The 144,179-nt window shown below is 39.9% G+C and overlaps 3 protein-coding genes and 1 long non-coding RNA gene across 8 annotated transcripts; 1 reads left to right on the top strand and 3 right to left on the bottom strand.

The window, feature by feature from the left end:
- Positions 1–23,280: 23,280 nt before the first annotated feature.
- Positions 23,281–85,559, bottom strand: TENT4A (terminal nucleotidyltransferase 4A). Of its 4 annotated transcripts, none has more exons than XM_072853056.1 (12): positions 84,407–85,559; positions 70,045–70,168; positions 68,497–68,543; positions 67,439–67,559; positions 65,747–65,854; positions 64,872–65,000; positions 63,566–63,779; positions 56,778–56,904; positions 49,334–49,434; positions 48,901–49,073; positions 36,870–37,028; positions 23,281–25,530 (listed from the first exon to the last, which is right to left on the bottom strand). In XM_072853056.1, the coding sequence occupies exons 1-12, from the start codon at positions 85,237–85,239 to the stop codon at positions 25,351–25,353; spliced, it is 2,316 nt and encodes a 771-aa protein (XP_072709157.1). In that variant the 5' UTR covers positions 85,240–85,559; the 3' UTR covers positions 23,281–25,350. The 4 variants fall into 4 exon arrangements, with proteins under 4 accessions (XP_072709157.1, XP_072709159.1, XP_072709156.1 ...); XM_072853055.1 differs by lacking the exon at positions 23,281–25,530 and adding an exon at positions 34,269–34,491; XM_072853057.1 differs by lacking the exon at positions 23,281–25,530 and adding an exon at positions 34,444–34,543.
- A 17,527-nt stretch (positions 85,560–103,086) lies between these two features.
- On the bottom strand, positions 103,087–119,375 carry SRD5A1 (steroid 5 alpha-reductase 1). The gene is made up of 5 exons (XM_072853054.1): positions 118,852–119,375; positions 116,508–116,674; positions 112,042–112,143; positions 109,737–109,887; positions 103,087–106,819 (listed from the first exon to the last, which is right to left on the bottom strand). The coding sequence occupies exons 1-5, from the start codon at positions 119,220–119,222 to the stop codon at positions 106,753–106,755; spliced, it is 858 nt and encodes a 285-aa protein (XP_072709155.1). The 5' UTR covers positions 119,223–119,375; the 3' UTR covers positions 103,087–106,752.
- Positions 119,376–119,392: 17 nt separating this feature from the next.
- On the top strand, positions 119,393–139,684 carry NSUN2 (NOP2/Sun RNA methyltransferase 2). Of its 2 annotated transcripts, none has more exons than XM_072853053.1 (19): positions 119,393–119,648; positions 119,718–119,875; positions 120,031–120,135; positions 120,249–120,354; positions 120,992–121,063; positions 123,743–123,827; positions 124,618–124,810; positions 125,214–125,288; positions 126,455–126,585; positions 129,191–129,264; positions 132,350–132,480; positions 133,077–133,173; positions 134,304–134,479; positions 135,007–135,099; positions 135,487–135,622; positions 136,912–136,992; positions 137,220–137,358; positions 138,300–138,339; positions 138,989–139,684. In XM_072853053.1, the coding sequence occupies exons 1-19, from the start codon at positions 119,565–119,567 to the stop codon at positions 139,392–139,394; spliced, it is 2,382 nt and encodes a 793-aa protein (XP_072709154.1). In that variant the 5' UTR covers positions 119,393–119,564; the 3' UTR covers positions 139,395–139,684. The 2 variants fall into 2 exon arrangements, with proteins under 2 accessions (XP_072709154.1, XP_072709153.1); XM_072853052.1 differs by having other exon boundaries at positions 135,439–135,622.
- Positions 139,685–143,540, bottom strand: LOC140647886 (uncharacterized). The gene is made up of 3 exons (XR_012041008.1): positions 143,475–143,540; positions 141,808–141,995; positions 139,685–140,706 (listed from the first exon to the last, which is right to left on the bottom strand). It is a non-coding gene; the product is annotated as an uncharacterized lncRNA (long non-coding RNA).
- Between the last annotated feature and the right edge of the window lie 639 nt (positions 143,541–144,179).

Genomic DNA, 144,179 nt, shown 5'->3' with positions numbered 1-144,179 from the left:
TGCAGTTTTTCATCTCCATCTGAATTTAAAAGTACAGTCTCTCAGCTGACCATTAAAGTCTTACTTTGCTGCCAGCTTATTATATATAATCTCTTCCATCTATGTCATCTTCATAACTAACAGCATACATTTGGAATCCCTCAGGAAATTTAGGGAGAGAGTGTCAGAGTAGATACTGTTAAACATTGTCCTCAAAATGAACTGTAACTTTTTCATCAGACTTAAGGAATAATTTGTCCCTTGTGGATAAATAAAGAAAGATAGGCTAAGTCAATTTCTGAGCATTTTCTGTTTGTGAGCTGAACAGTTGGACCACTTCAACCTAATAAAGTCATAGTTTAATAATACCAGCTGTAATAAATGATTCGAGATACACCCAAAACAGCAAATGGAACAGTAATGGAAACATATTCTAAATTTGAACTCGTCCACTTTGATTTCTCCTGAACTGTGATAAACGAGCAACAAGTTCATTTCTATTATACACTCACATAAAACTTCAGGTTTAGTCTGGGGTCTGCTTCCAATTAACTACAGGTATTTTTACCAGCTTTGCAGTCTTTTGACAGAAAACTCATAGAGAAATAGTAATGATGATGTAATTTCCTTTCTTATTTCTCTAAATATAACTGCAAATTCTCCATATGTATTGAATTTTAGGAGGAAAAAAAAAAAGGTGACTGCTATTTCTCTTCCTGACGGATAACCTTCATGATGGCAAATATTATTTGTGTCTATATTAATGTGTTTTCTATCTTGATAGTTACTAAAGCTACTTGCTGCTTGGGCTTCCTAAGGTCAGCAATTTAAGAGTTGTCATTTTATAACCATAATTTGTCAAGCTGATCATTCCTAAATAGAAAAACGTTTGGTAATAGCTTATCCCAGAAATAAATTGCCAGAAGTACTGACGCATGCGCAAACCATTCTTAGAACCTCTCTGCTGTATGTGTCATCTGCCTCCAGGATCCTCTTTGCCCTTTTGTCTATTGCTGTTTGTTACTCTCAGTGCATCATCTAAAGGTCCCATTTGATACCAGGGGTTTGTTATGCAGGACACTGCATACACATGGGAAGATAGTGCCTCTGCCTCAAAGTCCACCCCAGGCAGTGCAGAGGACGGTAGGAACTGTCCTTGCCCACACTCTTTCAGCAGGCCTGTCTCCACCCATACCTCCTCTCCCCCTACCACATGGAGCTCGTACCCTTGGCATCATCCTGTGGAAGCAAGCTTGGAAGTACCAGCATCGTTACTCAAAGGAAGTAGGTATGGGTCCTTGTAGCTATCTGAAGCTCTCCCAAGCCTCAGAGGAAAGAGAAGGAGGAGAGAGATTTGTAATGTCAAATCACCATCAGCCTTGTACAAGGTGCTGGCTGCATGCACGAAAGTGAAACAGAGTGCACAGCACTATTTCAGATGGACGTTTGCATATATGGAGGTGACAGAGGTGAATCAGAAATCTGATGGTCTTTTCCCTACCCCTTCTGCTCCCCACTCCCCACCCAACTCTAGAAAATTCCCAGTTGCTCTCCAGTAACCACCCAATCTGTGAGCAGGTCACTGGAGGGTCAACAGTAACCTCAGGCAGGGGACAGAGGAAGTTGCCGAACTTACCTTGGGATGAGATGAACACTGCTCACTTCCTCATATATATATATAGAAACAGGCTGGAAAAACAGAGCAGAGAACTGCCACACCAGCCACTCTCTCCTGCAGTCCACTTGCTACAGGTAATCACTGCAGCACCACTCTCCTCCCCCAAGTCGGAGACCACTCGCACCAGCATTTTGTAGGCCATCCTGCCCAGGGTTCTCCTCCAAGTAGTCTTCTTTGGACATGGTCTGTAAAAGAGCAATACAAAATAGGAAATAAATAGTTACGCCTAAGTGTGTCAGGAGTAGTGGTCATCCTAGGGCAATGGTTTCCGACTCGAGGTTGCAGAAGTTACAAGCCTGACAAAAGGGCAGCAGATTGGTTTAGAAATCTTCTGTAAACTGTAAAGTAGTCACAGATTGCTGTGCAGGCTACAGTTGCAGTAGTTAAGACTGAGATAGAGCGCTCTCATGATTTAGAGACAAAATAATATATGTTCAAGCACCTCCTTTTTGCAGTACTGCAGACCTTCCAATTAGGAGCTGAAATAACAAGAAACTGTTAGAAAAACTGCAGTATCAGCTAAAGCAGCGAGCAGAGCAAAAGGAAGGTGTGGCTAGAAGAGCAAGCAATGAAGGAAAACAGCAGCAAAAATGGAGAGCAGAAGCTGCTCACAGCACAAGCTCTACAGCAGATCTTCAAGACTTGACCATAAATCTGTAAATATAATTGTTGCAAAAAGGACCACCTTATTTTTGTTTATTTTGAACTGGTTTCCTGCTAGCTTTAGTAGTTTAGGCCTCTAGGTTTTGTATTGTAGAGCAGTGTACAGATTTTAGACCCCTATTATATCCCCCCCATCTTTGCTAGGCTGTAAAGTTACATGGTAGGTGAATGGATTTATACAATGGAACAATGGCATTTTTTTTTCCTAAAAACTCATGTTTGGTCTGCTGTTTGGACCATTACTTAGCGCTGAGCCAATGTCTTCATGGAATCCTTTAGCATAACCCCACCATCTTGCCCCCAAGTTGTACAGATCAGCTCCGAGCACATCATTTTACGATTGAAGCTACGCATACCTTCCTCCAAAGTGCATCACTTTAGACTTACCTCTGTTTAATTTCTTCTGGGTAAGTTTATTACACGACTGAGTGACATGGAAATGTCCTTCAACTCTTCATAGCCTACTCTAAACCTTACTGCTATGAATAACTGCACTATCAGCAATTTTCTTAACCCATTGCTCATCTCCTTTTCTGGTGAGCAGCACAAGTCCTTGTAGATACATTGGTCATCTCTCTTTAGCCAGACCTAACCATTTACTCTCTATTACTTACCTTTTTAACAAATTACATATTGATGCATGGGCCTTCTGTCCTATGTCATAGCTAGTTAGTTTCCTTGAAAGGTTTGGTGAGGGACTTTATCCAAAGATACTGATCTGTTCTACTTATTTGTCCGTACTCTGGAAGCTCTGATGGACCAGGTACCCTAGGACATAAATCAGTCTGCTGATGAGGCTGGCCCACTAAGAGGCCTCATAGTGAAAAGACTACTCAAACACAAGCAACTAACACAGCATTTAAGAAGCACCAACAGCAGCAACAGCTGATGCAACAAACACAGTAAGGAACTGCAGGCTGTTGCGAAGTGAGGTAGACAAATGCTGAGGATAACATGTATTGCATGCTAGTGTGGTGTGTGAATGAGCACATGCAAAATCTGTAGGGCACGTACTGAGGCAAGGGTCTCTCCAAGTGCTACGCTACATGAACAAGGCCAGTCATTCATAGTGGGGTGCATTGGGGATAGATCCAAATCATTTTGACATAAGCCAGCCTCTGGCAAAGGGTCACTATGGTGTGATACAATGACTATAACTATACATATATGTGTGTGTACGAAGGTATGCATACATGTATATAAAATGATAAAAATATGTAGATAAACCCGATATGCATTTGAAATGTTTAATATTCAAGTATTGAATAATATTAAATCATTACTTATTAATGGAATCATTAGTTAATGATTAATAAGTAATGAATATCAAGTTATTAAATATTTACATATTTCTTTTTAAATTATTCATTTTTTAAAGTAATTTTAAAATTTCTCTGTCAGGAAATTCCATACCCTTTCATATCTAACTTTCACCCCTTACAGGAACTGTCAAGAATCCCGATATCATATGAATATTACAGGTGCCAATGCAGGAAGAAAACCTACAACCAGACAGCTGCTTTTCAGATATGACTGAATCTAGAAAACCCAAGAGATTATTTTCTGTTGCTACCCTTCTAAATCCAAGTGCCTCAAAGGTCCCAGGTTTTGGAATTCAGGGCGGCCACAGGTACCGCTGTGATGGATGTGATGAAAGAACCAGAATTTTTTTGTGGGGTATTACCCAGCTCCTTGCATATTTTATAATAAAATCAGATTTGTTGAAAGAAAACCAATGCCTTGGAAGAAATTGGTTTAACAGTGCAGTTCAAGTCACATGTTTTTTCTAAATAAGAATTTGGAGGCAAATTTTCCTCCGACTAGCATTTTGCAAACTACATTTCAGCTCTACTTTCCTAGAGTATAGCAATACACTGTATGTAATGGCATAAGACTGACAGACGCTGTATAGGAACTTAGCAAGCAAGATTTAAAATAGATCCCTGAGAATATGTGAAGAGGGAAATATCATAGTCATAAACATTGAACCAAGAATCTCCTTGGATGCAGAAATGTAAAATAATGAAGATTTCTGAAATTTGGTCTTTGTTCTCAACATATTATTGCAAGAGAAGACCTTTTGCTAGCAAAGTACTTTATGTAAGGCTTTTCATTTCTCTTTCTCTCTCTTTTATGAAAGGCAGAAGGAGATTTTGGAAGAACTTTGTTGTCGTTACCAACACTGTGAAGAAGCAGTAAGTAAAGCTTTGCTTTCAACATGATCAGTGCACACCACAGTATACTAAGTTAGGCAGTTCTGGTTTTATAACCAGAGAGCCAGTGTCATGTTAGCTTTTCTTTCTATAGGCAGTGCTGGGACACTTTGCTCAGGTATGCCTACATAAACTGCTGATGTGGTACAGCACTAAAAAAAGCCCAAGACTAAAATCATAAAATCTGTCAGCAGAGGTATTCCCAGTAGATGGAAAATTGTTCTTGTGAGCCATCATCCCAGTAGTGGATCCAAGTTTGATGACCTATACTCGAGAAAGATGAATCTTAAAAGGCATGTGGAGAAGGCCTACCTGAGAGATGAAAAGAGTAGGGGGCCTGTTTTAAGAGAAACTGTGAGAAAGTATTTGCTGTTTGGTTCCAAGCAATCCTCCTGTAAAAGGCAAAAATCATTCTAGCATGTATACCTATACACATAATAGCAGATATTTGAGTTGGCTTCAGGGAAGAAAATGAACTATTATGCATGAGAACAAATGACTCTTAATGAGCCATGAATAAATATTCATTTGAAATGAGGATATCTAGACCATTGACGCAATTATGTTCTGAAATGGGATTTTGAGAAGAAGAGTAGGATCAAAAACCTCCAACAGTTTAAAACTGGGTCTTAGTAAGTTCATGCTTGCTATACATCTGGATTGATTTGGCCACCCAGGAGCTGTTCGCAAGTTCCATTGAACAGTGGCAATCACAGTTTGGGTAGGACCATAAGCCTATTGCATGGCTGTTTCTCTACCTGTAAATTACTGTGAAGTTGAAAATGAAATCATTTAAACCCATGAGAATGGCCTTTGTGAAGCGGGAAATGAAAGAGCTGTACTAAAGAAAACTTTCAGAAAATGGAGCCTTCTATTTGTATTTTAAAAACTATTTAACTACCTTTATATTCAAAGTTTTATTCTATTTATAGGCATCTGCATCTAAATTCATATTAAAACTGCATCTTAAACAACTGCTAGTGATGATTTTCTATTCCTAGCCAGCCTCATCCTTGCTCTTAACTGATAGATTTTTATTCAGGTCCACAACTAGGTGCAGCAGGCAGTCTCAGACCTTCCCAGCAGAGTATCCTGAAGGTTAGGTCTTTAATGAAAATTAATTGACAGACATGATATTGAAACATTCAAAGCCTATTGAAGAATACCCATGGGAATAGTTCTTCCCGTAGATAAAACCATGAGTAAATATGCAGTGGCTAAAAAGTACAGATAATCTGAAAGGCAATGAAAATGCAAACACTAGATAGCTCACCTGCACTCATCTTAACCTGGTGTGTAACAAGGGCAAAAAGACACAACAGAGAGATAACACAGGCAATTTGAACACTGTGACACTATGAACCCATGGTCTCAAAAGCAGTAAGGAAAGAAGCTTCCCTCAATATATATAGGTGAGAGATTCTTCAGCCTATAGTGAAGAAGAGGCTGAACTAAAAGCACTTCAGGGTGTTTATACAGTCTAAGTACAGAAAGTACTGATACAGCCCAAGAACTATATCATTTGCTTCTTAAAGAGCTTGCGCTATATATGGCATTTCCTGGAGCCTGACATCATGGCCATTAAACCGAACAGGCTAGTTCGTTGTGATAGAAATAGTGCAGCATCCAATATGTGATGATGTTAAAAGCAAACAAGTTACTATGCTTAGGAACTCCTGTTTCTTATGCATAATTCACATGGCAGAAACAACAGATCTGAGGACAATTAACCAGATCCTAGCATACTAACTGATACAGATCTAGAAAATCTGGAATCAAATTATTAATAGTTTGACCATGTAGCCCTGTAATACAGTTTTGCCATAGCTAGTGACAGGCCATAACCTTTGTACTGAGTTTAAAAGGCACCAAACCTGAAGCTTCTCAGACCTGTTGTGTCTCAACTTTTCTTGACCTGCCTGCAAGTTTGCTTTACTTGGTTGTTCTAAATTAGTTTACTTGGTTACCACGTGTCTATGGCTAATTGGTTTTGCTTGCATTTATCTTTGTATTGTACAACCATAGCTTTATATAGATAGCAGTAATAGTAAATTATTCTATGTAGAATGAGATATTTCTTCCTCTAACATAATGATAAAGTATAGAGAAATACAGGCCTGGTAAGACAGCACAACAAGACAACATTTATTAACAGTAATACATAAAAGACACCAGATATAGTAAATTTTGATGTAACACAGAGCTGGAGACAAATGCATAAAGAACAAAGGTGTAAAAGTGTGTTAGGAAACATACAGAAGTGACCCCAAGTGGATGCAAGGAGGAAGATGACAATTATCAACAAGAACATGATATTCCTCCTGGCAAAGGACACCAGGTGCTGACAACTCACCATAACACCCACCACCACCACCAGAATGAAACCACAGACAGTAGGATCCTGAGGAGCAGGGAAAGGGTGAGCATAACATCAGGAAACGGAGTAATTAATGATCCAGATGATGGGGCAGAGTGCTCCCTCAGCAAGTTTGCAGATAACCCAAAGCTGGGAGAAGTGGCTGGTAGGCCAGAGGGTCATGCTGCCATCCAGAGGGACATTGACAGGCTGGAGAAACAGGCTGACAGGAACTTCTCATGAAGTTCAACAAGAGGAAATGTAGGATCCATACAATCTTCCTTCAAGCCCTTCCTTGTCATTGGCTGGATTGAGGAGAAAACCACCTGGGACTCCACGTACTTGACCCTGAACACCAGAGACATGCAGTCACTCTTGACACGCTCGAGGTCTCCCCAGCAGTATCGCTGGTGCCCACATGGAAAAGCAGCAGCAGGGAATAGTGCGAGGGCTGTCCTTGGCAGTCTTTCTGCAGCGTCCTGGATCCAAGCCCCCAGCAAGCAGCAAACCTCCCTAGACAGCAAGTCAGGTCTCAAGTGGACGCTTCTGTTTCCTGCAGAAGGGAGTCTCCCACTGTTACCATGGGTCGCCTCCTCTTGGTGCTGTCACATGGTTCAGGCTTGGCCAGCTCTGATACCTGGTGTCCAGCCCCTCACCTCCCACCAGGGCACTGAACCTGTTCTGTAGGCGCAGATCTGCAGCTGGAGGAGGAACTGCCCTCCTGCTGCCTGAAGTCACAAGCCTCCAGCCTTCACGATCATGGGAACCTCCATTTGCTACCCTGATGAGCATGGGGTCTGCCTGTTCCTGCGTGCACAGAGAGTCCAGGCTCTTATTTCTGCAGTGGCTGGGTCCTGTCTGGATCCAGCCAATCTGTTTCTCATCATCCCTAACGCTGTGCTATGTGCCACACCCTCCTTCACAGCTCCTTAGCTTGATGCACATCTCCTCAACCAGCATACACCTCCTGTAGGTATGGATATCATCTCCCTCTGCCCCAGCCTTAGCCAGCGGCACCAGACGCTCCCTGCAGCTCCAGACCTGGAGAGTGGCAGCCTCCTCTGGAGCTGCATCTGAGCAGAGACCTCTGATGTTCCTGGGGTAGTTGCTCCAGCCCGTGCCAGAAATGACAGTGCCCTGTGGCATCAAGTTGCCGTCACATATGCCGTCTCATTCTGGGATTAGTGAAAACTATGCCCTTGCAAGGAAAATACACATCTAGTATGATTTAAATTCTAGGGCAGAGCTATGAGTAGTAACAGTTTACCACACACAGTAAAACAATAATTGATAGGCAAACTGGGAAAAAAAAATAAACCCCTCCTTGTTGCTGGTATTACCTGAAATAATTACCAGAGCCTTTTTTTCTCTCCTTTCCTATTAGCCTTTAAAGCCAACTCTGAATGGTACTGAAAATATTTAATTAGCTGCTTGTTTATCAATTATTGTTCTTTTCAGAAAGAAAGTGTATTTTCCAATCATTCAATACCTTCTGTAAATATTCTGGTTATTTAAATATATTATAAGAAGTTAAAGCTGATCTTTCAGTATATTCTCTCAGCTAAGTCAAACTTAAAACATAAATTTTCCACTTGTAACAAGAAAACCTTTTGTCTAGCCTAAACCTCAAAAATACAATGGGCTGGTTCCCTCCCCCACTTCTTTTCCCTGAAATTCGTTTGATACCCACATAGTGTCCAAACTAATAATTTTCCTTGTTTGGCTGTTTTTCTTTCAGTCTTATCTAACTTTGCAGTACAGGTTTTTATCAATAGTAGAGCGCCAGGTGTTTTCTGAACCTCTTTAAGCTTTTGACTTCATGTCGTGGCTCAAGGGAGAAGAATTCCACCTGTTAATGATGCAAAAGAAATACTTCAATCATGTCACAGATGTAACAAGCTGCCTTCATAAACAGCCCTGATTTTTAAAAATAAAGTCCCATCAACTGTTTTGCATCCAGAATAAGCATATCAGGATATAAAAAAGTCACAGTGCTGCATAGAAAGGGGATACAGCAGTTGCCACACCTCAGAATGCTTAAGATGGGTGTAGCAGATTCATATACAAAAAGATAATCTCAAGGAGAAAGCCAAAGTCAGCCTCCTAGGTTTTTTTCACATTTAAATAAAGCAAACTGGCAAAAATATAGCGGGTATTCCTGATTACCTAAGCTGATTCTTTCCTTTCATGATTTGGGAAATATTTTCAAGAGTGGCTGTAGAAGAAAAAAGGCTCTGTAAGATGTCAGTCTACAAGACAGTAAACATTCCTACTAAGAGAATGAATTATTATAAGAGAATTAAACTTTAAACCAATAGCTATTTTATAAATAGTAAGATTAAGACACTAAAGACAAATTATATTAATATTAGAACTGTTAAATAGGTGGGAAGAGAGATGCTTAAGTCCCTTGAAACCCCTTGCAAGAGAAACTGAAATACCAAAGCATAAACAGTTTGCTTCAGTTCATCTTGCACAGTGGTCCTGCTTTAAAACAGGAGGGTTTTCCTCACTTCCCTTGATCTGCTATGGGTGTAGGGTGTGGTGTAGGAAAGGCTTCCCTCCCAGGTGTTGCCAGCTTGCTGTGATGGAAACAAAATTTGTACCTACTTTTATTGTAAGCAAAATGAAGCTTTTATTTAAAGGAGCAGGAGGGGCAAAAATGCAAAAGCAATCTCCTGTTTATGCAATTCCCTGTGTATTTCATGCAGCTATCTCATGTGGTCAATCAAACCAGTGGTCAATCAAACTGGACAGAAAAATAGTATTGTAGAATAGCTCAGAGTGGAAGGGACTTCAGCCTCAGAAGGTCATCTAATACAACCTCCTGCTCAAAGCAGGATCAGCAAAACATTACTCAAGGTTTTATCCAACCTGGTCTTGAGAACTTCTAACGATGGAGACTACACAACCCCTCTGGGCACCCTGATCCACCATTTGACCATCGTCATGGTTAAAAAGTTTCTCCCTACAACCAGTCAGAAGCTCTCATGTTTCAATTTATACCTGTTGGCTCTTATCATCCCACCAGGCACCACTGTGAAGAGCCCGGCTCCACCTTCTTCATAACCTCCTTCTGGGTCGTGGCAGCCCATCAGGTCCCCCTGAGCCCTTCTCTCCTCCGTGCTGAGCCAGCCCCAGTCCCTCAGCCGCTCCTTGCAGAGCACATGCTGCACAGTCCCTGAGGTAACTCACTTTCTACAGCTTCCCCAAAAATCCGCAGCTAGGTGAAGGGGAAGCACAAGGACGTGAGCATCCTGACATCAAACTGCAGTCATAACTCAGAGGGCGTGCTGGCCATACAGCAATGGTCAGCAGGAAAGCCACAGCTTCAGGTTAGCTACAAGCTTCTGCCCAGTGGCGATATCACAGGAGACACAAGGCATGGGGATCGAGGGTAGGAGACAGAAAAAATAAAACAAGAACAGACAAATTCATTAGTTCTGCTTCTCATAAACCAGGCTGCTTCTATCGGGTTTTGTTTTCTTCAGCCACAAAATTCAATCAAACTCATTATGTAAGATTTGTATTTGCCATAGCCCTTTGAGCATGTTGCTTCTGCATAGATATTATTATTATATCTATCCATTGTTCTCCTCTTTGCAGTTAAAAATGGAGCATGAAGAAAACAGAGATCAGCTTGAATGATTTTATTCTGCATTGTTCAACTCAATCCAAATCATCAATATATGACTTTTTCAGAATAACCGTTTTCCAGTTTTTGAGAATAAAAGTAACTTTTGCAAATTGAAAAGAATTTATAAAAAATGAAATAGTTTCAATTGTTTCCACTGAATGGATATACAGTAGTTATTCCTGGTAAATTACAATCCTGTGCATGGACATTTTACTTTCTGGGACTCCCTGAGGTGAGCTATATTTTTTTAAGACTATCGTCTCAAATAGTGAACAACTTAATTAGCAGCAGGATTTACATTCTAAGAATACACAGAATGTACCTGCAGCAACAAAGGAGACAAATTTAATCAAAATGTTCTCTGCTTCCAAATCTTGATACCTGTCACAAATGAAAAACCGTAGTTCAGTGGGATGCAAGACTGATGAATAGGTCTAGAAGACCATAATTTTAGGTAGGTTTCCTAAGAAAATGAAGCTTATGCAATTCCGTTTTCTAGCTGTCCATCTACATGTCTTCTATTAGAAGATTTCATGCTGTTGGCCAGTTCAATCAGGCTTGAAAGGGGTGCATATCAGGAAGATGACTTAGTTACTCTAAGTCACATGGATGTTAGCAGCTTGGTAGAGGATACCAAATCACAGCAGCGTACTTAAAGAGGAAAAGTTGCAAAATTCAGCTTCTACACACTCCATTTATCAGCCACTGAAGATGCTGACATTTAAATCTTAGTATCACCCTCTCAGATTTTTATAAGCACTTATTAATTATTTCAGTATTTTACACTTCTCAAGACATTTTACAAACATTAAATCCCGCATTATATTAAAACTCTCGAGAGCACTTTCTTAGCCACTGTAAATCAGTTATTTCCACAGAGGTATTCTGACATGCACCAACCGAGGAAGCGTCCCCACAGAAAATAAAGTAATACTGGATTGCAGCTAAGGAGAAAAGAATTACCGTGATGATGCATTATACAGTCTGCCTGATCTATTTTTTCTTTCCTTATGGGGGCATACTAAATGTTTTTATAATGAAGTAATAAAAGTCATCTAGATTTCACCTCCCAAAGTCCAGGTATAAATAGCGTAATTATGGAGTAAAAATAGAGTAATTCCCTGCATGTGAAATCATTGGATTTTCAGGAAGGAAAGTGTTTTAGTGTTAGACATTGTTAAGTACAGGGATTAAGAGTATTCCTGCATACCTCTAGTAAACACTGTGTAGGATGAATTAAATACATAGAGAGAGAGGACTCTCTGGCTGCCCTAAGCTGTACCCAACCAGAACTGCCAATAGTCCAAACCAGAGGGCAGACCTCATAGGCAACACTCAGAAATTTGGTGCAATTAAAATAGTCAGTGGAACATTGAAATAATAAGGTACAGATTACATACAAAAGAGGCTTCTACACATTAGAGAAAGCTGGATTTCATACATATAAGTACATTAGCCTTACTAATATTTATCACAGACTCCACTGGCCTGAATCCCGCGTGTGGGTAGGAGCAGAGCCATACTAGAAACAGCATCAGCCACGCAGCGGAACGGTGGCAGCGACAGGCTGAGGTAAATCAGAGAAGTGGCAGATGGCAGACAAGACAACAACTGGAGGCTCTAGCACCATGCGGTGTTAAGTGGTAGGTGGGTAAATGGTGCAGCAAGGCACAATGAACAAGGAAAGTGTTAAGGCCCCATAAACGGCTGCAAGCTTTCTCTCGATTTATTCTTCCTCTTCTTCCTCACCCACCACAGTGCCACTGATCTCTCCCTCCACTCCCCCTCTCCCGTACCTGTGTGCAATTAGCTTACTCTTCATTTTCTCCTCACTCTAAAGCCCTTTACTGCTCTCCACTCTCCTGTGTAGTTGGAGAAGCCAGAATCACCAGCTCCTTTTAATGCAATTTTCTTTAATTTCATCTTATTATGTCTTTTCCCAGATCCTTTTCATTGCAGAAACTCCTTTTCTCTTCTGTCCCTTTCCTCCTCCACACAAACCACTCTCAGCTTATCTGGAGACAGCTTACCTCACCCTGAAGCCAGCCAAAGCTCTGGAAACTGCTGCCTGCCTCAGAGGGGGGTGAAAAGAGATGTAGCAGCAGAGAGATGCCTCCATCTGGAGCACACAGCTCCCCTTTCCAAACCAACCCCTTTGCAGTTCTGGTTGTTGCATCCAGAGGTGTTATCTCACATTTAATTGCCCCGATTGGTTTCTTTTCTTGGTATTTGTGCAACTGCTTTTCCAACTCAAATAAGATTTCACATACAAAATCTTTCAGGAAGAAATTCTGCAGCTTAACCAGAAGTTATGAAAACAGTTCCCTTTGCTCACTTTCAACCTGCACCTACATGATTTGTTTGATGCTGTTCAACTGTTATTAGAAGAGACTGGCAACTTTTCCCTAGCCTATTTTAGACCTTTGTCATATCAGTCTTCATTTATCTTTTGTCAAAGGTGAAAAGTCCTAATCTGTGTGTTCTGTATAGTCTTACATGGAAACTATACAGGTTGTTGCTCTCAGCATCTCCAAATCTGCCTATACTTCGAATAGATGTCTCAGATTCTTAAATTTATCTGAATCAAGGCACGCATGTAATGACTGACAGCTATGTGGAAGCAACTTATGTGGAAAGAGAGACATATGGGCTAGGCTGCATTGCTGAAAGCTTTTTTTAAACATATGTTGAATTCATGGTAAGAAATACAATACCAAACCAGACATCTAAAATATTTGATGAACCTCCAGCAGACAAAGGTTTGGCAAAACACAAAAGGTTTGATACACCGTAGTGATAAACCATGATTTTTTCTGAAGGACTACTCATTATACAGCCTAGGAAGTAGCTGGAGAGAGAAACAGGCTCTAGGAAAGGTCTCCTTTTGGAAGAAAATTGAAGACCCTTCCAGTACAGTACAGCAAACACTTACTTCTGACAGCAAAAGCCAAGAAGCTCTGTAAAACCACGCATTCCTCACAGTGTCCATATAAACACAAGACAATGAAAGTCTCAGATGCTCTTACTGAATGTTAGTCTAAATGGAGGCAGTACCCCAGCAAAAAGGCACAAGATGAGAAACAGATGTTAGTACCCTTATCTCCAGTAACGTCCAGGAAGAAGTGGGGAGGAAGATAGGAAAGAAAAGTTTGGGCGGGGGTGGGGGTCAGGGAACAACCCAAACAGAAAACCAACACCCAAACCCAGAGTGAAATAACTGTAATTCTGGGGCAGGAAAAGATAACCTTGTGAACAAATATAGTTGTGTTTAGAAGTTCTTTAATTAAACATAAGAGGCTATTTAAATATAAGGGCTACTGATTCAGCCTGTTTCACTTGTGATTCCAATTTCTCTTTAAAAGCACAAAATTAACTCTTAAACTGATGATAACACAGACTCCCTGCGTACAGCATGGACTGCACAGAAGAACTGAATTTAGTTCCGGCTTGCACACACCTTTGCTCTATGCTAGAAGTCCTATTCCTATTTATTCTTGCCCATGAACGCTTAGTGAACACCAACTCATTTGCCATGGTGATTGCTGATATTATGTTACTGACTAAAGCTTTCAATCTGTCAACTCTTTAACCTTTAGAAAATAGTGTTAATGCTAAATTGACCACTGAACTAAAGCGGGATAACACCAGGAACATTAGTACCTGTTTGCACAAAACAAAGAATCCCCAATCTGGATGATGCTTGGAGCCATTTTCAAGAGTGTCTTACATCCATGCTGAGTATACTCTATTTTCAGCTGACATCTTAAACTTGAAGGGAGAAAAAGAAAAATAAAATGGCCATTTCAAGCTAGATAGAGAAAACCTGTCAGCATCCCAGTTCCATTCCCAAGAGCACTTAACAATAAAAAAAAAATCTCTTCTGCATGCTAAAACAATTAGGAGCTCATGCACCTGAGCTGGATTTGCGTAGTTAAGGGACTGAGAGATCCCTAAGAAGGAAACAACAATTTAACACCTGGAAGTACGAAATGTTATGTTAGTGGTACGGCAGCACAGCGCAAATCGAATGTAGGATTTCCCAGGTACAGTTTTGATAGAAAAACTACCACCTTGGTCAGTGATCCATTACTTATTACAAATAAAGTGTCCTGAGTATTATCCACACGAAACGAAATGAAATAACTTTTAAAGCTACCCTGTGCCTCAGGAAAGGTTTTTCAATCGAGGTACCACCACCTCCAAAGCAGCAGCAGTGAGCTGTTTGTTTCGCGGTGGGACACAAGAGCAGTGCAAGAGCGCACCCTCTCTGCAATCAGGGCAAATGGAATTTAGCAAATCTCATTTACCTTATTAACAGCAGAAAACCTTGTAGTACCCTATAAGGAGATAAGTAAAAAAAAATATCCTATACTTGAGTCAATTTAAAGTCTTATTGCTAGATGAGCGACATTCAGTTACAGGGCTCCATGGGGACTTTCGCTTAAAATAAAATAAAAAAAACCCAACAACCACACCTCTGCAAAATGCGCAGGAAAACAGTTCTTTTTTTTTCCCCCCAGATTCAATGTTTACCTAGAAAGAAATAAGGACAGGCTAATTGTGAAGTAACCACTGACAGCAATCTGCTTAAACAATGCTGAAAAAAATAATTCACATTCACTGAAATCCTTTTCATAAAACATCTTTAGAAAGATCCTGCTGAGCTTTTTCTACCACATGTGCATCAGAAGGGTCTCTGATATTTAAATGCATAATGAATAGCACGTTTTGCCTTGGTAATTTAAACAGCATTCACACCTAGAGGATTACAGCCCTCACAATCTCAGATGCCTCCCCACACCTCCTCCCCCATGGTCCTCTCTCCCCTCAGGAGTTCATGAGAGCCAGAAAGCACAGGTTTTCAGTTCCTACAAAAGATAAAGGGCTACAGGGAAAAAGAGAAGACAGCTGTGAGATGAATGAACAGGTGGATCATTTTGAGAAGTGTTTATTAGCCTTTTCTTTCTTTGAGGCTCGGTTGACATGACTGTTTATACCCTTGGATACTGCAGGCAGCATCCTGCATCTTAGGGCCTGTCTGGGCATTTCTGAGTCTTCCAAGCAAATAACGATCTTAGCACTGCTCTGCAAAATGCTGCTATACACTTGTATGTCTCAACAGTTCCATAATGTTTGATGAAGGTACACATGGAGATCCCATCTAGCTGTTCTGAATACATCGGAGATGGAGACATTTCTGAGCAAAGCTCCATGCGTGGCTTATGCCATGGTGGAATGTGCTCTGATCACTAAGGTGCATCTTGTGATTACCGCATGATTGTGTAGCAGACTCTCAACGTGATCTAATATGCCCCATCAGCTTGAATGACAACTGCATAGTCAGGGTTGGTCATCATCTTCTCTGCTGTAGGTACAGTATTGGGAGCAAGGCTTAGTGCCATGAGCATCTCCTAGATGTCAAGAGGACTTCAAAAATTCCTCTGGCCTAGAAGCACCTGCTCTGAGAAAATAAACCAATACTTTAATTTCCTAATCCAAATGTACTTTAGAGAAAGCTACATCAGACACTTGAAAGGATTGAAAGTAGGAAACTAGCAAGGATAAAGATTCAATAAGGCCAGATCTGTCATTAAGTCCTGAACCTTGACTCTTTCCAGGAGATGGGTAACAATCACCAAAAATTCTGTTGTGTAAAGCTGTAAGACCATGCTATAATCTAGGGGCACGTTCATGACAGATTTTTTTAAAGCATCAAATTTAGAGCTGCAGGGAGAGTACAGAGGAAAAACACAACTATATCCTGCAAAAATCTGAGAACATTGTTATTAAGAATATTGTAGAACAAGTAAGAGGTAAAATCATCTTAATGGAGATATTTCTCCCCTTTGGGACAGTCTAGACTATCCATACCAAGTTAAAGCAAATACACTAAAATAGTGGAGAGGAAAATTCTTTCAGGTCACTAAGACCTGACTGTACAAGTAGATGGGAGAAGAACTTGGGGAGGGGACAGAGAAATTTATTCCATTTAGACACAACAATCCTGTGGTAGATCTCTCCTTCCCCATGGGAGGACCCTTCTTGTTGATGAACTAGTCTTTTTTCAAGCCATCACAGACAGCCAGGAGCCATGCAATGATAATTTAAATAGCTTTCATGCTTACAGGATTACATTCCTCACAATCTCAGATGCCTCCCCACCCCTCCTCTCCCACACATTTGAGTTTGGACCTATCTGTATCAGTAGGTCAATGAACAGGAATGGGAAGCAAAAGACATCAGGGACTGAGCTAGGTCTTGGATGCCAGGCTAAGTCAAAGGGTGTAGTGAAATTCCCATCCCATTTTATCCACTGAAGTGCTCAGGGTTATTGGAGGGGTCTGACATGTTGCATGCTTTTTTCATCCAGATACCACAAAAGCATCTGACAGGAAACCCAAAGTAAAACCACATGCATTCCTCGACAAAAATTGAGGAAGGAGGGCTGGCTACCTCAGTCATACCACATTCCCCAGACCGATTACATCCAGTCAGATCTTCTACTTGTCATCCATAGATCTGAAACAACAGTCAGACAGTATGTTTAGCATCCCCAGGAGGCAAGTCACTCCTACATCAAAGCCAAAGATCAAAAGTTTGTCAATACAAGAACAGTGCAAACTAATGCAAAAAGCTGGGTGATGGTATCTGTCAATCTCTAGTACTTCACATCATTTTGACATGACATCATAAAAGCTAACTTGAGCTTTGATGAATCTCCAGATGAAGTAGAACCTCAGGTGTCAAGATTCTTTAAACCTGTGTCTGTAGCTTCTGCCATGACTGAATAAAGAAAAAAAAAAAAAAGGATTACACTACTTTTTTTGGCATCATCCACTCCCCGCCCCCCCCACCCCCCCCGAAATGAGGAAAGGCACAGGTAATTTAACCAGTAAAACTCTGGACTTATAATAAAAGAAAATCATTAATACTACTGGAACTATTTAGTCTGATATGTCTTAGATTCACACATCATCTTTATGAGACATGTTGGTGAATTCCGTCATACTGTTAACAAATATGCCCAGGTCTCTCTCGTCTTTATCATTTCTAACCCATAAGCTTTCACTGTTTGGAAGCAGCTATAAATTCTTAATTTCCAGCCTTGTGCTTTGTATTTCATCCCATCTCTAATACTCAGTACTACAAAACTCTAACACTGTGTATTGGCCATGCTTCCCACATTTGCCGCATCAGCAAATCCAGCCGGTGCATGGCAGTTCTTCTGTCACGGTCATCAGCAAACAGTCAAAAGAATCTGTTTCCAAAGTCAATCTTCAACTAACTGCACCACCTTGGCCCAAAAATTTGCTCTCAGCGCCATCTATTGATTCCATTCTGGTTAAGTAGAAGGTAACACCCTGGTTCCTTCACCATGTGGCACTGAACCATATCATACACTTTACTGAACAATTTTTAAAAAAATAATTTTTTTAATAGCAGGAACACTGGGTTAGGCATTACAAAACATTTGATAAAATAGTGTTAAATTTTGCCTCTGCTTCTAATTAGCCCTATTCTGCTTTCCTACAGAAATAAAGATCAAGTACCGATATGAGATGTCCGGATAATGACTTTTGTCATTTCTTAGCAATACTAGTATCTTAGAGATCCTGGAGCTCTTCTCCATACATCATACTAGCACTGGGGGGGGTTTTGCTGGTGGTTTTAAGTCCTTATTAGTAGATCTGCAGCTTGGCATGCCACAATTCCCGTTCTGCTGGGATGGTTATTTTATATTTCGAGTTAAGATCATTAGGCTCTTAGATTTTGCTTCCTTTTTCTTTGTGAAAATTTCCTTTTCTATATACCACTCCTGATTAATATTCTTCTCTGATTTCTACAATGCAAAGTAAGGGACAGCTCTGATCTAGTCAGATATGATTTAGAGTTATTTAGGTAAAACTGGGGCAAATAGCAGCTTCCAAATCTTACCTCTAAAAAGCCTTTTCATGATGTTTTCAGCTCCATCAATGCTGTTTTACTACCTTTCAGGCAGTATTACTGTAAGTAATCTACCTACTCCTGTACTGCAGAATAAATGCAAACAAGCAGATTTTAATTATCAAAAGTTTCCATGATGAATCTATGCAACTCTCATCAGGAGGAAAAGGTGAAGGACTTAGCATTTTGGAGTATTTTGCTGATGTCCTACATGAACCACTACTCCCGTGCATCTGCATTGTGTTACCATTGCAAATGCAAGTTGACTGAAACCAGAAGAGACAAAATATATGTTTATATATAATATATTATATATAATATATATATAATTATATATATTTATAATTTCATGCAAGTTGACTGAAATCAGAAGAGATAAAATATGTTTTTATATAATATATATTATATATAATATAAGTATATATAGAATTATATATATAATTCTATATATATTTATATATAATAATACAGACAAGATACAAACAAAAATGCATTTTAGCCAGGAAGGTTTATTGATTTACTCCTTGATCAGTAATATATGTTTGGGGACTACGCATTTCCAGGGATTAACAACTTCAGAAGTCAGTGTGTTCTTACCTGTTTCAGCCTGTTGGTCCTAGAAGTTGCAGACATTTTATCAAGTGCAGGACAAAGCAAAAAAAAAAATAAAATCAACAATTCCTGCCTGACTTCTGCCCCCATTAAAACACTTCATAAACCCAACAGAGATAAAGATAAATCAAAAAATATTCTTTTTTATGATATCATAGAAAACTTTAGATTAGGAGGATCCATACAGATGTCATGTGACCCAACCTCCTGGTCCAGCAGGACTGACTTTGAAGTTAGATGGGGTTGCTTGGAGCCTTGTCCAGGCAGGGTTTGAAAATTTCAAAAGATGGGAAGTTCACAACCACTCTAGAGCATTTGTATTCAGCACTTAACCGCTCATGATTTCTAACACTCACATCCACACAGTGCATGTAACTCACATAATCTTACATTCCTTGACCACTCCTTTTTAACAGAGGAGTGGGAGGAAATGGCAAGTCATTTTGTTCAGCCATTGTATCAGGAACTAGGTAGAAATCTTGTTGCACAGACCTGCTCTTGAGCAGAAGTGGAAGCATTTCCTCTTAATCTGAGGGGCAAACAGATCTACTGGGCTGATTTTGCTCCCCCTGAAGTCCTCGTAAGGACAGCAGAACAAACCTTGCAGCTGCAGCTGAAAACTGCATCTCTGCTCTGTTCGTCCACATAAGACTGCACACATGTATATGAATGACTAATAGATCAACCTTAATCTCTGTTCCTCAGTCTCCTAAGAAATTTCCTTGAGAGAACAGAGATGATTTGATGATCTCACCCGTGATTATACAGTCAGTGGTACTCAAGTTGTCTGTTATCACCTGGACAGGCAACTCTTGACAAGGGCAAGATTTCATCTATTTGTTTTGGCTCCTCAAATTAGCCAGATGCATCCAACAGTAATCCTGAAGGGATAGATGTAGCCCATCAGAAGATTCAGCTTTTCCTCTCTGGAAAGGAGGAGCAAGAAGCAAGGAACCTTCTTGCAAAGATTTTCTCAATAGAACATCGCCAAGGGGATCAGTGCCAAAATTTTCACCAGTAGAAAGCAGTAATTTTAGCACAGAGGTTATGGACTTCCAGTTTAAACACCGTTTTCATCCTCTCACACAGAAAATCCTGTAACAGGAGCTCCGAACTCCTGCTTGTTTTCGGTTTAAAAATGAGTCAGTGGAGCATTTATTTGGAACCGATTTTTTAAGTAAGACAGTAAACCTACCTACTGTTCAACTCTCTTAAGCAGGAAACAGTTTGCTGCACAGCTAAGAATTCACAGCAGAAAAACATGTCACATCGGTGGGTAAGGGGAAAGTAGCTGAGGTCGGACAAGATGCCCTAGGCACCCACAATCCTAGCATGAGAGGCAGCGGCACAAAGGCCATTAGCAATACCACAGCAGAAAATTTTCCTGATCTCAAGCATAAAGTATATCAACAGTATAAGCATGCATACGGGCTATTCCATGAAGGAAAAAAAAATTCCTCCATTCATAATTTGTGTTCATGCAGCAATCCTTCAATTAAAAAAGCTTATTAAAAAAGCAAATGGTTGGAGAATCCCTAATTGATTTGAGACTGCTCTCCCATAGGCAACATTCCGTCCCAAAACTTTTGCAGTAGCGTAACATGGAGAAGAAATGTGACCAGAACTTTAGGCAGCAATTTTGCATGTTTCAGGTACAAAGATGTTCTACAAGACGCATCCCTATCAGCCTTTCACTGAAACACAACTGTAGTCTGTGACCATTACTTTAACCCATTATAGCAGAAATATATGGCTGATCTTCTAGCAATAATCCTTGGTTAAAAAGTTAAAAACATTTTGCCCAATAGATCTCTTGCAGACACAAGCTGTCCATAGGTTTCCTTAAGTGATTTCCTATTGCCAAGATCAAATGAAGGACTTCTGTCATCCAAAATTGGCAAGGCACCTTCAGGACTGAGACTTAGGTGGTCTATTGGAAGTAAAAAAAAAATGAAACCAAATTTAATACAATAGGTTAATATCCCAGTTGAAAAGAAAGCCTAAAGCCATCTGAAGATTATTTTAGGAAAGGTCAGCTGCAACGGTCTTCTGGCTGTGAACGTGTGGTTCAGTAAATGGTCAGTATTGTCATTCTGACACAATTTTCTGTTACATGTGAATTAAAGTAAACAACCACCTGTGCCAGGTCTGAATATTGGGGTTTATTTACAAACCAACAAGATTAGAGCTTTTAATCCAGTTGATTATTTCACACACGCACCCACTCACTCCCCCAAAGCATTACATTTGCTAGGGTCTCAACTCCCTTCCCAGCAGGAAGGCTTGCTGCTGGTGTGCCAAGGTCAGACAGAAAACCCTGTCCCTTCATGCTATACAGCTACTCACAGTTACCAGTCCGAGGCAGCATCAGCCAAGGTCCCTGGGCGTCCCCTGGTGTTTTTCTCCACGCATCTTCCTGATCTCCAGGATCTTTCCCCCAGGCAAGATCTCTACTTTCTTTTCAGGCTTCCCTTCTTTCTAAGGCCACTTCCAAAATCCTTTTTGGCACCACATCTACTTTCCAGAACACTCCAAGCCCCAATCAAAATAGTCTATGTGCGTAAGTACAAGGCATGATCAGACACCTAACCGGTGCCTCTGTCTCATGTTTCTTAATGGAGAATTCGGGACATAACTTTGGTTTAGTCCAGGTGTTACTGAATTACAACTAGACCACACTGCCAGCAAGTAGAAGGCTGCTTGTCCATGAGAGCTCAGAAGTTGACCCATTCACCCACCACACATACACATCCAGTTCGCTGTTGCCTGTTGGCATTTACAACTTATTTGGTTTTGCCCACAAATGATAAAGTGCTCACATTGCTTGAATGTATACTATATTTCCACACTGCTCTTTGACAGACTGTTGCTATGTCCATTCTCAAGATGCTGTCCCACAGCCATTCCCGTGGAAAGAAACACTGCTGAACCAGCAACACCATGCCAGCAGTCATCTGTCTTCTTACCCTGCCTCAGTGCACAGGGGGATGGACTTACAGGAAAAGTCCAATGCAACACCAGCATTGACATCTCTTGGAAATGACAACAGATAGTAACCAAGCTTTTTCTACAACATACTCTGTGGGCTCTGCTGATCCATTCAATTTGCAGTCTCTTCCTTCCACATCTAAAGTCCATGGCTAATTTTTGCCTACCAACAGTGTACGAAATAATAGGGCTGGGAAACAGATCAGGTGGATATCTGAGATTATAATTAGAGAACAAGTGTTCAGAGGAACACAGTGAGACTCCCAGTGCATTAACAGGAGACTACTAACAAGGATAAATAGTTGGGGAGAACCTGTGGGAAGAATAAAGCAAAGTCATCATCTAGATAGGAAAAGTGAAAAGTTGGAGCCCAGGAAAACTGAAGTTTCAAGACCAATGCTGCTGCACTAAATCTTTGTGTCTGCAGAGATTACATATCCTTCTGTCAGCCATCTCCCACTGGCTAACTGATCTTGACATAAAAAAAATTTTATATAAATACACATATTTATATATATATAAAGCACCTATCACCATACTGATAAACATTACTGAGTACTTATTATTTTCCCTTCCCACCACTTCTCCATTTTTCTCCAGTCAATATTCAAGTACCACAGACCTCTCTGGTTCTGAATCCCTAGCCCTGCATTACTGTCTACTAAAAATACTTCAGTTCCCTTTCCTGGAGTTCATGGATTTACACAAGTTCCTTCCAAAGGCTCAGTTTCTGAAATTTTGAATTCAAGTCAGTTGACATTTCAGAGTCCTCTCAGAGGGTTAACAGAAATCAACAAAAAAGACAAGGTATGTCCAGTCTTTGAGGAGGCTAAAAACTGGCCAAAGATTTTGAAAGCAAGTTAGAAATCACAGGGAGGAACTAAAAAATTATTTGGAAAGTTAAGTTATCCCAAGGGATCAGTTAGTCAGTCAATCTCCTCTTAAGAATATTGTTGGGAACTACCTCCGACTCGTTTGCGCTCTCATATTATCAACAGATCAAATCCACAACTACAAAACCAAAAGCGGTGTTCATTACTCCCTTTATAAACACATCACAAACGTTTGCAGAGGGCATCCATCCACCTTCCAAGTTCACTCTGAAGATGTCTGGCATGAACAATTTAAAGCAGATGTTCAAAGTGTACGTCAAACAATGGGATAAGGTCAAGTATTACTTCATCCATTAAGTTTCCCATAAAAAGGTACAGAACAGTGACTGGTCTCCAAAGTTTATTAAAAATCAAAGAATAGAAAACTTTACATAAAAATATGTCAATTTTAGCTTCCACATAGTTGTCCACACAAAAAATTTAAACATGATTTTTTTAAACCTGTAGCACATAACCACAGTGATAGCCAGGCCAATTTATTTGGTTCACCATGACTGAAGTGTTACATGATACCACTTTTCAAATGAGTTTTGCTTTAAAATGGACGCTAGTATAAGACACCAACTAAAGCCTTTGAAGGCTCTTTAATGTAGTTATGCTCAATATTGCTAGTGTGTGAAGACTAAGCAGTACAGGCTCATGTAACAGCCCTTAGATATTATTTATGAATCAGCTCACAATTTTTAAAACTTTTTTTTTTTAAATTGTGATGAGTCTGGAGCATTAAGACAAACTTTTTGCAAACAGATATGCACTACTCTACTTTGGAATGTTGCCCTCTCTCCCCTCAAGGACCTGTTTGTTTGACAGATTCAGTAATAACATGGAACTACTTCTGCTTCAAAGGCATACAGCATATTAAAAAGCTTCATGCTTGCACCTCATTTTAATATTCAGATATCAGTTTTAAAACCTTCTATATCTGTACACAGTATAGATGTCCTGTTAACAGGATTCTTCAGCTTTCTCTGCTAGTGGACTTATATAACTGATCTGTAGTTTTCTGTATAGCTTAAGAACTCTCATTAAAAAAAAAAACGGGAAGTCAGAGGGCATGAGATGTGACCTACTCCCAGGACAACTGTGGTGCTTTAAAAACTCAGGGTTAGGCAGGATGTACATTTTTCAAAAAGTTAAAGACAGTGTTTGTCATGGCAATACACACTTGCATAGTATACCTGTATGCATCTGTAAATTAAGTGCCAGCCACTCATACTGTGTACAACACTGGGCTGTGCTCTCCTGCAATACATTAAAAGATACTTCTCGTAATGCTTAGAGCAGCTGAAGTACTTTTTATATATTTGCTCTTAACAGAACTAATGCATACTGCTATACAGATTCCTTAATGGAATCAACATATTTCCTTTCTCCACATTCCTTAAGCCGGGTACCTCTGTTGAATAATGTTGTTTGAACCCAAACATTAACAGGTTACATTACTAAAATGCATCAAAGCGTGTAGCTCACAGCTTTTTAATTTCACATCAGGACTTGAACCAACCTTTTTCCCCTCCCCTTCAAAAGTTTTACTTCTGGTACTACAAATGCTGGATTTGTTGTCTAGTTAAAGGAATAAAATTAAAACTCATTGGTCAGAGCAAGACGACTGATAGAGGCCAGACAATGAGCGAAAAAACACAGGGTCAAAATGCTTTGGAGCTTAATACCTTCTTAAAACCGTAAGCCAAATCGCACTTTCATTGTGAATCAAGAAGCCTCAAATATTACCAAATGTCATGTTTGTAACACTGCTCAGACAACCTGCCAAAATTATGAACCCAACTTAGATAATGCAACCTGGGAAAGGATCTGTAAATTAAAAAACCTCTTCCCCTTAAATATAACTTATGTGACAATATGAAATTAAATTAAAAATTCCAAGTTATTGCACAAATTATACTTCCAATATTTACAGAGCAAAAAATTCTGAACTTTGAAACAAAAACAGGAGAGCAGCAAATTTACTTTTATGAATTCCCAACTTGATTTGCTGCAAAGCAAAAAAATTCCAAGGGGCTGAAGTTTCCTTCACTTCTAAAATAAAAGAAAACAGAACCCACAAAGGAACAGATGTAGCCACAGCAAAAAAGCCACAGCATTTGTAAATGTCCTTGCAGTTCTATTGTCAGAGCTGCTTCGGCACTGTATGAACCATTGTGGGAAGGCAGAAAACAAACTTCCACATTTAATAAGGCTTCACAGATAAGCACAACTACTTCTTGAAGATGGACTGAACCACCACACAAAGAAACATGCAAAGAAGTCAGTTGCAGATATTTGGCAACACCAATAAAACGATGTGCTGGACGCTGGTCTCCATCCCTCAAGTCGAGTGGCACTCACTCAGTTTGTCTGAACAGGGAAGGTCATTTTGGCATCTGCCATTATCTGCTCAGACTAATAGGCAAACTGTCTCTGTGTTTTTTTCTTCTCCATATATTACGATTGTACTGGTGGTGTCCTCGGTTACCAACTGGTTGCCTCATGCCTCCACTGCTGACAGGGCTGTAGCTGTTGCCTTGGTTATGAGTTCCTTTCATGGAAAACTTCATTCCACTGTGCTGCTAAAAAACACAAGATAAGCACTCAGTTTAGGCACGCAAACAACTGAAACAAAGCACATATTACCAGTGGTATTTCCTCAACATACAAGTCATTCCCACAGAACACTGCTTGAAGCAACTGGTCTTTTCATGCTTGTCTAATTTTAGCTGTGCAAGTCCAATGGCACTAACAGCTTAAGTGTTTCCTGAAGTAAATGTCCTGCAAATGAAATGGTGTAGACTTCAAAATGTCCTTAAAACCCTTGGATCTCAGTATGAAACACTATGCATCACCCTTATAAAAAGAGAGACCTTCCACATTAAATACTAATTGTGCCTGTCTTGTCTATTTTAGAGGATCTTAGCAAGAGCATGACCAAGTGAGATACTCAGTAAGACTTTCAGAAATATCATGGAGAAATGTAAGGGTGTGATCATATGAGCTGATACATACAAAGCACAAGACTGCTCTGCCCATAATCCCACTCAGCTACAAGTAAACTAGCTATGGCTTGTAAGGAGCTTGTAAATCCTACTGGTCTGATCATAGGGCTACACAGCTCCTAAACCATACCTCACATCCAGACCGAGGAAAAACAATTAAACGATCTGTAACATAGCATGACACTTTGGGGGAAATCTCTAATAACTTGGAACAGAAACTGCCAAAAAGGTTTAGTGGCAGCTTGAGTAAATCTACCACACCATAAGCTAGTACAGGTGTCCCTATCACTTAATGGCATACAGTAAGTTGGTTTAATGTGAATGTACTTAAAATAGGTACAAGAGTTTCAAAAGATGAAACTGAAACAGACTTCCCAAATACTGAAAACTTCAATGCAAGCAACCTTTCCTGATGTCTCACAGCAGTAACTTTAAGACAGACAACTGGCTGCCTTTAACAAAAGCTAATACATCATTTTGTCTACCATAAGTGGCTAAACAGGAACGCCACAAAGCTAACATTTGAGGCAACTGCTTCGAATGTGAAATATCTGCAGCTACTTTACTAAGCTATATTTCCAAACAAGTTTGGAGTAGAAAGAAATATGAGAACACCAAGCCATCATTACAATTGTATGCACAAAACCAAAACAGTTATTGAAGGCATAATTCCATAAGCAACATTTTACTGTCAAATTATAATTAGAAAAGACACTGAGCATACAGAAAAACAAGCTGGTGAAGACTAGTATTGAAGAATAATCAAAAAGTTAACTGCAGGGTGGTAAAACACACAAACTTCTTTTTATTTGTAAAGTGTGTCCTACAGCAACATAATCAACCTTCAACATGCAGCTTCTAGACTCCCAAGACAGACACGCTAAGTGCTATCCTCAGACTACCAATGGCAAAATATTCAAGGACAAACAGAAAAAGGGAATGCAAGCTGAGAATCCCTCATTCTTAAGAGACACAACTGCCCAAACCTTATTTATTGACATATGCTGCTAAAATATCTACCAGAAACTATTTATGAAAGTCAACAACGTGAAACTAAAAAACATTTAGAATGTTTATATTTTTGGCAAGTGGTCCTTCAAGCAAACACACCATCTTGTCACATTCTTGCGCAGGGGAGTTTAGTTCAATAAGTGTACATCTCACTCAATTATATAAGCAGACAATTAAGCATCCACATTGAATGAGATCAAAATACTAAAAATGATCCTTCAACAGTCAAAACACTAAACAGCCAGTCATACAGTTACCCTCGACTATATGCTGAAAAAAAGACAGAGGAATACTTCAGTTTTGCTACTGTAGAACCAGACAAAACTCTGACCAAGGAGCATATAAAGTTTCAGCAAGCCTATTCTCTTCAGCTGGAAACATGAAAAATCTGGCAACTTCAGCCTCAATTTGAAGACTCAGCAAAAAAAAAAAAATACTGGGGGCAGGAAGGCAGGTCACCACAAGATCAGACAAGCACCACAGCAAGTATGGCAATTAAGCTTATCTATCTGCACCCTAAAAGAAGTCATATCCCTGGTTTGTTCAAAAGGTAATCAAATTTCCAAAGAATGATTAATAGCTAACCAGAAAGCAATCTCTAGCTTGTCATGAAGCATTTTGCATTGCTTTTTAGGCCATCAAACTATCAGAGCAGAATCTGAATCCATCCCTCTTACCACTCATTAGCTGAGAGCAGGTGCTTAAGGAAGTTGACTCAGGGACCTCTTAAGTCAGAGATGACACCTTTATAGTTACTAGTTCTCAACTAGATATTGTTCACTCGTTTGTTCAGATTTTTGAAACCATAAGCTTTTAGTATGCTGAGTCCTGTGCTATGGCATTTCACAACTATAATGAGTGTCATGTTTAATTTGAACATACTATCTGATGATTTTTCAGTTCTTGGAGTAATTAATTTCTTGTCATTCTGCTCTCTGACTTTTCCATATACTGATGACTACACAGACCTAGATCATATACCTCCTCATTTTCTTCTCCAGGTTAAAGAATCATTCATTCTTCACAGAGAAGCAATTCCATATGTTTGACCACTCTTACCACCCTTCGCTATTCTTCCATTTGTATTATAACTTTCTTCTGATGTAGGAGGCAAAATTGTACTCACTGTTCATGATGGGGGATGTACAAGGATTTTTACATGATGTTTTCATTTCTGCTCTTTATTCCTAATAATGTCTGAAATTTGGTTTGACACTCAATTCTCAGTAGGAAATCAAGCAAGCATTATCAAAGCAGTTTTCTGCAAAAACATCAAGATCTCATCTTTGCAAGAAACTGTCAGCCCAGGGCCTACCACTCTCTAAAGGTTAAAGTATTTCTCTCCTTCCTGATGCATCATATTCAAAGGTCCTTTTGCACCCCTTCTCAGTTGGCCCTTAAGGAGCTTAACCACATGAGCAAACTTCACCACACTTCATCCATTGCCTTTCAGATGCTAGGCAGCATGAGGCCCAGCACAAACTCCTGCAGGGCTTTCCTGGTGAACTCCATTTACTACAAAAAATGGATCTTTGTTTCTCATCTTCTAACTAGTTAATTGTTTACAAGAGGACACACATCTTAGTTTCTTTCAGAATCTTTCTTAAAAGAAATTTACTTCATGTCTCTTGGAAATCTCAAGAGGCTGTATCAAACAGCTTTCTCTTGTCCACACACTTCTGGATATTCACATGCTCAGGACTCCCATAATCACTGAGAAATGGCAGGTCTGGAAGCAGATGATGGCTGGAGAGAGATCAGATAATCAAAAAAGAAAGCCCTTCATCTGTGATACAACAGGCAAATCTTTGGTTTAGATGTTTTGACTTCTTTAGATCTATTTCTCTTGATAGAATAACCTTCTCTCCCATCATAGGGCTATTGATTCAACAACTGAGTGATAGAACTGGCTGTTTGCGGTTTGTTTGGGGGCAGGGGGTAGGTTGTGGGGGGTTTTTTGGTTTGTTTGGGGTTTTTTTTTTTGGACAAGCCTGTTGAATTTGATACTCTGCAAATAAAAGCCATTAGATCTGGAGGTAAAACTAAAAAATTGCATTAAAGACAAGCCGAGGGGTGGGGGTGGAATTCTGTATAACATACCAGGTTAAAAAAGTTTCCAGATATTTTAAGAGAAATTTAAGAAAAGGATGTTCCTGGTCTTTACGCCAAACAACAGAAATCTGGTGGAAACTGAAATACCAAGTAATTATTTGCTAAGGAAACCAAACTTTTATTCTTAAATACTGGCAAATTTACAACACAAAGCTGCTGACATTCAAAGACTTATTATTAAAAAAGAAAGTTTATAGTCAAAAATAAATCACCTACACTTTGAACTAACACAAGTAACATAACAGAGCCGAAATCTAAACGTAAACAGGGTTTTTGAATTGTTTTGCTGTTTGGTTTTTTTTAGCTGTTAGCACCTCTAAAGTAAGGAGAAAAAAGCAGAGAAGTGCTGCGATGAAAATGAAGTATCAGTACTCTTAACTTTAAAAGAAAAGAGATTATAAATACAGTGCCCAAAAATAACTGGTAAGGGCCTACAGAGCTAAAGAAAAAGTTTAGAAAAGGCGTAAGACAGTTTAGAAAGAACACATATTTACTATTTTGTTGTTAAGACTACAGGATTAATGGCCATGATTGAATCATTCCATGTGAAATATTACAGAGTAATATTCAGAAGAAATTTAATGCACCATTAACATTTTAAGCATCCCCTTATAACTTAATATACATCCTCAAAATATTTCAAAGTTCTTTTCCATTTCCTACCATATTTCCAAATTCTCTATTTTAGGCTTGTAGCAAAAAAAACCCATAAAGAACCCTTTTTTAACAGATTTATGTTCACTTTCCCACTTTGAGCATAACATCTGGAAATATACTAAAAAATGCATCTTGCATGTAAGGAAAATTTAACTTCTTGTTCTTTATGAAATAAATTCACTGTTTTGAAGAGAAACAATGGGCAATGACCTAACCAACATTTTAGTCATTACTGCACAAGCAATAAATCAAGTATTAGGCAATGGTTCAATCTAGCTTCATTACTTCAAATTAGCTAACAGGATTCTACAAGATATTTAGACTAGCTACCTGGGTGTACTCTTAATCTAGTAAGATTTATAAGTGGTTTAGATTTCTAAGCTGAAGTACAGCAAAACCAAAATAAGTTCTTACTCAAGTTGTTTGGAACTGGCAATCTGGGGAAATAAGGCCCAAAGCACTGCAAATATCAGACACTTCCCCTCCTTTTGGGCCCCTTGTTTGGACCTACTGGCTATTTCCAGCTATAACTGACAAGATCTTGAGTCCTGAACAAATTTTATAAAATGAGCCAAAACCCATTCCTGCTCCCATTAAAAGGAGAAAACAGCATTTATGCAACCAGCTGTGAGAGCAGCAAAGAAAAAGTCAACATGGAGACTAGAAAGAGCTCAAAAGCAAAAAAAAGTGTTAGATGTTTCTTATCTTCTAACACTAAAGAACTGAAAGATTCAAAGCCACAAGGGAGCAGGTTATATCAGTCCTTCATATCTTACTTTGTGTGGTAGCTCTGCCAGTAGCCTGCAACAAAGGGAAGCTTTTGGTTCTCTTCACCTTTAACATTAGGCAACTATTAGTATGACCAGTTCAAAGATAAACTAGTATTTGAGAGATCAGAGAGCCTAGTCCCCAGAATGAGTGACTGACAGTAGAGACTACCATCATAATCTGAGCGTATTTTGAACTACCTTATGGTAAAGACAGTAGAATCTGACACACATAATAAATACACTTTTTGATCTTGTCACCAGTCAAGTTTCAAAAATGAAGGGCAAGAGTCAAAACAACACTACCAGAAGACAGAACTCATACTGCAACTTTGCTACTGTTGTGACATAGGCCATGAAGTGTTATCTGCATACTTGTCATTAAGGAGAACAAGAGATAATAGCTTCTCTAGCATAAAGCTGACAATTTTAGACCTTAAAGAGAAATCTTACCTCACTGAGATTTCTCACCTTTTTATTTGGAAAGAAAAAGTATTATAACAGTGAGCAGACCCAAAACACTTTCCAAATACAGTGATATCAATACAGTACACGTGAAAAAGTCAGTAGAGGAAATGCATACGTGAATATTCAAATCAGTCTCAGTTTGGGAGCAACAATCTTATTACAGAGACACTGGAAGATAAAGGTGTACTATGCAATCAAAAATCAGGTATTACTTCTACATTTGAGTAAGTCTACCTTTTATTTATGGTGGATTTATTTATGTCCCTAGAAACTACTATTTAGACTTTGTGTCTTTTCTGCAACTCAAAAAGCACTCAGGAAGCAACCATGGTGGCCAGAGACTTTCATACAGTCATATAAACATCTAGGCTGGAGGTTTATATGGAGACCCCTGGAGACCTGGATGTCTATACAGAGGCTGGATGTTTATACAAAGAACTCTGGAGATTATTTAATCCAACCTTCTGTTGTAAACAGTCAGATTCGGTTATCCAGGGTCTAGTCAAGCTCAGTCAGTTTCCATACACAGAAGGATACCACCACATAAAGACTCTCCATATAAATATATGACAATGTAAGATGAAAAATATCTTGAGTACTGTTTTCAGCTGAACAGCCTCTGAAATTCAGACGCAGTTTTTCTTCTCTCCATTCTTTAGGAAAGAAAATAAAACATCGCTCCTCTTCTCCTTATTTTGCATGTATTAAATAAAAAATCAAACAATGTTCTGTCATACGCAGAAGACGGGAGTCCAACATTTAGAATTGAAACTGTTTCTGAAGTAGACAGTAGTAGTCTCCTTCCTTTGCCTAAGAAAAGGCATAGACACCAAAAAAGTATTCCACGCTAAGTGAGAGAGCTTTAAATAAAAGATAAGAAAAATACCACTTGGTTGACTGAAAAAACCTTCAGTATCTAAACAGCTTAATAATGCCATTGAAGAAACAAGTCAGGTCATTTCTAAATTGAAGTCAACATACTAAAAACTCTGAAGCATCACACTATACTAAGGGAATTTAGCATATCTGTACATCTGACTAGTTGATGACACTTGCATTCTCAGAAATATTTGGTGAAGTAGACTAGAGTTCAGCCTTGACATGAATTAAAATGTATCTTTACAAATGTATATTTCATCGAAGTGAACAACACTTAACCGCTTGGACTCATCTAAAAGAAATATATTTTTGACTCAAGCCCCTGACCAATGTTATTTTTGTTTCCAATGCTGCTAACTTTTGTGGGATCATTCCAGAGATACTAGCAGTATCAGCATTACCAGTGAGACAAAGCAACACCATTAACAATTGTTCTGGATACGAGCAAACTCTGAAGCAAAGTATTTTAGCCAGTGAAGTGCCTGTAAAGCAATATAAACAAGCAGTTTGTAAGTTAAGCGTCTGGCCTTACATGGCCAAACACAAAAGAATCTGAAAAACAAACTACTTCTACAAGTTAATGTAAGAGTTTAGACTGTGGTATTTCAGCACTGACATTAAGGTTTCATTTCCTAGTTGTCTCCTATGCTTCACAACTGAGCCAGTGAATGCTGCTATGAAATTTTCAATGAACATATTCACGACCAGACACCACTCACCTAAAGGGTCTTCAGTGGAGGTTTTCTTAGACACACTGGAAGCCAGCACAGCAGAAGGACTAGTGCTTACTGGCTTTAGATACTTTCGAATCAAAAGACCACTCTTGGGGGGGGGGGGGGGGGGCAATGCAACTTAAAAAGTAAAAGGAGTTCTTCTGACCTAAGCAACATGAAGTTTCTTCTGTCTTCATTGGTGACTAAGTGACCAGTAATTCAAGGAAGAACAAAGTAAACTTATTTCATCCCAAAATAACAATAAGGAAAGTAGTCCCTTCTTCTCCATGGGAAGTCACCAAGCAATTTCCACCCCCTCCATTCACCTGGACATGCATGCCAATATCTGTTTTTCTGCTTATTCCAGTGGGTAGCACTGGTTCATAAACTGTTCTCTCTCCCAAGTGAAATTTCAAACTGCTTGTCAGCAAAGTAGAAGAATGATTACCATGGAAAAATGATGATGATCCAAAAAAGCATGCAGACCTGTATCAGGAGCTTAATTAGTCCCTCAACTACCTGGAAATTCTCCAATTAATTATGCAGCATGTAAACAGAATTGGTAATCACACCAAAGCTGTTTCAAAAAAGAAAGTATTAGGAAGCTTTAATGGCAGATAATTTGCCTAGAAGGCTGCAAGTTGTTCAAAATACAGTTAGTGCTCTTGACACTGGCACCTCCTGCTTTTGAGGACACCTAGGTACAGCTTCCAAGCTGAACCGAGGGAGAGAAAGCTGCCAGGGAAAAGGCTAAAGACATAATGCGACAAATGAATCCCTTTCAAAGACTTTTTGAATACGAAAGAACACTTGCTGTTAAGAAAAAGGCTTGCACATGTTCAAGCCTATCAGGACAGGAGACCTCTGAGCTAGTAAAATGTGACAATTAGAAGTTACAAACTAGCATGGTCTCAGGTTATATCAATTGCAAAAGGAAAGCCATCAACCTAACCTAGCTCAGTCATGCTCCAGAAAGTTGCAAATGAAAAGGAGACATTTACAGTATTCTGGGTAGAATGATTTCATTTTCCACTTCTGACTTGGTCATAATCTTCTGATAAAGAGAATATTTCTACTTCACAATATATAAGCTTTTGGTAAATTCAATGCAGAAAAAAACATCATCCCATTTCTGAACTGTAGATAACAAGGAATTCCTCTGATTTAACACAAATCTCAGAGGCACATCTTTGTCAAGCAAAAGCCACAGAAAAACTCCTAATTTTAAACATATAAGTATCATACAAACTACTAAAAGAACAGTTAACAAGTATCGGAAAGGACAGCCAAGTAACAGAAAGCCAGAAAAAGTGCTACAACGCAGTTGTTTTCCAAGATTCAAAATTCCAACAGAGATTCAAAATTCATGCAACACATTCCCTCTTCACAACTGAGGCAAAAACTCTGGATGCCAACTTATTTTGTACCAACAACTGCATGTCTCAAAACTGGATTCTTTTTTTGTGTAATTTTGGTGAAGTTAAGCTCCAGGGCAGCTGTTCAGAAAAGCAGAGTTGTTAAGGAAAAGAATAAACTAGACTAAGTTTGTATTTTAGATTAAGTTTAACTTAAAATAGCTCTCCAGTTTTATTTTAAACAAACTTCAGAAGTTTCAGACTGTACACTAGCATGTGAACACTCAACTGCAGACACTAAAATAGCAATATATTGTTCAATAACCTTCTCACTAATAGAAAACATTTCCTATGCAGATAAACTGGTTTTGCCTAGGTTAAGATTCAACAGTAGGGGAGAACAGGTAAAGGAGGGAAGAGGGGGAGAGGAACCTGTGTAATCACTTGGAATACTAAAACAAAAGGCATACCTCGAGATACAAGTGGGGCTTGGTAGATGACTGAGGATTGCAGAGCTGGCTGGGAAGAGCATGTGATAATAGCTTTCAAAGATGGTGCCCCTGCTATGTTAACCTGCTGCAAGGAAATAGTAGAACACCTGTGGTACGCAAAGGGAAAGTATCCTGGTCTAAATGAAAAAAAGGGTGAAAAATATTTCAGTGAAGCACCTAAAACAAGCCCTTGTCTAGTAACTATGAAGAATTTGGGCATCAAGCTACAACATGCCCCAACTCAATGCTGATATTACTGAACATTTAAAGTGCTGTCCAGATGAAATTTCTTCATTATTAATCTAAAACTGTCAACATTTAAAGCACTTTTTTAAATTCTGTAGTAAGTGGCAGTTACCATCTCTAGACATATAAATCAAACTCACAGGCTGAATGAAAAGTACTCCCTTACATGCCAGGCTCAAAGTGTTTTGATCAGCAGCGCAAAGTCCAGCTGGAGGTCAGCAGCTAGTGGTATATCCCAAGAGCTGATACTAGGGCCAATAGTAGTTAACATCTTTTGTTAATGACCTGGATGACAGGAGAGAGTCACCCTAAGCAAGGCTGCAGATTATACAGAATTGGAAGGAGTGGCTGATACATGAGATGATTGTGCTGCCATAAAGAAGGACCTCGTCAGGCTGGAGAAATGGGCTGACAGGAATCTCATGAAGTTTGCAAAAGCAAAATGCTAAACTCTGCCCTTGGGAAGGAATAATCCCACACATCAGTACACACTAGGCACTGACCAGCTGGAAAGCAGCTTGGCATAAAGTGACCAGGGATTCCTGGTGGACAAGTTGAACGTGAGCCAGCAACGTGCCCTTGCATCAAGGAAGGCCAACAGCATCCTGGGCTACATTAGGAAGAGTATCTCCAGCAGGTCAAGGGAGGTGATCATTTCCACTCTACTCAGCGCTGGTGAGGCCACACATGGAGTGCTGGGCCCAGGGCTGGGCTCCCCAGCAACAGAGAGACACAGACATACAGGAGTGAGTCCACTTAAGGTCCAGGAAGATAAACAAGGGACTGAAACATCTGTCATACAATGAAATGACAACGGAGTTCAGACTGTTTAATCTCAAGAAGAGAGAGTTTGGGAAGGATCTTATTGATGGATCTAACTAATGAGAGGGTGTAAAAGAAGATGGGGCCAGACTCTTCTCCTTGGTGCCCCATAAAAGGGCAAGGAGCAATGGGTATAAGCTGAAATACAGAAAACACCATTTAAATTTAAGAAAAAACTTTTTTACTGGAACAAGTTGCCCAGAGCAGTTGGGGAGTATCCATCCTTGGAGATACTCAAGCCCTGACTGGACAAGGCCTTGATCAACCTGCTGTAGCTGACCCTGTTTTGGGCAGGAGGGTGGGACTAGGTGACTTCCAGAGGCCCCCTCCAACCTCAACTATTCTGTGATTCTGCAAAATACTTGAACAATCTCAAAGCAGAAACTGAAGCAAATACATCTTCTGTCATGCCCAAAGTGTCAAGGAAGTATTGAATCAAATAAAAAAGACAAGGTCATTAAATTAAAACCATCTTGTCCCTAGATTCCCACAAACTGTGATAGGAGGACTGAGAGAAGAAGGAAAACATTCTAAGAACCTGACCAAAACTAGGTTTCAAAGAAACCAGCTCATTATTTTGTTATCACAGGCAACCTACAACCCACAACTTGCATTAAAGCTTATGTGAGGCAGCTGTTTTGACTAGTAGTTTTAATAATCAAGATTGAGGGATTATTTTCCTACAGAGGCAGGCACCAAGGCTGTAAGAAACACGACTTTTCTTCCCCTTTACTATAATGGATACATTAGCTAAAATACTTCAGGCTAGTTAAGTAACATAGCTTCCCTGCATGTTCACCTCCTAACACATTTAAGCACACATTTTATATTTTGGTAAAAACTCTTGTACACATGCCCGTAATTAATTTTGTTCTCTATCTTTAAAATGTATTACAGAAAGTTACAAGTGTAGTCAGATCTGTTCTAATAATTCAAAATCAAGACAACTAAACAAGCCTAGACAGGTCAGTACTATTTCTTCAGATTCAAAAACTAGCTTACAGATAACACCACCTACATGAAGTTTCTATTTTAAGAACAGGAAGTTAAAAGATCTGCAAATATTCCCCTGGTTAGGCATCAGGAGTCTCAAATACAACTTAAGGAGTCAGACATCTGACACACTCCCTTCAACTTATTCCTAGGTGTCAGTGTGCTGTGGAAGGGCTCTTATATTCAAAGATGCATCTCAAACAGCAAACCCTTTCCCACCCATTCTTCTCCCCACACTTCTGACATGGCAGATAAGTACTTTTATGATTACATGAAGTTTAGCACGTGCTATATGAAGGTTATCTTCAGAGGCTCTTAGGCTGACAGCACAGCACAAATGATCTACACTTCTGATTTGATCACTTTCTCATGAAAAAGTTGCTCCATTTAGTTGGCTCATACCTGATTACTGGCGGCCATTATCAAGGTTCTCGTAGGCGCAGATTGGGGTTTACCACTTGGCATAGGCAATGCAGGTGGTAAACTGGCCATAAGCTGAGTCGGTGCTTGCAGACTGAACTGGTAAACATTAGGAGCTGTGCAAGGTGGTGTATCAGAATCCTTTTGGCAGAGAAAAAGGGGAAAAGAAAAGCAACTTTACAGAAAGTACAGTATATACAGGCTATGCATGTGAAAATGCACCCAAATATCAACTCATGTGAATACTGTAAAATTTAATGATTTTTTTCAATGGTAAAATAATAAAATACAAGCCAGCACTATGTTTACTTTACACATCTAGCAAAAGTTTAATTGAACCTGCATCAAGGAGACAATGTCAACAGGTCTATGGCAATCACGGGTCAGTTCCAGTCAGCACAACCTAAAGCCAAACTTATATCTCTACTAAATTCGAATTAAAACATGGGAACTAAGGTTGGGGAAAACACAGAACACGAACAGTGACACTGTTAGTGATACATGGGCTAGAATTTCAGGTGTCATGACAGAATCAGTCCTCTGAACAGCGTTCTGGATTGTACTTATCTGTACAGCAAAGTTACTCACTGTAATTGTTATAGTCCTCTCCCATTCTACCCAGCAACAGCAAAGTTAGGGCTCCACCTACCAAGAAACAAGGAGATGGTCTGCCAGTCAAGACTAGTATACATGCACCAGTCACCCACTTCACTGCTAGTTAGTTCCATCCCCCTCGCTTTCCATCGGAAAGCTGAGTAATAATTCTTCAGGGGAAGCAAGATGGATGCAGGATAACAGAAAAAAAAATACTGTAACAGAACTTATATTACTGATTACTATTCCTCCTCCTTCCAGCCTGACCAACAGCAATTACAGATGCATAAGCAGTCATACTGGTGATGTTAAAACACTGTGTGCCTGGAACACTTAACAGACAACAAGCAAGGAGGCAAGCACAGATGCAGGGGTTTAATTCTTAAATGACCAATTAAATTACTTTCTAAGTTGAGAAAGTTGAAAAGCAAGCTACAGCCTTTTGAATCAACTTTGAATATAGATCCTGCAAAACTTATTTTTGAACCATAACACAACAGCAACAGGTAAGTAGCTTTCCATACATTTTACTGCTGCTTTTTACCTTGCCCTTAACTCCAAAGTATTCTGAATTCAAAAATAATGGAAAAATCTATTCTTTATCCCAAACCACTAGTGTTTTTTCCATTCCCAGCCATCTGGCTCAAAGTATAGCAAGAGATGGGACTTGGCCAATTAGTAGTTACCATATTAAAAGACATTATTGGCTAAGATCATCAAGGATCTTTACTGTTAAAGTAATTACTGAAATACTCTACTGTTCTTTCTCTGAAGATTAATTGCCTGTAAGCAAAGACTCTTCACTTAAACCAAGCAAACTTTAAATAGACCTCCAGCACTACTACTTGCCCTCACATGGCCTTGCTTTCCAAATTAGATTCTCCAGTTAGAGAATACGCTGTCTAGGAAAATATTTTCAAGAACAGAAACAAGAAAATATTTTAAAGCTTCTCTTGGGGAAAGGAGGTCATTTAAGGGAGACTGACAGTTGTGAATACTGAGCAGCCTAAGCAATGAACTACTAGAAAGCAAAACTTGCATCCCAGCTGAACTGAATACCCACAGTAGAAACAGTCCTCAATAAAACTGTCAGCTATTAGAACAATCACTCTTTTATTAGTCCCTATAAAGTTCTGCTTACTAAAAAGTAAGTCCTAGAAAGAAAGGAGCTGCTCTCCTACTAGGTCAACTAGTGGTAAAAGTTACAGTATGCCTTTGTGAAGCAGTTTCAGATACTTGCATCATGAACTCACTAGAGACAAATCATATTGATAACAAGAATCTGTGCAGCAATTTAAGTCTTATTTATGAGATCAGATGTTTATCTTTTAATAAATATGCTCACAGTAGGCAACTACATGCTGTAGCACTGATCAAAAAACTAACCTTAGTTGTATGCACATGCAAAGCTGACTGCCTGGATGAAATGGCATTTTTCTCCTTTGCCCAACCCTACAATATTAGCTATGGGAACAGGCCACAGTCTCTACAAAGATGAAGCGGACATGTTCTTAACTAAGTAGCTGGTAGAGTCAGGTACAGCGGCAAGAACTTGGATTTCTAAACTGAAGTTTCTTTAGACACTCTTTTGGTCATGGAATTATTAAAAAGCTTATAAAAAGAGGGAAAAACAAAGAGGGGGTAGTCACGTTTGAACAGACACCTTCTGAGCATGTGCACAAGTAACCATGAGCACACAGATGGGAGGGAAAAGGGGATCTTACTGTCTATCCAAACCAATGAGTTATCTTCTGCAATGCAACCTTTACAAACCTGACTGAAGAATAGTTTTAGTCTCTCCACTCAAAGAATCTCCCCTTTCTCTTCTGCTTAGATACAATTAAACTCCCTGAAGATTCACATACCTAACCCAGATGGGACACTTGCCATTTATAAGATTTATAAGGGGTTTTGTGCAACCAGAATTTAACTCCTGTATGGAAGCAGCAGCAGATGCAAGAGAAAAGGGAGTCATATGGTTTAACTGAGACTAGACAAATTTCAGCACAAGGAAGCTTGTGTTGCTTTATTTTAATTTTGTAATAGGTATGTTATTCTGCCTCAGTGTTATTTACTGATACAAGTCTCATGCACGTAGATTGCATCCCTCTTCTGAGGCGATCCTGGATTGCTAACAGGATTACTGTGTGGAATTGATATGCTGACTTCTCATCAGCATCAAAATCCTTTTGTGAAGGAGAGCATTACCTTTCTTCCTTAAACTGAAAAGGTTAACCTCAGTGATCAGAAAATTGAGCCTAATTTGGACAAAACTGATTTTCCACAAGCACTGCCTACACCGAGGGATAAAGTCTTGGTCTTCTGGACAGGATTCTTAAGTGTAATGTGCAAACTTGAAGCACTGCAGAAGCTCAGAAAACCTACAAGTAAATGCATACAGGTAATACCCTGACACTTTAGATCCATGTCTGGAAGACAAAAAGCTCTGACCCTTACTAGGGTAGGTGCTACCGAGGTCACATTGTAAAAAGATAAATGTAAAATAAAAGGGTAAGATCCCTCAATTGATTTTAGCAAATAATCCAGGGATAAAGCTACAATGACTGCACTAAGAGCCAAGGTAAGTTCCTGATCTCTTCAATACTACTACCATGAATGCCAATCATAGAGGGTCCCTCATCCTGCAAGGAAAATACCTCCTAAAGAGATGCTTTTGGAAAGAGAGAGACAATGCCACATACAGGTTTATCCTACTGGGAAGTTTCCATGTTTAAAACATACTCTTTAAACCAGTTTCAACTTCCTGAGTAAGAACTTAGTACCTGGAAGGAAGATTTCTACTACTCATAGCCTTGATTACTGAGAACTCTTTAATTTACCTTAATGTTGGAAAGAAGATAAAGTATGGAAGAGACCTAGAAACTCAAGTGTTACTGATGAACTCTCATCTAACTGCAAATTTTGTTTGAGAAATGGGATCCCCTAGCCTTCTGTCTAGACAGAAACAGTGAAGCACTGCAGTCATATGAAAGATGAAGAGCTGAGGCAATCTCACAATCTCAACTTCTCCTGACATCAGAAGAGAACAAAAAAATCCTTTACTGTTCTGCAAAATGCATCTCCCATTATAGAAAGTCCCAGGACCTCATCAGCAAGAGAATATTTACTCATCAGAAGCTCCTTACTAACTGGCCATAAGAGCTTATTTCAATTCTGTTAATAACTCAAGGCTTGAGATACAAGGTAAAGTGTACTGGTACATTCATCCATCAAAACAATAGTTCCGTTTCCACAAATTTCATGGGCACTCAATTATACTCATAAGCATTTGAGTAAGCATTCATGATTCTAAATGCATGAAAAAGTGGTGCCTTCTGCTTTGTTTCATGATGTAGTCAGTTGAGAATTGACTGACAAGAGCTACCATTTTAAAGCTACCATTTTAAAGCTTTCAATTTCCAAGACAGTATTTTTTATTTTAAAAGCTGGACCGGCCTAAGAAGATTAATTCACTATCCCAGTCTGTTTAAGTTTTGGCCCAGTGGTAAAAGAGTCTAACTATACTAGAAGTCAGTATTCAGAAATCAAAACTTAAACAATAGAACACAAGTTTCTCACTAATGTGACACATTTTGGATTTTACACCCTCCTCCTCACCTCCCAAGAATGAACTAGAGAGGTCTTGGCAAAAAGGTTCTTATTGTTTCCATTCTCCAAACTTCTCCCAACTAATTAAACAATTTTCTTCTCTTTCCCACAACATTCAGGAGCTGGAAGCTGTGAGAGAACAATGACCAGTTCAGTAAAAATTGTGTTCCATCTTTGAAGGCAAAGAACTGAAAATAGTGAGAAAATTGGTGTTTATAGTTAACACTTTACACTATACAGATTTTTTTCATGTGCTCCTCTCCTTTCTTACAATTAAAGTGATTTAACAGATAACTGCTGCCAGTCATACTCGTTGTGCCTCTTTTCCCATTCTGGCCTTCTCCATTATACCTGCATTAGCATTTTACATTATTATGAGCCAATTCAGAGGTGAACCACAGAAACAGTCACCTTTTTACTATCTTCAACTTCTGAATCAGCTCACCACAGGATTAGGTGAACACCAGTGCAGAAAAGCAGGAGCAGCTAGTGAACAGAAACACCCCTAGCAAGAACATCTAACTACTGGACTGGCTTAGTAAAAGTGTAAAGCCACACTCCTTGGAACGTAAAGCAACACCAGAAAACTTCCGACATTTCATAGTTTGGGGCCATGTGCAGGAGCAGAACTTCAATGCACGCTCTCACTTGAATGGTTTTAGCCCTAGTGTACTTAACTCTGCTTGACAAAGCAACATGCTTCCAAGGTGATTTCATGGATTACACCCCCATCTCATTTCTTCCACATCAGCTTGTGCCATTTCCCTTTTTGGTAGGTGGAGCCATAACTAACTACGGTGTAAATAAAGTAAAATTGAGATTAACAAAATTTCTACTCCTATGGGAGATCACAGGGTAGAGAATTTGCATCAATACAGTTGCACCATTTCCATTTGATAGCCTATAAACAATACAAAACAGTCTCGAGTAAGACGCAATTCGTTGATTTTTCTGCCTTTAGGTCAACTGCATTACAAAAGGAAAACATCTTTGTCATTGTGCTTACAGGAGGGGAAAAGTAAAAGAAGAGATATAGGATACACAAGCAAACTGAAAAATATGCATCCTCCAAAAGCATTAGTGTTCGTTTTACAGAAAGACAACTAAAAATGTAATCTAATTAGTATCTACCAAGATTAAATACAAGCACAGTACCCCTCTAACCTCACCTCATTATATCCTGACAGGCCTGACTATTGGGCTTATTCCATGTTTTATCAATACTCACTGTATTTCAGTTAAGCCACCTTAAGTTAAAAAAGGTCCCAGAAGTGTGTAATTCAAGTTTCCTTTGTTACCCCAATAGTTTTATTTCACAGGCTTTCAATTGGTCTGTATTGTTAAGAGTACAGTAATATTTCAAGTTAGTGTTTTTCAAGTTAAGCACTAAATTATAGGACTTAGGACTCATTATGCAAGCTGAACATATACTGTACTAGAATGTAAATACTGAATTTAAGATTTCTTCCATCCTAAAATGGCTTTGGTACCTATGGTTCTTTTCAGGGGAGGGAATGTTAAGATATGGCAAGAATATGACTAGCCTTTGGCATCAGAACGTAGTCTGAGCTCGACTTTTACAAAATTGTGTGCTTCTCTCCTTACTTCACTGACATCACAGCAGTAAAATCCAATTTTACTTGCTGATTTACACATTCCCTCTGTACCCTTTGCTGCTTAGAATAACTTGTTATTAAATAAAATTACTTTATAACTTTGTGTTCAAAATTGTGCCTTCTGCAGCTTTGCAGAAATTTACTCTTAATTCAAGTGGATATAGATAAAAGACTGCTCAAGCAATTGAGACAGAAGAACTGAAGGAGAGCATGAGACAGTATAAAACAGCACATGGTCAGAGATATGGGTTAAAAAACCCAAAAATGTGGGACTACATAGTGAAAAAGGAAAAGAGGCAAAAGCAGCAGTGGAAAAATTTGTTCCCCTCTGGTCCACAGAAACTGTCAGTAATCTGCACAGCAAGAATAAGAGAAGAGTAGAGTTTTAAAGGATTTGGGGTTTAAATTCTTAAAGGCCCCAAATCAAATGTCAATCAAATGCTTTTCCCTGGTAACATCAGGTTGTCTCTGTCTGCATGCTCAGGATTGCCCACTGCTTTATTTGGAGACAAGCTGGCTGCAAGTCAGCACTTATATCTTTCTCTAAAGATTAAAGACTGAGGCCTACTTTTTAGAGCACTTGCCTCTTTGTTCAGGAAGGGGCAAAGAGTAAGACAATCTGCATTCTACAAAAAGATGATCAACTATCCATACACATATTTGAATTTTTACTTTGGTGAGGACATAAGAATATTCATGCATGTAGAAAGAAGGGAGAAAATCTGTGTAGCTCTTGCTCTCAACTGAGAATTTTGTTGGGCCACCCCCTTCTGCCCTCTCTCACTACACACACAATTTCAGCTGCAACTCTACAAATTAATCATAGTCATTAAGACAGATTTAACAAGACTACAGGAAGAGCTGTTAAAGTAACTACTCTGAAGTGTCTGTCCCTCTACTGCAGATAAGCACATGCCTTGCACGTGCAAATTCAATCGCTTTAAAAAAAGCAACATTTATCAGGACAAGATACATCATATACTCTCTCACCTCTATCTGTGAATAACGAAGTACAACAGTTCCTGCTAATAAGCTGAAATTCACAGTCTGACTAATAGGAAGGAAGGGGAGATGGTGATAACTTCATTAAGCATGTTGAGTTCAAGTACTAAGCCACAATTACTGCAGGGCAAGTAACAGTTCCAAAGTCAGCGTGGGTATTGTATGCATTTAGCAGAATAATAGGAATAATGAGTATTAGTCTTATCAGTCATATTTATATACTACTCTCACAATGTAAGCATCCAAAGAACTGAATACGTAATACTTGAAGACAGTGAAAAAACACGTTCCACAAAACACTTAAGGTACTGCTCGGCGTATCCCCTAGCTGATGGGGGCAGAACGGTGGTCAGATGAAGCACTGATATTCTGATGAAAGATTGTTATAAAGCCTGAACAGCAATGGCTACAGCTAAAATGTCAAGAACAGTCTGAAAGAACATACTGTAAATGCTAAAAATAGAGGCAAGGATTGTGTTCTCTCCCAAATTAGACTACACAGATAGCTTGTTCACTGAAACTTCAACTACCTTGACATGACTGCACAGTCTTGAGAAGTCAGAACTCTTCACAAAATAATCTTGTCTTAGAAGCCCAAAGAACATTATCACCAGAAACACTGAAATAAGGTGTACGAAATTTCTTAGATCCAAACTTCTAACAGACAACTTTGAGATTCTGTGCTGGACTAGATATGAGATTATATATCTATTAGGTAACAGAAAAGAGCTTTAGAACTTTCCTATGAGCAGTTACATCTGTTACTGATATGCAGGTATCACTGTCACATAAAATGCCATGCTTTATTTGGCATAATGGCATCAAAACTGCAGAGAATACTTAGCATCGGGAATTATACCAGACCAAAGTGAGACTGCAAAAACATACCTAGGATTATTTTTTACTTGGCAGATACTGTAGATCAGGCAGCAGATATTCTCCACCACTACTCTAGGACTTCCTGAGCTAATAAAAAGCAGCCTTCCACAATGCTTAAGCAACAAGAAATCCAGGTCACCAGTTACAGAGTGCAGGTCCAGAACAAAAAAGCACCCAGAAAAAAAAAGGGCATTTTTCAAGAGGAATTTGGTCACTGATTAGGTTCAGACTGACATCTGCAACTAGCCAGAACAAGCAGAGAGCTGGGGGCGAATATAGCTCATTTTATCTGGTTTCAGGTTCTCGTAACAATCACTTAACTCAGTATGAAGGTTAAAGAGAGATTTCCTAATGCCAGAGGCTTATTTTCTGTTGTGGAACAGTTTGACTCTTGCTCCCATAGAATAAAAACTCACACACTTTGCACCATTCTTGATGGCAAAGTTATTTATAAAACATTTTCCATTATTCACTTCAACATTTGTTGGACCATGTGGGAATGCATAGTATTTTGCAACTTACCTGTTTGCATGAGTAAGTGAAGAATACACACTGCCTCTTTGTCAGAGCAGCATATGGTATTTTAAACCCCTGCACAGCAGAATACTTCATTGAGAAGAGACTTACTACATAGATCACTTTGATAATTAACAGAATCCAGAAAAATGTATGTGCAGTCAAATACGTTCTCATGATCAGATTCCTTGTATCCATAGGTTTATTTCCATGTGTTCCTCAGTTTGCTCCTGATCACTAATATTTATATTCTTCACAGAGCTGAGGTAACAGGGCAGGAACTTTAGTACTCAGTATTTTGCAAGGAACTACATTAGACATGCCAGTAAGAGAGTCAGAACTCTGCATTGACATGTACAGTAAGACAAACCCATAAACTGAACAGCTGTCTCACTAATAGTAATAGTGATACCAGATTTCTCTTCTACAGTCTTTGATCCAAAATTTACTGGTCCTTATGAAAGTGTTCTTTTGTGACTAAGATTTCGCAGTTTGCTAGGACACTTATGAAAGACAGCACAACCAGAATTTCAGCCAGATCATGCTAGCATATAAGGCATTTTGTAAATAGCTTTGCTGCCTTGGAAAATCCATACAAGGATACTTTTTGTACAATTATGATTTAGTCTCATTAGATCCAGTTCTTAGTTTTGGGCTGTGTAGACAGTGGCCCAGAAGCATTCCCCCACAAGCTAGCCCTGGACTTGCAGAGATAAAAGCAATCATCCTCCTGAATTTGAAGCGGTGTATGAGGACAAGCATATACATCTAAAATATATGGGGAAAGAGAAGGCTGTCCTTGAAGGACACAGTTCTCTTGTTCCTCAGTGGTACATAAGTTCTCACCTTTAAAAGGTTACCATCAGTATTGTCCCCAAAGGAAGGAAAGCAGTAGCAGGAATGGAAAGAACTCAGGGCAGTAACTTTAAGCTCTTATATCCATATACTTCCATTCTTTTGAGTATGTACAAAAGTTGAAAGGCTTACTTCTAAGTATTATCTCTGGTTTATGCCAATCTGGTCTCCAGAAAAACCTGCTCCTTTTTATTGTTCTATTCTGACACCTGTTCTCCTGCTGCTGGAACAAATCTATAATCATTGCTATCTCTGAAGTGCCTGTAAGTCCAAGACACCGTGAGCCTTGTCTATTCAGCTGCTGAGCCATATTACCAAATATAAGGAAAAACCTGTAATGCTGCCAGAACTTCAAGGAAGCAAATCTTTAAAAACCATACAGCATGCTGTATTACAACCAACTAAACTAACTACTGTTACAACCAACTATTAAACTATAGGGTTTAATAAAAATTCTAGGATCCCTATAAGCAATATTACACTGCTTTGATAATGCTTGCATACTTAATATGTACTGCCAATATTGCTTCCAGGACATATTGACAAATATATGCAAGGCCTCCAGCCTTACGGCTGGTGTACAGTAATGCGATGACTTCAGAATACAGCTACTTCTGTGCTAGCATGGACAGCTGGAATATTAGACCTTCAGACAGCGGCAATATGACCAAGTAAAGTCAGAAGTTGCCAAGCCCATTTCTTCTTCCTCAATATACCTTAAATTGACTTGTTATATTCGTAGGCAGATCTCAGAAAGGTCAAGGTGCAGCTGATCACATGAAACTTTAGCAGTAAATTGAAAAGCAAATACACTATCAAGTCCCTCTAATTTGACAGCTAGGATCTGGTAGTCGATACACAGCAAAAGATATTTTGCATGACTGCAGAATATATCTCCAGAAACAGTGTCTTGACACAGACCTGTGCTTAAGGTTAACAGTGACATCACAGGGATGAATATTTTGCTATTAAAATAAAACCTTAATTATTGGGAAGAGATCAGCAAACTGTCAATCTGCGATCTCCCTGTATCCTGCATTTTCTTTATAATCTGTATCTTGCTTTCAGTCTTCAGTATCAGAGAAGCTCAGAAGATTTAATTTTAAATGATTACAGAATCATTCCTGAAGAACAATCCTTCCACAAGATCAGAGCTAACATTAGATGTAACTCTACAGTGATGAAATGCACCATATTCATATTCCCTTGTTCTGAAGCTGGTACCAAAGTTCACTGCATCATACCTATTTGCAGTGCACCATAAGTTTTGGCACAAATACCAGTTGTCAGACATACTAGATGTTCCTTTGCTGGAACCTGGGCATAGTATTATGCCAGATCATGCCACGGATAGCCTCTTCAACTCCAGCAGAATAGGGTTCTCTTCCTGAATCAGGTGCAGCTCAGGACTGCTGAACCAGAACTTGCTCACCCTCACATATCCAAGTGTGAGTAGGATGAACTCATCAGTTATTTGTCAGAAACCTGCCATTCCATTCCAAATTCAGATAACATGCTGGGAGTCTGCTAAGGACATAATACCAATAAATGACCAGGGCTTAAACTAGGGTCTGTCACAAGCACATGGGTATAAGGCTTTTTATTTTGTTAAAAAGGGTAGCATTTCCATTTACTTTGTGGATGCCCAAACTGATTGCAGATCTTTCTTGTTGAGAGCTTCCTTTTCACTTTTCATTAATTTCTCTGGCATCAGGCAATGAAGTTTCATCTTCAAAGTCAGGCAAAAAGGGACTACGGGGAGGTCATAATCTCACCACCCATTACATAGAGAGAGCACAAGATGAGGCAAATATTTGTATTTTCTCATAAAACTTATTACAGCAATATCTTTCTCACTGACACACTCAAACCAGGAGCATGGCTAGTAGTACCACTGGCAAGCATCATGCTGTTCTTTTTCCATTAGCCAGATGGTGCAACTAAAGGATTTGCCATATTTACTGGAGGTGGAGTGAAAAAGACAATTCAACACAGAAAATTCAGCAGTGTAAAGGAATTACAGAAAGTAACCAGAACATATAAAGAAGGCATTTGTCCCTCAAAGGTTATTAAATGTTTATTGAATACAATTCCCAACTTTTAATTCCATATTTGACTAGTTTTTGAAAGAAGTCAAGAAACAGGTACTTGGACCTCTCTTGGCATCATCCAGTTATTCACTATTGTAGTTAACTGGATATGACAACTTGTTCCAGTCAATACCTCTACCTAGCACAGAATGCTTCAGTAGATTTATAATGAGCACCTCATGCCATACAATGCAATTTTGTGCTTTATAAACTGCACTGCCCAATTCCATGTTGATTTAACTCCATACCGAAACAAAAATGCCTTATAGAATCTTAAGAGTCTAGGAACACACCTAAAGAGAATACAGCCTCCTCTTCCAGGAAGTTACAATAAAGCCCAACAATTACTTTCAAATTGCACTTTCAAACAAGGAAGCTGACAGCAAGACTTTACATATGAGGGCCCCATTACCATTAAAACATGAACTGACTGCTTCACTGAAAATAGCAAGGAATATTATTCACCTTCACAGCACGGTATGATGTTCATGTTCAATTTGGGGTGTGGGGAAAAAGGACCAGAATTTGACAATGGGACATTTTGCTTGATGGGAAAATTTATGAAGATATATTTCTAGTCTTCTACTTAATTAGCTACTGTTAACTTGGGTTTTTATATTTTATTATATTTAACTACTACCACAGAGTACCAAAGATTTAGGATGGAATTAAGACCATTTAATTTAATGAAAAACTATTTGATTTCAGTAATTTTTCTGAGCAGGGGAAGCTATTAATTTGCTGTAGCAGCTTAGGGATAGTATCACATTAAATGCTGTTGTATCAGTTGAGGCTTTGAAGAGTATAAACTCTGCTTCTTATTAGCTTAACCCATTAAAAGAAAAAGCTTACAATGTCACTGCCGGAGAGTGATGATACAGAAGAGGCAGATGAGCCAGAGGATAACTGTTGTGTACTAGCCAATGACAAAGCCAAGCGTTGGTTGTAAGATGGTTCAGAGTCTCTGTTCTGTTGCTGTTCTCCATTGCACGGAGCTATCTGGTCTCTTATTTTCAACCTATTATCTGTTAACAGAAAACATAAGTATCATTTAAGAGCATAGAATACAAACACATGTGCCTTGAAGTCTAAGAAGAGCTGCAGTTTAACAAGCTAATTGAAAAACAGGCTCAGAGAAAACTAGTCTTGGGTTAGAAAGTTACAAATTCCTTTTATTTTTTCCTACATATCTGCAAGTGATTAATTTCAAGACATGAGTATTTTGAATTACATCAAATTCAAGAAAAAATTTTAAGTTGGTTTCAAAGATTCCTGCTATACCTACCAAGTTCAGGTGATAAATTAATTTTGCTCCCCCACTTCTTTTTAATCCAGGCCCTGTAGTCAATCACTTCTTGGGTCACTTTGATGATTCTACCTAATGTGCTAAAAAAATTTTTCAATTAAGTATTAAACAAAAAATGTTGGTTACATGTTTGCAAGCATTTCAACAAGCAATCAAATTATGCTAAAAGTCAGTTTAAGATATCCCTAACCAAAGAATCCTTCTGAACTTTCATTTCCTTAGCACACCGTTTAAGTCACTGAAGCATCACAATTTTTAAATTAGTATGTTACTTATCTTCTACCATACTAACATGCAAGCACTGACACATAGGTAAGATTTTTACTTCGTATTTCTAAATGGAGTGCATCTTAATTATCAAGAATGTACATGCAGATACTAGTGTACTTGATAAAAGTAATTTACAGGTTCTTGCGTTTCTCCATACAGAAAATATATTTTCCACAGAATCTGAATTAGAACAGTTATGGGATGCAGTGAAGACATTAACATCCCAGCCCCCCAGCTGACCTGCACACTGAAGACAGAGACCTTCACTCGTCCTTGCTTACAGATTTACAATACAACTTAAAAGGTGTAAGATCCCCACAATTATAAAGGAAGTACCATGGATCGTGAGGTAGTGGAAACAAGAAACAGACTGGCTCCAAAACCAGAATAAGTTAGAATTTAAGAAAATTCATAACAGTAACTGGTTCAGAGAAAAAGCCTACCTGGTCCTTCTGAACAGTGACCAATTGTCAACAAGTACAAAGTAATATTTTTCCAACACCTTCCCAACATTCAGCTATTTGAATTGTACTTCTTGAGCAGGAGTTGTGTCCTTGTTTGAGCGCTAAACTTTCAAGCTTTCCTTTCATCATGGACTAGTGACTGAAACACTATAAACTCCACGCTCAAGATACATGAAGGACTGACTATTGTACAAAAATGGGCTGTGAAAAGTTACCATCTTGGAGAAGGTAATGTTATTTTAGTTTTGAAAATCTTCAATGGTTACAATAAAGCTTATTTCGTATTTCATATCATAAAGGTACATTGTACCTTGGTACAACTGGAATTTTCTTTTGGTTTAGGTATATAATGGGAAGGGAGAACATACATAGCCTAAATGTATTTAGACTACCTTTATTAGGTCATTTCATAATAGCAATTTAAAAAGGAGCAATAATTCTCCAGCTGGCTGAGGGATTACTATTTCATGCAAGACCAAAATGTTCCATGTTGAGTCTTCCAACTTTAAAGACATGTCAGTATGTTAGTACTGAAAAAGGCAGCCCAGCATTTTAAGCAAACATTGAACCAAATACCACCATCTAAGTTACAAGTCAAATAGCTGCAGAAGGGCCTCACAGACTAAATGAATGTCATCCACCATTCTATTTATGTAATGCAAATAAAGTGATGCATGTTGGAAAACAAAATCTTGAATTTTACATGCAGAATTAAAGGCATGATTGTCAGCACTCAGCAACTAAAGATCTGGGTTATAATAGGTAATTCTTTGGACACCAGAGTAGAGCACATTAAGAAAGGAACAAATAAAACAGAGGATAGTATTTTGGCAACGTACATTCCCATGATATAACAGCATTTTAAATACTCAATGCAGTTCTGGTTTCTCCATCTCAAAAAGGAAGTTAAACCAGAGGAGACAGAATTAAGACAGGGATGACCAACACTGCAGAGAATCAGCTGTGGCCCTGAAGCTGCAGTTCAAGACAGCAATGCCAGTATGGGACTCACATACACATGCTGGGTGTCTCCAGCAGTGGGACAGAGAAGAAAATCTTGCAGCTAAAAACTTTCATCTGAGAATGCCTTCCTAGAGATTTGAGCTTTTACTCCAGGATGACCTATAACTTTCACAACCACTACCAGCAGTGGTCTTAGAACCAGAAGCAGAAAATGAATATGGACTGAATAACATAAGCTCTTATGGAGAGGAGTTTGTCAAGCCTGAAGCTTCTGGGAGTACTTTCCCAGAAGTAAATCAATAGCCATACTTTCATATACCAGAAGGAAAATGAATGATATAGGATGGTATTTTTATCAGCCTGAGAGACTGATACACCAAAAATACCTGCTATCAAATAAGTGTAAGGGTGAAACTACTGCTACACCAACAATTATGGCGCAGAGTTGCACATACAGAACCTGAGAATCTCTTCTCTCACTAGCTCCTTTCACAGAGAATAGAGATCAAAGCCCCAAACTCTCATTTTTGGCAGAAAGAGTATTTCTTTTTTTCTACTTAAGTTATCACATCAGGAGTTCAAAGGCAGATCCATGCTACAGTGCTTGTACACCAAAATTAAAAACATTGAGATATCAAAAACTGAAAGGTGATTAAGGCTATACTGCCATACACTTAATAGAGCAGCAAAGAAAGAGGAAGCAATGTGATCAAACTAGATACTGCTCTCAAAGAACACCATTTCATATGTACAGGACTCAAGCACATCCACTGAGTCAAAGAATAATTTTTTAAAATAAACATTTTAAAATTGTGCTTATATCTGTTTTCAACACTGAAAATGCTTAGGAACAAAAAACCTATTAATCTGCCCAGCCCTTAGTATGAGGAAATTCCACGCTTTTGGGTTTGTTTTTCTTGACTGAGGCCAGAATTTCTACAGATATGAGACTCTCCCACAATTCTACAAAGATGCTTGTTTGGAAGACATGGAAAAAACAGTTAACTGGTTAATAAAATTAGACAGCTCTCCTATGAAAGATGCCCCTTTAAGGTTTTTCCCTTAATATTATTGTATAGTAAAACCAGGAATACGCTATTTACAAACCTAGTTTATTTTATAAGAGCTTAGAAGCTCCTCTTTTTACACATTGCAAGCCTTCAGTTCACAGGGACACTTTCTAGCTGTCATTACAGCACAACTACGGTGCAAATAAATCTTAAGATCACTCTTAAAAGGCTCAGATTGCTGGCATAAGATTCAGTAAAATCAAATACCTAAAGCTCCAGCCAAGCTCCACATGAACGACTGCCTACCAGAGCAGGAAAAACATCAAGTCTGTGAAAGAACAGTCAAAATAACTGTTCAGCAGGCCCTAACTGAACTTAGGAAATATCCCCCTGATATTAAAAGGGCAATATAATCTAAAAGCAGATTAAGGAGCACCTCAGAAGGATCTGCTTGAGCACCAGTATTAAAAAAAAATATCTAAAACCTTTACTCAGACACATACTCTGTGTAGGAGAAGCTGGGATTGCTGATACCTCTTTAAGAGACATCATGCATTCTAGTGACAGCCACCCACCATTCAAGATGTGAAGCAAAGGAAGGACTGTTTCAGACAGCACATTTCTGCTTTCTGTGTCAGCAGACCTAGCAGGCAAATTTAACATTCCCTTTGACAGCTCCCCAAGCTCCAAGGACTATCTTGGCCAACCAGGGCAAGCCAAACCTAACATACAGACCTGCCGGCAGCTAGATCAGTTGACCTGTACACTAGGAAGAGATCAAACAGCTTTCAAGCACAGAGATGGAAAAAATCACTTTACATATGACCCAGACTACTGTTGTTTTGAAGATTATCACCTGTAAATGACAATCCCTGACATGCAGTAACAAATCCCTGCCAAGGTTTCCTCAAACTCTGAGCTCTGGCCTGTTGGCATGACAGTCCCTTTCCCTCATCCACCTGCACCACATGTCTGGCACCAATAAGGAGGAACCTGTTACCAATCTGCAACTCTAGGAACTGAAGAAAGGTTTCAAAAGTCTTAGTTACACTGGAGGGGCACATCACAGCAGAACCACTCTTCCATTCCTCATTTCATATGACCTCATCTGCCTCCCAAATGTGGCTATGCTGCTGTTTACAGATGCAGTCTAAGCACACGTTCATATCTGAACCATGCGACAGGCCAACATGTAAGCCAACATCCTGATCTACAGATATACATATTAACCTAAGGATGCATCTTTGTCACATCCAGATCAGCATAACTTATGGCTGTCAAATGGTACAATACCACTCTCTCCATCTTCCCCCAAACATGAACTCCTGCTGCTTCTCTTGCTTCTGATCTGCCCATCACGCAGCCACAAGCTGGATCAACTTCTTGACATGACAGACGTGTTGATGTATTTGTTTTCCGTTGGACCAGAGTTCATCTGACTCACCTTCTGACTACAGGACCACTATATCTGATCCAAGGCAAGAGTCAGGAATATACAGGCTGAGAAGAAAGAAAAAGGGCAGCTGACAGGAGAAAGCCCACAGATAGTTAGGCTAGATAAGGTATAACATGAAATTGCACCTTAATATAGAGACCATGAACAGGGTAGTAACAGGTAGTCCACTATTTCCAAGAACATGAATCAATGAGCAAGAGCTTGTTGCCAAACATTTGCTAGAATTTCCTGTGGTTTATCAAGAAACAGAATAAAACTGGGAAAACAGTCATTAACTGGAAAATATCACTCCTTACAGAATTCTTTAGTTATCTCACTTAGGCTGACACACTCTTCTCTAGAGACAGGCTATGGCCAAAGACCACACTAAAGCTGTTCAAAGCACATACTGACACTGACCCTTAAGCAGGAACTATCCTGTCCATAACTATATTTTACAGCTAGACCCATGTCCCCGTGGCCCTAAATATTACAAAATCAATCGTGATTTTCAATCACCTTGGCTGAAGGCACATCAAACTTGAGCTTGTGTACAAGTTGTACAGATTCAAAATTGATCAGTCTCCTCATTTTCCTACCAGGAAAACCCCTCCTTCCAAGATAATGGGAATCTGTTTGCTCTAACAAAATCTACTGAACTGTCTATCAACCTCTCCTGAGCCATTCTTGAAGGAGGATGGGTGAGATAGACTGGGGACAAAACAGTGTTAAGGTAATTTCTGTAGCTATAAGAATTGCCACTGATTACTGTTTCCACTCACACAGAAGATAACTTTCAACTCCCACTACACTCCAGATGCTATATTTGGAAGCTTGAATGAAGATGCTGGTAAGAGTTATTTGAATCTACCCCTTATTATTCTGTGGGACTTGTTACTACAGAACATGGACAAGAAAAAGGCCTAAGCTGAAGGACCAAAATCTGACTTTTTTCACACTGGGAATATCAGAGGCAGCAGCTGGCTAGAAAGCCTTAAATTAACTTAGACTTGTGCTCCTTTGAGTTGGACTGACCCTGAAAAAGAGCAGTAACGATGATCACCCAGAAAGATTTGAAATCTACGGAGACTGTGATCTACAAAATAGGACTTGTACACAGAAATTTTCCCTGGAAAGAGCTGGTATGAATTCAAACCCACGAGGTAGTTCAAGAATAAACCATTCCACTTAGGGTAAAGCTAGCCCAAATTATGACAAAACTGAATAAGCTCAGCCTGGGGAGTTCAGCATCCTGCAAGTTCCTACCCTTTCAAGTGCTCTTCATTTAGTCTCTGTTGATCCGTCTAGTAGAACAACATATAGCTAGTCACTACTTTTAAAGGGAACCCACTGTTTACAGTTTAACCTACCACTAACAAGCCTAGAAAAGGGAAAAAAACGGACCAGGACAAAGGGCTCCTGCATGGCTAAGGCTTTAGGTCAGGCCACCAGAAAAGTCTTTACACAGAGCCTAGACCACTCTGCCTAACAGGTGGAAGAAGGATCTGAAATACACCTGGACTGTCCAAGCACATCAGGTTTAACTAAAAACTGAGACTGAACATGGACTGCTGTTGAGGTTCTGCAACAAACTTGTTACCAGACACCTCATCATCCACCTACAGGTCCTTTGGCATTGACAAGACTGGTGCTGGGGGAACTATTTGCATACAGGACTTTGTTGAATGCTGTTCCTCTTGTGACACCACTCCCTTTGACCGAATGGCAAGCCACTGGCATGATGAGTTCTGAGACTCAGACTGGCACAGACAGCCCAGAACTAGCAGAAAGACAGATCAGATGTACGACACGTGAACACTGCTGCTGGGACTTCTCCCCAGGTTTGAAGTTGTGACAAAATTCAGTTTCCCAAATACAGCAAGAAGTGTACATATGAACTGCATATACTGATGACATCTGAGGCGTCCATTAAATGCATTTACTAATACACTTTTTGATGTCTGTAATAAATACAGGTACCTCATAAGAGAATGACTATATCCTTTGGAGAACCACAGAGAAGTTAATGAAGGCCAGGACGCAAGTCACAAGCAAAACTTCAGGAATCTCTACGTATAGAATTCTATCTACTTACCTAAGAATGACATTTCATTCAGCAACAAGAATTGTCAGCCAGTACACATTTAACAGATACACCTTTAATCTATCTTAAAACAGCAGTGTCAAATGTCAGTGTGTAACATTATGTACCACTCTTCCTATATCTCCATCACAGGCATAAGTGCAGTCTCAAACTTTGCGGATTTAATACCACAGAAAACCTAGAGATTCACGGACACTATCAAAATACTGTCACTTTTAAATCCATGAGTGAAAGACTGCATCCACTTTTGTGGTAAACTTACTATAGGAGAACTATTTCACCTTCCAATGATATTAATGCTGGAAGTTAACAGCTTGCCTAGAGTTTGGAATTGTATCTAGATGGTTTATGTGACTTGTTACAGCCATCCCTCCCTGCGGTTAGCTGAGGAGCTCAAAGCCATTGGGATTCTACGGAAGTCTCAGGGAAGAGATGTCCTCTGATCTAGCCCCAGTTTGTACTAAGGGTTAGAATAACAGATGCTAGAGCAGATACATGACTGAAAATATAACATGGCTGACATACCTTCATTTACTTTCTCCTCCCCCTTTCAAAAACCAGAAAACATGCAAAGGTGAGAACTGAGAAAGTACTAGCTGTACAGTGTTTCTATGAAGGACATTAAGAACTGCACTAAAAATGGCATATCTAGAAGTAAGCTACTTTTAATGGCAGTTCTGACATTATGGCCAAACTGAACTGATTCTTTTAATAGCTTAATTACGTATCAAGCCTTTTAAAATAGCTTATGGGACCATATATTAAAGAACTATGGAAATTTCTAGCCTTGTCTAGTTTTGTGTCTAAACAATTTGATCACACACATTTCTTTCTGCCATAGTACAGACATACATCATACCAAACGTTAAACCAGCAGACCTTCCTTTAAAATACTTTAAGCAGAACGTTTGAGGGAAGACCAATTATTTTCTGGCTCCCTTCCACACTAAGAGAACCTCACATTGGACTCATCCCGGGTTTTGTCACACTGTCTTCATTTCAGCGCTGCACACTGAGGTATTACACTGTCATACCACTGGGCAGCCTAAATTTCTGGGCAGATTTCAATACAGCCGCAGTTAAACAATAAATAACAATATTCCTTTTATTGATTTAGACCCAAACATTCCTAATTGATTATACAGACAAATGGATATTCAAAAAGTGGACTAATTACCTCTCAGAATCTCTATTTGGATATGATCTTGCAAGTGGTGATACTGCATGGCTAAGAACAATGTAGGCATAATCAAAAACTTGTTTCACTTGCATGGCACCGTAAGAACTTCTGCCAACGTCGTTTCCTGAAATAATGTGACAGTCATCAGATCATCTTTTTTTAATATCAGTAACCAGAAAATTATTCATACTTAAAGCTCAGAAGCCTTAACAATACAGCTTAACTCTGTTTAAACTGGTTAGCCCATCCTACTCATGTCAACAACTAAGTGTGCCTATCTCAATAAAAGAAGCTAACCTTAGGAATGACACTTAACATTATGCATTCAATTTACCATTTTTAAAATACCGATGTACCAGCGCCTGAAAGAAACAGAATAGAGATCAGCTTAAAGCTCTTATAGCTGTCTTTTAAGAGGGAACCTACCAAGCTTAAAGCATATCTCACTTACCAGTAGAGTTTCTGCAGGCCAAATTCAGCTTAAAATTCCACTTGTGCAACCACATTATCTTCATTGGGCCCGGTATACTTACATCAACCCCTACTTAACCTTATCAAAACTACAGATTAATAAACCAGCTCATACAGATTATTTATCTCCACAGGATAAACCAGTTTGTCAAAAATCTATCATAGAGGATTCCAGAAGTTTGTACAGCATTGTTTTTTGATCAAGTTAGAGGCACTTCTTGACTGCCCCTCTTTAAGCATGAGTGACATTCATAGCAGAACTCCTTCCAAATCCAGTGCCATGTGTGAGGAACTGTAGAAGTTAAGAACATGCAACGCTTCTGTATCAGTGACAACGTACAAGCATTGGTCTCCCATTTGACACCTAGAAAGATCTTGCTATTACTAGCAAGAAGAAACATCTTGGGGGGGGGGGGGGTGGAGATATATTTGGCACCAGACACCAAAGGTTCACTGTCACCACTCAATTTAAGAAACAAAGAAAACTTCCTTCAAATTGCACGTCTAAAATACAGACTAGATCTTGAGTGGGTAGAAAGCTGCTTACAATAAAAGGTTAACCTCCTTCAGAATGATGCTTGAAATGCTGTGAGAACACTGGAAAAGGATGAACCACTGAACATGTTTATTTTAAGCTTGAAAATCAGATCAAGGCCCCTGAACAGGTTTTAATGAAAAATCTGCTTTGAAAATTGATGGGTAAAGGACAGAATCTATCCTTTGGAGGACTGAATCCAATAAGGAACCCTTCACTCAAAGTGTTTTCTCCAGCAAGCCATTACAGACAAACATGCTGAAGCCTGCCATCGGGGGGCAGGGAGGGGACACGACATGGGACACCACAAAAAAAGGCAACCAGCCTTGGCTTTACTACTTGACAACACATTTTAATCCTTCAAGATTCTCCAACCATAATGCCACTTTAACAGAAAAGCATAATCAATGAAAACAGACTGGGAACATAAAAGCATTTTGGGAACACAGAATTTCTTCAGTCATTTATATGGTCAAATAAAAAACTGATCAAGAAATACTTTCTGTTTACTGAAGTAACTGAGTATCTTGTTCTAAATGCACCGCTGCAGTATCCAGCAGCAACTAGGCTCAAAACTACAAAAGGTTCTCTAAATGGCATATATGCAATTGGACTCCACCCTGAAATAGAAGCAGAGACCAATGTGGGCCTAGGACAGTGAATCTAGGAAGAAACACATTGTAGTTATGTTCAGAGCTGCACTACAAAGTAGCAGAGGACTTCACAAAGGACTTAGTCCAAAGGCAGCTGAATAGAGACCAAGGTATTTCAGTGGTGAAGAAATCAGAACACAAAAATGTTAATTCTACTAGAAAAACAATTCTTAATTCAGTACAGGTTTTCCAGGGGCAAGACACATTGTTGTGTCCTGCAACAATGCCACCTTCCACGTAATGACATGCTAAACATATATACAAGAGAAATAAATTGAGAAGCAATACAGAAATGGAATATACACAAGTGGTTAAACACACACAATTGCACCTACCACTAAATTCAAGTCCATCTATGGTTGGACTCGATCTTAAGGGTCTTTTAACCTAAATAAGTCTATAAATTCACATAACAGGAATTAAGAATACACACTCAAACAAATTGCATTAGTCTAATCTGGTGCTAAGGCAGCTACATTTAACATGCATCCTGCATGGGGTTACACCAAAATGAAGACACTGCTGCTACAAACTGTTGGTTACTCCTTTTGTCAGTTGCCACCTCCACTGTTGTGCCAGCAAAAGAAATCATAAGCCTTCCCTAATCCACTTACAGCAAAATCAGGCAGTTTAGTTTAAACCACCACCAAAGTTGTGTATGAGTCTTGATTGAAGCAGATTTGAGAACAGAGGCAGGATAGCTCATGCCATAGCATGCCTAGGCTCCTGGATTGCCTCATTCTGCACCTGTAATTAGTTCATAATAATGTCTGAATAAACATGTCTTATTCAATTATACAGTCTGCAGAGCTTCTGACTCGCACTGCAGCTGAAAAGTAGGTACAGAAGCTACTGTGAACTGTACCAGTCAAGTTTGTATAGAGGTGGCCCTACCCAATCCAGAAAGCAACATACTAAAGAAGCCAGAAGATCACATATTTGCATTTGCTGTCTTGAATAGATTTTCTTCCGAGAGATCATTCTCATCAGCAGATCACGTCTTACATACCTGAGCATCCTTCTTTTGTCACAATCTACAGACTGATCAGTTAAAGCACGTAACCCAAATGTTCTCACTCTAAAAAAATAGAGACTTCCATCCTCAGATGTACATTAGTAGATAACAATAGTGTGTGATTTCATGTATAATTCAATCCTCATTCTTTCTTACAAAGCCTTCATCCCTAAAGGAGCATGTCTAAGATTTCCATCGCTCACTATCAGTATTGCCACTCCATCAGGTAGCCTTCCATTACCTGAAGCAGTTTTAAGAACATGGCCCGGAAAAGTAAAGGTAAGACCATGAGCTAGGGCTGAAGCAGGTCCATTTATGTTAAGCTATTACCTAGTAAGCACCTTTTTGCAACATTCAGTGTTAAAGGGGTTCTTTCAGATGCTACCTTCAATGTATTTGTGTATTTTTATAAATGCATGTATTTTATATACACATACATATTTGCAGGTTCTTATGACAAACAGCAGATATTGAAAAGCTGTAATGAATAACTTTGAGCAGCCACTAAGGCTAGAACAGATAATCCCAATAGTTGTTGCCAATCTCATATCTAATTACTTCCTGTATTTGTGACCTATCAAGGTGCAGAAGCAAGCAACATGAAGCATAATTAGTCCTGCAAGTTAAAGAGTCTCTTTTCAAAGAAAACACATTGAACGTAAGGTTTAGAACTTTTGTTAGTGCGCATAGCAATTCAGAACGAAGAACAACCTTCCTCATGAAGGGAGCAGCGCAGGTAGAACTCCAAGTCTTAAACTGCAGTTTAGCTACTCTTGCTACTGCCAATCTGAACCAAGATCAAAACCATTCCTGTTCTGAGCATCAGAAATGACTGAAGGACCTTGATAATCACCTGATTCACAAAGACAAAATAATAAGCTTCCTTAATCTGATTAATAAATGCCAAGTTTGTTTTACAACCACTGATTAAAGATTTGTCACCTGCAACCAGAGTCATGTCTTCCAAGACAGGATACTGCTAGACCACCTCCGCACAAACCTCTTCTAGGACGGTATCATCTACCTATCACATCTGCTCCAACATGTTCCTGTGAACAGACTCCTGAGTGCCTGGCTTTACAGTTCTCCTAAATGAATGCTTTCACACATCAAAGAAAGGACAACTGCTTTGAGAAACTGAAATAGTGGCAGCTACAAGGCATTTATAGAAACTCCCTTCTTTGGATGATGCTAAGGGAAAGATTTTCATCTCATTACCCTGTCCCAGGACACTAACTCAAGATGAAGAATCTTAGACTATGTATGAAGATCAAGTATAAACTACCACTTTAAAATGCATCACCAGCTAGATTAGTCCAACATCTCAAATCCAGATTTCAACACACTTCCCACTTCAAGCATAGACTCCTGACATCTTTGTTGAAATCTTGGTTCTCAAATCACAGAAATTAGAATCCACTAGCACCCAATAATCAGTCTTTGAGAATCTCAGAGAAAACCCTAGAGCACCCAGGAGAAACTGGGCAAAACCCACTACAACCAAAACAGCAACACAACAGGTTGATGCCTGTTCCTTCCAAATCTAGGAACTAACAGAAGGTATGAGCAGGTAGAACTGAAGTATCATATCCTTCAGATGACATCATTTATCTGTTAGCCAGACATCACCATTTCACACTGAAGAAAAAAACAGTTCCTCCAATTTAAAAGAACTAATCCCACTGAACTTAAATCTTGTCCCCTACAAGACTGTCTAAAGCTATTCTTATGAGTTATACCTTTCAGCACCCTATTGCTGAACTAGTGCATACATTCATAGGAGGGACTTTTACACTACTTGGATAATCTTGAGAAATTGAACAGCTTCTTTTTATCCCTCTATTTTTTGTCTGATTTCCAGATTAAGAAGTCATCTTTCAAAGTCTTCTTCCAAGGTTTAACCAGAACTTTAGAGAAAGCTGTGATCGGGCTAAAAAAGGATTGCAAAAAAAGATTAAAAACTTGTGCATACAGTGCAAAAACAGGCTTGAGGGAAAATCTCTACAGCAGCTTATGCTAACTTAAGTCAAAAAATGTCTGTGTCCACTCTTTACAAAATACTTGTTCCCATCTCCTCCACAGTAACTGGCACTGACCCTCATGGAGTTAGACACTGAGTGGATCTGACCACAAAGTAATTGAGCAGAGTGGATCCGACCACAAACTAATTGAGCAGAGATGATGACTTGTCAACTGGGCAAGGACCTGAACCCTTGGAAACATTTTTTGTACCGGGGCAGAAGCAGTAACAGAACTAAATTAATTAACAGAATTCTAGACATTATCTATACACACTTGACAGCTAGTTTTAGATACTGTAGGAATATGTGATTAAGTCTAGATCTAAGGAGGCTGTATGAGTGAGATCCAATTCAAAAAGCCATCCTATATGTTCTATATAATTTTCCTCCCAGTTCCATCAGGCAAGTTCTGAAGCTCTGTGGTAGCTGCCAGAAAATATCTCTATGGGACATAGTGGTCAGATAACTTCAAGCTATTCTCAGCTTTAATTTCCCTTGCCAAAACACTTTCCCTCCTGTAAGAATTACATTATCTCAGTCCATATAACCTCATCTAAATTTAATTCTTATCAACTCTTTGATAGCATATAACTAGATATCTTCCTTCTAAACTATAGTTCTTTGCTTCTGCAAGATTTATGCTAGGAGGAACAGTTCAGAGCCAATATTGGACTTGCAATTTATTTTTTTTCTTCTCTGAAGAGTCAAAGAGAAGAAAAAATTCCAACGCACTATTAGCAGTGATTAAAACATTGTGCAGCATATGTAATTTCTTCTCTTTCAGTCCTCAGCAGATAGGAAGGAAATGAACTGGAGGACAGTGAAGGTTTTTGACTAAAAAAAATGTGGCTCATGCTGCTACTCAAATGGGTCTTCAGGCAAGTAAGTACACAGCTACTGAATAACACAATGAAAGTTCTGCAAAGTCACACCTATGCCTGGCCAAGTGCAAGAGTCATGATGGACACAAACTCAGAGCTACAAACATATCAGAGATGTGGTTAGACAAATGAATATCTTAGCTTGCAACCTGTTCTAGAGAACTATGAACATTTAGCATATTGAGTATTTAGAAAGGTGCCAGACTTCAGCTCCTGATCCATGGTATTTGCTTTAAAAGTGCTGTACATAAGCAGTCTACCCACAAGACGTGACTGTATGGAGTTTAAGTGCCGATTACATTCTAGAAATACTAATGCTGAAGTCCAAATTAACTGAAAATGTACTTCGTTAAAAAGCTGTTTTGGAATTTCAGCTACTTGTGACAGTCTAAATAGAATGCAAACTGAGTACTATAAAGCTGGAAATTTTTTTCAGGAGCTCAGCCAAAATTAATCTTGATTACTTTGAAGGTTACTGAATCAAAACCAAATCTTAAAGAAAAAAATATTTTAAGTTAGTTACTTTCAAAAGTACATGCACCTGTAACTGGCATTCTCTAAGCCATTAGAGAATGGCCAACTCTAAGCCATTAGCCAGTTGGCACAGAAGCCAGTTGGCTTCACAACAGAAGCCAGTTATGCAAACCACTCTTCATATCAACACCATAATACAGCTGCACATTCATGGATATACACCCATGTTTCTGTACAGTCTCTGTTGCACCACCCTACAGGACAGGTACCTCATCTGGGGTGTTTCTTTCCCATATGGTATCATTTATCTGAAGTATGGCACCACAGACTGTGGCAGGAAAAGCTATACCTTCCATTCTCATTCTCTCATAACTAACAAGGGAGAGCTGTTCCTACTAACAAACCCCATTCCAGGATTTCCTGGACCTCCTTCTTTCACTGCCCCTCAGCACTGTTAGAGAATCTGATTATACACTCAACACAGTTCTGAATCTCCAATGCATTATGTATCTGCACTGTTTGCGTGCAATCCAATTTACTCAGGCTATGAATCTCGGGAGACTTGAGGTCCTTATCCCTTAGCCCATCTCCATAACTGTACCTCGACACCAGCAACAGTTTCTTCTCAGTGCAGCTTCTTAACTCATTTGACAGACTTTAGGGACTCTAACGTAAGCTGTGAGAGCACAACTTGAGCCAGAGCTCCAGAATATTGCAAGAAGTGTACAATCTTACCAGGCAGGAGAGGATCTTCAATACATAGCATGGATGGTCTGTATCCATTAGTCATGACTTTCATGATTTCTTCTTTGGCAATATAGGCACCTCCGTTTTTTATTCTAATACCAGTTTTCAAGTAGTTAAAATTCCTTCCATAGAGTTCAAAAAATTCTATCAGAAGCATTCCAAGGTTTTCATCAGCTCTTCTGGCATCAATTCTTGGATGCAGCTGTGACACAGAACAGTTGTTAATTATTAAAAATTAATGCTTTTCAGCCCATAACATAGTACAACAAAAAGCTCTCATTTAAACAGCTGAGTATAATCTCTTTACACAAGTCTGAATTGAGTCATGTACTTAAATTACTTTCACATAACCAAGAGGGGGCAGCACTTCAGCGGTATCCGGAAGCCAAAGAATTCTTCCTTCCCTCCTCTTTCAGCTTTTTGAGGATTCGTAAATTCTTTTCCCTAAGCCAAAAGCAACAAAGTAGTACTGCATACTACATTACAGCTTAGTTAGTAACAGAGTAATACCTGATTTTTCACAGAAAATCCATCGGTCTTAATGTTTTCGGAGGCGGGGGGAATCTATTTACTCCAACTGAAATACAGTTCCTTTCTCAATCTCCCCGTATTATATACAGTATGTAAAATCTATATTAGTATTTCAATTAATCATTAACAGCAGCAGAATATGTAGGTTTTTCCATTATCATAGCTGCTGAGAGACACTAACACTGTACTCATCATACTCATACAAAGCTTACTGTCACAAAAATGTACTGGAAGAAGTTATAACTCATCCGCTATTTCATCAGTTATCTACAATATCTGACAGTTTTAAGTATGTCAAAACCTAACCAACATCTAATTAAAAAAGAACTTGATTGTTTGATTTCATAATTTTAATAAACACTGAAATCAACTACTCAGTAAATTCAATATCAGTAGTCTAGGAAGCAACAGACTTAAACTGCATCCTGGCAGATTTACAAAACACCAGTAAGATGATTCAGGTACTGGAATAGGCTGCCCAGGAAGGTAGCATAATCCACACCACAGGCCCTGGTATAGAAAGCAATGCACAGCCTCTATGCCATTCACAAGGCTCCTGCTGCTGTTTCAGTTCACACAGTGAACAGAAGTTTAGAGGTTTGAGGGGTAGTCCACAGGAGCTGCCAATGATCAAATACCTAGAGCCATAACAGTAAAGCTGTGTGTTGCTAGGGGAGTCTAAAGAAACAGCACCATAACAGGGCATAAGTACAGAAACCAAAATATTTCAAAGAATACAGAAACAAATAAGGAACAGACTTACCTGCAGGAAACTAATTGCCATTAAAATTAGGCTGTAAGAGCTAATTCCACCAGTAAAAACTTCATTCAAGTCCCTCTGAAGGAGGAACTGTTTTAATACTAAAATCAAGTAAGGCAGCAAAGAATATTTCTGCAAAGCAAAATAAGTCTTATCAATGACAATGTCAACATTCCAAAACAAAGAACGAACTACACAATCTCAACACAAGAAGATTCACCTTCTAATATAAAAATGTTACTCAGTAGTGTGCTGTAAAGTGTTTCCACAGGAAGAACTGAAACATGCTTTTTTTTTAATTCTAGACTAAATAGACTAGACTTCTAGATAGACTTAAACTCTTACTTGATCAAACAGCTTACATATCAAATTTATTTCCCCTCCCTAAACAGGAAAATTTTTATACCCTTCTTTGAATGCCAGTGTCACTCATTATAGTCAAAGCTTTCTATCTAAACAGTACTTTTACTGCAGAGCAGAAAAGTAAACTTGATTTTAAGTATGTAGCTACAGAATAATTGTTTTTAGACATTGTTTAGCAAGATAGTATTCATAATTAAGCATCAGTTAAACTCAAGGTAAGCAAAAATTGAACAGTCTTGATTTAGGAGCAAAGTTTAGTACCTATCTGCAGATCCAGATATGATTGTAGAAGTCCTTTCAGTGTACAGGTTTATCCACACAAATATCTAGCACTCAAAGGCAACACTGAATAGATTCCAGTAGAAAATAAATTAAAATATCCATGTTTAATTAGTATTAATGAAAATAGTCTTCAGCAATAAGTTTTCAGAAGTCTTAAGCCATACCAAAAAAGGTTAGCTAAGCATCTAGCACATCCTTGGTAAGTAGTATAACATTCATTATATGGCTGATACCTTCATGTATTCCTTGATAAATCGAGCTGCCTTCACACCAGTTTCTACATTAAAACTGATGTCAACTTTCACTTCTGTCTCCTGGTCAGTAAGTTTTATTATTGGTACCTGTAAAGATTAAAACAAGGTTTTATGAATCCCCAGAAATACAACACTGGTGCTATTCTCCAGCTTACTCACTTAAGACACATGGATACTATCAGTCCAAATGAATGCAACTATCAAGACAAAGAAACATGTATTTGAGAAAAGATAACAATCCTAACTTGACTGATAAGCTTTTTAGTGAGCTGATTAAAAACACAGGCATGTATGATCACATTAACTTGTAATCACTTATGTACCCTCCCACAGCTGTTAGATATCTGCCTTCATAGCTGCAATCTCAGTGTTTTGTAAGACAACTAAATTTATTCAATTTAGTGACTCACTGCTGTTAATAGGAGACATTCTACTCTCATAACCTGTGGGAACTGCATTCATCTGACCCAGCACTGCACCATTCACTTGCTAAACTGACAGAAGACTAGCCTAGCAGAAAAAATAAAGCACTATCTGTTGGTTTATCAAGCTGAACTGGTTCACTGCAGAGTCAAACAAAAGCCAGAATGGATAAAAGCAAAGCAGGAGTAGCAATACTACTACTTCTGGCAGCAATGAATTATTATAGAACTACTGAATATGTAGTTCAGTCTCACACCACTACCTTGAAGGCAGTATCCTACAAAGTAGTCTTGCAATCATAACCTAAACTTCAGCTGATAACATTTATTTTAAAAGGAACTTCTTGTATTTTTCATCTGAAACGGAAGACAAAAGAGCAGTAGTACAGCATCATTTTATACCAACAGCAGAGGGAACAAAACAAGAAAGGCTAGTAAAATTGATAAGCCTAGCACCATTTTCCATCACTAACTGGTATCACTGATTCTGAAAATCCCACTCATTCTCAGGTAAACCAAAGATTACCAGAGCAACTGTTATGTACTGCTACTCCAACAGAAGCCACAGGAATCTCTGGACCTAAGAGTCACTCCATTTCAGAGACCACAAAACGTAACAGCTTGCTAATAGAAGTTTGGAATACTCTGCTTAGTCTCCTGGAGAAAATACCACTTGCTCAGTAACATAAAGTTCTCATACTTTTAAGTTTTTAGCATATTCAATGTGATCCATTAGGCTTACAAGACAGATGCGAGACTACACATCAATTTCACAAACGAAATAAAGCTCTTAAGTAGCATATTTTAGAAGGGAAAAACAAATGTTAGGTTTGGAACACTTCACTATGCCATCAGAAACAAGACAACCTGAAAAATTGGGGTTTCAATCTAGACAGCTCTAGTTACTGGCCCCTGGCTAAACAAAGTCCTCTCAAAGGTCAGTGGAAAAACATTATACAAATAGTTAACTTATTTTACTAGATATTTTCCAAATACTGACTTTTAGATCTTTATTAACATAAGCATAAAATACAGCCTTCCAGCAAGTACAGTACACAGCATTACCGTTGTCCATGTAAAAAACTGTGTGCTATTGCTAAGCACATACAGGTTCTACTAAAATCTTGCACAGAGCAAAATATTGTGCTTAAGACAGTATCATCCACTTCATGAATTAAGAACATTTATCACCAACATCTTAAGGGGTCTGAAAGCTTTTCAGTTCAGTATTCCAAAGACTATTACTTACCGTAGCTTTATCAAGTACTTTAATGGAATATGGCTCAGCCACATTGTGTTTTCTTAGTGCTTGCTCCAGCAGCTGTAAAGGGGGCCGTTCCCATTTCCCAAAAACAACTAGATCAATATCACTAGACAGAAAGAACACAGCATGAGATCCATTAAGTCTAAGCATAATACTCCACTAAAAAAAAAAAGGTAAAATTGGCATTCTACATATTACAAGTCCTCCAGGGTGATCATTTTGCAACTTTTAATCTAGGTTCCCAATAAGCTTCCTTTAGCAATGTTAAGTAAGAGATGGTCTAGTGTGCTTTAGGACCCAAAGTAGTATCCTAGTTTCCCGCTTCCAGTTCTCTGATGAGTTTTTTGAGCTTCTCTCCCTTTTACCTTTCTTGCTCCCTCCCCTCTGACTTCCACAGTCCAATCCCATCCCTCATCTACCCCTGCTGACATGCATGTTACTAGTCCAAACAAGTTTTATCAGTGATTGTTAGTCATAGAAATGACATTTCCAGTGCCTTCCTACTGAAAATGTAATTGATATAAAGACAACATAGTCTTTAAGACACAGCTACACAGGTTTTCCACATCCACCTATTGAACCATTAAGCAGTATAAACCACTGAATTAAATAAGACATTTTCCTCTCAAAAAAAATGGGAACACACAGCTGTGATGACTTATCACAGAGTTACTGTGCAAAGTCAGAGAAGTGACACACTCTCTGTAATTCACCTTATTTAACAAAACAATCTTTACACAGGAAATACTGACCATTCAATTTCACTGTATCTTGAAAACAAAGAGCCAAAGACTAACCCCAGACACAAGGAAGAAAAGGTAACCCAAGGGGTCAGTGAGTACCTAGAGCAGTACAATGACATATCAAATACTTATCTCAAATCTGTAAGTTCAAAAGCTCTTCCCTTTGTCACATGGAACATAAGGCAAAAATTTTACTGGAAGTTTGATAGGTTTACACATTCCAGTCTAAATTCCCCTTTGAAATTTACCATTACTCTAAAATACAACAAGCTTTTTATATAAAAGTAAATTATTACTTACCTAGTTGGAAGATAAAGCCCTGTACTAAAGCTGCCAAATATCTGGACCTGAAAAAAACCCACACCAGTGAAATATCTTGTACTTATGAATGCTCACTTCATTTTACTTTCATAAGACTTAAGATTTTTCTGGACTTGTTAAGGATATAGCCCAGTAAAAACATTACTGAACTTTACCACATACTTTGTTAAGTCTGTACAAATACACTCTCTCTTATAGATGCAACTTTAGAGGAAATTGGTTTGTTTTTTAAGATGAAATGACTACCAATCCTGCTAGCAGAAGACGACAAACTTTTGAAATGAGTCCATTTATTTATTTCCAGTTTGACAGAACTATAAGCTGTTATAAATTTCCTTCCTTCCTGCTCTCTTCTTTCTTTATAGGACAGCTTTACTGAAATTGGAAGAGTTTAAGGGGAACACTTTTCCAAATTTTTAGGTTTAAAAAACAGCAAGTGCATCTAAACATATAATTCAGATAAACATGAATAGTCCAGATTTTACTGTAAGGACGACTATGAAATTGTGGTAGGTGTTTGTGTGTGGAAAAGGCAGCATGCTGAAGAGACATTCACAGTCCACATCAAATACTTTTAGTATGCTTCCAATCTAGAGAATTGAGACATTCTTCCCCCTGCTACAGCAGAGCACAATTTACAAGTTCACTACTTTGAAGTGACCTATGAAAAGGCTGGGCAACAATGGGCCATTTCAGTGTTTATATCTGTTCCCGCAAGCTAGAAAAATGTTATTACTAAGGAAAATCACAGGTGAGGATGAAGTAGATGAGCTTTACAGTATCTTTAGCTCAGTACTGTGGCCACAGCCCTCACTCTCTGTCATGGAAGGCTATGAAATCACAGTGGTCTGAAATGTTTTTCTGCTTGTTAATGGCAACACTACTATCTGGTAATCAGAAAGGTGATGCTAGAGATATAGTTTACATTACATTCTTTTTGGATGTTTTTTGTTTGGAGGAAACTTACTCTTCGGGTAATAAAGAGTTTAAAAATACAACAACTTTGGGTGCAAGATATCTCAGGAAGTCCCATTTTCCCACTACAGCAGGGCTAAAGTAATTCCCTGAATGTCAAATTTGTGAAGAGTACAAAAAAAAAATCTTTTAACTGTTCTTTTGTAAAATATTTGTATTTACAAATATCCACAGAGTCAGGACTCCTTGCAGTAATGGATACATAGGTAGTCAGTCTCACTTTAGTATTCAAAATGAAGATATGCAGAGACAATCAATTTAATAAGCTTTTACTTTAAGAAATGCACTTCTTAAAGTGGACAGTTCTTTACATCTCCAGTTCTCAAAATGAAAAAATTATCAGTAGCCTTCATTAACCTGAAATCTAGGTTTTAAATTTCCTCCACTTTTTAAAATAAACCATTAGGTACTGCAAGAGATGTGATATTAAGTCAATTGCCTTACGTTTGAAGTCTTATCTGTTAATTTCTAAAACACAGATAGAGAATAGCAAGGTTAAGTGAACCAAGCTCTACAATCTACTAGATAATCCTATCAACAAATTACACTCACATCAGCTGTAGGCCAAAGATCTTTGATGACTGTTTCTATTCTTTTCACCACTTCTCTTCTCATAGCTGCTTCTTCAGGACGAGGTGACATGAAGTCATAAAAGTCAATTATTTCTTCATGTAGTCTAAAGGAGAAAGTAGCACCAGTTATAATGATGATTTAACTATTACAATAAATTTCAAAAAAAACAGGCCATAGGCTTTATTTAATATCATCACTTAAGCAAAAACAGCAGTACTTTCAAGAAAGGTGAATGCCACAGCAATTAGGCTTTCATATGGGAAACTGGATCTGGGATGTGGGACAAGTATATTCATATTTGATTTTCATGGCAGCACCTCACAGTAATCTCGGCAATACCTACACATCAGCTCTCATCACATTACCTACATGCTAAAGATGTCAAAAGACACAGAACACAAACACTAGTAGACATTTACTAACCTTCTTACTGACTCAACAGTGAAGATCAAATTCAATTCCTGATTCCCAAAGATTATTTTATTTAAAAAACAAAGCATAGTCTTAAAAACTACGCAATGATCCAACTGTGAAGTAGCACAAGAACAATTAAAATCTTCAAGTAGGTTTATTCTTCCAGGGGTTCCTCCTTCTGTGTATATGGAAGTTTACACAGACTTGGAAACAGGCCACTGGCATTAACGAGTTTTTGTAGAGGGCAATAAAAGGGACATATGTGAGTATTCCTTGATGTGAAAATGTCCACTTTGACAAACAGGGATTCCTTTGACCACTCAAGCTCTTTATCAGTCATTCATTCATATAGGAAGTGTCCTTCCAACTGAACTACGCAAAGTGAGAAGTGTTAAATATATTTTCAAGTGTAAAATACATTAATACCAGCATTACATGAGGAGTTCTGACACTGGATGTTTATACACCTGTTAAATCCTTTTGTTTCCCATCTCCCAGTACTATAGAACACTTGCTACCAAATTTGAAACAAGATCAATTTAAGTTTTCAGGTGAATGTTGTGTTTGCTTTCAATTAAAAAGGATCAAGCCATATCAAATAAAAACAAAAAAATGCAAATTACTGCTATATTTTACAAAAACATCTTTTTGATGTTGACATATTTCTAAGATTTCTAATTCAAGAAACATATCAATTCAACATTGTAGTGAAATCCAAATACTGTCCTAAAAAAAATCAGGTTCAATCCTTAGTTAACATACTTAGCCTTCCAAAAGGAAAATTTTATACATCTCTAGTAGAATTTTTAGCTCTTCCCTGAGACTTTTGCAACTCATTTTACTAGAGAATTCCCACTCTAACAGATAGCCTCCAACAGACCATATGCCCAATTTCTAAGTGTCAGGATTCCTTTCCATAAGAAAGATTTTAGCAGCAAAGCACAAAGATACTTCTAAAAAGCATACATATTTGGAATTACTGTTTGCCCTTTCTGTTATCTTAAACTGGGCCTGGATCCACAATTGAACATTTAATTACACAGCAGACTTATCAACTAAATGTTTCTATTTCTTGATTAATCTACTTGATTTCAAAACTTCGGAGCAAGACAAAAAATACAAACTAACATGCTCCTATTTTATTTTGTTTCCAGAAAGTATGCTTTTTTTCCCCTTTCCAAGATGACAAGACCAATGAAGAAAATACTTTAACACACCTAACAGCAGTGGGGCCAAACTAAAGACTTCCCATTGTCCTACTTATAAAAATCAGCAGTAGGCAGATACAGGGTGAAAGCAATAAAAGACAAAGCAGCTACCCAACTCCCTTGCAGCAATCCTTCCAAGAATCCAGTAATTTCATCTGGCATACTTTTTGGGGGGGATCCCAACCATAATGTGTGTTAGCTCAGAGGACTTTTCTTCCACTGATTTTTCCAGGTCTTTTTAGTCCATTTATGCTTTTGCCATTCATGGCATTCTATGAGAATTTAAGTATGCCTCAGAATTAAAAGTGCTTTATTTTAAACTGCTGCCTGTTAATGATTTTATCTGATGCTCTTTTTCTTGGGGGAAAAAGTTATTACTGGCAGTTCATCTCCAAACATAACACTTACCAGGCTCTCAATTCATACCCACTTGTCTCTATCCACCAGCTCTTTTTCAAGCTAGCAATCCTCATCTGTTTTTCTCTCCTTACACAGAGGCAAGTCCAAAGTTTGATCACCGCTAACCTTCTTCAGTTTGTTTTCAGTTGCACCATGTTTTCTGGCAGGTGGCCAGAAATGCACACACAGTCAATACATAACTACACCATTCAGTCCATGACACACACCCATTTTCATTTTTTTGTCCATGTCTTTGCCAAGATTGCTGCTAGCTGCTATTTGGGGATATCTGAGCATACAGCTGCTCTTTAAAAGAAACCATTATGAAGGAGCTTCAAGGCGTTTTCTGAACAATAACCACCAACATGAAGCCCGCCCACTGGGTGTATTCAGCCTGAATTATTTTTCTTCAGATTCATGACTCCATATTTACTAGAATTTAATTTTATCAGCAACTTTATAACTTAATAAACAATGAACTCCCACTGCAACTGTCTACAGTCAGCTCTAGCTTTCTATTATCCTTTCTACCCTTTTCTTATTCTTTTCTTCCCTCCAGGTATTTATGAATATATCGAGCAACAGAGTCTTGAGTAATTCCACTGGTAACCTTCCCTTCTTACATAGTAAATTTTTTTTCCTTTGGTTACTTCTTACTTAACCTGTAAGCCCAGCAAATCTGTGACTGTTCAGTTTTTACAAAGTCTTCAAAAAAGAATCTCAGAAACATTCTTCTGAAAAAAAAAAATCTAACAGTTCTGTGTTATTCCACATGAATAAGGATTAACAATGAATCCTTCACAGAAATGAGACCTGTGAGACACAACTACCTTTTATCAAAGCATGCACTAGCCCCTTTCTTTATGTTTACTCACAGAAATAAGTTGTTTTGTTATGGTATCAACCCCATCCAACCACTCCAGAAGATCCAGACATTCCTAAAAAAATGCATTTACAGTAGCCATCCCATATTAGGGAAGGAGGAGAATAAAACAGGTCTCAGTTCCCCTATGCACTGCAGCCTCTACTATACACAGCGTAGTCTTTCAAAAGCAGCCCTTAGTGTGTCAGCAAGGTCAGAAAAATAGCAAGCACACAAGCACTCTCTCACTTCAATGCCCCACTGAGCTTCTGTTCAGATGATTAACTGTCACAATTCTTAATCATATCATGAAAGACTCAAAAGAATACCACCCATCGCTAGTCTACATTTCCTTCCCTGATCTACTTTAAGAAGTCAGCTCGTATTTTCTACCTTGCACTGGCAAGGCAGCACTTCATTTAATGCTTCAATTTGCATGGGACAACAGCACAAGAGCCAGATAATCAAAACTCATTTAAAGTTCAAACCATACGCTGTGGTTTCATGGTTAAGTTCCTCTGCAGTTCTTCAGCATATAGCACCAGACATGGCTGTACAACAGTTACCATTCTGCTGATGGACTTAAACACTCCTTACTGAAATGTAAAATGACAGTTGCCTGGAGTCAAAGAAAAGTTCTGGTGAGAAGTCTCTTCAGCCCTTCTCTGACAAAAAGCAATGCAATTAGTTCACTTAGCTTTTTTTACTATATGATCTGACTTCTCCTGGGTGCCCTTTCATATCTCTCTCTCAGTCCTAGTGACCGGCAAGTTTCTTGCTTTCGATGTGCAAGGTTGTCAGGTTTTAATGCACTTAGCAAACCAGTTCTCAAACTCTCTGTCTTAACAGACTTCTATTTTGTTTGCTCTTTCCAGTTTTCCTTAATTCAACAGCTTCTACTTCTCAGAGAACATCTTCCTGGTCTACATCCTTCTGGATAAGAATCAATGCTATCTTCACAGTCAGCATATGACAACACGACCATCTTAATATAGCATTTTCAAGCATTTTATCCTTTTGGCTTCCTCTTGAAGAAGCTTCTCAAAACTGAGATGCTTTTTTAAAATTTAATAGTACTGTAGTTTACATTTTTCTAAACATCTTTGCTCAGACAAGGTTATTGGAACACAGTCAAAAAAGCAGCTCTGATATACATAAAACAAGATGCTGTATGCTGCTCAGGACTAATCTCAGAGTAAATTCTCTACTAGCTGAAGGAATAATTTGGTGCCTGAAAAACCAGATCACAACAGGATATTATTTTGCCCATGTAGCCTCTATGATCTTCAAAAGCACTTGTTACTTCTTAAGTGAGGACTGTGACAGTATCTTAATCATTAGGAACAGAATTTCAATTTGCAGCACGTGATGTACATGCAGATATAAGTAACATCTTAACTTTTTTTTTTAATAGAACTTCCTTCAACATATAGCACAAGTCAATTTTCTCAATCTCCTTCTGGCTTCTTAAAGAATTCAGGCTCCAACAGCATCCCAGCACCTAGTAATATTCTATCACATTTTAAGATGCCTATTAAACTACTTTCCTAGCAAAGACAGGCATTTTAATTGACTTTTTCACAAGGCAGTTTCACTATATTTATAAAAACACTGGGAATGAAACTTGTTGGTGAGATATAACTGTACTCTTAATGCAAGGTGGAAAAGATTAGAATGCAGGGATGCAGAAGGGAGGCTACTTGTATTTGCTACACTATTCAGATCGCTAATTTTAACAGCCTGGAGGAACCCACCATTCACTAATGCTGTTACCACTAAGCACATTAAACATCTGCTGCTTACAGGCTGAACTATGCAACAGAATTGACACCTTTGGTTTACCAAAAATTTATCCATTTCACTGTTTTAGGAAAGGCAGACACACTTCTAGTCTTCAGATTAAAATAATACTCAGGAGACATTCTCAGACTTTTGTAATGTTTTTTCCTTAAAGGCAGGTTTCATTTACTTTACTCATCATTTACTGTATCTACAACTGTTATTGTATATAACATTGACTTGTTACTTCAAGGGCTAACTTCAATGCAGTGAAATGAAATTCTCAAACAGCATCAACAAACTAGAAGGTGAACAAGAAGCTAGAGACTTTATTCCCTCAAGTAAGCATCCTGTTTCTTTTCAACATGTCTACACTACTAAGCACATTAATTTATTCTAAAGGAACAGATAGAAACATGACTGCATCATTTACGTGGAACAACTGATTCTTTTGAAAAACACTCATTCTAGTAGGTAAAGAATATATTTCTAACTGAAAAGTCTAACACATCAGCCAAAAATCCTTATAAAAGGAAAGAACAGATGCCACAGTTAAAGCATGTGGGTGTAACACTAGGGGCGAGTAGGAAAGGGAGGTAAAGAAATGGGGAGGCATAGGCAGCATTTCAACAGAAGCTTTGTTGAAATAAAGGTTACAAATAATAGGATATGTTCTTTCAATGAAGTGTGAACTCTGAAACATGCCTGAGGACTTTGCTGTCTCAAGATTATATGGTGAAAGGCCCAGCAGCCACCATGCATATTTCAGAAATCTGTTGAACTATACCTTCACCTACAACTACTGCAAAGCACAATTGCATTATCATGGAAATGCAGGTGAAATCTTACACTACAACAATCAAATGCATTCAACAGTTGAAATCCTGTTAGTCTAAAACTCAGGAACACAGTTTAGCAAAATAAAGGAGAATATACATATATATATGATTGAAAGCAACAGTATATTCTGAGATACAGACTTTTTCCCATATGATCTAAGATTAAGACATCTGCAAAAGTAGCAAAAATAGAACTATGACCGAGGAGGTGAACTTACAATTCTCTTCCCACCCCACTCAACACCCATCAGGTGCCTTTACTTTTTTTATACCACTCCTCCTCACTACCAGTAACACTCAGGTAATAGTACTCTATGCCCTATGCAATGTTCTAGACTTACAGATGAGAGAAACTATGAAAACATAGTGCTATGTTCACAGACTGTACTGCCACATCACATCAGTCTCATATTACTACGTAATTCAGACAGCAATTATCTTTTACACTGTAATTGTATGGAAGGCAGCAAACTCAAAGACTGGCAGAATAAAAAAAAATCTCAACTATATAGAACTTATGAATCAGAACTGTGAAATGTTTTACAGGTAGGTACCCTAAACACTAAACTGAAATAAGAGTCAAGATTACTTTGCAAGTTAGCTACTAAGGAGAGAAAGAAAGAAAAAAGGACTTTTGTTCTCATCCACAGAACAAAGAGTAGTTTATAAAATATATTGTACCTTTTCCACAAAAGATTGTATTGTTCTTATTTCCTCTCTAAGCTTTCTCTTTGCCCCACACTCTTACAAGTCAGAGCCAGTCCTAATTTTAGATTGAGTTTCTTGCCGATTAAATTTTACCTCTTAGGAGCACTTTGACAGTTCACACACTCAAGAAACTAAGCTTGTTGGACTGATTTACACTGCAAATTTCCACACTTAAATAACAGAATTTGTTTGCATTTTGGAAGAGTAAAAGAATCAAAAACTAATCTATTTTTGCAAAGTACATCAATCCAATAAAACTCAACCAATTACCTTATTAATGGCTGGATGTACTTTGAAAAAGCTGCATTATAAAATCTAGAAAAGAAACTGATACATATCTCCAAGTTAATATATGGCAAAATATATCTGCTACATAAGCTGCTGAACAGCTGTACATTACTCCTGACTTAGGCTGCTGGACTTCACCACAACACCAAGAAAACACCACAATCATTTTCTTGCATCAGTGAAGGAACATACCGTATGTTAAACCTTGGAACTGAATCAGCAAGTTCGCTAGGCCAATAAATAGAACCACTAAACACTGGAATTCCTGTCTTAATACTATACTTTTCCAAATGCCCAAAGATAGGAAGTGATTAACATCCCAGACAAGTCATAAAGGTTGCAACAGCAGAATCGCTTTAGTGATGAGAGACTAATTATGCCCATGTAGATCAGGTATGCATTACACCAGGTTAGCCACTGAAACATTTAAGAGGAGAAGCAACTCCTAACATAAACTTGAGCATCAGAATCTAATTCAAAATGCGGCCATCAAAGCAACACTAGCAGCAAACCCTGCACATTCAAAGTCAGTATCTCTGCGAGGCAACAAAAACCAGAAAAGCCTTCTCTTGATTTAAGTACTGCTGCAGTTCACCATATAAAAGAGGAAGCTTCTCAATTTAAGAATCTCAACTAAAAGAATAAGGTGTTTCAGAGACTATTAAAGATACCACACTGGTTGTTTAGCAAAAGCATGCATCACTAATCAGATTTTAGGGAAAGAGAGAGCTTCTACTACCTTGTCACAGTATTCCATCAGAAGATGTCTTCAGAAACCCTGAAGTCATGTACGAAGCAGGAAAAGAGGATTGGAAGATTAAGGTTATCAAAAAGGATTATGAGGAACAACTTAACAAGATGCAAACCTATGCTTGAGAAAGGATAAACTAGCTCAGGAGCCCAAAGACCTGCTTCTGTTAAGTGAATTAAGCGATCAGAACTGACAAAGTTAAGTGATCACAATGCATGACAAGTAGAGAAGCTATATTTTTTTTTTTCTTTTTTTATCCCTCAGAGGTTTCCCCGAGCCCTAACTATACAGTTGGTCCCAAACCAACTTTTTAGTAGAAAATACTTCACAGCAAAATCTATTCCTGATAATTTGGTATTCACCAAAAGCAGCACTCACTTGATACTGCATTTGTATTAGAAGAACATTAAGCAGCAATCTTTCTTTTAATTTAAAAGCATTAGTTTTGACATTCATAATAGTCAAACTAGTCAAAAGTAGAATCAATGCAACACATCAATAGTTATGACTATATCAAGATGTCAACTTAGCTTTCGTAAATAGAAGTACTGTCTTAAAGAAAACCATTGGGAATTATTTGCAAGAATCAGTGAATCACAAAGGAAATCCTGTTATCTACCTGGATTTCTAAACAGCATTTGATAATCCCACACTTCATAAGTCTTATGAAGACTTACGAAGAAACTAAGCTGACGCAGGATGAGAGGGAAGACCTTCAGGTAGATAAAGGACTGTTTTAAACAGAGAACAAGCAGCTGGAACTTTTAATTTCTATATTAAAGGAAGGTCACTAGTGAAGCCCCAAAGTGCCCTATGCTAGCCAACATCCTCATCTGGCAAGAGGACAAACAGTAAAGCAGAAAAGTCTGAGGCTGCAAGGTTATCTAGAATAAGCCAGCTCAAGAACTGCAGATGGACATTAAAATACAGACTGCACAATGAAGTACCAGGCAGAATTTGAGACTGGATAAATGTAAGCACAACAGAGGCATATGAGAAAATTCTATCTTTACAAAGATGCAATGAGGGGCTCTGCACCGGCTCTAAACACAGAGAATTGAGATCTTAAAATAAGAATTCTGTTAAAAGGTCTGTTCAATACTCAGTAGCCAAAAAAGAACAGGCAAGTCCCATGTTAGTAAGCAGGAAACAAAGTACAAGATAGAAGAAGATAGCCCAAGATGTAGGAATACTGTGACACTATCACACACAGGTCTGGTTCGTCCGAGTCCCAAAGATACAACAGAACTGTAAAGCATACAGAGGTGATAAACATCTAGAGGCAGGAAACAGCTTCAATAGAAGGAATGATTAAATAGACTAGAAAATAGACAACGGTCAGGTGATTCAACTTGCCCCTTCCCTCTTTCAAGTCAGCTGAAAACAGCACTCATGGACTGCCTCATTAATGCACAGACCTGTGGCTGGCAGCAATTACAACCCTAGTGACAGCCTCAGGACAAAAAAACCTGGATCTTTACATAATGCATAGCTTAACTGTGGAACACCTTGCCACAGCTGATCCCAGAAGCTCATAACAGCTCAAGATGACATGAGACAAATTCATACATAAAATCCACAATAAGCTTAACAATGCACTGCCTGTAGCCCAGGTAGTCCGAGAACCATAGATCATTTAAATCTGAGAGATTATTCCAGGAAAGATCACCACAGGCTCATGTTAATATATTCTTCTCCCAACATTTGGCATTGGCCTCTAATGGTCTCACCCGGTACAGCTGTTTATGTCCTTAGTGCCAATTATCTCTACTGCCAAAGCCTAACAAATGTGAAAAGCATTGTGAAGCTGATGCCAGGATTAAACTGCTCCAAACATGTCCCATTCTCCTTTACACACAGATGTGAGCACCTGTCATGCAAAGCCTTCTCATGTTTTACTACTGTAGCTCAGCCTTTCTGACCTCTAGTACTATGTACTCTCTCAAGTCTACTGCTGCAAAAATATTCCTTTCATTCCATCACCAAAAGCATCAGTCTCTAACTCTATGCTAGGCATCTACTTTGCAAGGAAACTTTGAGCTTTACCTACTCTAGTCAACTTAGTAGACCACAAAAAAGAGATGTTCTGTTCTTTTGACAATTCATCCAGCAGCTACCCTTGAACTCTGCTGCATACCAACCTTAGGCATGAAAACAATCCATTCAACCACATCCCAATGCTCTCTCAAGTCTCTCTCTGGAAGTTTACTATAACAGGCAACTACTCCCACCCTCTTCCTTGCATACTACAGTATATACTGCCTAGTTCTGCCCTGATCCTAAAGCCAGATGAAACAAGAATTGAGTGTTCATTGCCAGCACTGCCTGCCTCTTACACTAAGACCTTCACTACAGGTATGCACCTAACATTGCAGATAACAGACACTAATGGTTTAACAGTAGTGTGGATGAAGCATAGCCTGCTGCGTTGATTCTTTATTAGAAGGTATTAGAGCAAGACAGCACTGTTAAGTACAAGGAGGAGTTAGAATACCACCCTTGGGAATCCCTTAAAGCCCTTACAAGTGCTGGACAGCCCAGTGCAGACAGTAAAGCCTTCACAGAGTTTCCAAAGTCTGCATTTTTTCAGCTCAGCCAAAGTACAAGAAAATAAAATTTGCAAAAGGGGCTCACAATGTGGCATCCCTACACATTAATTTGCATTGTCCAGCTCTGACAGCAGCATAAGCAGCAGCAAGGGTTGATAAACATGGAACTAGAGCTATGGAAGGTCCTGAATGCAATGCATTTTAAATAATGCATTGCACAAAACTCCGTAATTAAATCTATCTTGTCACCAAAGTTCAGCAATATATCATAAAAGCAAAAATCCCAGTAAGACTGGAATTAGAAACACTTCAGCATACAGGTGAAGAAGCAAACAAAACCTGATATAGACTTAGTATATAGCAATACCACCACATCTGAGTAGCTACAGAAATGAATCTCTGGACAGCACTTTTGGTACACCATATCCTTCAGCTGCAAGCTGGTGATCACTGAAGCAAGTCTTCTGGGGAAGCATCATCACAAGCTTACCTTGCTTACGAGAATTCTCCCCAGGTATCTGCTATGGTCACCAGACAATGGTGGCCCAAATCCTCCTTCAGCCTAACCAAATGTGGAAGTGTTTGCGCTCTTGTGCTCTACGACAGAACTTTTGTGTCATTATCAAGAGATGGTTAAAGACAACAGGTATGGAGAGGGAAAAATGAATGCAGTAAATCGTCAAATGCTACCAACGCTAGTTAGTCCAAGCAGAGCACCATTCCAATGTATCATAACACTTCTAGTATCCAGATTAATCCTCAACAAGCCAGTTCTGTTGTTTCTGCACAGCACTGTAATATACCAAGCAGATATGCCAGGTATTTCAGCAGTAATCTCATTCAACATCTACGATTAATCTGAATACTTAGTTGAAAGTATTAAGCAGAACAGGCTCATATTGTTAAAAATGCCTTAATTCTTTGCTTACTTCATATTAAGCAGAATAATTAAATCAGATATTATTTTATACTATTCATAAGCTACTAGCTACATCTTAAGAGAAAGTGCCCTGTTAGCTGTGTACCCAAGCAATGCAAACCTAGCAGTAGAGTCCTTAGTAAAAAGTTTAGAATAGCTTGATTCCATATATTGAAATAAAATTCCAGCACTTTTAAACTCTCTGGATGCTTAAATTAGTCAGACATATTTAAAATACTGACTTTACAGAAACAGAAGGTATTACTTTAATGTACAAAGAAGGCAGACCCTAAGATGCTAGATGTAATTTAAAACCACTTGAGAGAATACTTTACAGTAGCAAGAAACCATATGTAGTTCTGAACATCAGTCACAACAGTTTGAGCTAACCTCATAATATTAGAGGACACTTACCTGCATCACATCTGAAATCAATGATTTTGTCATCTGTACTCCTAACCTAAACCCAGGCATTTAAGAATTTACACTGTTGCTATATTAATCACTCTGTTGAAGCACTGGAATAAATGTGGCTTCATTCCCCTCACTCCTTACCTTCCAAAAACTGGAAAAACATGACACAGGTCAATCAAGGGCATCCTAAAGCATAGCTTTAGGATGAAATCTAATCAAGCGTGGCTATTCACACTTGTGTTTTATAAGAGGGAGAATTTTCTTTACAACACAAAGATTGGCATGCTGCTGTCAGAAGGTGGTAAAAGCAACAGGTATGAGTCCACTGGAAAAAAGGAATGCTGTACATAAAACAGAGCAAAACACAGACTTTACAACATAAAGCATTCCTAAACATCACCACACCTACCATCACAAAGCCACTGAATATGATCAATTTGAAAAAAACAGTAACGACTTGCACTGCTACAGACCATCTCCAGCTCTGAATGAGACAGTGCAGAGAGCACAGTACTATTTCAAAGCATGCAGGCATTTAATCAAAAGTACTATTGCAGCCTGGTAGAGGGCAAAACAGCAAATATCATTCTTCGTCTGTTACCAAAACACACTACAGTAACACTGTGAGCTATTGCATATCACCTGGAAATTTCAGTGTGTTGTAGAAAAACGTTCTGCAGAGAACAATATTTGTGGCAGAGTAAGCTCTAACATCCGTGCGTAACATGAGCATCTCTGATCAAGTCCTTCTTCCTATAATCTATGTCCAAAGCAGACTGCAACTGAAGATTGTAAGGATCACATTTTTTTACAGTTGCATACACCGGTTTGACACCACTGAAGATGCTCTGTCAATAGACCATCACAGTTACGGAAGTGATGCTTCAGGACCAGCCTGACAGTTCCAAGTAACACCAGGCAACAAATCAGGAACATAAAGGATCCAGAAGAAACTTCTGTAGGGATCTGTTCCCACCCCAGTCTTTTCAGTGCATTTTTATTTGAACAGACAAATATTTCACCAGCCTGGCTTCAGGAAAATTAAGTTAAACTTACCAGTAGCCAGGAATTACTGCAGAAGATAAACACCTAAAGTCACTACATCAGTGACAATATTTTTGTTATTTCAATCATGTAAGTACTTCATAAAAAATTTCTAACACCAAACAGAAAACTGTTTTAGAATACACACTTGTTCAAGATTCACCTTGGGTAACAGAACTCAAAGTTTAAGGCAGAAACTGCTTCTCATATGAAAGTCTGTGGTTTCAACTTCCATGCTCTCCTTCAGCACTAGTTCCCTGCTACTCTAAGGAAAGCTGGAACTACGGGATCACACATGCTGCAGTTACTGGTGTCCCACTCCTAGCATCAGGTCTCACTGTAGTAATACAGATCCTTGACAGAAGATCAGGAAACACAGCTTCCTCTTTCAAAGATATTTAGCCAAGAACTTGTCATTAATGTATCAGCAAAAGAACAACCTGTATTATGGAACTGACTAGTGCAACTGAAGCTTGGCTAAACAATTTTCTTGTGTATGGATTCTCTATAAACTTATACTTGGAAAGTGGCATAACCTTTATTAAAGGAAAGCCAACAGAAAACAAAAGGGCAGAAGATAAAGATAAGGATATGTGATTGGCATAGGTGGAGCTAGAGGACAGAACCTGGATCCTGACAGTGCCTGGATTCGATTCCCAAGTCTGCCATAGGCCTGCTGGGTGACCTCAGGCAACTCCCTCATCCACCTGGCTGGAGATCTACCTCAGTGACACTGCCTTGTCTTACGCAGATAAATTGTTAACTCTGTTCTACTGCATCTCTATAAATAAAACAAAGAAATTCAGACTATTTTTAAGATAATATTGGAATTTTAGACACACATCTTATTGGTACAGGACACAAAGCTCCTGGCATATAACACCTCAAACATCCAAATCTTAGCCTCCTGTAAGCAATTTTCATTTTCAGTGTCAGTTTGGAATTAAAAAGCAGTAATCACAAGTCTTGTCCTCCCAGGAGAGGCTATGGTTTGCAAAACCAGAACTTTAAAAACATCTTTTAATACTTCTCGATAACTTTAATGTACTCAACACCTGACAGTACCACCCAAAAGAGAAGACATTGTCCTTAAGTTAAATTGCTCACTTAAATTTCTCCAGCTCTGAAAGTGTACCCTGTTATCTTTATCTATTTCCCTCTACAAATATGCAGTGCCTTTACTCCATGGGCACCCAAAGGTCTTGGATTTTAGGAGTTCCAAGAAACTATTTTTGAAATGACATCAGAAATCTGCCATGGTCAATCAATGCAGCTAGCACTTTTTCCATGAACAAAATAACCTTAACATTACAAAGCAACATTTCCCCTTGACTGAGCGAAATTTGACAGCTGAAATACAGAAATCTCATGGAGCACCCCAGAGGTCCTTTGTTCAAGTTTAGCCCCTTCTACACATCGATTAGACCAAACTGAATACTCAGCCTTACTAAACTACCCATTTATATGAGAAAGTTATAGCCACAGAATAGGATAAGCTTCTTAAAAGTGCTCTCTTTAGATAGCCAAGATTTCAGTTCAGATATTGGCTAGCTCAATCTATTCTACAGCTAGAACATTCCCCTCAAACATGTTTAAGACCACGTTGACTTTCATGCATATTTCAGCCAGAACTGGGCACTTCCCTTTCAAGTGATGTTCCTAACACTCCCCAAAGTAACCAGTCTGCTACAGCCTAAGCAGAGGCATTTAAAAATTAGTACAAGGGTCTTCTCTGAGCTGCTCTGAATTGAAGCCTTCCACTTCCCCCTTACAATGTGAACTGACTCCTTGGAGCTTTGACAAGTATCCCCCACCCATCTTTGCTTTAATTATTGTAGGTGCCATTTGACAGTGGCCTGACGACTTCACCTCTCAACCTATTGCGAGGCAAGGCCTAACCTCCTGCACCTATGGGTTCCCAGGCCCTGCCTGCATCGCTGCATCGGCCAGGAGCCACCCAGCCGGCACAGACCAAGGTGATTTACAAAGGAACACGGTTTTGCACCCCGCCATGCCCTATCATCAACCCCGCTGCCGCAGCCGGCTCCAGAGGAGTTTGTGTGACCCCAACCCACCCGCCCCCATGCCCGGTGGGGCCGCAGGAGAGGCTGCCGAGGTCCCCCTTTCCTGGCGGGCTGCAGCAGCCCCAGGGGCCCCGGCTGCTCACCCCTGCACGCCCGGGCTGTATTTCCTGGTCTTCCAGGGTGTGCCGGGGCTCTGCAGTGCTGGCTGAGGCGGCTGCCGCTGCTGGTGGGGGGAGTTGTTGACGGCGACGCCTCGGCTGCCGGAGAGCAGGTAATTCATCCCATAGGTGCTGGCTTTATTCTCTCGTTTCCTACGGCCCGGGTGGTACTGGTGCTGCTGGGGAGACGCCGGCGGCGGCGGGTGGGGGCTGCGCGCCAGGTGCGGGGGCTGGTGGTGCCCGTTCACACCGTTCACTTTGTTCTCGTGGAAGTTAAAAAACTCCCCGGGTCCGGCCCCGCTGCCCAGCAGCCCGGGAGGAGCCACCGCCGCCGCCCGGGGGCCGCAGGAGGAAGAGGAGGAGCCGCCGCCTCCGCCGCCGCTGCACGATCCCGAGGAGGAGAAGCCGGGGCTCTCGGTGCCGGACTCCACCGACGAGCAGGAGGACGAGGAAGACACGGAGGGCGACTTCTGCAGCCGCCGCCCTCCCTCGCCGCCGCCGTTCACCGCCGCGGGGCCGGCGGTGGCAGCGGGAACCAGTCCGGTCAGCAGGGCCGGAGGGGAAGGCGAAGGCGAAGGCGGCGAGGAAGAGGAGCAGCAGGCGCCGCCGCCGGGCGCCCCGAGCCGCACGCAGCTGTGGCCGCGGGGCGGGGAGGCGGCGGCAGCGGAGTCCAGCGCCGGGGAGTTAAGGCAGAGGTAGTGCGGGAAGCTGGCGCCGCCCCGGCCCCCCACGCCCTGCGAGGTCTCCCAGATCTGCATCCACAGCGCATTCGCGGGGCCTTTCTGCTCGGGCTGGATCCAGGCCACGCGGGGATCCATCCACGCCCGCCCGCCTCCGACCCTCACGGCCCGGCCAGAGCGCCGCGCCGCCGCCCGCTCACCGCCCGCCGCGCACTCCCTCGCCTCAGCGCGCCGGGCCCGGCAGCGGCGCTAGACACGGGCCGGGAGCAGCGGCATGTGTCGCGGGGAGGAGGGAGGGCGGCCGGAGGCGGGGGGCAGAGCCGGGCGAGGCGAGGCGAGCGCGGCTCGGGAGGAGCGGAGGCGGCGCAAACTGTACCCGGCCCGGCGCTGCCCGGAGCGCTCCCCTCGCCGTTCCAATGTGGCGTCCCCCTCGCCAGGGCCAGAACCAGCACTGCGCATGCCCCGCAGATTTTAAACCTTCACTGGAGACGGCCGCCCTGGCAACCGCACATGCGCGCTGGCCGCCCCGGGGGGAGGGGCCCGGCCCGCCGAGGCTGGTGGGAAGGGGAGAGAGAAGGACGTTGGGAAGGCTTTCCCCGCTCCGGCGCGCTCGCCGTCGTGCGCATGCGCGCCCGGGGGATGTCGGAAGGGTTCGGAAGCCCTCCGGCGGGAGGAGGGGCTTCGGCGTCCACCGCGCCTGCGCGGAGTGGCCCCCCGTCACCCCCCGCTGCGGCTGGCGGGGCCGCGCTGGGGCCGGGCGCCGGCGGGCAGGGGGACGGGGGACGGTGGGCTGGGCTGCCGGCCGGCGCTGAGGGCTTGGCCCTGCTGGCGGCAGCCTGAGCGCGGCCATTAGCGGCTGGAGCCGCCGCGATGCGGGGCAGCAGCCAGCCGCGGCCCAGCGGCCGTTTTCCACAAGCACCGCGTTGTCTCCTCCGTGCCGGGGCTTGCCCCTTTGGAGAGGTGTAGCCCTGTCCCCACAGAAATAAAAGGGTTATTTTGAGGGAATATTTAAAAGGGAAATTTTGAGGAGTAACTGAGATGAGAAGCGAGTACAGGCAGACCTGCTTCTAGAGGGGCTGAATGGCCGGGGGTGCGGGGGCTGAGCAGGGCCGTGGTCACCTCCTGGGGGAGAGGGGAGGCCCAGAAGCAGACAGGCCGTGCGTACGGTCAGAAGCACGCAGTTCATAAGCAAGGGGAGGCTCTCCTACTTGGCGTTCCAGCACCAAGAAAGCACCATGAAGTACTACTTTTCCACTGGATGCTTAGGTTGTTGTTGCGCTTGATTCTCGGGGTCAGTACCTGTTGCAGGGGCAGTCTCTCTAATGGATGGGTTCCATGTGCAGTGATCACTGGGTAAAATGCATATGGCTGTTGGAGTGGCATGAAATGCCGTGTTTCTTCTGTGGTCTAAAGATTGGCCTTAACAGCCAGCCTTCCAGAATGATGTTCATAACTGTTCTCTTTCTAATCCAGTGATTTGGCCTTTTCCTTGAGCAGCTTCAGCATGTGTATGGATCAAGGGTCCTCTCCCCAAGGTACCCGCAGAGTCTCCAGTGGTCCAGGAATCACCAGTCAGTTGGATACAGCCCTTAACTGACTGCAGAACGGCAGAGAGAAAGGTTGTAGACGCATAATGACAAACACTATCAGGGAATCCCAGTTACAACAGCCCTTCAATGCAGGTACATCTTAGATGATCTAACAACTTACTGCCACAGAAGAGGAGAAAAGAGGTCCCACTCACTGTAATCCTGCTACTCGCTTTCCCTCCTCCCTTGCACAAGCCCTAATACTGATCAGTGAGCCAATTTAGCTTGTTAATTCAGCAGAAAACTGCACTAGGAAGAAAAGTAATAGTTTTCAGCAGTTCATTTTGAATGAGCTTACTTTGTGATCAGAGCTGGAACTAAGGAGCGGGTGGAGAGAGGATAGAGAACAGGACTGTCAGTTCTTAGCAGGAAGGCAGTTGTATTTGATGCAGCTGTACTCTCTAACTATACCCTTAGACTTCAGAGCAAGAGAAGCTGATTTGAGGCTGACAGCCTAATGTTTTTTGTTGGAAGTCATTTAGAAAGAGGAAGTCATTCATTTGTTTTTGTTAAGAAACAGATCTGTTTTCAGGAATAACAGCCAAACTACACATAAAGTACACAAGAAACTAACCAAACCAAACCATGTGAAAGAGCCATTAACCTTGTCTCATAAACCTTGTTCACCAGAAAAGCATGTTCACCAGAATTTCCATCTGATGAAACCAAAGCGCCCTCCTAACTTGTGTGGTCAACTAGGTATACAGATCTTCAGCACAGATTTCAGCCACTTGAGTTAGTGATAGCAGTCCTTGGTTTTACAGTTCATCTTCCCGAAGGATTTTGCATATTTTTGTTTTGTTTTGTTTTTAATTGAATGGAGACAAATAAACAGGTCCCTCAACTCTGTTCTTGCCGTAGGAAATAAACCACAGAATTATACTGTCTCTTTGTTCTTTTAGCCCTGAATACTTTGCATTCTTGCCTCTATGATGGCCCAGGTTCAGCAAGGAGAGGTGAGGATCAGCAGTAGTTCTGCAAGCCTAGCCGGTGTGGTATGCTGGTGGTTAGAATGGTTACTTTGTAGATCCACTTTGAAGTACTGAGAAGGCAGAGGAGGCTGTAGAGCCCAGGTCTCTCAACCTTTTTAGTTCTGTCTTCTGACTTCACACAACAGGTGAAGAGCACATCTTCAAGCTGCTGAGTTAAAAATCTTAATAAGTGTTTGGGGGGGTGAGGAAGAAAAAGAAAAGACACAAGGACTGATCTTATGGAGGCAGTTCCAAGCTCTGCAGTTTCATGACCTGTTTTATTTATTTCCTTCCCTGCCCTGCTGCCATCTTTTAAAAGTCAGCACTTTCAAGAGGACCTGATTTCCCACTTCGCTAAAATTATCTCCAACTTCTTTTTGAGGTCTAGCTGGTAGAGACCGCTGTTTTGTAAGAGGCAATAACTCAAAAGCAACATTTGATTGAGGAGAGACAGTATTCCTGAGACTCTCACAAATCCCAATGCTGTATTGGAAGGGGCCAGGCTGTTTCCTGAAGTAACTACAGGTCTTCTCAGAAGGGGTTGCCTCTCCCTGACTTAAACTGTGTTTCTGTAGACAGAATTCTGAAGCTACGATGGTGCTTTGTCAGTTCCTTCTATGGGGTCAAGGCAGCAAATACCATGTGAGTGTAATAGAGGGCATGGGGTGGAAGTTTTGGGCACAACCTATTCAGGGGTCCACATTTTAAGAACAAGGAGAAGAAGGAAGTCTACTCTGAGAAATCTATAAGCAACGGTCTGTTAATAAGGCAGTTCATTCATGTATCCCATGATGATTCATCAAAGCTTGCAGCAAGTCACTGAAATATCTCTGCAGAAAAGGAGACATTACATGTTTCCTTCATAAGTGTGTATAATATGAAGAAATAACACCCAATGGCCTGTTGTGTGACAAGGACAAGAAAAATTATCGTCTTCTAACATCAGCTCTTACTCTCCTCTGTTTCTAGCATCTCCATTAAGAAATCTAAATAAAGCAAGTTTCTAATCTTGTCTCCTTAAAATGAGAATTTCCCTCTAAAGGTAGTGAGAATTTCCTTTGCAAGGATTGATTTTTTAAAAGACTGGTTTATTTTAATTCAGTTATCCTTTACTGAATGAAACTACTCACTGAAGGTAAGACTGTCAGAAAGTTTGAAAGTCAAATATAGTTTTGATCATCAGAAAAATTTGCTTTTCAAAAGAGCTTCCTTCCCACCGGTGAACTTGTGAGGATGCAGATAATGAAAAGATCCTAACCTCAGGAGACACAATGCCTTGTTTGCTGTGGGGAAGTTCAAATGCTTGATTCAGATTATTAATGTGATATTAAAATGCCTTATACCAGCATTGCCTGTCTTATGCCAGTAACACAGTGTTCTTGTATCTACTCTTTTTGTGTGACTTCAGTTTCTTTCAGGTAGTATTTAACTTTGAAGTTATAGAACTAATGACTAAAAATGTAGTCTCATTACTTCTGAGGTAATTTAATTAATCTGTTATAAAGTGTTTTAATCTGGCTGCTTGTCACAGAGAACTCAACCACAGCTCCCTCTTGGATGAAGATTATATCTCAGTTTCAGTTTCAGCCAAATACATCTTTGATTTGGCAACCGTGACAGTGCTGAAGTCTTTGGTAACGTTCTAGTTGATGACTTTGACATCCTGATGACTGCAGTTCCAGTTCTGTGAATAGTTCATAAGTTTTGGTAAATAATGGCAATTGAGTTGAATACCTAAGTGGGATATATACAGGATGGTGTTGGCCAATGTTTGCTATTAATCTGTTCTTTTAATGAGCCCTCTGAACTCATTAACACAGATAAAGGCAGATAGTGTCTCATACCTTTAATATGGCTCAGTTTACACCCCTGGAAATGATGAGATGCCAATACAACATACCCGTGTGATGCAACCTTGGTTCTGTTCTCTGAAGCTGGGAATTGCCACAGGTGTGGTTCCACCAGGGTGACACAGCAGCTAAGAGATGACCAACAGGTTCTCCAACAGTTCACACTCTCCAGGACATCTCCAGGATTTTGTCCCTTATGACCTTCATTCTGGTCACTCACAATCTCGCTGCAAGCCTCTGATGTATCACCTCCTTCACGCTCACCAGCTCTGATCTCCTTCTTCATAGCCTTTGTGGCCCATAGGATGGATGGAGAAGGCATAGAGAGCAGGGTTCAGCAGTATATCTGACCAGACTTGTATCTGCTGAAGGTGGGAAGAGGAAAGAACTGAATGGTCTCAAGCCGGATGGGGGTGTGAGAGAAAGGCTGTCCAGCCAAAGAGGTGCATCTCTAACAAGTGACCTTCAGAGTGTGCTAGTCACCAGGAGACAGTGTTGGGGAGGAGGTAAAGGAGAGACAGTTTCCTTAGCTGCACTCTTGTCACTTTTTTTTCAGTAAATATGTTCCTGGACTGTGGAGATACAGTTTTCATCTCTCAGACGGAGAAATCCAGAACAGGAGTTTCTGGTTCTTACAAGGCATGATTTGGGGCATTCTTGCAATCTGTCCTCTGGAAACACAGGCTTTTACCATCTTAAAAATGGCTTCTGTCTCCCATTAAAGAAGGCCTGGCATGAGTAAACCTGAACAAGCTAAAATCATGTTATCTTTTCCTCTGTAAATCTTCCACTTTGCTGAGTCCTTCCTCTCTTCGTGGCTCTATGTCCTCTTCTGATGAACACTGAGCGTCAGCCAAATTTAGGGTGTTGAGGCATATTCAGAGCCAATTAAAGTGCAGAGGCTGAAACAGCTGTCAACCACCAGCCGTCTCCTCTTCCCACTCCGTCTTCCCCCACTCTTAAAAGGGTTGCCAGCCCTGTGTCAGAGAAGCTGAACAGATAATAAATCAACAGCTGAACAGCTGCAGCTTCCAGCCAGGCGTGTTCATACACATGAAAATCCTTTTCTAGCTGCCTACATAAAATAGCTGGGTGGTAAATGGAGAAAGCATGGGAAGCAGTTCACAAGCCATTCAATTACACTTGCAGTCAGTGTGGCAGCCTGGGGGGGAGAGGTTGCATGGACAGCCAGGTGTGATTCTTGCCTCACACTGCTGGATGTGTGTCGACACTTCTGGCAGGAACTCCATCTTGGAGAACTTTCATCACTGTGTTCATTGTATAGATGTGCAGTACTACAACAGGAGCAAGATAAACGTGTCACCTTGATATACCCACGTTCTATTTCCGTTGATATATTTGGGGCTCTGATAGGGATTACTTTCAAAATGCTGCTTATTATGAGTATTTATCTTGGCTTATTACACAGCAATTAAATACTTAACACAGCATTTTTTTACAGTTTTCCGTGACATAAAACAAATAATTATTAACTTGTTCTGTTTCAAGGATGGTCTATGCAAATTTTTAAATTGTTCTTGTGTTCTATTTTGTTTCTCTTTCTCATCTACAGAAAGTTTGGAACGATACAGATTTTGGAAGGCTTCTTTTTTAGCTCAGAGATTAGGAATTTCTGCCTTTAAGACTTTTCAGATTTCTTAAGAGAGAATATGCTGCCAGGCTAACACCTAATTGAAGGTAATTAAATCTTACAGACTTTCTTTCTTCAAAGGCTTATTTAGACATGGAAATTAAATCGTGATAACAAGAACAGAGAGGTTTTTAAGAATAATTTTAGATGTAGAAAATAATATGTGAGAGAGATCATAAACAAGTGAAGTTTATGTTAAATATCTATAAAGCTTTTGAAAGTATTTTTCTGAGTGGGATCTGAAGAATTGTATGAAATCAGGTGCTCTGTCTTCCTGTCCTGGTTAATGCAGGACCGTGCAAAGAGTTGCTTGTATAAGAAGGATCACTTGCCTTTGAATGACAGGTTGAGGGAACACGTTAAGGAGACTCTTGTGAAAGTTCATGGGAGTGAACTGCTGGAACTGATCAGGATTCCTCCCTTAGTCATGTTTGCAGTCTAGGAGGTCTCAGGTCATCCTTAAGTTGTCATTCTCCAGGCTATTGTGTAGAGGACAGCTGAGGGCATACAGAACCTGCCGTGTGAATCGTGGCAAGGGGAAGGGATCCCAATTCACAGCATGGTTGCACATGCTCTAAAATGGAAGGAAAAAGTAGATCTGGCTAGACCTTCTGCTAGGAAAAGAATCTGTAAGTAATGCATTCCTCCTAGGAACAATATTACAATAAAAATGCTTTGCTTCAGATCTGTTGAATGTAAGCTTTCTGCTGAGGAGAGCAAGATACTATCAAAAAACAGGATTAAAAAGTGCTAAGATGTATGGGACAAGCTGTGAGAGAGCTGATGTAAAATTTGCTTAGTGAGGATGTGTCCTGGAGCCCTCATCTTCCATGTTAACATGGCACCAGATAGGGCACCAGCTGCTTCTATACTAAACCTGCAAGAATCATTTATGCAGAGCAGAATGATTGTGGAAAGAATTAAAGAAAAGTTACGTCGGGTGTCAGCCAAGACTATCATGGTGAAAGATATAGCCCACTTTTATTAGCTCCCAAGCTAGATCAAAGCCATATTTGACCTTGTACAGATTTCTAGAAGCTAATTTATCTTGCGTGGTCAGCTGCCTAAGTATTTTTCATTGGTTCATCCTGCCCACTGGTCCTCATCTATAGGCAGCACATGCACATACCTATACACATTTGCTCTTTAAATAGAAACTGCACTCTGTTGCAATGCACCTCCCTCTCCTTAAGTATGTCTGTGTTCTGCATCTCCACCTTCAAAGCTATTATTTTTAACTGTTCTTTGGCCACAACTAAATTGCTTGGACATCTCAGGAAGGAGATTTCCAGAAGAGAAACAGCTTGGTGCCAGTATAAAAGTGCTGACCTGAGCCATATTCACATTGGCCTGTAGATAAGTGAGCAGAGGAGTACAGAAGATCAAAGGAGAGCAACATTTTTTTGCAGGGTTTTTAGGTAACATTAATGTGCAGCAGCTGTAGGATAGATTAGATAGGGACTGATAGGAAAGAATAATACAGTTTAGCACGTCCTTTAGAATGAGGATAGGAACAAGGATGGGAGAAGCGTGAGTCAGTAAGAGAGCATGGCTGAACATTTAATCTGGTGTAGAGAAAGACCTGGACTAGGAATAAGAACAAAGGAGGAGGAGCAGACAGATGCAGGTGTTGACCGGGGCGCAGGAACACTGGCAGAGCACTGACTCATCCGTCAGCACACGCATTTGCCATTTGCTCTTTGAAGGAGCTAAAGTCAAGGCCAGGGTCCAGCAGAACAGTATTCAGACACCTGTTCCCCAGACTTTCTATCAGCACTCCAACTTTCTTGCACCAAATCCTCCTGAGCTCAATACTGGAACCATATAGCACTTCACAACTTCCTCTGTCTCCCCTGAGACATGATAAACAGCCTCACCATCAGTTCTTTCCAGTGCATGGACAGACTGTGGACAGTTTGTCAGTATCGTTTCATCTTGGGACCTTAGGCACATGCAGTGGAACAGACATGCCTTTGGGATCCTGAAGACTGTAGATGAACAGGACATACCTGAATATCCCAAAGGCCCCTTGTGATGGCAGTGCCTGTATCTCCTGTCTGCAGGTATCAGCAGTGAACATGGTAGTTGTCTGCAATGGCAGTCTCCACTCCACAGCCATGTGAACTGAGTTAAGGAGTCTCTTCACGATATCAGTGTCCAATCTCAGCAAGCATCAGCTCCACAGTAAGTTTGTGCCTCTGAGCTCCTGGGCTGATGAGCACTCTATGGACATGTAGGTAACATTGAAGAAACAGCATTCATTTCCTGTGGTGAGAGCAGAAAAGGCATGAGGAAGGAGGAGTGAAATGTCAACGTTGAAATAGATCGGGATTTCTGGTTGCCTGTGGTGATTGTGCTTAGCTTGAGCTAGGAGAATAGCTGTTGCTCCTCCAGGCCAGAGCGAGGAGAGGCTGCTGTTCCTGCTGCTACGTGCCAAGGTGAAGCACCCATGTAACTTCATGAAGGGGCAGCTTCATTTTTTTCCCATGCCTCAAAAACACCATGGGCTCAAAGCATACAGAAGCCTGGAAAGAGCTCCAGATTCCTCCAGTGAGGCGACAGGGAGGCCCCACAGGCTGAAGATCCTCTCTGCTGAGTCCTGGTATCTGGACAGTTCACTGATGATTCTTGTGCTTCCCAGCTGAGTGAGAGGTCTGACTGCCCCGCAGCCAGGACCCTGCCTTTGAACAGTCTGGCCTCCAGTATGAGAACTCTAACTAGAACCTGTTTGTTTGTTTGTCATAGTTGCTGCCGGATGAAGCTCGCAATGGGATACTCTTTTCTTGCAGTCTCTGGCAGAGCTCATGGTGTGGTATTGACTGACGCCATGGAGCAGGCAGATGGAGCACTCGTTCTGCTCACAGAAACACAAAACTTGCTCAGCTGTCTTTTTCTTCTGGTGTGGTGGCAAGGATGTGTGGACCTCCTTCTTGTTGGAAACAAGTTAATTTGGACACAAGACAGATGTGCTTGTGGCTCTAGGGCTGCCTAGGGGGACCTGGAGAGCCTCTTGTCATCACCAGCTGTTTTCTCATTCAGAGTTGCCTGGTGATATCTATGAAGTTTATCCCAGGTGGTTCCTCATGAGGTGGTGACAGACATGGTTCATGAGACCTATTTTTGTTAGATGGAAATAATCTCTGGAGCATGTACTCAGAAGGTTACAAATGTTAACACAATGTAAACCTCAAGCTTTTTAGGATTGTGCAAAATTCTCAGAACCTGGCTAAGCCATGTGGCTACTAGTGCATAGAGATAAGATCTGTGCTGCCAATGAGTCTTGCACGGTGGGAGAAAACTGCAGAACAAAATGCACTGGATGAACAACTCTTGCACAGTCTCTGCCTCTTATTTGCTCAGTTCATCTACCATGAGTTAGGAGGAATTCAATCAGACTGGCCATACAGACAACTCCACAGAGGTGATTCAGAGCATACAGCCATGCTACTGCCCTTTCCAACTGCACACATGTATCACTGGTTGAAAAGTGCTTCTCTGACAACTTTGTGGCCATTTTTTAAAACGCTTCAGTTGATTCCTTCCCTTGTTGATGGTCTAGGTCATGCTGTCCAGAGGCATTCATTTCTCACAGTAGTGTTCTCATGGGATGCCGTGTCAGGAACTCGGCCAATTCCTACATGATACAGTCATCCTCCTCTAGCTCCTTGTTTGTATAGATTGCCCAGTCCCCCTGCACCTCTAGTGGGGACTCTCTCTTGATCATTCTCTTCCTTAACTTACCTGTGAGAAAATACATAGTACCAGGCTATAACCCATACTACCCAGTGGGATGCTTCAAGAGTGCCATTGCCTAAATCTATGGCTGACTCTTGGCTGTGAAGTGCAGGCCATTTCAGAGTCTTCCCTTGGACTGTATCTGTTAGGAGTGGAGAGCAAAAACTATGAGGATCTGTCTACAACTGCTGCCCTGAGGATGTGAAAGCTGCCTCTTTCACCTTTTGCCCTGTGATTCTTCCTGCTGTTTTCTACTTTCTGCATCATTGTGACAAGGGAAACCCTTCCCCTGCCTTGAGTGTAACACCTTTCTTGTTGATGACAGGTTATGGTGCATAATGCGCTACTTAGCCTGGCTGTAAGGATCCTGTTGCCTGGTGCTGGCCTGGAAATGATCTGTCGTTATTAGCAATGGCTCTGGCATAGGGCTAGGAGACAGGGTAGAAGTGGTTTGACCTTGATTGTGCCGTTTATGGGTTAGACAGCTCTGCCTCAGCTTTCTGCACAGCTGCTAAGAACAATCTCTTGGCATTTGTACTGCATGGCGTAATTCTTTGCTGGGCCTGATTCAAACTTTGTCATTCATTTTGAACTCTCTCATTTGGGCCACATGGAACCCAGCAAGAATTATGGACAAAATGTTTTGGTCTCACAGAAATTACATCTGCAGTTACCCACAAGGAAGAAGAAATGGTGTGATGTCTCAGGACAGATCTCATCGATCACCCAGGAAAGTTTCAAATCAGATCTGCTAGAACAAAATATTTACAGTATACATTAGGAAAGATAAAACCTTTTCTAGATCAAATAGAGCTCTGGCTGAGTGCCCAGACTTGCTGCCAAACAGCTGGCCTTGCTGTTGGAGCAGAAAGTAGAAAAAGGAAGTACGTTTCTCTGGAGGAATCTATACAGAGGTTAACAGAGGTAAGAGACCTTGTTCCCACAGACCAAAATTGCCTGGAGACTTCACTAATATCCTTTCCAAATGCTTGCTGGAGAGCCTTTAAGAAAACTGATTTCCTTAAAATGAAAGCCCATTCAAAGGCTGCCATTCAAAATGCCCATGGAGGCATACTTCCCGAGGCTGAAATACATGGTGCCATGGAAAACAATCTCTATAAACAATAGAGCTGTACTTTGTAGTTCGTATTTTTCCCCTACATCTCACGCTACCCTCATGTACTTTAGAACACATTTAAGTTGCAAATCACTAATAAATGTAGGACTAAACTCTGCTTCTGGTCAGTACCAGCATTTCCCTTTCTGCTCATCCTGTAAACAGTGCTTTGCCTAAAATCCACCAGCACAAACACAAACAATTCTATGTTAAAGAGTCTTGATATTATTTAAAAAAAAACCCACAATGAAGTAAAAACCAACAAAGTAAATCTTTGCTTCAGTAAGCAATCTTTTCTGTGTAGTTATTTTCCAGATAAGGACTAATACTGTCATACTAACGAGAATAATAATGACATACTAATACAAAGTGATGTGAGTGACTTACAGAAGCTTGCTTTTCCTAGCTGGCCGCAGTCTCACTTGCTTTCCTTTCCACTGATGCTTGGAAGGCCCCTCTGCTCAGCCTGCACATATATGGGCCAGTCTGCATCACAGGTATTTTTACATACGAGTACTTCACTTCTGGGAAGTGGATAGAGAAGTTAAATTCCTTGTGTGAATATGAGAAAGTAAATATTTATGTCACCATTTTAGATCGCTAAGGTAAATATATTTTGCTAAAAGGAAATTAATTTAGGGCAAAAAATTTTTTATAAAAGTTAGATCTCGTTAGTTATGAAACAGAAGGAGCATTAGAGATGACCAAGCACAATGAATTATTTTCAAGTATCTGGTATCCAGTAATCCCTCTTGTGATCAGTTCATGAGATAGTCCATAAATTCACTATGTGCAAAGCAATGTTACATGAATAAAACATTGAATAGCTTTTTAAAAAAATTGAAGGTGTTTAGAGAAAATCTGAGCAGAGAATAGACTAAATATCTCAGCAGCTGGGGTGGAGCTGTGCGCCTCGGAGTTTTGCATGCCCAGGTGCTGTCACCTGTGGAGAGTGAGGATCCAGGGCCACTTGCTGGATGCCCTCTATGTCTAAGCACAGTTAATGGTGGATCCATGCTGTGCCTCCATGCGTGTGTGCGTGCATGGCTGTGAGCAAGGGGGGTCTGTACCGGCAACTGCAGTGGGGCTGCAGACTCAGGGCTCGTATGTCCACATGCCAGCAAATGGGGAGACTGGGATGCCAGGGCAGCTACTGGGCAGACTGGGTGCCTGAGCCCAGCTGCTGGAGGGATCCACCCTGTACATTTGTATCGACATATTTCCCGCTAACAGACCATTATCCTGATCAGCTGGAGAGGGGAACAGGATGAGGCTGTCGGTGCTGTTTGTGTGTGTGCTGAGTGTGTCTCTCTGTGCTGATCTGTGTGGCCAGCCATGTATATATGTGTTGCAGATGGGCCTTTCTATGTGTGCCTGCTGGGAATACATGCTCAGCCTTGCTACTGGTTGGACCTGGGGGCATGGAGCTGCGGGAGCCTCGCCTCTCTCAGGCTGCTGGATTTGGCAACCCCTACACCTAGAAGTTACAAGTCTGTTATGCTTATACTTCATCATACATCTGTGGATATTTAGGAAGAAACTGAATCCCTTATATCTGTAACATTTATGTTACAACAGCTACAGCAGCATGTCTGAAGCTTAAACCTCAGAGTAGTTACTAGAATTACCAACTATTGGGTGAAATAAGGTTGCACATGCTTTATTCTTGTTAGTTTCTTGTTCTTTGCTCCATCTGATACGCTGTTGTTATTTTCATCTGCTGCAGAAGACAAAAGTCTCTCTCTCTCCAAATCCTAACCAGGAAAACTCAGTCTTCCTCTGCTCTGCTAAGTCTTCAACACTGAAAAGCAATCCCGGATCAGCAAGCCATGTCAAACCCTGTTGCCTCAAAACTAAGCACTTTTAGAGAGCTCCAACTGTGTGTATACCATGCAACATTTGCAGAGACCCCTGGTTTCCTACCTCTCTTGTGGGCCTTCACGCCTCTTCGCTGGGATGTCTCTCTTAACGCCAAACACATGTTCTGCTCCCAGCACCTCTGTCCCATGCACAGTACGGCAAAAAATGAAGACCCCTCTGGGTAGGACAGCTTATTCCCCCTGCCCCACCCCCCAAAAAAAAAAAAAAAAAAAAAGAACCTTCCAAACCCAAACAAAAAGTGTAAACCTCTAAAAGGCTGAATTTAAAAATTCTCTGTGTGGGTTTCCATCTTTCCTGGCCTGCTTGGCTGAGCACCGTGATACCAGGTGAGGGTCTATGCCCTAGGTACTGGCAAGGAACTGGTCTAGTTACCAGTAAGTTTGTAGAGGCTGGCACACCGTATTGCAGGCTACCATACTGGGGGCTGGAGGAGAAAGAGGATTAAGAGCAGGAAGGTTAGCATCCCTTCTTGTTCTACACGTTGTGCAACACAGACACTGGTGAGACCTCTGCTGATGACATTTGGGTGCTTGTTTGGGGGTATATTCTTGTCTGCTTCTGTGGTCCACATCTGGGAGGAGCATAACCCTGAACTAGAGGAGGGGACTGTCCCTGAAATTGCTGCTGTGACTAGCGATTTCTGCTCTAGGCAGTGCTTATGGGGGACTGGAAGCTACGATGCAATAGGTACCCAGTAAGCCCACATCCGTGCAGTGCCACAATAAGAAAACTGAGAACAGTGTTTGACTGGATTTTAGACGTAACAAAATCAGTTAGATAATCAGGTCATGTTTCTGCTTAGCCTAGTATTAATGCAGACACCAAGTGCTAGAAGATGACGTTATTACTTGAGGAAAAATAAGGTGTGGTTTGTTATCTGCAGTGTTACTTGTAATTTATCTTTTTTTATCTGTATCAGAAATGGGAATATTCAAGAAAATCTCTAAGATTTAGCCACAGTAGCAGACAGGGTTACATTTGCAAAGGAGTTGCCCATTTCGTCTATTTAAATTGAAATTAAAAGCTGTTGCAACAGCAATTCATCTAGTATGAAGAATTAGGAAACAAAGTACAATTACTTCACTTTTATGGACTTTTGCTAGTAACCCTTTTAAAAGTAGTCATTACAGTGTATTATCCACTGAGGTTTGAAATATCTACCTTCCAAAACATTGCATGACAGTTTCAGTTTAAGAAAACCGCCTAAAGCAATTGACAAAAGACTTTTCCCTACAAGTGCCACGTAATTGTTTTATTTTGCAATTGTATAAAATAAAACTTTGTATTGGTTTGTGTGGCAAGGTTTTGGTAGCGGGGGGCTACAGGGGTGGCTTCTATGAGAAGCTGCCAGAAGCTTCCCCCATGTCCCATAGAGCCAATGCCAGCCGGCTCCAAGACGGACCTGCCACTGGCCAAGGCTGAGCCCATCAGTGATGGTGGTAGCGCCTCTGTGATAACATATTTAAGAAGGGGAAAAAACTGCTGTGCAGCAACAGCAGCCAGGAGAGAGGAGTGAGAATATGTGAAACAACCCTGCAGACACCAAGGTCAGTGAAGAAGGAGGAGGAGGTGCTCCAGGTGCCGGAGCAGAGATTCCCCTGCAGCCCCTGGTGAAGACCATGGTGAGGCAGGCTGTCCCCTGCAGCCCAGGGAGGTTAACGGTGGAGCAGATATCCACCTGCAGCCCATGGAGGACCCCACACCAGAGCAGGTGGGTGCCCAAAGGAGGCTGTGACCCCATGGGAAGCCCACTGCTGGAGCAGGCTCCTGGCAGGACCTGTGGACCCATGGAGAAAGAGAGGAGCCCATGCTGGAGCAGGTTCCTGGCAGGACCTGTGGACCCATGGAGAAAGAGAGGAGCCCATGCTGGAGCAGGTTTGCTGGCAGGGCTTGTGACCCTGCAGGGGACCCACGCTGGAGCAGTCTGTTCCTGAAGGACTGCACCCTGTGGAAGGGACCCACGCTGCAGCAGTTCATGAGAACTGCAGCCCATGGTAAGGACTCACATTGGAGGAGTTCATGGAGGACTGCCTCCTGTGGGAGGGACCCCACACTGGAGCAGGGGAAGAGTGTGAGGAGGAAGGAGCAGCAGAGACAACGTGTGATGAACTGACCACAACCCCCATTCCCGGCCCCCCGTGCCACTTGGGCAGGGAGGAGGTAGAGAATTCAGGAGTGAAGTTCAGCCTGGGAAGAAGGGACAGGTGGGGGAAGGTGTTTTAGGATTTGTTCTTATTTCTCATTACCCTACTCTGACTTTTGATGGGCAATAAATTAAATTAATTTCCCTGAGTCAAGTCTGTTTTACTCATGACAGTAACTGGTGAGTGATCTCCCTTGTCCTTATCTCGACCCACGAACCCTTCATCATAGTTTTTCTCTCCCCTGTCCAGTTAAGGAGGGGGAGTGATAGAGCAGCTTGGTGGGCACCTGGCATCCACCCAAGGTCAACCCACCACAAACTTGCCTAACCATTTACCTAATCAGGAGCAAATAATGATTAATGAGAAAATTTGATAGCAATACAAATGATGTGTTTTATAAAAAGCTTATATATTAGAGGAAGTTACAGCATAACTGTAACTGCAGTTAAGAGACTGAACAGGATAAAGAAAAAAATAGATACTTTTAACCAAGATTTTAAAGGACAGCAAATCAACAAAGCAGGGAGTTGCAGGGACTAATTTACAAAGGAAAGAGAAATCGGAGGAAGAAACTCTTCCACCAGCAATAGCCACATGGTATCTAATGAGGACACTAGACCTCAGTAAGCAAAGGAAGTAACAAGCTGAAAACTGAGAGAATCACATATCATGGGTACAGCAATTTTGAATGGAACCTCACTTTTTTATATCTAGTTTTATTAGAAAGTGGGCTAATCATTTTAAAAAAACAAACCAAAACAAAAAAGGTGAACTTGAGTTAAATCCAAAATAATATACATACAAATCTTCCTCCATGGACTTGCCTAGTTAAAGAGATAAACTTTAGTTTCACAAGCAATTTGTTATTTTTGTCTGGTGAGATTTGGGGGGTGAGAAGGTGTGCTTCCATCCTGATCACTCCAACAGTAGAAATGGACCTCTTCAGAGCTGTGTTAGAGGTCTTACACCTCAGCACGCCAAAGGGCATCCCTTCTCAGAAACACCTCTGAGAGATTTAAGTGTATCTTCTTGGAGACATTGCTGAGAACATGCTAGAAAGCAACGAGAAAGTTGTGCTCATTTCAACAAGCATGCCTTGGATAAGAAGGGCTGCTGCCGCTTGCTCCATGACACTCTTCTTACCACTCTAAGCTATGGACTTAAAAATTATGTCCAGGAATAATGCTACAGGAATACTTCTTAGGGAACACTTAGTGGGAATTAAACTCTTAAGGCAGAAAAACCTCACCTAATTTATCTGCACCTAGAGCTCATGTTTCAAGGAGGGTTTTGAGTGTCTTCAGATGGGAACCTCTGGGTGAACGCAGGTTCAGTGCATAGCGCCAGATTTTTCCTTTACTATTTTAATGACAAACATGAAATTATCACAGCCTAAGTAATCAAATCTATTACCTTATCTCAATTTAAAATTAATAAAAATTATATCCTGTTCATCAACAAAGTAGTTCTCTTTTTGCTCATGAAAATATCCAGCTCATTTTCTCTCAGAGCTGATATTTCTTGGTCATTTAGCTTTCTATTCATAAGACTAAGCTGCTGTATGCTGTCTGCATAGCTATACATATTTTATAAACTACGTTTCCTTGTATTACTTTATCAAATTATCATATACTGTATTGTTTTATGCTAAATATTACACTTAATCTATTAGTCTTCAATTCTGAGGCCTAGTAAAATTTGCAAGGATTAAGACTATTTTTATCTTTAGTGTTAGGATATATTAATGACTCTGCTTTAACGCTTGAACACTTTCAAAATACTATTGGGGACTTTCAAGTCAGTGCTCCTCCTCCAATACAGCCACCATTTTTCAGAAGCAGGCAGAGAATGAAAGAGGAAACATATTTGCCCTTGCAAAACATTAAAATCCTGCAAACCTACATTAGTGCACTGGACTTCTTGCAGGGTTTCCTCCCAGGGCCACTTGCATATTAGCAAAATCCTGGCTCTGCACAGCACCTGGTTCCTGGTCTCCCGCAGCAAACACAACACTTGTGGTGGGGGGGCATAGCTGGAAGCCTCTCAGACTGCTCATCAATACACTGATATGGATTGAAAAGGTTGGATCCCAACCCAATACAGCAGCCCGCAGGACACAATAACAGGTACCTGGGGTAGTTTCTGCTAGCTCACATTGGACAGGCCTTTATCTAGTTTTGACAGTGCTGCTCAACATTTGAACCCTGGTTCATGGATATGATCACACAGCTCCTTTTCTGGTAGGAGTTTATATCTAAGCTTGTACTGTTTTTTCCCTTTCAATAGGCCAAGAGAAATGGAGCACTCCCTCCCAGAGCAGCTGGAACACGTAGCTTTACTAGTACTCCCTCTTTGGATCCGGCCACCCACGTCCTCTCAGAAACTGGAGAAGACAGGAATTTCAAAAAAAAAAAAAAGGTTGCTAGCGCACTGGTAACGCATAGTCTCTGGAGAGGCATTACACCAAATGTTGTACCAACCGTTATATAGGTATTCTTTCATCTCTGTGAACAAATAACCTATTGCTTCCACCACCCACTTGTACACAAAACATAATGTATTGGTTTTGCTTTCAAAGCAAACATAGTAAATCAAGTAAGGGATCTACAAGACACTTTTTTTTTTTTGAAGAAGCTCAACAGCAAGTTGCAGTTGTGCAACTCTCAGAAGTGGCAGGTGCTACAGTTGTTCCAAATGAAAAGTTCACCATGACCTAGCAGCAGACAAGGAACCCAAATGAGTAACCTCTGCTTCTGTTAATCTTTGCTCTAACTGCAAGTGTAGAACTTTGTTTTACATAATTAAGCTACATACTTTGTTTTACATAATTAAGAATGTATCACTAAACAAATTTATCTTGTGACTTAATTTCTTTTTTCAGTGCATCTTGTCAAGTTCACATATGCATCTAGATTATTCTAATATAACCTTACTATTACAGTCCTTAAGACCTCATTTGGGATAATGAAATCACTGGTACAAAAGCCTTGGTCAACCTCCGCAAATTATAGCAAGGATTACTAACAGAGAAAAGTATTCAAGCAAGACACCACAAACCATATTTTATTAGTAGGGGATTTTGGGGAATATGTAGGCAGTCTGAATAGAAGTCTCTTAAAAATTGCTACAGATATTACACCCAATAGCAAGCATACATGTTTTCTCCTTCTGGAATGGGCAGAACAGAGTTCATTTTCACACTACATATTTTCAAGAAAAAATTTTCAGTATCATATTTTCTAACAGAAAAATTCTGTCAAACCTGCTGAAAGGGGAAGGGAGCACAAGTGAAGTATGACAAATAAATGGGATATTGTTTAAAAAAAAGGCAGTTCTAGCATTTCACCAAGTTGATCATATGCTTTTCACCAATGTACCTTGGTCTTGAAATGCAAGAAACAGAATCATTTATGTTGGAAAGGACCTGTAAGATCATTGAGTCCAACTGTTAACCTAACACTGCCAAGTCCACCACTACACCATGTCCCTAAGCACCTCATCCAAACATCTTTTAAATACCTCCAGGGATGGTGACTCCACCACTTCGCTGGGCAGCCTGGTCCAATGCTTGACAACCCTTTTGGTGAAGAAATTTTTCCTAATATCCAATCTAAACTTCCCCTGACACAATGTGAGGCCATTTCCTCTTGTCCTATGGCTTGTTACCTGGGAGAAGAGACCGACCCCCACCTCTCTACAGCCTCCTTTCAGGTAGGTGTAGAGAGTGATAAGGTCTCCCCTCAGCCTTCTTTTCTCCAGGCTAAACAACCCCAGTTGCCTCAGCTGCTCCTCATAAGACTTGTGCTCTAATGAACTGCCTCAAATAAGTTCTGTACTTTACTTAAGGAAGGTTCCAGCAGTACAATGAGAATATAAAATGTAAACACACAAAGAACAAAACCACCTTCTCTGTTTTTTTCCATAATCCAATTAACTAGAATTTCTAAATGCACTGACATTCACATCCCATAGACCTTAGCTTTTTCTTTTCTGTAACAAGAGAAAGAACACGCATAAGCTGTCACAGCATCACCTTTCAGATTCCCATCCTGCTACAGGTAAACCATAAATTAACATTATATGAGCAAACCAGCTGAACTTTTAGTCAAGATAAATATTTAGCAGCATAGCACCAGAGCAAAACTGAGGCATCAGTACAAAGTTTCTGTAAACTATGATAAAGACTACTGACTACAGAGAGCTACAACTCTTGAATATAAGGAGACATACTGAACATGAAGCACTATCTCACTGCTTACTATTAAAAAAATCTGCCTTTTCATAAAAGCCCCCCCCCAAAAAAAAGGTGGTGGATTAGAGACTAAAGTGCTGCAGGCGGATCTTTTTTACTGATTCGTTGTCCCATTAGTGATTTATTAACAAATATCCCTAAAGATATAAGATATTAATTCATCATAAACTATGCAAGTATTTAAACACCTAGAGTAGATAGTGCTCTTTGAATCCTGTATTTTTCCCCTTAAAACAGATTTTGATAGCTGGATGATTTAGATACCAAGAGTTAAAAAACTGCCACAGGGATGCGATAGGCTTTAGAAATATCTCAATATATAAGACTAGGTTTCTAAAATTCTCTTCAGAATATGCTTTAAGTGATCCTATTGAACTTTTATTGTCCACTAACTCCACTTTAGCATTGAGGAGTAAATCATCCTCCCCACCATTGTCTCCCCAGGGAACTTCATGACTAAGCGTCCATCAAAACAGCTAGGATCAAATATCAAATTATAGTGTGATAACAAAAACAACAGGGGAAGCCTCAAACTTCCTGTAAAACACTAAGGAAAGACATAAACACTAAAGAAATGATTAAACAATTTGAGAAGCAAGTAATGACACTGGCGTCAAAGGAATGGGTATTCCTATGTTCTCCCAAAGCTAGACTTCTTGGATATTGGCTGAGAGCAGGATTGGTCATCCCAGCCAACATTATAAGGAGCAACTGGCAGTCCAAGGGCTTAGCTGTAGGTAAGTTATCATCACTGCAGGACTGCTAGTTTCTCTCCCCTCCTTCCTTTGACTATTTCAGTCAATAACAACAGAATTTTGTGTTACACTTATTTACACCACTGAATTAATCCTTAATGATAGCCAAGACTTCAGTGCAGTAAGTACTGTATAAATGTGGCAGGAAGAAGAGGAAGAAACAACTGTTAAGCAGAAGCCTGGGTCACAAAGTCCTTTTTCACTGCCCATTTCCCGAATGTACTTTTTTTAAACCAATATTTAAAGTTTTAAAGGTAAAGTTCATCAGATACACTGCTGTAGTAATCAAAGTAATGTAACTCAACAGCAAAGACAGAGTTCTGAGCTTTGGACAACGCTTACTGCAATACTGGAAAACTCAGCATCTGGCAAAATTATATTATCAATTTGTTTTGAAGAACATAACCCAACACATACAATGTAAACAGATCAAAATACACTCGGCAAAAAGTTTGATTTCCATTGATTTCCAAAGTATATTAGCAGTAGAGTTTTTGGGTTTGAGGGAAGTTTTTTGGTTGTTTTGTTTGTTTGGTTTTTAATTATTATTATTTAGTTGTTGGTTTGGTGTTTTTTGTGTTTTGGTTTTTTTTAAAGTTTTCTGTAGAACTTAAGATTTTTTTTTCAGCAATTCTAAAAAATTCTTTAATATCACAAGCATGCAAAGGACACAGACATGCCTGAAACTCGAAAGTCTTGGGATCACATCACATTTCGAAAACCCTTCTGGAGTCCTTCAGGGAAAAAAATGTAGGGGTATGAGAACTGACATTAATAAAACAAGCAGCACTAAAAGATTCCAGATTTTTGGAATATAAAAATCATCTAGACCATTATCAACAGGAGAAGACACTTGATTTTTTTTTTTAAAACAGAATAGTAAGAGAATTTTGTAAAAATCTTAAGGGTTTTTAAGAAGTTAGAAAACATTACACAGTTATTAACGGTGCTAGACTGGCCTAGGTATCCCAAATAAAGAATGCCTTCCAAAAATAGTGTTGAGTGAGAAAACACATATTAAATATTGAGATAGTTATCAAATTTCAGAGGTAGATGACAATTTTAATCTATTATTTGGGAAAGGCAGCACTACAACTGTTTATGTAAATGGCATTAAGTATTACCTATACAGTGTCCATACCTGTGTAAGAGTGCAAAGAGGAGGAAGAACACTGTCTCACCTAACAGCAACTAGATTTATCTAATGTTCTTGGTCTGTATCATCAGTTCACTTGGAAATGCAGGTGGGGGGAAGAAAGGATTAGGAAGCCAAGGAAAAAAAAATCAACCCCATTTGTGTATGCAGGCAAATAAGAGGCAGAACACACCATCCAGATTGCAGTGAGGGTGACTGGGCTCACAGCACAGTCCTCAGGACAGTGTGGCTAGATCAAGTGGAAACAGCAGAAGCCTGCATAGGCAGAAGAGGAAGCACCAGAAGTCCTGTACAGTACTTTCCGTGGTGTGAATTCAGACACATTGCCCAATGTATTTATGATGGTGCTCCACTGCTAGAAAAGCATTTCTGTTCCTATTCCCCATGCTCATCAGATTCTGGGTTTTCATTAAGAGGAAAAGCAGTAACTAATAGCAGCACTGACACAAAGGCTTTGTCATAGTGATCAGAGTATGTTAACCTGCCAACACCTGTAAAGCGTTAGCTGTTACAAAAAGCATCCATTTCAAAAATGGTTTAAAAGCACAGCTCAGTACACAAATGGGATCACAATTTTTCTGCACTTTGGGTAGTCTTCAAATTTCTCAAGGTACCATCTGAAAAACAAAGACAGAAATCCAATGAGCATTGAGTCTTCAAAACACTGTTGAGGAAATTAAGTAGTTGTACAATGTGTTCAATTTAATCCATATATTTTCTGGCTACAAACAAAAAAAATGCCTTTAGAACCTACTCTGGATAGTAAACTGTCATTTACCAGACTCAACCTAATGACATCTAATCACCAACTACAACAAAACAAAGTTACTGCTGCCAGCAATGGGAAGTCAAACCAAGAGATATGGTGAGAGCAGCCAGGGAAGGAATAGTGTGTTGTTGCAAAATGTATGTTGTTATGCATCCTGAGTATTTGCATTTTAGAAGTGTGTGTGTGGGGGGAAATAAAAAACATTCAAGGGGATAACATGTCAAAGTGTATAGTGACTTCACATGGAAGCAAGGGATACTTCACATACTGGAATGACAGTCCTGTTCTGGATAGAAACATCTTCAGTTCCAGTCAGGATTTGGATAATCAAACTGAATGTGACAAACATTACACTAGCCTTTTTGCTAATCCCCCTCAAAGAGCATCACTATTTTCATACCCAGACAATTTTAAACTAATAAATGCATAGCGCTACCAAGTATTATTTGTCTGGTCACCTTATACAACAAATTTTACTCCCATTTTCAAATATTTATTCTTCTGCTTCTCAAATTAAAAAAGAATTAGCTTCATCTGGGCTCCTCAAAGGTGCAGGTATTCATATTATCAATAGCTAACTACAAGATCAAAGCTGGAATAAGCAGAGAACAAAACATGCAATGCATGATAACCTGGAGCTGTAGAATACCAGCATTACACTATTTATCCTTTTCAGTTATTTATTCTAAGTTTTTCAAACTAAACAGACTACACCAAAATATTTCTTCACTTACATGGATTTTCTGTTTTTATTTGTTTTTTTCTTCTGTACCCCTCTTCCATTTGTATGGATTTTTCCTTTAGTGCAAATTACTTCCTTTAACAACGTTTAGCTTTTCATAATGCTCTGTAAGTCAAGAGCTCTGAAAGAGTGCTGTCAAGGCTTAAGACAGACAGAAACCAACCATGGAATTTGAGCCTGAAGAACATTATGTACAAGGAGAGGCTGAGGAACCTGGCATTGCTTAGTTTGGCAAGGAAGAGACTAAGGGGCCCTGTTATTGCTGCCTACAGGTACTGGAAGGGGAGTTAAGACAATGGAGCAAAAGTATGAAAGAAATGCAAACTCTTGCAGCTGGAATGCAATGGCCCCATGGAAAAATGCAGGCCAGAGACTGACTGGCTAGATAGCAGCTCTGCACAAAAGAACATGGACATGCTGGTGGACAAGTTGAATATGAGTCAGTAATGGATCCCTGCAATGATGAAGGCTAACTGCATACTGGCCTGCTTTAACAAGTATAGAGCCACCAAGTCAAGGGAAGTGCTTATTCTCCACTATTCAGCAGCTGAGAGCCTGCATCTGCGTTACTGCCTCCAGTTTTCGGCTTCCTGGGCAATACAGATGTCCACAAACTGGAGAAGAATCCAGCAGATGGTCATTAAGATGACTGCATAGCTGGAACATATGAGAGGAGAAGTTGAGGGAACTAGGCTTGTTCAGCCTGGAAAAGAAGCTAAGAGGCAGATCTAATTGCAGTCTTCCACTGCAATACAGTGGTATTAGAGAGAAGGCAGAGCCATACCCTTCCTGGAGGCACACAGCAAGTGGACAAGTGGCAGGGGATAAAAGTTGCAACATGGAAAATGCCAACTGGATGTAAGGAAAAAACCCTCTTCCCTGTCAGAATGAGAAAAATCCTGTTCCAGTGCAGAGATGTGCTGGGGCCTCCACCCTTCGAGACACTCAGAACTCAACTGGCTGAGGCCCTGGGCAACCAGGTATAGCCTTGCAGTTAGCCCTGGTTGGAGCAGGTCACACCAGATGGCTGGACAACCTTCAGATGCTCCTCCCCACCTAAGATATTCTGCAACTCTGCTCAGTAATAGCAGGTGGTAAAACAAGGAGAGATGGTCACAGGCAACAGGCTTGGGAGGTTCAGGCTGGATAGTAGGAAAAACTTGTTCACTGGGAGGGTGATACAGACCTGGAACACCCTAGAAACAAGGTGCAGGAAAACCCCTGTTTCTGGAGGTTTTGAAGACTCCACTAGACATAGCCATGGATGCCCTGACAGACTGTTAGCAATGGCATTTTTTTCAACCTATTTCCTCCATAAATTCATGTTTAGTTCCTCTTATGCCACTAAGTTTCAGCATGAGAACCAAAGCAGGAAGCTGAAAATAACCAAAATAAGATTAAGGTGTTCAAATTCTTTTAAACATGCTATTCCTTAAAGAGAATCCTTTCAAGAAACAAGTCTTCTCAAACTATGATCCTTCTGTTAGCAGGAACGCCACATTATGAATACAATACATTAGCAGCCAGGCTGTTTAAATACAGAGCACAGACTTTACTAAATATCATCTACCAGAACTGTTTTCATGTTGTCTATACACTTGATTACAGACAATATGATATAGACTTGACTATAAAGTGTGCCTGTTACAGAAGACTTGAGTGATTTTCAAAATTTTAGTATTATAGAAACAAGTTTGAGCCACAAGGGAAAGTATAGTATATGATCAATTGAGATTAATTTTCCCAAACTTGTCTATACTCTTTACAGATCTAGGATGAACTATGTTCATTTAAACATTATTTTGACCACCTCATTGTACATTGTGTGTTTATGCTCAGTACTATCCCGTTGAAGTTCTGCAGCGCTTAATACTACTCAGAGCATTCTCTATTGTATTCTCCACTGCAGTAGCAGTCTTTCACAATACTTGCTCTGCAACAACGCTATGGGACGAGGCATAATTTGTGAAATGGAAATGAGGTGTGATATAGAGACAACAGAAGTTATAAGACAAACACTTACTGGTGATGTTGTTTTGCCCTTGAACCCAAGATGAAAAGGGTACACAACGCAAATGCAAGGCTTTCAATGGTGCAGCAGGCAAGGGCAAACCCAAACCATTCCAGGATCTCTCCAAAAAAGTTGGCTCCACTGACATACTCAAACATTCCTCCTGAAAGCAGGACAGAGTTATTTTAAATGCACCTTAATTAAGGAGATCTCCAATGCTATCTTTTACTGTAACTCAAATAAGAGCTATATCACCAACTCCCTATATAATTTTTAAAGGCAGTGTTTTTCACTTCAAGCTGTACTATGAAGGATTGCTTCAGACCTCATTCTAAGACAGACCTCCTCCAGATCCATTTTTCCTCTTCAAATCATGAAAGAAAAGCAGATTTACCAGTATCAGAAGCAAGTTTATGCCTCTGTTAATAATTACTTAGCAATAATATCAAACTGGCTCTTTGATCATAGACTAAACCTTTTTAAAAATATGTAAAAATAGAAAATATGCTCCCCTTTAAGAGTCCCAGAAAATACTCATAGGGTTAGTTAAAGAAATTAAACATTGTATGCTAAGTAATTCAGAAATTAATTATGAACAATATTATTATGATGAATTAAAGTTCCAAATTTATTCTCTAGCTTAAAATGCATTGCCCTTTTGTTCCCATCCCCGATCAGGTCTACTGCTTCAGCCCTGACACTCAGTGAAAGTAGTAATTGGCAGTCTGCATTAAATGAGTTTTACAGCCAATTATACATAAACAATCAGTACTCACCTGCTGGGAATTTTATAAAATAAGAACTTTCACCCTGATTCCAAAGTTAGTGTACAAATTGATAACATCTCAGTATGTGCTTTACCAGTGGGACTAAACAAACAAGTATTTGCCAAGTGTAATAAAGGACGCATTTTGTCCTTGCTTTAATTACTTTGCTTTTGTGACAAAAGAAGCAGAATTCTAGCATTTAAACTGGATAAACAATATCAAAAAGACCAACTCCTCCTAATCATGCAGCAAATATTATTTCCTTCAGAACTTTTTTGTACACTGAACATAGTACAGTATGTCCACATCCATTTTTCACATCGGCACTTGGATTTACATCTACTAAAATTATAAAGTTACCTTCTTGGTGAAAAATAAGTCTACTGCCTTACATATCTAGTTCTTCCAGTTATTAAAAAATCTCACTAAAAACCAACAGAGCAACAACTAAAGGAAAAACTTAGATAAACAGCAGAATTCAGAGGTAACTATTAATTTTCTGCTCTCACTGAGCGTAATATACCTGGAAGAGTAATGTTTCCAAAAGTGTCAAACCTTAACACTTCAATAGCCTCCATAAGAAGTACTTTCATATTCTCCATTCTTCCATGAAGGCCAGAATTTACAATGCCTAACTTCATTTGGATTTCTGTCCTCTTTTTCCCTGTATCTCCCTTACCACAGTAGTTGTTGCTCTCAGATTACCTAAGATCTCTCCCTCTTCATATGTGGGACAACATAAGATGGGCCAGCCACACACAGTTGCTGAGTACCTTCTGCCTTCCCCTCCTGCCCCCACACTGAGATGGTAATTTAGGTCTTCTTTCTCCTCCCACCTGCTGATTCTCCTAAAAGTTGTGGAATGCTATGTTACATTTTTACCACTTTTTAAAAATACAGCCAAAGTTGGTCAAGAAATTCAGACTCACACAAGCCACATGACATAATGAAACGGATCCCTTACAATACTTGGCGTAAGAGGAAAAAAAATAAAATGTTTCCCACACTATGAAGTCACTTCTTGAGGTAGACAACAAACTGCTATTTCCTGTTTCCTCTTGTATCATAAGTGACTATCTCCCCTAAAATACACCAAGCTTTAGAAGGTCATCTTTACATAGAATCATTTTAGGTTGGAAGGGACCTCTTGAGATCATCTAGTCCAACCCCCCCTGGCTCAAGCAGGGTCAGCTAGAGCAGGTTGCCCAGGACCACGTCCAGTCTGGTTTTGAGTATCTCCACAGATGGAGACTCCACAATCTCTCTGAGCAACCTGTTCCAGGGTTTGACCACCCTCACAGCAAAAAATGTGTTCAGATGTAATTTCATGTGTTTGAAGTTTGTGCCCAGTGCCTGTGGTCCTGTCACTGGGCACCACTGAAGAGAGCCTGGCTCCCTCTTCTTCATTCCCTCCCATCGTGTATTTAGACACATTGATAAGGTCCCCCTGAGCCTTCTCCTCTCCAGGCTGAACAGTCCCAGCTCTCTGCCTCTCCTCATACGAGAGATGCATCTTTTGCTGTATAAATTTCTGTAACATTTTTACTCACCTCTTGGTATCTTGTAACCAGTTTCCCCTGGTTTTCTCAGATTTCTGAGAATATGATCAGAATGAATATTGATTGCCATGCCGATCAACCATCCCATAAAACCTGAAAGGAAATATTTAAAATACTATCTTTAATACACTGAGCCAAAGTGCTTATTCAAAAAACAAATTAGTCATATATCACATATTAGGCATATTATCTCAAAGTAGTAGTAATGTAAGCAGTATAAGCAGTTCTGGTGACATACAGCACAATGCCAGTCCCACACTGAGCTCTTCAGTCAGCAGAGCTCACAGTAATCAACACGTCTCCAGATAGGAATAGTACTGTAAGTATAAAGTTTATTCTTATGTTGCTAGACTTATATAAATGTATGCGTGTGCATACATACAGATTTAATGTGCATATTTCCCTAACTTCCACATAGCAAAAACAAATACACTAAAATTCTGAACACTGAAAGAAACAGACATTCTCATTCCTGCCAGAGGGACACATCTTAGGCCCCCCTCTTTTCTTTTTTTTTTTTTTTTTTACAGACAATATACCAGAGTTTCCACAGCAGACTTCTGTGCAATAAAAGGAATAATAAAATTGTGAAGGAATTAATGCACCATTTACTTGTGTCATTCAGCAAAATGGTTTAACCATTTATACCAGGCCTTCATAGAAACTGAGATTATTGTCGCATTCTGCATCCTTATGTCTATAATTGCATGGGATAAATCAAAAGGAATTTAGGATTGAAATTCAGTATTTTCACTCTTCCACTCTGAGTCTTTGGCTACATGATACCTATGTTATCTTCCTTTGAAGGCAGCATTCCTTGTTACTAGGAGCAGACAAGATTCACCTTTTGAGGTTAGATCCGTTGTATTGTTTTGAATCCACCTCCAAAGTTACTAATTTTTATTTAAATTACCAAGAAAATGCCCATGATGTGCTTCTAGAACAAAGTCACTTTACACACCAGATGAAGAAAGCTTTGCCTTTTTGCACCCGTAACCTAAGTCTTTCAGATGGCTCTCTTTCAATACAGAGAAATCCAGTAGTATGACCATCTCAGCAGAGACACTAAGTGGATATCCAGATGTAAAAGGCCACGTTGTAAGGCTAGTTGATTGTCAGAGCATACTTTACCAAGACTTAAGCTACATTTCAAAGTGAAGCTACAAATGTAAGTGGACCTTGCCTCTCAAACAAGTTGTTAGACAGGCAGCTTTCTTCTCTCAGTCCCTTGTGGGCTGCTTCTACCTAAAGGACCTAGCTGTCTGCTTCCACATGGATCAGGAGGAAGTGACTGCTCTGCAGAGAAATTGAGGTTTCTGCATGAAAGCTCTCTCCGTATTTACCTATATAAGTAAAAAAATGTTGTTTGATTAGCTTGTTACAATCCGTTTACATTACGAAACTAGTACCAGAATTTAATCTTGTGAACGAGCATGTTTCTTAACATTTTGTTCACACAGCATAGTGCAGTAAGTTTCCATTAGCAATCAAGGCATGTAGATGCCATATGTAACGTGTCTTTTGTAGTAAAATTTCACCATAATCCTTTCAACTATATATTCAATGTAATTACATCATAATGAGATAGATTAGATCAATGTAATGAGGAGGAGTTTACAGACCAGTTAATATAATGACAACATTCAAAACCACAGGGTGAATAATTCAAATGCTGTTGAATTCTACTTTTAGGAAAACAGATCATTTTAACTTTTTTCCTTCAAAAACAGATCTCTATGCAAAGAGAGAATATTGAATCCCCACTTGTTTTTGTTACATCCAGCAACAAAAATAGTTTGCTTCTCTTAGCATTAGTTTTGCAAGCTCATTGCAAAACCACATTGGTTTGCAAGCTCATGGTTTTATCAAGTGTTGTACTGCACCTGAAGCAGAACATTTCTGTTTCCTCTGAAAACAGACTAGTTCACTGCACTAACACACAGTCCAGAGAAACCACAAGGGAACCACATCAAAACTGTATTGCTGCTCCAAATCAATTGCTAGTGTAGATAAGCTATTGCTTTTCCAGAATGAACTCCTAAACATCTGAAAGCAGGCAGTCAATCTGTATACTAAGGCTCCACAGACAGAAAACACATCAGTTTTTTGAAACCTCCCACCATGATGGTTGTTAAGCCTCATTTCTCCAAATTTCTTTCTTCCCCGCAAATTTAAGTAATTTCAGCTTCCAACTACTGAACTTGTTTGGCTGCTACTTATAGACACTCTCCCATTTCTCTTCCTCATATTTCTCCAGTCTATGTGAAGTTACATCTTGTAAGCCCTCTGCAAGTATGCTTTCTTGCTATTGTTATTTTCTAATCTTCTACTCAGTTTTTTTTTCAGTCATTTTAAATAGGCTTAAAGACACTGCCAGATGTTTTGAAGAACTAGAACATAATAGTCCAGTTGTTCAGGGAGTATCCAGTGTACAATACAGCACTTCTGCATTTGAGTTGACCAAAGCTACAAGCATAAACTGCAGATATTTCGAGGTACCTAGCTGGGATGAATACCAAATAGCAATTAAAAATATCTACTATGTTCCAATTATGTTGATGTGCACTATAAAACAAAAACAAAAAAGCCCAAAAGATATTCTAGTTATAGGAATAAAAGAAACAAGGAGTCTTAGGTTTGGCTGTTTCATAGCCACGCCAAACTTAGATAAAGATATATTGTAATAACAGTCTTGGAAAAGCCAGCGAGTGACACTATTAAAATAGTTGCTACTTATACCAGGAATCTTCACTTTCTTAGTTTTCAGGATAACTTTTTAAAGCAGTATTTTGACTTACAATAGTCATGAAAGCAACACTTTGCTTATGATTAGAAGTACTGGAAATAAATATATATAAGCATATATTCCAAACTGGTATTATTTGGGGGGGGGAAAAAACCCAAACCAAAAAACAAACCCAAACCAAATTAATTCATACACAGAAGTATTCATAACTGAAGGCAGACGAACCTATTATCATTTATACGTTTACATATACATACATCTTTCAGAAATCCTTGAAACTCAAAAAACCCCAAGGAAACTTGAGCAATAATCTTACTACCTTAATTTTTTAAGATCTTTCAGTAAGGAGGAATTGGTTTATGGCTTGTGACTCATGATTTATTTGCAGCACTGTATTGAGATATCTTTTGATTAAGGTACTAAACTAGGACACCGGAAACAAAGTCTGCATTGCATCAGAGTCTTCAACAGTTTTGATCAACAGATCTTTTAGTCAGTTTTTTGTTGGATCCAAGTTTAAGGAGACTGGAATTTCAAAAGTACTAAGTGAATTTCAAGTATATCCAAGTGCTTAGCGCCCGCTGATGTCATTCCCTTGTACCTCAATTTCTCAATTTTTAGACCACAAGCAGTACTGCCTCCTCATCTTGGCAAGAGAATCTATTTTGATTTAAATTTCTTCAATCTTATAGTCATGACAGCATTTAGCACAGTGGTCCTCTATTGTCATATGCAATAACACTGCAATAAAGATAAAAACTTCTTATTCTTGCTGTACAAGGCTTGAGAAACCTGGGAGAAACACTAACTTGCTCTGGCTCCAGAATAACAAGAAGAACGGTACTGGATCAGATCAAGGATCCACACAGCCTGGCATTCTGCCTTTGACTGACAAGGCAAAATATTCTGGTTTATCTTCAGATCAGAGAGATCTTTCTGTAAAGATTTCCTTGGAAAATGATACTATGTTTTTGCCAGTTGGCAAAAGTAGATGCGTAGGAAACAAGAAATAGGGCAGAGACAATACCTTGTCTCTAAACATCCTAGCTTTTAATCATATGCATGTCTTCAAGTATAAATGCAATTTGACATCCTGATAGGAATGAATGATCAACCACTCCACGCCCTTCCTTGTGGGCCAGTTTTGTTCTTTGATGAAGCCCACTCCTATTACAAGGGTGAGTGGGTTGGTGCATGTGTGTGCATGCACGTGTAAATATCCTAACAGCAAGGACTTTTGGCATTAGAAGTGGTATCGTGGTATTTAGCAGCTACCCTTACTGGATTTTTACTCCATGAATTTGTTCACTTCTGTTTGATCGCATACAAACCTTTAGTACCCATGACATCTAGAAACAAGGGATTTCAGTTTAATCTACATGTGGAAAATCTGCTTTCTTTGTTCTAAACCTGTATGCTGCTGGTTCCATTTAAGGCCTCAAGTTCCTATTGTTTTTTTAAAAAGTACATGACCCATATTTACTTTGGTGTTAAAGAATAAAGATGACAATCAGCTCATCTAGCACTGACATTGTGGGAAGAAGTGTCAGTTCACAGTTCTAAAATAAAAAAGTTTAAAAGGCTTCCAGCTACAGCAAACAAGACAATTAAGAATAGGATTGAAGATACTATAAAATTATAATAAAAAATAAAAAGCTGTGAAGACAAAAGAAAACTACACCTAATATTCTCATAACATGTTTTAACTCACCTGTAATGAAACATGGACCTTTTAACCAGCCTGATGGGTATTTTGCATAGTTGCTTAAGCTTCGGCCTTGCAAGTATCCATTGTAAACACAGAACAGAAGTGCTAGCACAAAAGTGAAAAATGGTGTTGGTTTTCCTTCCCGGATCAGAAGAGGAAATATGAGGGCCCTACAGCGAACAAGGAAAGAAAAATTGTTGCATTAACGAAGAGAAACTGTATATACTTTTTATGTCAAAAACTGTAATCCGTAGTCCATATTATCCTGCTTTTCAAATTCTCAGCAGAGTCTTTGATCCCAGTTCAGAAGGACAGTTACGCTTGCTTTAACACCTAAACGTTACTTTTGTTGGCTAATCGGAATTACAAGGTCAGTCCTCTCTCCCCTTCTGACAGAATTTGTGAATTTTGGATCCAAAGCAATTACTTTGACCAGAGCAGTAAAGGCAACTGATGTTAAGCACAGTGTATTTTTGTCCTCCTTTGTTCCTAAATCCTCAGTGGTATCATCAAGCTTTCTGATTATATCATCAGTGATATCATCAAGCTTTCTGGGTCACACAATCCCTACACCAAATCCACCAGCACTTCCAGGGGGGAAGCCAATCCCCTTGAGATTAACCTAATTGAGCTCAGTTTCCCCCTTGCCCTAAAAGTCACTTAAAAACATTAATTGCTGGGCCTTGGCAATCTTGGTCTACCCTATGACACCTGTTAAAGACATGACAAATCCACAACTGCCAACCCATGTGGGAAAGGAATCTCGATTGCTTTTCCCAGGGGATTACGTGAGTAAACAAACAAGCTCCAAACAAGAAAAGCAGGTGAATATTTTTGTGCTCTGCCCCATGCAGCTAGCCAACTCCCAATCATCTATCAATTTAATTACAATCTATGATGATTTAGGAGCAGGATTATTGAAGCCTGAGCATTTTTCAGGTGTTTTCCAGCTACCCAAGGACTACTGCTTCAAAGCAGCCTTCCTAGAGGAGGCAAAACCATAACGGCTTTCAAGAAAGCATAATGAATTCATTAATATGATTATCTGAAGCCCACTACATTACAACAAACAGAATTAGATAACAGAGATCTCTTCCAGTCTACATTCACCTACAGAACAGTCCCTCAGTCCAGCAATAGCAGTAAACAACTGGAAAAAAGAAACTGCGATGCAGCTCAGCTTTCTGTACAAACCTTTGCCTTGAGTTTCTAGCTTTTCCCAGACATCGAGGACAAGTTAAGATCCCATGCCAAAGCTAATCTCTTTACTCTTAAGAATGGAAAAAGAGGGAGTAAAGACAGACTCCTAGGTTTACAAAGCCAGTCAGCCACCAGGCCAACTGACATTGCATCTCTCTCGATTGCAAGGATGTGGAATACTTTTGGTCAAAAGCAACAGCCCATTGCAATAAGCACTGGAAAACAACTGTGTATCAGCCACACACTCGGCTTAAAATTAGCCTGACCAATCTGTCTCTGCTGTATTAGTATGGTGGCAAAATTACTTGTGGAGTGTGACCAATAACTATTGTCAGTGACTTGAAGGAAACAGCAAAATCTTATCTGAGCTCCAGCTAAGCTGCCTTCTCCCAAGCAGTTTTACAAAATACCCAAATACCATTGACTACATGGCAACACGGCACACAGCCTCACCTTTGCCAGTATTTTAATGAATCATTGAATATCCTGCACTGGAAGGAACCCACAAGGATCATTGAGCGCAATGCCTGAAATGAACACTATGTTGAAAGACATAATTGGAAATAGCTACTGGTTCACAACATTAAAATTACATTATATCAGCATCCAGAGCTGAACCCTCCTTGTTGGCACACTGTGTCCTTAATACTACCTGGTCAAGTCATTGCTTAAACAGAGGTCATCACAAGAGCAGCTACAGCTATAGCGTACAGACGACACGGCACACAGAGAGCACCCAACACTCCATTTTTATGCCATTTCTGAAAGGCACCGTAGCACTCCACACCACACAGCGGCAAAACAAAGCAGCAAACACTGCACCGCCACGATTACTTGCTCAGCTCATGCAAAAACATAGAATATCTTAACGTAAGGAAGCAGAAAAGACTTTAGGGATTATTACATTCAATAATTGAAATTAATTAACAGCAGAATCTCAGTCCCTGCAGTCAGAAAACAGTAGTCAGGCGCTTCTATCAAGCTTGACTCTGAACTGCCACAGAACTGCACTTCTCCTGCCATCAGACACCCCCCTCCTTTTCGAGCAAGCCCGAGCGGGAGCACCCGAGGGGAGGCACCCGGCCAAGCGCTCCAGCGCCGGGGCCCCGCCGGTGCCCGCTGACAGCGCCCCCCGCCCCGGCCGCACCTGTGCGCGTAGTGCACGACGAAGCAGCCCAGCAGCAGGCGGTTGGGCCAGGCGGCGGCGGCCGCCCCGCCGCAGGCGGCGAGCCCGAGCGGGACGAGGAGGGAGGGCAGCTCCTGCAGCGCCCAGGCGGGGCGGGCGGGCAGCAGCCAGCCGAAGCGCCGCGAGGAGTACCGGCCGTAGGGCATGGGGATGAAGCAGAGCAGGACGGCGGAGGCGGCGCCCAGCGCCACCAGCCCGTAGGAGAGGAGCTCCAGCAGCCGCTGCTCCTCCGGGCCCGACACCCGCCGCCAGAACCCGCACACGCCGCCGCCGCCGACCCCCATCCCGCGCCGCAGGCACATGCCCGCGCGTGCCCCGCCGCCTCCATTCATCGGCCGGCCGGCGGCACGCCCACCGCCGCCGCGGACCAATCGGCGCCGGGGGCGTGGCCTGCCCCGCCCCCCTCCCTCCGCCGGTTGGTGGGGCCGCCGCGGGCGGGAGCGGCGCTCGGGAACGGAAGTTCCGCCGGGGCGGCGGCGGCAGCGGCAGCGACGTGCTGCTGCGCCGCGCCGCCGCCCGGAAGGAGCGCCGGGGGAGGGCCCGCGCGTGCGCGTGGCGGCGGGAGCACGCGGCGCCGCAGCCGTTTGTGCCCTCGGTCCCTCTGGCCGGGAGGGACGGGAGCGGCCGCCCCGACGGCGGGGCGCGTGGCGGGGCTCGGCCGGCGCCTGGCCGCCATGGGCCGCCGGGCGCGCGACCGCAGGCGGCAGCAGCAGCAGCGGCAGGAGCGGGGCGGCGGCGGGGGCGGCGGGGACCAAGCGGTGAGAGCCGGGCCGGGGCGGGGCGGGGAGCGGCAGGGCCGCCGGGCTGACGGTGGCGGCGTGTTTCAGGGCTGGGCCGGCGGCTACCCCGAGATCGTGAAGGAGAACGAGCTGTTCGAGCGGTACTACCGGGAGCTGGGCATCGTCCCCGCCGGCGAGTGGGGCGCCTTCATGGCGGCGCTGAGGGAACCGCTGCCCGCCACGCTGCGCATCACCGGCTACCGGAGGTAGGGGCGGCGGGGCGGGCAGGGGGGCCGGTGGCGGGCAGGGGGACCCGGCACGCCCCGCTGCCCCGGCTGCCCGGAGCTGACAGGGACCCGCCGTTTTTACCGCGGAGGCGGTCTGGAGAAGGCGTGTCTCGATCCGGCCTTCTCCCTCGCAGTCACGCCAAAGAGATTCTCCACTGCTTGAAGGAAAAGTACTTCAAAGAGCTGCAGGACCTCGAGGTGGATGGCCAAAAAGTCGAAATGCCGCAGTCGCTGAGCTGGTAAGGGAGCTGGAAGTGAAGCAAGGCACCCTGCGTCTTCCCGACATCGAGCCCGACGAATCGGTTTGTTTCCGTCTTTTGCCGCTGCCCTTTTTCCGTCTCTTTTCCCCCAGGTATCCAGAAGAGTTAGCCTGGCACACTAACTTGAGTAGAAAAATCTTACGCAAGTCGCCGCAACTGGAAAAGTTTCATCAGTTTCTGGTTAGCGAGACAGAATGTGTAAGTTTTGGATAGATCTTGATTTTTTTTTTTTCTTTCGCATCCTGAGCAGCGTTTTATTTAAATGCATTATGAGAAATTGAGACGGTACCTTTTCTCTCAGAAGCTGAGTAGCTCAGAAGAATCTGCATTTGATGTTGCTGTTGACAGTGATTCATCCAATGACTCTGGCATGCAACTGCCATTACAAATATTTCTCCTGAACTCCTGAAAAAAATATCCTGCAATTTTTTTTTTGTTTGAGAATGTGAAAACGAGTCCCTGTAAAAGAATTAGTTGCTGTTAGAAAACAGATGTTTGAGTCTGATGAAAAGTGCATGTGTGTACATACCACGACGTACCTTTAGTGATGGATGTTGCTCACTTGGTTGGAGCCAGTTTCTCATCTCTTGAGCAGAAACTACATCCGCAGAATGAATAAAATTGGAATAAACATGCAATTATCAGAAATTTCGAAATACTGTGATTTTGTTTGTTAAAACGCTAACAAAATTTAATCCTAAGTTTATAATGGTGTGTTTTCAATTGCTTTATCATTTTACTGCATAGAGATTTAAAAAAAATATTGCAAAAGAAATGCATTCGCTTGGAATTGAGTAAAAATGAGTTTGTTTTGGTTTTGTTTTTTCCTTTCAAGGGAAATATCAGTCGTCAGGAGGCTGTTAGTATGATCCCACCTCTGCTACTTAATGTTAACCCTCATCATAAGGTAACTCTAGAATGTACTGTGTACTAGAGTTTTTTCCTGGAAGAGTTTGATTAAACTAAAATTACAACAGCAGTATCAATGCTGATACACAATTCTGTTTTGTGTTGATATGTTTTATGCTTTCTGCATGTAAGCCACAGCAATCAACTAGTGTTCAGATCACAAACAGTCAGGGGAACATCTGCTTTTTCAGGTTTATGTAATACCCTGTAAAAAAACACTTAGTTTTTAAGTAGTTGCATAATCTTACTTTCAAAGTATAAATGTATTTAGCTGCATCTAAGTTACATATTCATGTTTCAACCCCCTTTTAAAGTAAGGTGACTGTTTTTAACTTCCTGCTATCCATCACACTGTGAACAGATGAAGTTTTCCAGATCCAAATGATAATGTTCTTTACCAGGTAGTTTTCACTCCTCTGTGCCTTTTGAAGAAGTTGCAAAATTCTGCTCTACAAATCCGCTAGGCAAAATAATTTGGATGAGCTGAAACATGCTGTCGATGGTGGCTAAAGAGTATAGATTGCTAACTTTAACTGAGGTGTCTAAGGAATGCCCGTGATATTTTCTAATGGCAGGTTGTAGGAATGGGGATATCTGGTAGCAAGCTTCCTGTTCATGTGTTTCAGTGAAAAGTGATGTTTTCATATACTACATTTGTTTGCAGAGTGAATCTGTCAGGTGGCCTTATTCTCTTAATCTGTTAAGTTAATGAGCTAGTTAGAAGTGCCATGCTCTCTCAAGCAACCATGTTGTGCACTTCTTTCTTAATTTTTTTGTGGCGTATCTTAAAATTTTAAGTTTTTCAAAATTCTGACCTATATGTTTTAGAGACTCCTTCATACATACTTGTTTTTATATTAACATTACTTAGCATACATAACTTTTCAGTTTATTTTCTCCTACTCTCACCCCAACCCAATGTATGACACAGGGCTGATGGCTGTGTTACGTGAGGCAAGATCTTCTCACCTCTCTTAAATGAATAATGAATTGAGTGATAGATTCAGTCCTAATGTGTTACAGGTGCATTTTGAGTTTTGTCTGGAGTTGAACCGGTAGTAAATGTGTTCAACTTAATGTAAAACACAAATTGTGAGAATATTTTTGCACACACCTTTCTTATATTGCATATACTAAGATAGCAATATATGGTTTTTGCATCGAATGTTTAACTTTGGTGACTATATTTCAACGAGCGCTATCCAGAAATGCCTGTAAGATTTCACAAATCTCCTCATAAATCAGACTCGGAATAGGTCCTTTATCCTCTCTTGTGACAAGACAGCAAGTAGCTGCTGTAATGATGCCTTGGCTGTTGTCATTTAGGACCTTTTATGGTTCTTAGTGCCTTATTTTCTGAGCCGCTTGTTGTAACCAGAATTGCAGGTTACTTTTCATGCTTAACCAGCATGTTTTATACATCATGTCTTACATGCTGATTCCTATCTTACACAAGGATCAGCTTGATGACTGTCATACCTTTCTGTAGTTGTGCCCATTTCTAATCTACTTTTCACGATTCAGTTTTCCCTCACCATCAATTTGCTGGACAATTTTAGAGCATGTTTAGGTTTGCTTATTCTTCATTATCTTTTGCATTATCTACAAAAGTAGGTAGAAACCGGTAGCATCACAACTGTTACTTTAAACGGCAGATATGATACTCTTACTGAGTGTGTGTCATGATGCGTTAATACTGCTGCATGGCAGCGCTTGTCACATGCTCTCTGGAAATATCAGTAAATGCTTTTTGCATTTCTCTGGGGTCTGTCTTCCGGTTTAGTCTTGTTCATGCTAGGGGCTTGCATGAGGATCTGAGCAGATCCGTCCCCATCTTTTATCCTGTTGCATGATTTCAGCTAACTTTTACTGGAGCTAAAGGTCCAGAAGATAGAGTCATATGGTCCTGAAAATCTGTAACTAGGCAAGAGGAAAGACTCTAAGCTTCCTTACTTAAGAAAACAGTGTTAGCTGTCAAATGGTTTGCCATGAAAGTGACTCTCTGAATGACTCAATCACAAGCCAAGTTTGTGATGAATCAGGAGGGAGAAATATGCCAAAAATCAGGTGTTGGTGTCTGTGCTGTTCTGTTCTGCTGCCCGATGATGGTTCAAATACTTCCCAAGTACTTCTTCCAGGATATAGAAACAGGCAGTTTATGCTGCCCTGATTTTTTGCATTAAAATTTAAATGTGTGAGGAGGGATAGCAGTTCATTTTTATAAATTCTGTGTAATCAATTGTGTCAGTCTCTGATTAATTTACTGATAGTTAAAGAAAAGTACAGCTTGGTCTTGAATGTAACTTTTCCCTCAATGTTTGCTTATATGTGTAAAGTTCCAGGTAACTTCAGTCAGAATTGCTTGTGAGCTAATAAAAGGACCATATCTCCATATCTATATTCAGATTTCTCTTTCAAATTTTTTTCAGCTGATGTATTTGTTCCCTACAAACCAAAGTCCTTGTTATATTTTAGACCCTCAGAGATAAAGCTGCATTCCGTGATGCATACAAAGAACAGAACTGTACTCTGTGTTTTTGCAGATTGGTGTTCAGAACAATCATAATTCTGCAATTGTATGCAAAAATATTTAATGTAAACAAGAACACATAGTAAATTTTTAAAGTGCTTAAAAAATACAAGGTAGGACTTTTTTTTAACTTTCTGGTGTTTGTAGATTCTAGATATGTGTGCTGCACCTGGATCTAAGACTGCACAACTCATTGAAATGTTGCATGCAGACATGAATGTTCCTTTTCCCAGTAAGTCTGGAAAAACTACCAAAAACTTTTATGACTTTGAATTTCCTCTTGTAGAAGATTACTTTTAACATCACAGATAAGTAACTGCATTTAACTACATATTGAATTCCCAGAGCAGTTGAGTTACATGAGATGGGAAGTACCCCACCTTTTCCTTGAAACTTTGTGGGCTTCCTTGGCTTGAAGGGGAGAGATGGATTATAAATCTTCACAGTTCAGACTACAGTAAATGTGATCAGAGCTTAATTTTAGATGGTGGCCCATGAGCCCTTGTGTTTTAGTTCTGCAAACTTAATCCTGCAAACACTAGACTAAGCTGCCTTAGCCTTAAAATGGTCGTGATATTGATCTTTTTTTAAGCTTCAGAATCTTTACTTTCAGTTAGATGCTTGCAGAAAATACTGTCCATAAAAATTGTGAAGTTGGGTGAAGTGGATTCTTTCTGTGTTCTGCTGAAAATCTGATGTACAGAGATTGTCTTTGGTGGCAGTGGAGGTTTTCTTTGTTACAAGCGTTTTACTTTGAGAGTGAAAAGTTGAAGGGCCCTTGGTTGTCTTATTTCCGCTGCATGCAGGCTAGAACTCTTGACACTATATTTGACACATCAGTTAAACCTTGACATACTTTATGTTATTTTATATTCAGCAAGGGGTCCTCTATTGAGAAGTAGTCTTGTAAGTAAAAATCTCTAGTGGAAGGTTTACACAACTTTGAAGATAAGGCAATAAACTATGTAAAATTATTTAGCTGTTGAATAGTAAAGCATCTTTCCACTATTTTATGTTCCCAGAGGGTTTTGTAATTGCCAATGATGTTGACAACAAGCGCTGCTATTTGCTGGTTCATCAGGCTAAGAGATTAAACAGTCCATGCATCATGGTGGTAAATCATGATGCCTCCAGCATTCCTAATCTACAAATAGAAGTTGATGGAAGAAAAGAGGTCCTCTTCTATGACAGGATTTTGTGTGACGTCCCCTGCAGGTATTTTGCATGTAATCTTCAATACACAGATTTTATTGTACTAAGTGCAGTGCTAGAATTCTTGTGTCACTGAGTTACGCTTTTTGAGTTGCTTAGTGAGTTATGATTTGTAGTAACTTCCAAAACAGGTGAATGCCTTAAACTGTCTTAGGTAAGGGGATACCAAATCAAGGTGAACTTTTTTCATTCCAAGTGGTACTTAAATTTGGTCAGCTGAAGGGCTTCAAATTTTGAGCTTATACTCAGGATACTGAAATACAAAGACAGTGTAGAAACAAACAGTACAGCTTAGGAGAGCTAGTTAGCATGGGAGAGTGACTTAATTTTTTGCTGCTATAAAAGACTTGGATATGAAATGAGTTTTACCCACAAATAATACAAATCTGGTCAACCTCTGTTACAGTGGAGATGGAACCATGAGGAAGAACATTGATGTATGGAAGAAGTGGACAACACAAAACAGTTTGCAGCTCCATGGGTAAAAATACATGTTACACATCTGCACTTACTTTATTTCTCTCTCCTCCTTTTCCCATATCTTTAACATCTGCATGCATTCACATGTTAATATGTGACAAAGCAGAGACTAAGAAAAGTCGCTTTTCTCTCAAATCAAGAGCTTATGTGCTATTCAGAGAAAGTGATGTGCTATTCAGAGAAAGTGTAGTGTTTCAGATGTGAGGTCAGCCTCCAGTGGAGTGTGTGAATATAAATTTATTGTATTCTTATGAATATCTGACATATTAATTGAATTAATTTAGACAAGGTAGCTAATAAAACACAGAACAAATAATTTGGTTGGGATTCTTAGCGTTTAGGCAGATAAAATACTGTTGGAAAACACAGAAACTTGTAAAATGTAATAGTAATGTTTCAACGTCTTTAGAATATTAGAGCTCATACCTAAACAGTTTCAGTTAACTGAGATTGATTTATGTTAACTGATAGTGAATAAGTACTTAGCCTAGTGCAGATGCATGGTAAAAAGCAGTAATTTAAACACAGATGAAAAAGCTTAGAACATTTTACTGTGCATTTGTAACAAGCTGGGAATGCAGTCAGTTACTGTGACTCAGCTGACCTATGGTGACTTGCTGCTTGGTAACTTACTCATAATTACAGGATTTATTTTAGTTGTAAGTATGCAGGTAGGGCATAAGCTGGTGATCCAGCTCAGTGATACTTTTCTCAGAAAGCCAATGAGAGCTAAGCTGTGTTGTCCATAATATTTGTAAGAGTCAGATTGCTCCTCATCTTAACTCAAGATTTTGGAGAAGAGTAGTAAGGTTTTGGGGGGTTATTTTTCTAGTGTTGAGTACTTTATTATAAACTTGAAGAGGCACTATAAAAAACAAAATATAGAATGTTATGTTAAAAGTTATCATGCAGTAGTGTTAATGTTTGACCTAATTCCTGTTCTAATATGTGTGATTGTGAGTGTGTCTGCAGTGTAGACTGCGCTAAGATGACTTAGTTTAAAACTGACTTTAACTTGTGTACTGGTGACAGCTGTGGAACTCAGTATGTGCTGACTTAGTCCATGAAGGGTTATGTGTCTGCAATATAGCTTCACCTGTAAGAAATTTGATGCAAATCTTTCTGGTTCCTGAGTGATACCTGGCTAGATCAAGAGTGTTCTGTTAGATTGCAGTTAAGAATTGCAACCCGTGGTGTTGAACAGCTGGCAGAAGGCGGGAGAATGGTATATTCTACGTGTTCGTTGAATCCTATCGAAAATGAGGCTGTGATCGCATCTCTGTTGGAAAAGAGTCAAGGTGAGAATGCGAGCTTGGACGGAGTGAGGAAATCTTTTTTTTCTCAGCCCAAAAAAGGATATGTGTATGATAGTACTAGTAATAAGCTTAGTGTAGGTAACATGTTTCTAGTATGCAAAACTGCAGCAATTTTTGGTACCGGTAGGATTTCATTGGTGTTGATATAAGCAGTCTTCTTCAATGGGCCTAAATCAGGTGCAAATATAAAACCTCAAGTTCTGTTAATGACACACGAAAGACTTCTACAGATCAAAGGAATTCAGTCTGTGTTAATCTGGTTTCTGCTAACCGATTCCATTGGTTGAAATCCCTGTCTGACATTCATATTCCCTTTGGAAAACGCAGCGCGTGACATTACTGCTGTACACCATAGGAGTAAAAAGCCCAGAGTGTACTTAAGCAGTTAGAGGAATGTTATTGTGCACCAGTAGGTGGGAGTCACTGATACCTTTGGCATCCTTTGACGCACATTTTGACATGCTTGGAATTTTAATATCTTTATGCTCATGGGTTTTTTTACACTTTTGACTTGCATATGAAGGCTTGCATAAGTTGCTGTTAAGTCTCCATCTGAAGTAACAAGAGGTGGAAAAATTGAGATGAGCTGGGAAGCTCTGCTACATCAGTTTATGATAGTAGGGCTTAGTAGCCCAAATTTCTGGTCTTGAGCTGATGGATACTGTTTTCTTCTGAGTCAGTAACCTGAAGTTTGGAGACATCTAATTGGATTTTGCATGAAAAGTTCCACAGAGTTTGTTAAGTTGTGTCTTGTACAGAGCAGAAGCAGCTGTATTACTCCTGAAGCTGAGCTGGTTCTAGAAGTAGAATAGCCTGTTCTGTGTAATGTTTTCTTTGTGCCAGTCACTATTTTGGCCCCAAATTATGCATGAAATTTCATTGTCTCCCAAACAGCAGTTTAGCTAAAATGCCTGTAGATAATTAGGAATTGACTATTTAATTTCCACTCAAAGGATATTTTTATTTAGAGGTAGTTTTTTTGGCAGACTGCGTGAAAAAACAACATAGACATGTTTCCAGTAAATTATAGTATGCTTGTCTTACTGAAGGCTGTAGTGCATCAGAGTTAAGTTTAACAATGACAAGTTCAGAAAGCAGTAAGGGCTAGTTTGAATAGGAGCACGAAGCAGTATGGATGTTGACGGAGGCCAGCAATTGCAGAATCTGGGGCAAATTCAGTACTTGCAAGTAATGATCTTGACTGCAGTATTGGGCTGTGGCATTTGGTTCTTGTCTCTGCCCAGTGGGGGTATTTTGAGGCTTACTTGGAGGCTACGATGTGTTCCAGTGAGCGAACATTATCCTTGGAGCTTGAACACAGGTGTGGCTAAAGAGGGGCGAGGTAGGGGAGTGGTCTACAAGGGGCATTGGACCTCGAGAATTTGCTCAGCTCAGTCCAGAAGGTTTGTTGGTTCTTCGATCTTAACTTAGTTCCTAGCACTGTGTTAAACTGCTACTTGTGGAGCAGATCAGAGATTGCTTTCCCGTTGGGGCTGAAGGACTAAGGAAAAGTCACTTTTGTACCATGTTTCTCTGCTGGGAATTGTAGTACTTCTGATGGACCATTTAATGACTGATCAGTCTGATGTAGTCTTGAGGCATCATTTGAAGTCGTGCTGTAGGTAGGGCAGGAATATTCAAAGGACGGACACAAACATCAAGCTTAATCAGGTTTGAAATGTCATTTTAGAATTTGTCTATGAGTTCATGTATCACTTTTTCATTTATTTAAAAGACTTGCTTAAACTGTCATTGTAAGAGTAAATGGTTAGTCATGTAGAACAGGTTGATAAATTGTGTACAACATGAGGAAAAGCCTATCTAATTGTTAAATAACTAAGTATTCAGAATCACACACACAAAAAACTTAAGGTTATTCTTCTCTAGAGAGATCACCTATTTAACTAGTAAGTTTTTATGTAATTCTGGACTTGGGGCAGTTTAAATTTTTTATTTAGTAGACTAAATTATACTCTGTTGAAGTTGCTTGTAGTAATCTGTCATATTCTAGGCACATGGCCTTTTGCCCTGTTAGGTTGATAGTACTTACCTTTCCATTTAAAAAGTACTTTTCCTTTCCATTTAAAAAAATAATAAATTCTTTTTCCGCTCACACTGGAATATATTAAGGTTGTAAGTCCATAAAATCAGAATATATCAAGCATTTTAAAAGGCTTAGTCATCCCAAAAGAGTACTTCTCCGAAAAATACTTAATCACTGTAGTAAATCCAAGTACTAAGTAAGTGAGAATAAAAACTTCTATGACTGCATTGCCTGGAATACTGATGTTTAATGATACAGGTTGTAGACTATTACTCTATGCAGCTGCTACAAAAAGTATCTAACCATTATATTTTGTTTAATTTATAGGTTGCAAGCTTCTATAGTTATTATGAACAGTTCTTACCATCTTTGTTGTTAATTTACACAGTAGTAATTGTATAACATTTTGTTCCTTGAAATGTTTTAAAAAAATGGTCTTTAAATGGTCTCAAAACTTGACGGAAAACTATTTTTATAAAAGTTAACTAGGAGTACAACTCTCAAATTCTGTTTTCAAGAATGTTTATATTCTTGGGGTTTCAGGTGCCTTAGAACTCGCTGATGTCTCTTCTGAGTTGCCAGGTTTGAAGAGGATGCCAGGAATTACAAAATGGAAGGTACTTACCTGATATTTCTGTGAAGTTCTTGGTGTATTGTAGAGTGTTAAATTAGGGAAATTTTGAATTGTATAATTTCAAAACATTAGATTCAGCTGAAGTAATGGTAGTGATTTGATGTTTGGAGTTGTAGACAATACAGCATTGTAGGGGAGAGGGCTAAAAATCTTTCTGATGATAAGTTCTTGTCTCATCTGCTCTCCTCTTTTTCCTCTTGCTTTCTTTGCTCTATCTCCTATACTTTCTTAATATAATTCCCTTTTCTGTTGCGTGCAGCCTGTGGCCTGTAGATGGCAACATAATTTCAGCCATTTTTTAGGTTATCCCTTCTCCTCCTCTTTACAGTCTGTGAGTGTTAGATTCTACGGTTCTTTAGCTGGTCCATTTGAATCATTTGGAAGTAAAAGCTGTTAAACCCTTTCTGGAAATAAGCTATAAAAACTACAGATAGGTGAGTAATCCTAGAATATTAATAGAATCCTGTATTTTGTTCCAGGCCTTATGTGATTTCAGTTCTGGAAACAGACTGGTAGGGAGGGACAGAAAACCCCACAGCTTCTTCAGCTTCCTGTTAAGAGTATAATCAAGAAGAGTAGAATGCCATCCTGGTAGTAGGGAAAGAAGTTCTGATTAAATTTTAATTATGAGCATGTGCCTTTGCAATGCCATTGGTTGTTCTGTCTTCCCTCACCGTTTCAGTAGTCTCTTGTAATGGTACAGTCTGCACGTTTGTGCATGTGTGTAGGCTAATGAACAAGATGCATGGAATAAAGATTTGCTTATGTTCTGTCACTGAAATCCAGCTTAGAAACTAGCTGATTTCTTTCTTCTTACAGTTCCAAAAGTTTAAATTGTATACTTGTACCTGAAGGATAAATGTAAAATGCATGATTGTGGCTCTATAATCTTAATTTTACTTTTTTTTTGTACTCTATAAGGCTACAAAGTATATACATAAAGATCACTAAAAGTATCTTTTATTTTCTGTAACATTTGTTTCTGTGTTTTCAGTTGAAATATAAATCTCCCTAATGGGTATTTTAAAAAGTAGGCTAATAAAATCTGTTGAAAGTTTGCAAGATTTTCTTCAGCTCTTATTTGCTGCTACTGTATTTTTTCAAGCCTCTTTGGCTAGCTCGGCATTGAATATATTTGCTTACTTTGGGCTGTTTTTACTTGTGGTCTTTTGTTTCCTGGTGAAATGTCTGTTGAATGAGAGCTCTGTGACTTAGTGATTACACTGAATATTCCTAAGCATCAGTTGACTGTAAATCTCTGGAAACAGCAAAATAAAAATAAGGTTTTGTTCAAGGGACACTTAGGTGCTTGGAAATAGCATTCAGTACTCTGTCCTTAAGCCAGACGATGAGTGAACTCAAATGAGTTATTTCAGAATCTTGAAGGAAGAGACCTTTTTAACTTCAGATATGTTGTTCTACTTCTGCAACGCTATTAGTCTTCATTCTACCCTAATAAGAGGCTAGCAAAATGTGCAGTAGAGAAGACTTCAGCATGTTCTTTGATGCTTTGTCATTCCAGCAGTTACATTGTGTGGTTAGACTGGTAAACCAAAACTGAACAGAGCAGGGCAGTTAGGCAGTTATTCTAGTACATCCAAAATAGTTCTAGACTTGTTTGTACTTCCAGTTATTTATCAGTCCCGTTGTTTGTTTCTCTCAAGCTGAACTCATGACTTCCAAAGAAGAGCAGTTCAGAATCGTAGTCTATCTTGTCTCCATCTAGCAATATGACGTGTAGCGTATTTGGACTTGAAATACTAATTCTGGAAGTACAGTCATTTCTATTTCAGGAACAGGCAAAGGCACAATATATTAGGTGTGATCTGATCAGTGGCTGAGAAATGCCAGACTCCATGATGCTGAAATCAGTGTTCTAACATTCTTAGTGAAATTGTAATCTAGATAAATCTTACATTTCAGTTTCCAGTAGAACACTTACTTAAACCTTCAAGACAATCACAGCAAGGTGTATGAAAACACTTAATCGTACTTGCCAGTCCTGAAGTCGCCATCGCTGTGACTTCTCTATTTTGTTGCCTTAACAACAAAAATGGCCCATCATTTCAGTCATTAATTTTAGGCATTTGCCCCACACATTCCTGGATGTGACCTTTCTTACAGCCCTAGCATCCAGTACAGAACCAGGCATCTAGAGTTCCGACGTCAAATTTTCCCTGTTGGGTTTTTTTTTTCCACTTTGGTATTGCTTAAATTGCTTTGAATGCTTAAAGAGCATTCAAAATGCCTTGCTACAAGAGTTGTGGCTTTAACCTTCTGCTTTTACCTTAAGCATCCTTCAAAAGGATGCTTAAGGATGCTCTGTTTAACGATGCTTAAAGGATGCTTTGACCCTTAGACAGAATGAGGTGATGTTACGTCCACACGGTATCTTAGAGTGGATTTATAGATGTGTTCTGAATCCTGGATAAAGATACAGACACTAGAAAATTCACAGTGACATGCTTCTTCAGTAACTTTCCTTGAAAACATCTCTATCTATGACCTATGTAGGGCTGTGTCATGGGGCTGTGTGCTTACCAAGCTGTTGTGTTGCGCTCTTGCATCTTTCTTATGTAATGAAATTGGGATTCCTTGTTTCTAATCTCTACTAGACTGCAGTAGCCCTTTTCCTTTGTATACTGCTTGGAAGCTGCCTATAGCAGAATGTCTCACGGAGAAAAAGAAGTAATGTATCCTAAATCTGATGGCTTACTAATGTTCTTGTATATTCCACCACTGTCCTTCCTTTGGATCTTGGTGTTCTATATGTTCTGGGAGGTTAACAGAGATCACTGCAGTTGATTCTGCACCAGTCTTCACTTGATTGCACACTTTTTAAAGCATAAAAAGTGGAGCAAAGAGGCAAGAATCTGGCAAGAATCTCCTGCTCTTAAGTGCACACATAAAATGCACATAGGAACAATACATTTCAAAGAACTTAATTTACTACACCAGAAAATAACTTCTCTTTATGGCATCTGAACCTTGGTTTGAAAGTATTTTAATTAAAACTTGTAAAATGGTGACCCATATTCTTCACAGTATTTATATTTACTCCTTTGCAGGTAATGCTGAAAGATGGACAGTGGTTTGAAGAGTGGAAAGATGTGCCTTCAAATAGACAAACACAAATACGTCCCACTATGTTTCCAGTAAAAGATGAAGAGAAGCTAAGGGCAATGAATCTAGAGCGTTGGTAAGTTCTCCCAGAGTAGATTTTATGAGGTTTTGATGGTTACTTTGTATGGTGGTGGGCAAATTATAATTAGGTCAGATTAGGAATGTGTTGCAGTATAGACCTATGCTTGTATAGGTCTGAGTATATTTTGATTGCTTCATTTGTAGTGGCAGTATATTATATTTAAATTCCAGGGAACTGAAAGAAATTATTAGAAGTTGCTTACAAGGAATAAGTACTCACACAAACAGGTCAAATTCTCTGCATCCAATAGACAAAATTACTGGAAAAGTGTGTAAAACTTCAACATTTTACCAGTGTGACTTATTTTTTGTGAAAGACTTTCCATAGCTACTCTAAAAATAGTGTTTCGAAATGAGTCATTAAAGCTCAGATGTGAATGGTGAAATGAATGCATTGCACTGATGCAAGTTATTTTGCCAGAATTCTCTATGTTAGGTCCTGTTTCTAGCTTGATAAATTAAATCTGTGCAATCCTACTAGGAATACTTAGTTTACCCTGAAAGTAAATATAAATGTGACACTTCTAGTACTTTGTGAGAGCCCGAATGTTGATGATGAATACACTGCAACATTTCTTTTTCCCCCCCTAGTCTTAGGATATTGCCACATCACCAGAACACAGGAGGTTTCTTTGTGGCTGTGTTAATTAAAAAATCTCCAATGCCATGGAATAAACGTCAGCCTAAGGTAACTTCTTTTAAGAGAGCTAAAATGTTAAATTTTAATAACATTTCTGGAATTTTTTTGAAAGCTTACATAATAGAAAACATACTATAACTGTTTTCTGTCTGCCTTTCAGTTATAGTTCAGCGTGTCAATTAAAAATAAATTCCTAAATCCCTTAAGAACTTTCAAAAAAATCTCCTTTCCAAATAAAAGAAAAAAGGAGGGTGGATTTTGAAATCGTAGTAAAATAGGAAGATAAAACTTGAACCTGAAATTAAGGCTTTGAAAGAATTACAGAAGCAGATTAGATTGAGTAGCTAAAGCTGTCGCTTCCTTCAGCTGTGTGTGGTCCCTCTGCTGAAGGCTTTTTTCTGCTGTGTTGTAAGCTAATTCTGATTTCAGTTTATCTTACTCTCTGGCTGGTTGCTCAGGAGTGATTCACTAGCAGATTAGTCTAGCAGATCAGCAGCAGGGGGAATGGATGTAAAACTGTTAGGAGCAGCAGCAGCCTCAGCCATCTGACTTTAATCCATTTGTTGTCAATTGTCTTTAAAATCCTGTCAACAGGATTTTAAGTTGACATGATTTATTTGATCTCTCAGATTGTTCATATCTTTGAGAGAAAATTCTTGTGTGAATCCCTTTTAGCTGTTTCTATTTATTTGATTTGCTTCATTAGAACACCTTATGAGTAATACATATGTGGCAGTAAGGAAGAAGCATTTATTCAGAAGCAAGCATCACCCAAATAGTTTATGCTGTTCTAAATTTAATGTTGTAGCACTCTTACAGAAAGCAGCAGCAGGATGTGTGTGTCACTTTGAGCGCATGGAGGAAAGCAGCAGATCCTGACTTAAAATAGTCTTCTCTGAGTGCTTGAACATGATTTTGTAAATGGTACAAAAATAGCTTTCTTGGACAGTTGGTAAGAAATTGTCTGGAGCAAATTTACTAGAGGTAAATGCAGCTTATAATGATATCTTGATTTAGTAATCAGATTAACTCCCTGAATGGATCTGTTTAAGCACTTACATACAAGTTGGTAAGAATTAAGCATATGCAAAGAGATGCGCAAAAGGTGCATGTAGGTACCTTTTATTACAAGTTAGGTACTACTTTTGCTTTGTTGAAAATACTATAATTTGAAATAGGTTCATCAGAAATTACCACAAAGAACAGGAGATACTGAAGTGACGGCAGCTAATTCAGATAATTGTTCTGAATGTATTGCTGAAGAACCAACACTTGCTGAAAATGAAGAGTCTAAGAAAATGCAAGAATTGCAGAATTCAGACACTGAGCAAAGCAAAAAGGAAGGAGTATGTGGGTAAGAGACCATGTCTAAGTATTTGTCCTGTGACAGCCTTGTAATTGCTGAGTATTCTATAGTTCTTTTGTTATTGGACTCATTTAGAAGTCGATCAAGAAGAATTAATGAAATTGCTCAGTTGTCCTACATTTCCATGTTAGGAAGTTATTTCAGCAAGTTAGGAAAATAACCACTTTTCTTATTAACATTTGCCAGATCTGTTAGTCCTTTCTTCTCTGTTAAGGAAAAAACTACTTTCAGAAGTTAACCTTTGGAAGATCTTTACTGTCTTCACAATTACTCCCTCAGAAATCTCTGTTTACTTGTTTTTGTGGTTTCTGTTTTCAAGCACTGCTTTCACTTCCTCATTTTAAGAAGTTAAATTGTGGTTAGTGTTGTCTTAGTGAAACACAGGCAAATGTCAGTATTCTGTTTGGTATACTATCGTTACCATAAGGCAGGTGTTGACTAAATGAACTGAATATACTGATTTTAAACCAAGTACTTTTACTAAAATTGACAATGCAGTGGTATTTTCTTTTTAGACCACCACCATCTAAAAAAATGAAGTTGTTTGGTTTTAAAGAAGACCCTTTTGTGTTTCTCCCTGAAGATGATCCATTGTTCCTTCCTATCCAGTAAGAAAACAATGTTTCTGTTTTGGCAGTAAGATTTCTAGTAGTTTGGGAATATTAGTAGTTCGGCTCATGACAAAAAATGGGTCTAGTTGGTCATACGTAGAACTTTTTCCCTAACTTTGTACCAGGTGCCCCTCTGCTCAACACTTAAACTCTTCTGAAATGAAAACAGACAACTATAGTTTGCACTGGAAATTTTTGAGTGTATCTTAGTGTCAATGACAGCTTGTCTTTTCTGATGTCATGCATCTTAGAAAGTTTAATCTTTGTGTTCTGGAGCCAAAGTGTTAAGTGTTTGCAGAGATAGCGCGAGGAAATGGGCTAACCCGTGCATTTGAGTTTGCAATTTCAGTGTTCAGTTAATCAAAAGAAGTATTATGGCCACAGGAAGTTTTATGCATTGGACCCATCATTTCCCAAGACAAATTTACTAACTCGAACTCAAGAAGGAAAGAAGAGACAGCTGTACATGGTTTCTAAGGAGCTAAGGAACGTGCTTCTGAACAACAGTGAGAAGATGAAGGTATGGTTCATCTCTTCGGGTTTTCACAACGGAGATCATAAGCATCAGTGGATGTTTCCTTGAACTTTATTGCCAAGCTTATTGTTTATATAGAGGATTAGCCCTCTGATAGGCCTTTTTTTTTTTAGCGTGAATGAATGTTTTCTTCTCTATCCCTCCTCTGTTAGATGAAGAGTTGTCTCAGAGGTAAATAACAGTCTCTAAGATTAAAATCGGTATTTTTTTTGGCAGATGGAAGGGAACTTAAAAGTAGAGGAAGGGAATATATAACTGCTGCGTGTGTACCAGCATTGTTATGAGGTCTTCAGGCACCTTCACAAGTTTACATTGACACTGTTGTATTTATGAGCCCCTAAATTATAAAAGTATTAAGAGCTTTGAAAGCCTACCAAAAATAACGGATAACTTAGCTGAATTATTAGCTGGCTGTGTTACATGGGGACATTGTTTCAAAGTAATTTCGACAACTGAATATTTTGAAAAGTTGTTAAGCTGAATGGTAATGGAATAAGAAGTAGTTTTTGTGAATTAGAGGGGAAAATGGTAATTTGTTTTATATGACTCCCCATGGAAAATGCCTTGCAAATGCTAAAGATTTGTCTTCAAAGTTGTTGAAAAATTTAAGTTAGGATGAGGTCATCTAGTCCAGCTTCCTTCCTGCCCCAAGCAGGGCTAACTTCAAAGCTAGATCAGATATGGTTCAGGGCCTCATCCAGTCAAGTCGTGAAAATTTCCAAGGATATTCATTACATCTTTGCAACAGATCTTTGAGATGGATAAATAATTATCCTTTTATCCCACATGCAGGAAATGGCTACATAATTGACAAAATTTTAAGAAACTGGTACATTATATTAGGCAGTGAAAATTTGAGTACCACAAAGGATATAGTGTCCTAATATTAAGCACTTGTGCATTTTTAAAAGCCTGTCCTTGACTGACTTTCCCAGAATCACCCAGAAAATTCTTACTCAAACTAAAATTAAAATGAGATCTTAATAGTTCATTGCCCTCATTTTAAGACTAACACTTCCTCACAGTGTTCGGTTTTCAACATGGAAAGGAGTGAAAGGTGTTTATGTTTATGTGTTTTGATAGTGGGAATTCCTTTTTCCCTTGAATTAATTTTCACATGAATTTAATTCAGTGTCCAGTGCAAATGAAAAACGTTGCAGCAGAAGTATCCTTTCTTCCTCCTTTTAGTCAAACAGTTGAGGAAGAACAAAGTTCAGAGTGGTAATTTAGAATTTATATTCCTTAATGATGCTTATTGGCTTTGTTGTTTGCAGGTTATTAACACAGGGATAAAAGTCTGGTCTCGCAACAGTGATGGGGAACAGTTTGGATGTGCATTCAGATTAGCACAAGAGGTAATTACATAGCATTGTATTTTCGAAGGAGATACTTTGGTTTCCTCTAGAGCCTGTAGCACAGCTGGCATTAACTTTGTCAGCTTAATGACAATTTGCATTTTCAGTATGGTTTAAAATGTGGAAATTGTTTTCTGGTATTAGCTAAAGGACATACTGTTCTTAACATTTTTCCTTCAGAAAGTAGAGACTGCATTTTGAAATAAATATATTTATTTATTAAACAGGGAATTTATACTCTGTACCCATTCATTCATGCAAGGATTATAAATGTCTGCATAGAAGATGTTAAAATTCTGCTAACCCAGGAAAATCCATTCTTAAGTAAATTCAGCAGTGAAACACAGAAGAAAGTCAAAGACATGGGTAAGCCTTCTAATTTGTGCTATGACAAAATGATTATTATACAGTACACGGAAGACTATGAAAATCCTGTCACGTAAACCTGTGTTTGCTAAAAATTTTGACTAAATTAATCTTAAATATACTTGTTGATTAGGCAAGTAAGCATTACTGAAACCCAGTGTACTACTAGAAACTAGTCCTTTCTGATCACTGCCTTTAAGGTTTATGAACTCCAGAGGACAGAAGAGTTGCCAAACTTGTGACTTCTGTGAAGCCATGCTGTAAGACAGCATTTAAAATACGTCATGAACAAAGATTTTATATACGCTACTGATCCTTATGCCTGTTAGTGCTCCAGCTGAAACTGTCTGTTTGGCATCTGCAATTGTTTGTCATGATTTTATGTATCAAATATAGTTATTCAGATTTGATTTTCTTAAATATGGGGAGCAATGTCTACTCATATCAAATTTTTATTTCCGCTACGCTGGGTGTTTGAAGAAATGAAGACTGGTTTTCAGTCTTTTTTTTATGTTGTTTTATTTCCAAGTCATCGCTGGTCCTTGTACTTCAGTGTTTGATGAGACACAATGGGAAGAACAATTTTTCTAAAGTTTGGGCTGGCATACTCTTATGTTCGTTTTACTTAAGTAAAAGTTCCTTGCTAGATTCACTGTGGTTTTGTATTTTAATTTGTTTGTTTCGGGTTTGGGAGGGGGCAGGGTTGGCAATTGTTTTGGTAACTATATAAATACTTTGGTCTGGGAAAAAAAGAAGGAATAAAAACAGGTATTGTCTACAGTTTACTGTACTGATGTAGATAACTGCTAACCAGCGCTGTCATGCTGTGTGGCTGACTGAAAACTTGTTTTCTTGAACATTTTCAAATTACAATCATTTTAACATTGTACCAAGTAACACATCTGTTTTGTTTTTGTTCCCTCCACCTCCCTTCCCTGTAGCGATGGGAAGTATAGTTCTGAAGTACGACCCAGACCCTGAGTAAGTAGATGTGTTGCTTTCCATTTACATAAAACTTGGACAAGAATTTATTTTCACTCAGCAAAAAGAGAAGTGGAGGCATAGAGATGCAGTGAGGTCAACAGTAGAGCCGGACAGCATACAAAGAATTTAACAGGGAAAAAAGCCATCTTGCCTGTGTATTCTTGAAACAATTGTAGGATTTGGCTTTATAAAGGAGGGCTAGTAATTCTGCCAGAGGTCCACAGTATCACTGCATGTTGGTTTGTTTGTTTCCCTGTGAAGTCCAGCATTTGGAATAGAAAAAGTTAAACTTTTTCATTGTTCATTTTTGTTGACAAAGTAGTATTAGAAGCCCTTGAGAACTTTTTAAATATAAACTTTCATCTTGCTGTTGCTTATATTAGTTTTGAAACCAGAGCCAGAAAATTATTTTGCCTGTTGCAGAACTTTAATAGCATTGAGCTGTATTTTTTTTGCTTGCTTGTAGACAAGCATGTACCTGTTCAGATATTGAAGTTAAGACCAATGTACTTGCATCTTCTATGTATAGTTATAAAATGCATTCACTCTTAAAGATTGTGCGCTTATTTATCAGGGTATGGCTGTAAAATTAAGTTTTGAAGATTAACTTCCTCACAGTTGACCGAACGTAACTGCTTGTTTGCAGAAAACCTGATGATCTTCAGTGTCCTATAGTGCTGTGTGGTTGGCAAGGAAAGACATCACTCCGTGCCTTTGTGCCCAAGAATGAGAGACTTCATTACCTGAGGATGATGGGAGTTGAAGTGTTTAAAGCAAAGAGGAAAGAGGAGGAATCGGAAAGTAAAACGGAGGAAGAAGTTCAACATAGGCTGGCACAAACAGAGGAAGGAATGGATGTGGAAGATAAAGAACATGATTTAGTCACAAAAATGGAAGCAGAAATAGGTGAAGAATCTCCCCACAGTCCTGTGGAAAGCAGTGCTATGGAAGTAGAAAATAAAATTGAGGATTTAGATCAATCTAGTAAAAATGCCAACAGTCCTGTAAGCCAGGAAAGCAAAGACACGGATGCGAGTAATGTGAAAGATTAAGTTTCTTTCTTTATTACTTGGCAGCTTGCGTGAGGCTCACATCCAGACTTCGGCTTTTAGCATGGAAGTGTATTTTAAATTTTGGTTGGAATGGGATGTTCCTCTTTTAAAGTTTCACCTATTTTATTTTTAAAATGAAAACTATAAAGAGATTTCTCTTCAAGTGTGTCGTCTTTTTACCATTTTAAGCTCCATATTACTGCTGGGTTTGTGTGTCTGTTGCTGGCAATGGACCATGCACCAGTAAAATCTAAAGCCCATATTTGAAATGGAATAGCAACATGTACAAATGAACTCTCTGTGTAGCTGGTCAAGAATTTCTTCAGAAGAAAAAATGGGTTTCATTCAAAGCACACAAGTTCTAGAAATTATTATTTTTTTTTCTCTTAAGATTGCTTACCCACCTACCACCCAGTCTGATTACTACTTACGCAGGTTCTTTAAAGGATAAGGGAATCAGTGTGAGTATGCATACAAATGCACATATCTAACTAACAACCTGGTTAACATTTATTCAAAATAGAACTGTGCACAGCATCCTGGAAAAAAAACGCAGAATGCATTTTGCCAGAGACTGATGTCTGAGATTCCTCTTCAGAGTGCTGAGTTGCTTGACAGGCACGGCTAATAAATGTCCTTAACTAGATCTTCAGGTATGCTGAGCATGCCTCAAAGTCATATCTTGAAATGTGCCTGTTTAAGAGTCTGTCCCTCAAATCTGCTGCGGTCATCTGTTTCTCTGTCATTTCTTCAAGTGGGAATCATATCTAATTTTTGCAAGATACTTGTTTATAGCTCAAACAATAGTTAAAAAAAAAAGTGTGGTGGTATATATATTGGTGTATAGTAGATGTTTAAAAGAGGTTATTTAGGTCCAAAAGGGTAATTTACTTAATCTGACTTAAAAAAAAATAAAATAGTTGGCTACCTCAGAAACTTATATTATAAATTCCATCCTTTGTGGCTTAGTTTCAGCAATACTCTTTGTACTTGTATCAAGTTGACCTGAAAGGAAAGTGACCCGTGGTACAAGGTATTGTCCTCCACTAGGACCATGGTGATGCAAATATTTGTGTTGCTTGTCAAACTAAATTTTACCATGTGTATTTTACTGATGAAGTCCTAATGTGGCTTGGATCCATTTGCTGTACCTTGCACAACAGACTTTCTGATGCCTGCCCTTGAACTACTTCATCAAAGTGAGTATTCTTGAGGGAGAGACGTAGAAGTGAAATAATGCCATGTCCTCTGATAAGATATTAGTCTCATGCAGTGAAGAACCATTGACAGGACTAATTTTCCTCTTGAGAGCCTGTAAAATAGGTTAATAAAAATCAGTTCTTGCCCTGGTATTTTGCTAAGGTTTGAGTTTGTTCTTTGAATTGGGAGCTGCAACTAGACAGGTTCTTTTTTGGCAGCTCCTTAGGCTGAAGAGCAGCGTAGCAGAATTTTCTTTTGCATGGAGGTGTATGCAAAGTATAATTTTTAATTCTTAAAGTATATAAGGAAGAAAATTATAGCAACTTGAAGCTTCAAGCATGAAACTGATTGGTTTTCATATCTTTGCCTTTTTTCTGACATATCGGGCATTTGAAATGGAAGAAGGGTGGAAGACCAGTGTCATTTTTAAGTCCTTATCACCATCGCAGTCTGCAGTACTCAGCCCTGAGGATGACTGATTTTAATCCATCTAATCTTTTTATGCTCTAATGATCTCCATAAATTATCTGAAGGTCAAGGTTAAAACTTATGTGAAGAGACCAGAATTTGCTTTGAATTATGCTTGCTGTTGCTGTATCTACTGATGTCCCTGAGCAGCAGGTTAAGCTTCATTTCAGTCGGTGACTCTGCTAAGGATACAATTTTATGACAAGCTGATAAGAATACTTGTTGATACAGACAATCCAGACAATTAAATCAGCAAAAAGCTAGCTGTATCAAAAATGAACAGTCCTGGTTTTTTGTTTTTTTTTTTTTTTTTTTGATTGAGCTTACCGCTGGCAGACTAAAATGAGAGTAGAAAGCTTTTATCTGAGAGCTGAAGAGAAGTAGGTTCTTGGATCATAAACTGACTGAAATTGGGTATAACTTAGACTTGTAATAGAATGAGAGCCCACATCTGCATCATTTTAAATCCTTTGAGTAGTCCCATTTTCCTGCATTATCTATGAAATTTTGCTTTGCTCTTGGCTTTTTGGAGGAGGTTTTTTTTTTTTCCCCTGTCAAGTGCAAATGGGAGATTTCAGCCAAGAAATTGGGAGTCTAATTTTCTTGTGCTGATCAGCAGTTTTACTCTGTATCTCAAAAAATACCCAGAGACTGCAGGGTTGTTTTTTGGGTTTTGGTTTTTGTTTTTTTTTTTTTTTAATACTGCGAGTTTGCTTACACCAGTTCCTGTCCCAGTTACTCTTACCTTGATTGCCAGAAAGGAAGATGCCCAAAACTCTAGGTAGTGGCTGGAAATGCTGTCCTAGTTTCCCAGGCTGGGAGCCCAATGAAACGGGGTGTGCTTTGTTTGTCTGTCTCTACTGAGCTATGCGCTCTGCAGCCCTCATGGTCAGGTGGCTGAACCTCTGCTTGGGTGGTTTTGAACGTGGGTTGCTGCAAATAATTTAAAAGGAAGGCAAAAGAGAAGTGATATGCAATCGTGTTAAGATTGAAAATGTGAAAGTCTTAAAAATCACTAGGTTTGAAGTGCATGAATTATTAAGTCAAGTCCATCCTTGTAAGCCGTACCTGTTAAATGTGAGATTTCTCTAATTAACGTTTTTTAGAAACACAGGACTGTAGATGTTTGTACTTATGGCAGGGGGTTTTATATGTGATAGAGGGGAAACAAGAAAAAATTTCCTGCCTCTAAATGGTCTGTTTATGTTCTGCTTGAGAGATGCCCTCAGGAGAAGCTGCTGGACCCTTCAGAAAATAATCTGTTGACTGAAAAACCTAGAAAGAAAAGGAGGGAAAACACCACACGCGATACTCCTTTGTAGCTTTTCCTTCGGTACTTACCTAATGTTAGGCATTGCTTTGAAAGTTTTTTAGAATTTGCATACTTTAGTTTGCCACAGAATTAATGTACCATAGTCTAGTGCCACCAGGGATTTATTTTTTTTCTTAAATGTCTGGTGTTAAAAGTCAATGAGACTTCTCAAAGTATACAGAGACCCCTTGAAAAATTCCTGCCTATAAACTTCAAATTTAGTCTTAGCAGTAAAAGAAAGCAATTTAGCTCCTGTAACAACCCCTATCCGAGGCTGCAGCAAAGGGAAATCGCTGAGTTTCTTTTCTTCCAGTGGGAAAACTCCAGCCTGTAAAACAAGCGGCGGCGTGCTCGTGCTGCATTGCTGCCAGGGCTGAGCTGGGCACGCCGTCTTGCCCTGCTGTCTTTCCAGGACAAATCTTGTAAACAACCCCCGGCAAAGCGGCACAGATACAACAGCAGTTCTGTTATTCCCAACAAACGTCCTGGTAAAGTCGGCTGGCGCGCTTATAGCACCGCATGTTTTTTTGCCGCTCCGCTTCGCAGCTGGCATTGCGGAAAGTCAGTCAGCAAGCGGCATGGGGGGACCTGCAGCCTGCACAGGGGTGCAAGGCACCTCGCCGCCTGGGCCGAGCACGGGCGAGGGCCCGTTTCGGAGGGAGCGAGGGCAGCGCGGCGCTGTGCCTACCCTCACGGTGCTGTGTTGCTCAAAGGGTGTCCGCACCTCCGTCACTCCAGGTGGATTTTCCACACCTGCCGCTGATCCTTGTATCGAACACATGGTCATATTAAATTATTATTTAATTTGTTGCTCTGTGTTTCTTAAACAGGCCTGAGTATTGTTTTTTGACTAAAATCTGGTTTACTTCTTACGGTGTGGCTGCTTGTGTTACGAATTTAAATTAACTCTCGTACTTCTGCACTTGCTGTTCCTATTCAGTTACATTTAAGCAGGCTGTTGGCTACATAGCTATTTGCCTATAATCCTACTTTTTTTCTTTAAATGAGTTGCCCATGCATAGCTTTGGCAGGATGGGTAACTCCAGGCACTCTGTCACCGAACCATCCCTCAGGAACGTGCCCGTACACTCCTGCCTCACCTGTATACCTCTTTGTATTTCTGATGCTTTGCGTCTTCCACTCCGGCTTTCCATTTGTCATCCCTCGAAATTATTGGCTCCTTCCCAGTTTTCTTTTTGTGTAGCTCAAAGGCTTTCAGGTGTGTTAGCAATGGACTTTTGCCTGTTCCTAAAGGGAAAACCGATATGAACAGTGGCCAAAACAATTCTTACAATTTTTATAAGAACAGGATAAACATACAATGATCCTTGCCCAGAATATTCTCCCAGACTCCAGGGATTTCTTGGACCAGAGATGCTGTCTTTGGGTTTAATGGTCCTTTGTATATTTCTCCTCCATTAATTTGCCAATCACTCCCTGAGACCATGTGAACTTTTAGCGCTCATAACATCCTGCGGCAGGGAGCCCCAAGATCCTACCTGTTGTGTGAAGTATTACCTGCTTTTGGTTATTTTGGCTCCCAATAGTTTTGTTCGATGATCCCCACTTCTTCCATTGGAAGACACAACATGCAACTGATCGCTGACTAGTTTCTTCAGGACACTTGTGATTTTATTGTCTACTTGTCATATCCCTTATCACTCATCTTTTTTCCAAGCTGAAGAGTCCTAGCTTACTTGTTTGTTCCCTGTATGGAGACTACTCCAAACCTTTCATCATCTTTATCAAATGTTTCTGAACTTTTCTCAGTTTGTATGTCTTTTTCCAGGTGGGGGAACCAGAAC

Source organism: Ciconia boyciana, chromosome 2 (genome assembly GCF_034638445.1).
Source record: "Ciconia boyciana chromosome 2, ASM3463844v1, whole genome shotgun sequence".
In the NCBI taxonomy this organism is placed as follows: domain Eukaryota; kingdom Metazoa; phylum Chordata; class Aves; order Ciconiiformes; family Ciconiidae; genus Ciconia; species Ciconia boyciana.
Note: the sequence above shows the minus strand (reverse complement) of the source record. Positions and strands in the feature narration are given on the sequence as shown.

What these genes read in the sequence shown, in the direction of transcription:
- TENT4A (XM_072853055.1), bottom strand. Translation starts at nt 85,239, where the DNA reads ATGGATCCCCGCGTGGCCTGGATCCAGCCCGAGCAGAAAGGCCCCGCG. An exon ending in TACAGCCCGGGCGTGCAGGG is followed by an intron (nt 70,169 to 84,406) that starts GTGAGCAGCCGG and finishes TTTCTCCTTTAG; the next exon opens with ACTACATGAAGAAATAATTG. An exon ending in GGGCTTTATCTTCCAACTAG is followed by an intron (nt 67,560 to 68,496) that starts GTAAGTAATAAT and finishes CTTTCTGTCTAG; the next exon opens with TGATATTGATCTAGTTGTTT.
- NSUN2 (XM_072853052.1), top strand. Translation starts at nt 119,565, where the DNA reads ATGGGCCGCCGGGCGCGCGACCGCAGGCGGCAGCAGCAGCAGCGGCAG. An exon ending in TCTGTTGGAAAAGAGTCAAG is followed by an intron (nt 126,586 to 129,190) that starts GTGAGAATGCGA and finishes TTGGGGTTTCAG; the next exon opens with GTGCCTTAGAACTCGCTGAT. An exon ending in AAGTACGACCCAGACCCTGA is followed by an intron (nt 138,340 to 138,988) that starts GTAAGTAGATGT and finishes GCTTGTTTGCAG; the next exon opens with AAAACCTGATGATCTTCAGT.
- SRD5A1 (XM_072853054.1), bottom strand. Translation starts at nt 119,222, where the DNA reads ATGAATGGAGGCGGCGGGGCACGCGCGGGCATGTGCCTGCGGCGCGGG. An exon ending in AGGTCCATGTTTCATTACAG is followed by an intron (nt 112,144 to 116,507) that starts GTGAGTTAAAAC and finishes ATTTCCTTTCAG; the next exon opens with GTTTTATGGGATGGTTGATC. An exon ending in TGGTTACAAGATACCAAGAG is followed by an intron (nt 109,888 to 112,041) that starts GTGAGTAAAAAT and finishes TCCTGCTTTCAG; the next exon opens with GAGGAATGTTTGAGTATGTC.